Source organism: Ruditapes philippinarum, unplaced genomic scaffold (genome assembly GCF_026571515.1).
Source record: "Ruditapes philippinarum isolate M1 unplaced genomic scaffold, ASM2657151v2 ctg193_1_1_1_1, whole genome shotgun sequence".
In the NCBI taxonomy this organism is placed as follows: domain Eukaryota; kingdom Metazoa; phylum Mollusca; class Bivalvia; order Venerida; family Veneridae; genus Ruditapes; species Ruditapes philippinarum.
The window spans coordinates 67,638-199,337 of NW_026861762.1; the positions used below are offsets into that span (position 1 = coordinate 67,638).

Sequence of the window (131,700 nt, forward strand, 5' to 3'; positions counted from 1 at the left end):
AATTTTTTTGATAATTGATTTTGCTAAGCTGTTTATTTCAATGTTATCAATTCATTGTGAAAATGTTTCATAATCAGATCTTGAATATACTGCTCACATGAAACGTTTTATATGGGTTGGTGGCCTTGAAGTCAATAAAATGTTTGTTTGTGAACCTGAAATCCAAGGGACCACGAAAGAGAACAAAGAAATAAAAGTAGCTGAAAGAAATCTTTAAAAAATGAAACTTTGCAACTGAAATATAATCACAACTTAGGAGTCCCATAGGTTAAAAAAATGATTCAACAACTATGAAAGAACATGGGAAAAGTAGCCTTAACGAAAATGAAAACACCAAAAAAAGAAAGTGTGAAAGATGAGGATAACAAAAGTAATGATATGTAAAAACAGAAAAAATGGGAAAAAGCACATCAAAAACAAAGTGTAAAGATCTTTTAGCCCAAGTAAACCTGTGGACAAAACAAGAATCAAATTTAAATTAAGAACTACTATTTAGTTTTGCACTACAAAATCAATCTAAAAAACAAACATGGAATAAAATAGATAAATACAGAATCCCTAAAACCTATGCAACTCGGATCATTATAGGTCTTTTAGGGGGGATTAGAATTTCTTGAAAAATATTGCTTGAAAAAAAAATGGTAAATAAAAAAGAAAAAGTCGTAAATGTTTTTAAAATAAACAACAAAACAATATAAACTTAAAACTAAGGGTATCACCAATCAAACAAGAACATTAACTGATTATCTAAAAAGCGTTTATAGGAAGTTTGTGAGTGATCCAGATATTAAGCATTCTCTTGCATCACAATATCTTTCATTAAAGAGGTTCCTGTCCTTGTACTCGGCACCAGAATATTGTCCTATATACAAAAGCATTCATGAGCTGTGTTGTTAATATTTTTCTCAACATGGAAACATTCGCTCATAGCGAGTCTGTATATGAGGGATAATGAAAAAGTGTAACAACCCCACTCAATTCTAAACACTTAAAAGTGCTCGACTCAATGTTCCCGAAGGACCAGAAAATATAACAACACTGAAGTGAAGTACGGGGCAACGACAAAAAGTTCCCCTTTAAAAATGTCATATTTAGTTCTGCCGATTGTTTTCTCGTTTAGGTCACACACTTTCTTTCACTTGAGCACCATAAGCCGCTTTCCATGGAATGGCACGAAAGTGTCACATTAAAAGTTCCATGATAACCGTCGCATGAACACATCTACAGATGTTTCGAAATTCAAAAGTTCACCATAACCATGATTAAATGGGCTTTCCATCGCCGTCCATGAACAGGCTCAATCAAACGGAGCCTGCAACATTTTCAGTTTGTCGTTCTTGACGTTCTTTAGGGATTCCGTGTTTTCTCTATTTTAAAGGAATGCATAACAAAAAGGAAATCACCTACAAGGGCCCGACGAAGCAAGACAAAAGATCCCCCCAAAACAACGATTAAGTCCGAAAAACTTTAAGAATTGTCCACTTGCCTTCCTCCGAGTACGTCAGATGCAATCCAAAGATAAATGCGAAGCGTCCAATTGTAAAATGGGTAAAACAATGGGTACAAAATGTACATGGTCACAAAATACATACATTCAAATAAAATTAAAAATATTCTTAAAATAAATAATGAATAAAATTATTGTTTAAATCTTCAAAGATCTAGTCATCAATTGTATGAAAATGCGTTAAAAACCACAAATTAACACCTCCGATAATTGACGTGTCCAGTATACAATAGATATTTTTAGCACTATAAATTAAGTTTTCCGAAACCACAATCTATTTCATTATATAAGATAAGTTCGCCGAACCGGTAGTTCGACCCCTTCAAAAATCCCCTTTTCTGCTTGTATGAAGTTGCATGTAATAATTCCAGAGTTTTATTTGACATAGGGAAGAAAATTATTTAGTGGTTTTGTGACTATATTTAGCGGTTTCTTGCCTAAACTTAAACATGTACCGTATTGAAACGGCGTTTAATATATCCATAGTGAGTTGTCTTCCTTGGTTGCGGAAACAGCAGATGGCAGCACGTCAGAATTGAAATTCGATGTCTGCAAAATGACATTTGTTCAGCTTTAACGAAAAAATAACATCTTGGTATGAAACTCTATGGCTTAATTTAATCTTTGTCTTCATGTTTTTCTCTGCTTATTTCTGTTAGTGTCCTTGTATTTGCTTTTCCATGAAGAAAAACGTGAATTCAAGCCAACGTGTGTCATTATTTTTGTTTACCAATAATCAATGAAATTTGTACATGTCATGATCAGATTCATGCTATTCTTTGTGATTCATATTATATTTGTATCATCCTCTCTTTTGAATGTGTTGCCAATTTAAACATTCCCATAATTTACATTATTACTCTTTGGCCTTGAGAACAATTTACAAGTGAACTGGACTGTAGACTGACTAGTCCTACGAAATTTAATAAAACATTGCTTTGTAATATTTTTTTCTATCTATATATCTTCCATTAATGTCAAACCGCTGGCAAGGATGTAGACATGATTCTAGACTTCAGAGACAGCTATGAGATTCATGGGAATTCAGGAACCTGTCCCTAGCTCTTATTGAATACACCCCTTGATTCTTTTACATGCCCAGTGTATAGCACTGATACATGCAAGGATTACCTGGATTTCTTACCAGTACACCTCTAGGTAGCTGAAAGTGTCTCCGAAAAATCCCAAGGATATTACCCAGGATCAAATCCAGGACCTCAGGAGTGACAGTCACTGCTCTAACCAACTGAGTTATCGCGCAACCTACATGTTGTAAGTCCATTTTACTAGGCTTGTCAAAGAGACATCAAGATATATTTTGAATGGGCAATTCCATTTCATTGTCCATCCACAAACTGCATTTTTCTACCCGGACAATGCCCAATAAGAAAATGGTAAATCAGCACAACAAAGTAGATATGTTTTCATTCCCCAGGTCCCCTTGTACTGTTTCATCTTTTTTAAGCATAAGGGAAAGCCTGATAATAAAACAAGCATATATATACTGAAATAAGATATGTCTTTTTAAATTAAAATTGGTAAAATAGAATGATTGATAATAATTGAGAAAAAAAACATGATTTGCATATTGATTTAATTTTATAGTTATACTTTGATGACTTTGTTGATGCTTTTAAATTTTTTAGATTAGGTGACATGCATTTTAACTAATCACAAAATTGCATGTGTATGGTTGTGTGGTATAATATGTCAAAGACCGGTAACATTTAATCAAGTCCAAATTAACATTTTTACAAAAATGTTACTGAGAGAAAATCTAGGATCGTTATACATTCTGTTCAGTTACTTAAGGAGCAACTGTATTCCATTCTTAAACCCCCCCCCCTCCCTGTCTATTAAACAACTTTAGCGGCATTAAATTAATTATCAATATTGCTTACTGTTACTTTGCACTTAAAATAATGACGATTCAGGGATAATCCTGGTCAGGATTTTTAGTGAGAGATTTTCTCTCATTTGAGAAATTTTGATGAGAGAAATTAGATTTTCTTGAGAGATTTAATTTTCATGATGGGCGAGGTTAAAAATATGGAAATTTCTAACTTTTTAAAAATCACTGTACATATAAACATTGTTTATCTAATGAGGATATAAGAAGATGTAGCTCTGTTTATTACAGTGATTTTTGTTTTCACTTTTTTAACACATCCTATGCCTTTTCTTTTGTGATTTTTTAAACATAATAAAATTCTAATTGTGAAAAATAAATATAACACCTTTATTCTGAAATATAAAAGAATTATACATGGATATCTACTACAACTATTATTTGCAGTCAATGTTCCTAATGGACAACACTGTACTGTACAGAAGTGATTTTGTTTGAGATTTGAAGAATATTTTTATAACCTTTCATTTTGTTTTCTTTATGATTCTCTTCACACACCTCCCTCCATTAAAAAAATATACCTGAACACATAATGACAAATATCTCCATATCCACAAATATAAACAATAACTAAAGTAATTTTTATTCATAAACATCATTTTTAGTGTTATAAAACACCTTTAAATAACACTCGGCTTCCTTTTAGAATTTTTTTTAATCACGACATCGCGAAAATATGTGACAAATGAATATTTGTCTGTTTTCCGCTGAAACATTCACAATTCTAGCTGTTGCTGATTGCATTTATATAAAATTAAATATTTTTGTTCAATAAAAGAACATTTATTGTCGGCTATTTCATCAGAAATCGTAAAACAAAATTTTTAAATTTGTTCTTTACGGCAAAATTTACCGTGGTTGATGTGACATTTAGAAGACAAATTTTACCGGTAGATTTATTTTTGACATGTCCATTTCTATGTTAGTCTGTGTCTAAAATTTTCTATTAAAATCAATTAAAAGTGTTTTGTGTAAATTCTCGACTTACAGATAGATAAAGGTTAGCCATCATATGGTATTTCTGTACGGTGAATTTGCGGTCTCCGATCGGCAATTATTTTAGGCTAAATAATTCAAAGTGTTGGACTTCTTTTTGGAGTTTTTTACACCGATTTCATTAATAAACAATTTGAAATTAAATTCTTGATGGGAATCGTGAATTTTTCATCATATTTTTGTGTAATTTTAGCATTCCTTAGATTGTGTTTAGACATTTTCCGGCTCAAATTGCCGTGCGAGATCTTCTCTCATTTCACAAATTTCTCTGAGATTTTGGTGATATTTTTGCGAGAAATCGCGGAAATCGCCCCCTAGAATGATCCCTGACGATTAAATGGTAGGAAAGTTGCGATGATTCAAACAATCGGAACATGATACCGGTCCTCGGTCCTGGCTGAATAAAAATATGGGTGTAGAGATAAATTTCCTTACCGTCAGTTCTGGTGTCCCAATAAAAATTTAAGTAGCTAAAAATTTCAATGTCCTGTTTGATAATACAGTCAAGACTGCCTTAGCAACCCCCTGATTTTAACGACTCCCTGTCTTGTCCGACCTTGTTTCAGTCCTCCCAACATATTTTTCTATATAAATGGTCTGAATTATACGACTCTCTGTCATATGTGACAAGCGACCTTAATTGTCTGGTCCTGATGCATTGCTTTGTCTGATTTAAACAACTTTCACACCTTTTAATTGTCCGTTAATCAGATAAATAATACCTGTCTTAACACCCAGAGGGGCGAAATGATTAAGTCCAATTATAATCCTGTAGTCAGTACTCTTCAAACAAACTCTACACAACTCTGCCTCAATTACACAGTCTACATGTATACAGGTATCAAGTGATGTAGCGTCTACTCACTACTGCCAAATATGGTACGCATGATGCAATCGATGTGTGTTAACAAATTGAGGTGTAATGAACATAATGGCCTGAATAAACTGGATTAAGACTTGTGTCAGATTTTTTAAGTGCCAACGGAAGATTTTTTAAGGCAGCATTTTTTTAGCTCACCTGAGCTAGCTCAGGGTGAGCTTTTAGGATTGTTGAATGTCCGTCATCTGTCATCCGTCATCACTTGTTCGTTAACACCCTAGCAGTCACATGTTTGCCTCAATTATCATCAAACTTTGTTAGGATGCTTATCTAGGTAATAGCTCGGATGAGTTTGAACATGGTTCATCTCGGATGAAAACCTAGGTCATAGGAGCTAAAAATAGAAAAACCTTGTTAACACTCTAGCGGTCACATTTTTGTCTCAATCATCATCAAACTTGGTCAGGATGCTTGTCTAGGTGATAGCTCTGATGAGTTCGAAAATGGGTCATCTCGGATGAAAAACTAGGTCACCGGAGCTAAAAACCTTGTTAACACTCTTGTGGTCACATTTTTAGCTCGACTATTCGATAAGAATAAGTAGAGCTATTGTAGTCACCCGAGCGTCTGCGTCGGTGTCGGCGTAACCACTTTTGTTAAAGTTTTTGTAATAGTTTAAATATTTTCATAGTCCATTGACATATGGCTTTGAAACTTTGCACACTTGTTCACCATCATGACCCCAACCTGTAGACAGGAGGAGGTAACTCTATCAAGCATTTTGACAGAATTATGCCCCTTTTTCGACTTGAATTTACTTTAAAGTTTTTGTAATACCTCAAATATTTTCAAAGTCCATTGACATATGGCTTCGAAACTTTGCACACTTGTTCACCATCATGACCCAAACCTGTAGACAGGAGGAGGTAACTCTATCAAGCATTTTGACAGAATTATGCCCCTTTTTCGACTTAGAATTTACGTTAAAGTTTTTGTAATACCTCAAATATTTTCAAAGTCCATTGGCATATGGCTTTGAAACTTTGCACACTTGTTCACCATCATGACCCCAACCTGTAGACAGGAGGAGATAACTCTTTCAAGCATTTTGACAGAATTATGCCCCTTTTTCGACTTAGAATTTACGTTAAAGTTTTTGTAATACCTCAATTATTTAAAAATTCATTGACATAAGGCGAAACATGTTGAAATTTTATACTCTTCTTTGAGAGCATAATAGGACTCTCTCCAAGGCCTATAACTGTAATATGGAGTTAACGAAAAATTTTGCATTTTTCTTTACTTAGAAAATTTTACCTTTTAATCAAGGCTTTTTTTACTATCAAGCACTAAGAATAGTCGAGCGTTGCTGTCCTACTGACAGCTCTTGTTGTCTCACTCATCATCAAACTTGGTTAGGATGCTTGTCTAGGTGATAGAACATGGGTCATCTCGGATGAAAAACTAGGTCACCAGAGCTAAAAATAGAAAAACCTTGTTAACAATTGAGATGTTACATTTTCTAGCTCACCTGAGCTAGATCAGGGTGAGCTTTTAGGATCGTTGAATGTCCGTTGTCTGTCGTCCGTCGTCCGTCCACACTTGATTGTTAACACTCTAGCAGTCACATTTTTGCCTCAATCATCATCAAACTTGGTCAGGATGCTTGTCTAGATGATATCTGGGATGAGTTCGAAATATGGGTCATCTCGGATGAAAAACTAGGTCACAGGAGCTAAAAATAGAAAAACCTTGTTAACACTCTAGTGGTCACATTTTTGACTCAATTATCATCAAACTTAGTCAGGATGCTTGTCTAGGTAATTGCTCGGATGAGTTCGAACATGGGTCATCTCGGATGAAAAACTAGGTCACAGGAGCTAAAAATAGAAAAATCTTGTTAACACTCTAGTGGCTACTGTTTTGATCCAAATATCCTGGAAATTTGTCTGAAAGTTTGTTTTGATGATTTCTAGGTCAAGTTCGAACATGGGTCATTTCGGATGAAAAACTAGGTCACACCGCCCAAATACGGAAAAACCTTGTTAACCTGCTAGTGGTCACATTTTTGACTTAATTATCATTAAACTTGGTCAGAATGCTTGTCTAGGTAATTGTTTGGATGAGTTCGATGGGTCAGGTGAGCGATCTAGGGCCATCATGGCCCTCTTGTTTAAGGTATGGCCATCAAATCTGGACTTTAAAGTTTAGTTATTACAGTTTTAAACTTTGACCATCAATGACCACATGGATGACCAAGTAATTTTCAACTTTTTTTTATATTTCAATTGTGTTACTTGTTCAGTATTTAATGTGTGTGAAATGAAATTGATCTTAGATTTGACCCATGACCTGTTAAGAAACTTAACTTTTTCTAGCCACTGTCACCTTTTTTCATCTCATAGCTCTGGAAAGTTAGCATTACCTGTATCATGTTGCAATTTGAGAACTAAATAAGAAATTTATTGATTTTTTGTGCGTCATTTTTAAACTTTATGAAAAACAGGTTTTATCATGGACTTAATAATGTTGAATATTTGAATATATACATGTATGGTGTCAATGTCTAGGTTTTTTTCCAGGATTTTGGAAACATGAACCATACCCATGGGAATGACAGCAATGTTTCATTAAAAATTGGGATAAAAAGCATGACTTTGCAATGATTAAATGAATGCAAAGAATCACTGTCTAGGATGGCATCTTCAAACATTTAAGCACCATAACAGTGAAGAAGGCGTTATTTTCAAAGATTTACAATTTGAAAATGGTTATTCAATAGTTTTATTTTGTTATTTTCAATTGTGAATTTTTTCCTGTGAATAGGGGGAAAAAATAGAATATTTTCAATTGGGAATATGACTGAATATCGGCTATAGAATTAGCCCCCCAAAAAATCCCTGATGTCAAATATTGCAGCATTGCAGCATAAGTGCACATAAATACGTTTGTAGTTTTTGCCCTTTTTAGGAAATATTGAATGTGATTTTCCTTGACAAAGTTTTAAATATTTGATGAGCATAACATATTTTCAGTTGAAAATGGAAGTTTTAATAGTTTTAGAATTTTTAATGAGAGTGGAGGAAAATATTCTCGATTCACAGTAAAATATTTTTTTGTATATTTTCCTTTATGTAATTACCTGTAATGGGTGGAATCCTGATATTTTTTAACATACATGTAATATTATTTTTAGAATTAAACTGTTTCTTAGTTATTGTTAGTTATGACCCAATTTTTAACTTGGTAAAGGGCAACTTAACGGTAGTATACTTGGTGGTATTTAAGGTAATTTACATGGATTGTTAGTGCAGTATTCTAGCTTAAATTACATGACAATATGTTTGCTATTTAAAGTGCACTGTGCTTTTTAAAAATTAACACACAAAAAGGTAACATGCAGCTTAAGTCTTTTAATAGAATTATTGAATTATTTTTTTGCACCGGCCTAGCATATCGTGCCTTTAAGGGTTTGCCAGCAAGTTCTTTCCTTAATTCCACATAGCTCTAAAAGGTACCTATTAAATTTTGCTTGACAAGTGTCTTTTTGACAATATTGTAATTTTACGTACAACTATTATAACACTCACGAGTGTCCTGGTTTTATGCAGAGCATTAATTTAGAAGAAAGTTCTAGTGCATGACTTGTAAGTTTATCATTGATTGGTTTTTAGCTTGTCAAGGTTTATACAAAGTGATATTTTGAATAACTGCTGAAAATAAACACTTATATTTGGAACTTGGGAAAAGGTAATGGGAGGCTCTTTGATTCTTTAGAATGATGTGTTAACTTTATATTAATAGTATTTTTTGTACATTGTAGGTCTTCTACGGTTGTATACCTGCCAACCACTGGCCTTAGGTTCATTTATAAGGAATGTCTGAGCCAGAAAATAGTCAACAAAGTGTGCAAACAGTGAACAACACACCGGCCGAGCATATTGAGGGTGCCTGTGGTGGAGAGACAGGGTTGCGGCCAAGCACCCCATTCAGTGAAAATGGTAATTTATATATTATTTTTTGTGTCCTGTTCTCAACTTCTGTATTTTAAATTTGTTTGTGATATAAGTATAACTAATAGTCTAGTATTTGAAACAAATGTTTAGACCATGAAGAGTGGTTCACAAACTTGAAAAAGACATTCATGGGACATTTTCAAAACTTAGATCGTAAATACTTTTTGTGGGACTCGTAAGCATTAGATGAACTGCAAAAAATTATAGAGCGAGAAAGAATTGTCTTTTACCAGCAATTATCTCGTATAGAATGAAAAGAAAAAAATCTTTTGACAATAGCTTCTTTATGCTGGTGTGAATTGATATATAATACATATTACATAAATCAATAGCAATTTACATGTAATAAACTGTCAGGACAGTGTCAGAGATTGCTTGATAATTTGAACAATACATTTAGGAAAAGATGTACATGTAGAGATGGATTTTGTTTGTTTGTTTATTTTTAGATGATAATCTAAGTATGGAAGTTAGATTTAGTGAAGGAAGTTCCCATCATGCTAGTGACATCTCGTCTGTGTCGTATCAAAATCTCCTAGATGAAGATACAACAACTGCTGACCTCTCAAGACGTGGCAGTGATGACAGTGTTGATTCCTACCTACACGAGTACAGCGATGATATTCCACGAACTGGTGATATAAATCTACCTAGTCAGGACGCTAGGAGTTATAGTGACAAAATCAATGAAAGAATCTCAATTCAGTTGACTGAGGAAGATATATGTCTCAAGAAAGAGGATTATGAGTTTATGAAAAGTTCTCAAAGTGTTAAAAGTGATCCGGGTCCTGAAATGAGAGAGAAGGATTATCAATTAAAGTATGTGAAATCTAGCTCCATGAATCCACCTATGTCTGTTCAAGATAGCTTTAGAAAGCATGAGCTTGTTGTAACAATGAGGGATCAGGGGAGGAGTAAATCTCTTCCGCCCAGCGAGGATAAACAGGTAGAGAAAAAAAGAAATAGTTTAGAAATCCGTAACAATATTCCAGTTGCTGGAGAGGTGAAAAATTATGAGAAAGACATTCATATTGATAATGTTTCATTCAATAGTCATGGTGCGATGCCAAAAATGAGGAAACAGTCACCAGGTCTGGCATGTAGAGTGGAAGATAAACAAACAAACAGTCCTAAAATTTCTAACACTGAAAGTTCATCCATGAAAATGGATAGCAATGCTACACAAATAATAAATGACTTGATACAAGTTTCTAAAGCGAATGCTGCAGCTCTAAATGCAGCAAGTAAGAAGACTAATGGAACCGGAGAGACTGAAGAGTCAACCACAAGTGCAATATCTCATAATGGTGTGGCAGTCACCCAACCACCAGCAGATATAATAAATGAGTATGAATATGTAAAGTATTCTAGGATACAAGAAGGGAACTCGTATGTTGGTATGAGGCTAGCTTATAGTAGTTCCGAGTCAGATAGCCAGTGTCAAAGATCAGTGGAAGGGGAACATGAGCTGCGGGAAAGCTCACGTGTAGAACTTCCTGACTTAGAAGGTTACAACAGGCAACATAGTCCTGAGTCTAATTCTTTACAGAACTGTATAAATGAGGACATGTTAACGGAAATACCACTAAATGGACCTGAAAACATTGTTATAGGAGAGGATGGTAAATTGTTCACTTTGTCCCCAGAGAATACAGAATGTGATAGCGTAGAGATAGAAAGTGTTGTATCAGATGGTGACAATGAAGCTGTTGGAATGCCAAATGTAGAGGATGGATTGTCCAGTAGTCAGACTAGTGACACAGAAGATGTTAAATCAGAGCATAACACACCAAAGAAGATGCTTCAAAAGAAACAACAAGAAGAACTGGAGAAAAAGTTACATAGTTTAGAGTGTGCGGCAGTGAAACCTAAAGAGATGGATGCTGAAGCCATTATGGATGATCTGAAAATGAAACGAGAAGCATTGGATCATGCAATATCTGAGATAAAGTCAGCTATTCAAAAAAGCAAGGGTGTTGCCTTGGAAACCCCTGTAGAGGAAACAGAAGATGATCCAATATGGGTCAAAAGGTAAGCAAAGTTTTTGTTGGGTTTTATGCCCCATTTAAAAAAAAGAAAAGAAAGCCTACTGAGATGGGATCCGTCAGCACAATGGTATGTCCTTGTTTGATCATTAACTTGAGAAGGAGTAAGTCCTGGATTTTGTAACTTGGGATATTGCCCATGGCCAAAATGGCTGTTTGATTTTCAGGTCAAATATAATGGTTATTATGGCTATGTCAACTAAAAGCTTGTCAGATCAGTTAATAGAAAACTCACGGTTTACAGTCCTAAGAATTAGTGTTGAGGTTGGTCATGACTAGTAGATGACCCCTATTGATCTTGAGGTAAACAGGTCGAAGCCTGGCTGGGCAATAACTCGGGAATGCTTTGGTCTAGTGTCCGTTCATTCAGTGATGAGGTTGGCCGTATTTAGCAGATGACCCCAATTGATTTTGAGGTTAGGGCTCAAACTCAACATAACATTCATTTAAAATATATTGTATTATACTACATGCCACTTTATAATTTGGGAGAAAAATACTTAATTCTTAAAGTCATATTGTCATGAACTATCATTATTATATTGTGCAAAAAAAAAAAAAAAAAAAAAAAAAAACAACAGGAAAGTAATCTGTTTATGGTCTTCATGAGTTATCTTTTACTCTTCTGTTTAAAAGTTCAGTAACCAAAGGAAAAGGCATAGTAAGTAAATTTTTTCGTTGGTTTCAACTCTTAAAAACTTTAGCTGGATCATACAATTAAATTTGGTGTGATACATTTATAGAGAAGTTATGTACCAGTCATCTATATTTTGTATTCTGTTAAAAGATTCTTTAAATCTTTGATCATATTTACTCAAATAATCTTAAAAAAGCTATCAACATTCACACATTCATAGACCCATAACCTGTCTTATTCTAATTATCAGATTAGTGGATTACAATTTATAAAATTCCCCACAAAAGTTAACAATAGAGCACATGTCAGTGTGCTTAAATGTTTTGTAAGTCAAATAAAAGGTCAGTGCCAGAATCTATCAGTTAAAGTTCTGGTATCTTTTTTTCTGCCCCGCAAAATCCTTGTCTGTCCAATAACTCTGTTACGCATCAAGGTATTTTGTAATAACTTAGCACAAACATGAAGCATGATAAGACAGTGTGTCATGCGTAAGACTTGGACTTCTATCTCCAAGGTCAAGGTCACACTTGGAAGTCAGCAGTTAGAAAATCTTGTAGGGCCCATAACTTGAAGCAATTTGGCAAAAATGTGAAACGATGTGTCATACATTAGTGTTTTTTTTTTCTTTGTATAACTACTATCCTAAAACGGTACTGTTCCCAATAGAAAATAGACATTAAAATTCCCAATTTCCAATGTTTAAATTCCCAAACTGGCTGTTCAAAATAACCACAAGGCCAAGTGATTTCTCTGAAATCCTTTCAATCCAACATATTCATATAAATCACCACTCAATAGTTTTCTCTGGACAGTGGAAAATGTTAGCTATCTATATTCATGATGACTAATCTTATTTCTAGCTGAAAAAATGCTTAAAAAAATTCCCAATTTAAGTTAAAATAACGCATTTTTCCCAATCAGTCTGGTACCGGCACCATTCCCAAAGTAGAGAAAAAAAACACTGTACAATCATGTGCAAGACCAAACCCTAGCTCTAAGATCAAGGTCACACTAAGAGGTCTTAGGTCAGTACTAAGGTGGAAAATCTTGTCTGGTCTAAAACTCTGCCACGAATGCAATTGCATCAAGAGATTTTTAAGTCAGTTGGGAAACATGTTAAGCATAATGAGTCATTGTCATCCCAGGAGTTCTGATAATCATTGCTTTATTTTATCAATATAAATGTTTCTTCTGTAAAAAAATCTATTGAACTTTTATTTTTCAAGTTTTATGCTCCAGTTCAGACTAAACTGAGAAATTTGTGCTCTGCATGTTGTTCTAAATTAAGATCTTGTAAATATTAGAAGAAATCCCCCCCCCCCCCCCCCCCCCCCAAAAAAAAAAAAAAAAAAAAAAAAAAAACAGCGATATGTACTCTTTCAAAGTCTTTTATTGCCAAAAAGTTAATGAAATACTAATTATGCTGTCCTTTTATAACATCTTTATTCATATTCTTTTTGTTGTCCTTATAATATAGCCAGGGCATCAGTCCATGTCTTTCAGAAACATTTCAAGTTTTTTTGTTAAGTTTAATGTTATTGCTGATTGGTGCATCAGGAAGCAAAAAAGAAAATATTTTTGTCAGGTTATTTGTGTTCAATTATGAACATTTTGTGTTTGTGCATTTGTTCATGTACTTTGGAATATATCATTTACTTAATTAACATATTGAGGGAATAAAAAGTATCTATCTATCTAAGGCTATTTGTTTAAGTTTTCAGTAGTAGCTTTCATCACATCATATACTCCAAACTTTGCAGATTTCTCCTGGCCATCACTGTATTGCTGTACATTGTTTCTGAAACGGTTAGTTCTTGTGAAGTCAGTATGCTGGCCATCAATTTCTAAAGTCAAATATATATGTAAATCAGAAACAGCTTCGATTTAGCACCAGTTTAAGGTTAGATCAGCCTATTTGTGACAGGATAGGTAGTTAGGAATGGGAAATCAATGACCACTTATCATCGCAAGTCCATATTGAGTTATATTTATTGACAGTTCTTGTCCAAAAATCTACATAAATATTGTCAATGGTCTGTATATAAATATTGCTTTTCTCCACAAAACACAATTTTGGAAAGATATTAATAAGATTTTCAAGAAGATTTCATCCCAGTACAAGTTTTCTTGGTTCCTAATAAATTTATAACAAACTGGTGATTCATTCTGGGAATATCAGTTTTTCTTTCTATTTTCTTAGATGTTTTAAGTTGGTTTGGATATTTTGTGTAAGCAATTAGACTTGCAAAGAGAAAAGCATTTTGTTCTATATATGTAATTTGATGGCTTAACTAAAGCACCATGTTTGATGCTGAAATGGGAATATTTAACACAAATGTGTATAATGTATTCTTTATAGAGTAAGTATACATTCTGCAGAGATAAACCGATCAATTTAGGCAAAAAATAACAATTTTCTGTGTATTTTAAGGAGTGCATTCTATTGATGAATGAATATTGCATGATTTTGAAAATTCTCTAAGGAGTTAGGAAAATGGTTTTTGTTGGGGGAACTGAAAAAGAAAAATATTTATCAAATGTTTAAAGACCAGTAGAGTGCATTAAATGTCTTAATTTTTGATAAGTTGGTTTGTCTCTGGCTAAGGAAATGAGATGCAAATGCATTAAAGATGAAACTTTGCTTGTGTCACAGAAAAACTTGTTAATTTTTTTGAATCAGTAAATTCAGACTTGATGCTCCCCTGCCTACGTTGCTTAGCAAGAAGAGGATAAGGTCAATGTAAAAAGGTTATACTTTGTATTTTATGTGTATATATATACAGTCAATTGAATTGTATTTAACTCCCAGATGCTGCATATTAATTTAAAGGGATATCCCGGAAAATTTGGACTCAAAATATTTTTTTTTAAATTTTGATATCATTAATCTTGTTGTATTGTTTGTCTATACCAATAAATTGTATGCGAAATTTCAGGTCATTCCATTGTCTCCAGTTTTTCCAGAATAATCATTTTATTTTGTGCAAAGTGACCTAAAAATGAAATGTGTAGAAACTCCTTTAATTCAACTCAAATCTGCATAAGAATTGCTCTAAAGTTTGATTTTTGATTAAGTTTGGGTAAATTTATTATTTATAAAATATTTATTTCAGTTTTAAATGCCCTAGTTTATCTTTTTAAGATTTTCAAATTGGATGGCATTTGAAGTTTGAACCTTAGTGGAGGTAATTTAAGGAGTTTATATTTCTAGCAAATTTTGACAGTGCATTGAAAACATCTTGTCCTTTCGTCAAGAAAAAATTGTCAGTTTGTTGCTAGTGTCTAATTTCTTGAGATTTTCTTCTACATTTTGGGCAATATTGACCTTGAATTGGAAGTGGTACATGCTGATTTTAAAAATATTCAAGATAAGTTTCGCGTTATATTTGGACTCATTACCAGCTAGACTTATATACATCTGAGGATAATAAACAAAAAAATACATAATAATAAATTATTGCAGTAATAATTGACATTACATAATTTATATGATGCAAGAGTTTTTATAAATTCAATATTAATGTTAAATTAAAATTGATTAAGTTACATTTTTACAAACAAATGAAAAAAATGCTCATATTTACAACTACTTGACCATTTGTTTTTAGCTCACCTGTCACAAAGTGACAGGGTGAGCTTTTGTGATCGCTTTTCGTCCGGCGTCCGTCCGCCGTCCGTCCGTAAACTTTTGCTTTAAATGACATCTCCTCATAAACCACTGAGCCAATTTCATCCAAACTTCACAGGAATGTTCCTTTGGTGGTCACCTTTAAAAATTGTTCAAAGAATTTAATTCCATGCAGAACTCTGGTTGCCATGGCAACCAAAAGAAAAAACTTTAAATATCTTCTTTTAAAAAACCATAAGAGCTAGAGCTTAGATATTTGGCATGAAACATCTTCTAGTGAGTGTCTACCAAGTTTGTTCAAATAAAAGCCCTGGGGTCAAAATTGGCCCCGCCCGGGGAGGTCATTGATTTTCCCTATATGCATATAGTAAAAACTTAAAAAATCTTCTTTTAAAGAACCCAAAGAGCTAGAGCCTAGATATTTAGCATGAAACATGTTCTAATGGGTGTCTACCAAGTTTGATCAAATAAAAGCCCTGGGGTCAAAATTGGCCCCGCCCCTGGGGGTCATTGATTTTCTCTATATGCATATAGTAAAAACTTAAAAAATCTTCTTTTAAAGAACCGTAAGAGCTAGAGCTTAGATATTTGGCATGAAACATCTTCTAGTGAATGTCTACCAAGTTTGTTCAAATAAAAGCCCTGGGGTCAAAATTGGCCCCGCCCCGGGGGTCATTGATTTTTTCTATATGCGTATTGTAAAAACTTAAAAAACTTCTTTTAAAGAACCATAAGAGCTAGAGCTTAGATATTTGGCATGAAACATTTTCTAGTGAATGTCTACAAAGTTTGTTCAAATAAAAGCCCTGGGGTCAAAATTGACCCCGCCCCAGGGCGTCATAGATTTTCCTTATATGCATATAGTAAAAACTTAAAAAATCTTCTTTTAAAGGACCCAAAGAGCTAGAGCTAAGATATTTAGCATGGAACATCTTCTAATGAGTGTCTACCAAGTTTGTTCAAATAAAAGCCCTGGGGTCAAAATTGGCCCTGCCCCAGGGGGTCATTGATTTTCCCTATATGCATATAGTAAAAACTTAAAAAATCTTCTTTTAAAGAACTCAAAGAGCTAGAGCTAAGATATTTAGCATGAAACATGTTCTAATGGGTGTCTGCCAAGTATGTTCAAATAAAAGCCCTGGGGTCCAAACTGGCCCCGCCCGGGGGGGGGGGGGGGGTCATTGATTTTCCTTATATTCGTATAGCAAAAACTTAAAAATCTTCTTTGGAAAAACTCAAATAGCTAGAGTTTAGATATTAAGCATGAAACATCTTTAAGTAAATATCTACAAAGTTTGTTAAAATAAACACCTGGGGGTCAAAACTGGCCCTGCCCCAGGGGTGTCATTGTTTTTAACTGTATGTGTATAGTAAAAACTTTAAAAATCTTCTTTTAAAAAAGCCAATGAGCTAGAACTTAGATGTTTAGCATGAAACATCTTCTTATGGGTGTCTACCAAGTCTGTTCAAATAAACAAATAAAAGCCCTTGGGTAAAAATTGGCCCGGGGGTGGGGGGGGGCCTATATACAGGTGAGCGACCTCAGGGCCATCATGGCCCTCTTGTCTTAATTATAAAGGAAAGCCAATTCAGGTTTAATTTCCATAATTTGGAGGAAATATTCTTTATGGCTTTTGGGCCCTTTTTTACATTTTTCAAAAGTAACTTTTTAGTGAGAAAAATTGCTTTAAGATATATAAGAATATTTCCAGCTGAAATCTGACCTTAGCTGTAATCAGAAGTCTGGCCTTGTCTGAACATATGTCAAGTCTTGTTTACTTATTGTTATTTGTACCCATTGTTATTTGGACAGGGAGAGAAAACAGGGAACATATTTTTTCCATTAGCTTATCAATCTGTCATACTGAATTATGGTTCTGCATTGTTCATAGTATACATTTTGTATATGTCATTGTTTAACAGCTAGAGTGAATGATACGAACATTTTATGTACAGTGGCAATAAAGGCATTTATAAACAGCATGTTACTAGACACATCTACTACATGCCTGTGATATCTGTATGACCTTGTTGTTGAAAGGTTACTTTTTTTAGTAAAACTAGTAGAAATTATAATACTATGTGACAGATTACACCATAATACATGTATACTTCAAAGGCAAAATTATAATTCAGGTCTGTGTTCCAAGGTCAATTAAGCTCACACATAAAGGTCAAAAGACAGGTGATAATATGAAAAATTCACTTATCATAAATAAGTGATTCTAATGAAATTCATTCAATATTCAACATAATGAGACTGGAAATTTGTAATGGGTATATTTTGTGACAATGGCACTCTTGTTGATTCTAATTTTATTTGTGTGAATTATTATATAATCTAATATTAGATTTATCACTCTCAGGAATGTCATCATTAGTGATGTAAATTGTGAAATATGTGTTAAGAATTGCTTAAATTGGGTGTTTTTTTCTTCCAAAAATAGGTGAAATTGTTTCTTTATAACTTGTCTACGGGTATATTTTTAAAGTACAACTCTCTCATTTTTCAGTCTCAGACAATAAAACAAGCTTTGTGTCTGGTAAAAGTCAAGAGAGAATAATTTCGGAATGTTCCACGTTTGGTTCTAGACTGGGAAAACAATTTTTTTTTGTATTACATATTTATTTTGTATTAGACATACAATTGTTTCGTAGTATTCGCAATATAATTCCATCAGTAAGAGATTTCAGCCAGATTTCTCATGTGATTAACTTGTTAAGAAACAAACAACAGTTATAGTTATACAGGTATATACATATACATGTATATTATTTAAAAGAATAACTTGCAGTTTTTACCACCTTTAATTAAAATGTCATGCTTTCAATCAAGCCAACAAACTTAAAAATTTAATCTGTATAACCCCATAGTATGGTAGGTGAGAATCTACATTGTTTTACTACTTCTTACTTACAATAGACTGTTTCTCTAAATGCTAAAATTTACATATGGTTTAAATTATGTTGTTATTTGTGCAAAATGTCTTGCAAGATGAAGTATATATCTGTTTAAAGATTTGTACCAGTAATAATGGCATGGATATCCTGTAATTAAAACAATTAATGGAAACTTGATACATTATATACTCGGAAAATACCCTTGATCTTGATGTTATACTTTTATTGTAACTCCAGTGTTTGAAATTAGCAGTAGTCCTATAGCCCCTGACTACTAAATTTCTCCTCGGGCTACCAACTTTTCACAGTAACAAGCCCGACCAGGCTACTGTATTTTCAGAGGCAATATAAACAACTGGTTTGAATAAATGAATAATGCTAGTGAACTAATGAAAATTCCATTCTGGTAATCCGACCAGCCTAGTGGATTGACTGGATTTAAATCCTTATTTCTTACACTGTAACTCTAATTAAATACATTTAAAAAAAAAAAAAATAATTATGTTTAAATACTGGTTCAGATTTAACTAGTTCAGAGTGAAATAGTTTATATGTTGTTATTTTTATCAATGCAGCATAATAGTGGTTAACAAATTCTAACCAGTACACATGTTGGAGTTTAAAGCTGCATTTAAAAAATTAAAAAAACCAAACAGAACTAGCATCATTTCATTAATAAATGGGGTTCATATCAACTCCAGATCTTATTTTGGTGTCCAGATAACCAAAATGAGTGTAATATGAGTGTAATAAGCATTAAAATCTCCAACCTCATTGTGGTGAAATCGGAAGTACAATTTCTGTTTGCATGAGATTTATAACTGTACTGTTAAAAAGGCTAATGAAACTGTAGAATGCTTGGTTTTTAGGCCGACGGCAAATATTTTTTATGCCCCCGCCATGTAATGGCTGGGGCATATAGTGTTACCCTGTTCCGTCCTTCCGTCATTCCGTCATTCTGTCATTCCGTCATCATCAGTTTCCGTTCATTATTTTAGTAACGGTTGCACACATTCAACTCAAATTTGACATATGGATATGTCATGAGAAAATACAGGTCAAGTTCGAATTTGGTCATGTTTCGATGATTTTTGGCAGAGTTATGCCCCTTTTACTTTAAAATAATATGAAATTTTCAGTTTCCGTTCATTATCTCCCTAACGATACAACACATTCAACTCAAACTTGACATATGGATATGTCATGAGAAAATACAGGTCAAGTTTGAATTTGGTCATGGTTCGATGATTTTTGGCAGAGTTATGCCCCTTTTACTTTGAAAATAATATGAAATTTTCAGTTTCTGTTCATTATCTCCCCAACAGTACAACACATTCAACTCAAATTTGACATATGGATATGTCATGGGAAAATACAGGTCAACTTCGAATTTGGTCATGGTTCGATGATTTTGGCAGAGTTATGCCCTTTTACTTTGAAAATAATATGAAATTTTCAGTTTCTGTTCATTATCTCCCCAACAGTACAACACATTCAACTCAAATTTGACATATGGATATGTCATGGGAAAATACAGGTCAACTTCGAATTTGGTCATGGTTCGATGATTTTTGGCAGAGTTATGCCCCTTTCACTTTGAAAATAATATGAAATTTTCAGTTTCCGTTCATTATCTCCCCAACGGTACAACACATTCAACTCAAACTTGACATATGGATACATCAAAGGAATGCGCAGGTCAAGTTCAAATTTGGTCGTGGTTCGATGATTTTTGGCAGAGTTATGCCCCTTTCACTTTGAAAATAATATGAAATTTTCAGTTTCTGTTTATTATCTCCCCAACAGTACAACACATTCAACTCAAATTTGACATATGGATATGTTTTTGGAATGCGCAGGTCAAGTTCAAATTTGGTCATGGTTCAATGATTTTTGGCAGAGTAATGCCCCTTTCACCTTGAAAATAATATGAAATTTACAGTTTCTTTATTATCTACCCAACAGTGTTACATATTCAACTCAAATTTGACATACGGATATGTCAAAGGAAGACAGGTTGAAATTTGGTCATGGTTATATCCCTTTCACTTTGAAAATAATATAGATACATCTTAGGAATAAGCAGTTAAAGTTTGACTTTGGTTGTGGTTCAATGATTTTGGACAAACTTATCTTTCTTGAATATTTGAAAAATTTTGAACTTTCAGTTTCAGCACTCATACTTTTAGCCATTATTTTGGCTACAAATATGAAATATGCTATTTTCAAAAGGTCAACACTGAATAATTTCAGTGCCTTGAACATTGTATGAAAATGGTTTGTGTTAACATTGAAAAGTTTTAAGGGCTTTGAATTGCAAATGAAAAAAATAATTTGTGCAAACAAATTTGGAACTAAATATTATAACATCTGAAATTTTGGCTGCATGCGGGGGCATCCGTGGCATGATGACACATTTCTAGTTTCATATTTATTTAATGCAGCTTTAACCAGTTTATATTTTATTTATCTGTAGCTTTTAACCATTACTCTGCTGACAGTAATTAAGTCTACCAATAGAACAAATTCAAACCTAGATAACAACAGCCTTTACGTCTGACTGATCATGGGCTGCACTGATCTTTTCAGTCAAGTTACTTTGATTGTATTTATTCAGGGAGGAGACTCAAGTTATACCTAAAGGAGGGTCAACATATGAGGTAGTGAATGGTCGAGATGATTTAGAGACAAGAAAACAGCCAGAACTGAGCAGGAAAGAAGATGAGCAGGGTATTTGCATATTCTTGATATATGCTGATTATCGTAACTAAAACAGATAGATAAATAAAACATATTATCTTACACACCTAGATAAAGCACCTTATGACAATAAAATTTTGATTTAAATTTTGTTTAGCTCACGATTTTCCATATATTCCAATATTACCTTAATAAAACTGGCTTGTCTTTATGTATAATCTAGCCAGATACCTTAAATTTGTTACCATAATTTTAAGACTTTGATGTTGAAATCCATAAAATAGACAGTAAAAATTATTGGGTTACTAAATTACATAAATGCATTAGGGTAAAGTTAAAACTGCCTTATTGTTTAAACATATTTGTATTTTAGAATGGAGAAAGTTCTGTTGGTATATACTGCTATTGATTGGTACCAGTGATAGATGTTATTATGTAAATTTATCTGAAAAAGTCTTAAATATATAAGTACATTTGTATCCAATCAAACTGTTGTATCAAAAACCCATTCATTACACAAATTGATTTCACAGTGCAGGGTTACTTAATTACATCATGACTGCATCAGCCTAGAGTGCATGATATCTGTTTTCTATATATAATGTTTTACAATGGTTTTGATCATAACTACCAATTTATATACAAGTTTGAAATGATAATTTTCAGCGTATCTGATGGAAAATGAGAAGGAGCGCCTTCTAGGAACACAGTATACAAGGAATGATGGGAAAATATATACAACGCCAAAAGGTAAAATACAATAGAACAAGGCTTATTGATTTCACTACTAATATTTAAGGATACATTGATTTATAACTGGGTTTTTCTTTCAACATTCATCACCTTTGTAATGGTAAAGGTTTGATTTGATGAAAGCGAGATGCACCCATGAAGTTAAACCATGCCATTCCATATCGTTTGGAGTAAAAGGCAATGTTTTATTGCCAAAAGTATGCCCTGGATTGTTTCCTATCCACTAAAATAGAAAGTAAAAAATAAAAAATGATCAAGTGATAAGCTTTCAAACCTTGATAAGCTTTCAAACCTATCTGGATTATAATGTTTAGGGGACAAAGCAGTTATTTTTAAGGCAGATTTCAAAAAAAAAATGGAGAAAGAAAAAGCCAGTTATTAATTAAATCTGAACAGTAGACGAGACAAAGGTAGGTAATTAACATTGTAACTTTGTTAAATAGAGAAGATTGGATGCAAGTTGATGTTGTCCAATACTAAGAATGTCTAGAGAGAAGATGTTATATTTACTGCATTGATCATTTACCATATTGAGTGGGATCATTGTTCATTCATCACGTGACATTTCCCGTTAAGACGCTTATAAGTCAATAATTGGGGTTGTTTTTTTTGCAGGAAATCTTAAAGTGCTCTAAGAGTTGTATTAGGTATATAATGGCAATTCATTAACCAGGGAAGAGAAATAATGTATTCTGCCATTTTTTACTGAAATATATAATTATTCACTATTGGGTATAATTTTGTAAAATTTTCCTAGAAGGAACTTGCTTCTTAATAATAAGAGGGTTGTCCAAAAAGCTTACATCAAAGTTCCATTATGAAAAATATATAATGTTAAATTAACATCTTTGAGGAAACAGGTATTCAATATTGAAATGTCTATCCTGATATATTTTATAATTGAATTTCATTTAACTTAGTAATGTCCACGAAGCTTGATATTTAATTTTTTTTTTCATTTTTTATTATGGGTACAATTTTTTTTACTCTTGAAAGTGCTATATAAAGCTAATTGAAATGATACCAAATTCAGGACTTTCAGGTTTTCTGATATTTTTAACTTGCACCCATGTTTCTACTAATTCAACATTATGCATTGAAGCAACTTGGACTCCTTATATTTCAATGTTACATACCCAGTCTAAAATGCTATTTGAATACTAGTGGGCTATAATGAGAGACCACTACTGTCAGTATAGAGCCAGGCCAGTCTCTGTGTAACATAAGACATTGAACTGATGGTTGCTCTATTTATTTTGATATCTTAATTTCATTTACTGAAATGGACAGTTCAAATTAAAAGCATAACAAATCTGTTACATAAGCATGGTGAATGTTAAACACAATAGACAGAATATGGCAGAGATTTGTAATTGATGACCTATGCTGTTACTTTGTTTAATTGATTATATATATTGGTACAGTGGGTGACTGTGGGAGACAGACTTGTTTGGGAGGGGTTGGGGGTGTGGTAAGTTTGTGAATTTGTAAAATTTTAAATATACAATGATTTGTCATGCAAACGGCAGTGGGATTTTAATCAACACGCATTGTTATAAAAATCAACTTCATAAATTTTTAGTTTCATTTTCATCTCATATTGGCATGTTTATATTGATGGGTTTAGACAAGATTTTTTTTATTATAAATCTAAGCATTGTATTATGTATTAGGCTTGCATGGAACAAATGTTTATAAATATATTGTCAGGCATTTTAGATGGACGTGTGTCACGTGCAAGTTTTTTATGATTCAGTCATATTTTAGTTACATTACAGAATTTGTTGCATTATAATAATAATTGTCAACATATTCATTTTACTGAATGAATTATATTTCTATCATATTTGATTAAGCAACATTTGAAAGATAATGATACCCCTGCAAACAGCAAAGATTGCAATGGAGTCAGCTTGTACCCTTGCCAAATGCTGCTGTATTCACTATACAAGATGAACTTCATTAAACTTATGTAGTGATTTAAATACAAATTTATAACTTAATGTAGGACATATTTGTTGTGAATGATAATTTTTGCACTGATGTTTCCAATGAAACAAGGGTTTCATAATGGACTTGGGTAAGACATTTAATATATGAACCAATATGTGTACATTTGCTTTTATTACAGTCCAACCCCGTTTATTCGAAGTGCCTGGGACTGAATATTTACTTCGAATAATCGATGGGTTCGAATAATCGAAATTGAAATATTGTGATAGACGAAAACTACTCAACTTTGACCAATCATCGCAAAACTACCGTTTACAACACATTTGCTTCCTGTAATCAATTGAGAAAAATAAATATTTAAGAAAAGATAGTAAAAAATTATTGTGTTGACATTGAAGACATAAATACTTGCATTTTATTTTACATTGTGTATCGTTTCGTTTCGCACAAAGCCTTGATAATGGCTGTGTCGTCACTACGGTATTTACAGCTAAACTCTGGTATTTTCGATTGTAGCGTTACAATTAATGAAAAAAAAATGTTTTGGATGTTTTGACAAATTCACATATACGGAATGTATAAAAATTATTGCTGTCATCTTCAACAAAATCGGACACGGTGCATAGCTTTTCATTTTCGGTAATTAAAGTTGATTAAAGAACACACAAAGAGTTATTATCATGATTGTCTAATTACACGCATGACTTTGGATATTTTTCACAGCGAGTGGATCTGCGCCAATTAGTCTGGCTTCGAATAATAATTAGGCTGGCTTCGAATAATAGGTGTGAAATTCTTTCATAATTGTATAATCGGGACCGAAATTTTACTTAATAGGAGGTATTCGGATAATGCATTTCGAATAATACCCTCGTATTTACATTGTTATATATAGAGATAAAAACGGGTACGCCGATCTACTTCGGATAATGCCGGGTATTCGAATAAAGGGTTGTCGAATAACCGGGGTCGGACTGTATGTCATAAATCAGCTAATTGTTATAAAAGCTCAAAACATCAAAAATCAGGGTCTTTAAAATTTAAAAACCTTGGCTGAACTTTCATTGTGGTATTATTGATAGTTTTACACTCAAAAAGATTCTTAAAAGATGAATATAACTTTTTTCAAACATTTTTCTGAACAATGTATGATGTTTGACACAGGCTGGTTCAAATTTATATACTAAAATAAATTTCAATTGTACATTCCAAACAAGGCCAGATTTGCAATATACATACACCGATAACAGACAAAAATGCCCTCTAAGAATGGTAAATACAAGTGAAATATCAGCAACAACTGTCATTAAAACAACTTCCTCATATTAAAAAAAATCCTTAAAAAACCTGCATACAATTTGATATTATGGCCTCATTCCTATGAGCCAGGATACATGCATCCAAAAATGACACATTTATATTATATGAAATTGTGCATCCATTGCAGATTCATTACTTACCCACAAGAAGTAAAAAATCACTCCTGGTAATATGGAGATGATGGTTTTATTTTCTTCCTGTGTTGGAAAATTTGGTTGCTATGGTAACAAACTGGTTAAATGCTAAAACACTGGATTGTGGTAATATTATGAAAGTAATGAAGACAGTTTACGTCCTCAACTGCTAATCACACCCAGCAACTTATTGCAGAATATGGAACTGGTTGATAGCCTCAGAAAAAAAAATTGGCCTCTTCAAAAAATATAATGTTTCTTTGAGTAGGCTAATTAATTTTAAACTGTTAGTCAAACTGAACACCCTATTCACAAAGTGGTGTGTGGTGGTATCCTTGCCAGACGTGTGGCAGTTCTAGTTGATTTTATTTATTGCCTTAAACTGTCATTTCAGAAGGCATATTAATATTTAATCCACAGTGGTACAAGGCAACAATGTCATAATTTAAAAAAAACTTGTGTTACAACAGTATTGCATTCATCATAGTTAAATATGGTGGTTTGAGTAATATTTACTTATCTTAAAAAAACTTGTAGGATAAGAAGTTTCATGCATCATCTCTCATATTTTAAAGGCTTTTATTGAATGACAAAAGAAACAAACTGTTAACAGTTTTAGCAACAGCCCTTCCTTTCACCCCCCCCACCCCTCAAAAACCAATCATTCAAAAACAACAATAAGGAGATGCAATAACAAAGAAAACAATAAACAAAACATGAAAGAAAAAAACAGAACAAAATATAAAAAAAAGAAAAAATCTGAAGCAAATATCTTGTATCAGGAAAAATAGGTGTTAAAAAGCTGTTAGTTTTAAACATTTGACAGATAAGGGTCTGCGAAAAAAGCCATGAAGCACTAATGACTTGAACTTCAAATTTCCTGAAATGGGAATTTATGCCTTAATTTTTACTACAAATTACTGAAAGCTAATATGCCACTTAGTTTGTAAGGCTAGGCTTTGGTGTTTTAATAGTATTAATATAAAATTTTAACATGCAATATGGTAATAACTGATTTTTTTGTTGTTTTCTCCTAGAAATAACACAGAATTTCTTTATAAATTGTTAATTTCTGAAATTCTTTAGCAAAAAATTCCCCAAAAACTATTTATCCCAGCTAATCGGAGCTGAAGATTAAATCATGAGATTTGTCTAAGAAATTACTTCAATCTTAAATTTCTTGGCCAATAATGTGTTGTATATTTAACTAAAGTAACCGTTGCCTGATACCACTCTATCTTAAGTCACATATAATATTCTCTCTCTCTCTTCCTCAGGCAAAATATGGCACCATTTAATAACATGGTTTTACATTTGGCAGATAGTCAGATTCGTATATGGAAAAGGAGGATATTAGTTCGAAATTAGAATCTTTTATTTTGCCCGTAATTTCAGTCCGAGTAATTATGCCTCTAGCATCATTTCTTGATTGTGGCCTTAAGGTTAAATATATAAAGTTATTTTTGGTGTGATTTTTGTTTTTAATTGGAATTGATTATTAAGATATAAATAGGAATAGATTAAAGTAGATCCATGTTATCTTATTAAAAATGGTGTCCTCGAGTTCATCTGTTAGTAATGATACTAATACTCTGTATGTGCCAGCCAATTGGGAATGAGCGTAATGGTTCTGGAACTAACAAGTTAAATAGAAAGCTGTCCAGTTTAGACTAGGCTCAGTTGGGTTTGAGTGTGAATCGGGCATCCCGGGTTCAATTCCCAGATGTTGCAGGTCTTTTTCATTGCAATTGATCATAAAATCCTTTTTTTCACACTGTACCTCTGCTCCGGCATGTACAGAAGTAATACCATTTCTTGGTAAACTGCTTGACAGACTGCCCAGGAACAATGGGGTGGCTGAACTGTTCTCTGGTAAATTCAATGTCGCTGACTGCCGTGATCCCGAGCGAAAACTACTACCACCACCAAGATGAATAGTATGGAATTTTACTTTAGAGAATTTGCAAGATTTCCCTCAGTGTTCTACATATATATTTAATGTTATTATATTTAACTGTCTGCTAGCTGATTTTCTCCTCTTCTAAAGTTACAACAATAATGAAATAATGCATTATGGGAAATCACTGTCTCTAACTGGTGCTGTAATTCATACACACATTTTTAGCTCGACTTTTCTATGAAAAGGGGAGCTATCCTACTCGCCCCGGCGTCGGCGTCGGCGTCGGCGTTGGCGTCACACCTTGGTTAAGTTTTTCGTACCACCCCACTTTATTTCAGAAGTATTACAAGTATGGCTTTGAAACTTACCATACTTGTTCACCATCATAACCTCCATCTACAGACAAGAGTACATAACTCTGTCAAGGTTTTTGACAGAATTATGGCCCTTTTTTGACTTAGAAAGTGTATTGAGCTTGGTTAAGTTTTTTGTACCACCTCACTTTATTTCAAAACCATTGGAGGTATTGCTTTGAAACTGACCATACTTGTTTACCATCACGACCTTCATCAACAGACAAGAGGACATAACTCTGTCAAGGTTTTTGACAGAATTATGCCCCTTTTTGACTTAGAAAATACATTGAATATGGGTAAAATCCACTTATTGCCTTAACCCTTTGAGATATTGCTTTGAAACTTTTAATGCTATTTCACATCATTACCCCCATCTGTACGCAAGAGAAGGTAACTCTGTCAAGGATTTGTTTTAAAAATTAAGGCCTTTTATCGACTTAGAATCTTGGTTAATAATTCTTCACTAAATATCTTAATGCTCATGGCCATTGTTCACTTTAAAAATACAGAGATTCTTGTATTGCCTTTTACTGCAAAAACTTTTTTTATTGGCAAGCAATAAAAAAGTCGAGCGCGCTGTCTTACGGACAGCTCTTGTTTGTAGTGCTGCAAGACAGTAATATTATAGAGAATATTATAAAACTCTTAAGGCAGACATATATTGTATTTTCCTTCATGGTTTATGACAATTATTATGTCTATATAGGTTTTTATAACAATAACTAACCATATCTTTCCTAGGAAAATTCTCTATTTACTAGACACAGGTAGAGGAAACTTCTAGAATTATAAAGAATGGTGACCATAATTTATAAAAAGCTGTATCTTGTCTGTGTTGCAGTGCATTTTCTCTTGTTTTATGACCTGCTTTATAGTAGAAATATATTATGCAATGTTCAGTTTTTGAGTTACCTTTAAATTAAATTTACCACAGGTTATTTTAATTGAAACAAAAGTACAACTGTGTCTTTAGGCTAGAAATTCAATTTAGTTATACAATTATATATTTTAAACAGTGATTCTATATAAAGATGCCTTATAGATGAATTTAAATATACAACACTGAATTAAGTTCATCATATTGTTCTTTATTAATCTTAGCAAAAAAATGAAGAGCACCTGTTTACAAATATTTTTTTTCTGTTCCTGAAGATTAGTCTTAAATTCTAAACAGAGAGGTTTTAGACTGAATATATAAAGATTTTCTTTATTGTGATCATGTAAAGCGAAGTTCAGTGGAAACATTATCTTGTTGGCATGTTTGATTTGATGGTACTAATTTGATATACTCACACTACAGCAAACATATTGCTGGCGTAATTGTGTTACAATAGATTTATGGGCAAAACTGAAATGAACATGCTTTGATCCTATTCCCATTTCCTGATTAAATTGCAGAAACTAACAAAAATAGCATCAAACGTATTTGTATTCATGGACACTTCTATAATTGTGGACTGATCTTTTAGCAAATATAGTTGTTTAACACTCTCCTCATTTTTGAACTCTACACATATTTAATGATCCATTTAACCAGAAAAATAAAATTGTCCCTGGGGCAGTCTTATGTATATCTGTTATATATATAATGAAATTGACTTATGTACATTGAAAGCTAAAAGGTTACTTAATATTTGTATATGCATTATTACAAGTGCAGCTATTTAGTGTTTTTGTTTTTAATAACGTGTTAACCCAGTATGACAGGCATTGGCATGGGTTGTAATGCATTCATCTGTATCACTGTCACAAGGTATCTTTTACTTTCAAGAATTCATTTATTTCCATCTTAAAATGTTCTCCATTTATGAACCTTTAATAATAAAGCATGAGATATTTCTGAAATGACAGTTTTTGGTATAAAGGAAAGCTAGTTTATCATTCTTATATATTTACTTTTTTTGAATGTTTTTAATCTTTTTTGTTTCCATTAGTCTATATTGTGTTATTCTTGTTTTCTGCATGGTTGCATGATTTGTCTGTTTTTAGGCTACGACAGTGATGACGAGTACGACGATGACGATGTTCGTTACACGCGCAGAAATCGTGGAAAGAAGTACTCGCAGCTGGCAAAAGACGACTCGCAGGATTACACTAATCGTAGCCATTACCTGGATAATGACACGTCTCAATTACGTATTGATAGTGTGAGCATGTACGGAGATACAAACTCTTACACGTTCACGCAGGATAGCCACAGCGATCGTAGAAACTCCGAATCACTAGGATCTTCGGAAGATTTCAATAGTGATTCTGATATAACTACCAAACATGCTTATGTTCGGTCCAGGAAAGAAGGAGGTTTGACCTTAATTTTGTACACATTCGTTGATATTGTATGCCTATGCCTTACATGGTTTATCAAGTTTCTGGGGAGAAACTTGTTTTTTATGTCCAGACATATCAAATTTGGCCTGTCAAACATTGATGAAAAATATGGAAGTATTGTAAGTGCATAGCCCACAATGCTTTATGTCTGTAACATGGTTGTCTAGGTTTTTGGGAGTGTGAGAGGAATTTTTATCCTTTTTATAGATAGATATTGACAGCTTTTGTAGCTAAGCATGGTATTTGCAAAATTGTAGTCTGTCAATTGTAAATCATTTTCATAATGATTCTAAAGAAAATTTTCTGAGCACTTTTTATTCAGTGTCAAGATTTTTTTTATGCCCCCACAATGTGGGAGCATATAGCGTTGCACTTGTCCGTCCGTCAGTCCGTCCGTCCGTACGTCCCGAAATCTTGTTAACGCAACTCCTCTTAAACCGGATGGCAGATTTTGCTTAAACTTACAGGGATGAACAACCTTAATGTGTAGATGGTAGTAAAGGAAGGAATTTTTGCTGCGACCAAATTTAACAGAATTATGGCCCTTTGTTCATTTTTTCACTAGATACTATGTAGAAATTTTGTGAACGCATTTCCTCTTAAACTGGATGGCAGAATTTGCTTAAACTTACAGGGATGAACAACCTTTATGTGTAGATGGTAGTAAAGGAAGGATTTTTTGCTGCGACCAAATTTAACAGAATTATGGCCCTTTGTTGATTTTTTCACTATATACTATGTAGAAATTTTGTGAACGCAACTCCTCTTAAACCGGATGGCAGATTTTGCTTAAACTTCCAGGGATGAACAACCTTCAGGTGTAGATGGTAGTAAAGGAAGGAATTTTCGCTGCGACCAAATTTTACAGATTTATGGCCCTTTGTTGATTTTTTCACTATATACTATGTAGAAATTTTGTGAATGCAACTCCTCTTAAAGTTAAACCGGATAGCAGATTTTGCTTAAACTTCCAGGAATGAACAACCTTAATGTGTAGATGGTAATAAAGAAAGGAATTTTTGCTGCAACCAAATTTAACAGAATTATGGCCCTTTTTTGATTGTTTCATTATATACTATGTTGAAATTTTGTGAATGCAACTCCTCTTAAACCGGATGGCAGATTTTGCTTAAACTTCCAGGGATTAACAACCTTAATGTGTAGATGGTAGTAAAGGAAGGAATTTTTGCTGCGACCAAATTTAACAGAATTATGGCCCTTTGTTGATTTTTAGCTCGACTATACGAAGTATATGGAGAGCTATCCTACTCGCCCCGGCGTCGGCGTCGGCGTCCGCGTCCGCGTCCAGATTTTAGATTAAAGTTTTGGTGCAGTAAAATATTTTTCACTATAACTTTGTCATTTCTTAAGATATCAACTTCAAACTTCAAATATATGTTCCTTATCATCAACCACATCTTATGTGACAAGGTTCATAACTCTAGCACCAATATTTTCAGATTTATCTCCCCTTGAACTTAGAATTTTCCTTAAAAAATACTATTTTTTACTGATACTTCTTTATTTCTTAAGGGATCAACCTCATACTTCAAATATATGTACCTTATCATCATTCCCATCTTATGTGACAAGGTTCATAACTCCAGCACCAATATTTTCAGATTTATCTCCCCTTGAACTTAGAATTTTCCTCAAAAAATATTATTTCTTACGGTTTCTTCTTTATTTCTTAAGGGATTAACTTCATACTTCAAATATATTTACGTTATCATCATCCCCATCTTATATGACAAGGTTCATAACTCTAGCACCAATATTTACAGATTTATCTCCCTTTGAACTTAGAATTTTCCATACAAAATATTATTTTTACTGTAACTTATTTATTTCTAAAGGGATCAACTTCATACTTCAAATATATTTACGTTATCATCATCCACATCTTATGTGACAAGGTTCATAACTCTAGCACCAATATTGCAAGAATTATCTCTTTAACTTTTTTATTTTAAAAGGTATCTACCTCAAACTTCAAATACTTATTCCTTATCATCAATTACATTTTATGTGACAATGTTCATAACTCTTGAAGCAATATTTACAGATTTATCTCTCTTTGAACTTAGGATTTTCTTTAAGAAATATAATAACTTCTTTATTTTTTAAGGTATCTACTTCAAACTTCAAATATATATTTCTTATCATTACACAAATGTTGTGTGGCAAGGTCCATAACTCTAGCATGACTATTTCTAGAATTATTCCCCTTGATCTTGGAATTTATGTTAATAAATGTTATTTTTTACTATAACTTAATACATAATTATACATAATTGATTTTTCTTTCATAGTTTTGTCCTCCTTACTGCGTCCAGTATTTTATTAGTCGAGCTTTGCTGTCTCCTGTGACAGCTCTTGTTAGTTTTCAACTTGTGGCACATGTAGTCCAAAAAATATTTGACCTAGAGTCATAAGATTGACAGAACAGTGGCGTGTGGGGGCATCCGTGTCCTATGGACACATTTCTAGTTTAAAGAAGCATTACAAATTTGTCTGAAGTTACGATAATGACATGGTCAAAATTATTCATTAAAAATTTCCTTATTTGTTTGTCTATGTAAGAAATTTGTTGTAAACATTGGTAGGGAAATGCATATTTTTGATAGAAAAATAAACTAGAATTTACATGGAATATTGACATGTGCATGTGCTTGAAAACTTACTTCTTGCATTTTTAACATGGAATCATGAATCTTAACCGTTGACTGCATGCTTTCGTCTTGTTCACTTTTTGTTGATTATCATGATATTGAACATATTTAATTTTAATCAGTAAAGATAAAATAAAGGGTGGAATTATAAAATTCTGATTTTAGCTTCTAAATTATTTGCTAGGGCATGTTTGTGCAGTCTGACTAGGCTATACACTTGTTTAATTCCTATAGTATGTAAACAGCCTGTTTTAAATCCTATAGTATGTAAACAGCCTGTTTTAAATCCTATAGTATGTAAACAGCCTGTTTTAAATCCTATAGTATGTAAACAGCCTGTTTTAAATCCTATAGTATGTAAACAGCCTGTTTTAAATCCTATAGTATGTAAACAGCCTGTTACTGACATTAATCTGTGACATGTTTGTTTTATAATACAATACATGTATTAGGAAAGCAATGGTATTGATATATTAAGAATAAAATAAAAACATGTCTTATTTCAATTAAGATAAGTGAATGATTTGTCTGATTCACCCAGCAAGTAAATGTTTTTATTTCTTCCACAATGAAGACATAGAACTTAAATAAACTAATGAATTGAAGGCTAGTCAAGTCTGGTACTCAAATTTAGTAACATTACATGTTTTAAGATAGACAGCTAATGAGTTCAGTTTAAGTTATGTTGGCATAGTTAGAGTCACAGTATAGACCTGTTAAAACTTATTTAATTAGGGGAGAAGATGTGTAAGTGGACGGAAAGCTTAGTCGGTAGAGCAGTGGAACAGTATTCCAAAGGTTCTAAGTTTGAGTCCTTGTCAGGCTGCACAATTTCTCATCAAGTGGCATTTGTAATTTCATTAAGCTAAGAACAGTATTTGATTTCAAATACACATCAGCTGTCTTTGAAACAGTATTAGGTTGAACTGTTAGCAATAAATTTTTCTCTTTTGGTAGAATGATTTATTTGCTGGTATTAATTGTGCATTTATAAAAGATTTATTTTTTTATGTAGATTTTGACACAGATGAAGAGACAGATCAGTTGCTAGGGAAACAGTATGTTGGTAACCAGTATGTTGATATACCAGAGTTAAGTCAACCACCAGTAAACAGAAGTGCTCAGGTAAACAATGTCTTTTAATCTGAGTCACAAAATGTAATTAACATGTAGGTAACTGGATCATTTGCTTATCAAGCTGTTTGGAAAAGTTTCAGACTATAGGATCAAACTCCTTTGCCTAGTTAACTTGAAATGAAGCTGAAAGATTGTACTTTGCAAATGAGAAAAAAAAACAACAACAGTTTTTGATGTCATGTTGAGTAAATGTTAAGTGTTAGTGGGGTATCTGATTAACAATTAATGTTTGTATTATGCCTCTCATAAAAAAGTGGTTTGATGATGTGGTCCATCTGTATGTCTGTTCCTGCAATACCAAAGTAATAAAGGGCATAAAAAAAAAATTAATAAATTATCTGTAATTATAAGAGCACATGTTTCTAGGCATAAGTTAGAGGTTTGAGAATTTCTATAAATTTTATAAAATTATTACATAGTTATTATGCATAGCTAAAGACAAAAATGGCATTTAAAACCCACTCTTAGAAGCTCTTTTATTTGTGAAATCAAGCACCTGTTATGAGATTAATGCATTTGACAATTTATGAAAGTAAACAGTATACAGCATAAAAAGCTGTTACTAATATATGAATTTTTATACATCATCATTACCAGCTGTGTGTCATTAGAACAGCTTACAATACTTTAATATGACAAGGTTACTAACAAAGGTCATACATTGTGTTTATAATTATCTTGTCTAACATACTACCTGTAAAAAAATTAAATTTCCGATTTAGTATTCACCAGTGTAAGAGAGTGGTATAAAACAATAGAGCATTTTTGAATTTGATGAGATGGGGGTATGTCTTCAGTATTGATCTCTTTTGATGAAGTTTTATTCATTCTTGGTTATATATTTTAGCATTCATAAAATTATCATACTTTACTTGAACCTTAAGTATACGCTTTAATGATAGACTCCATAGCAGATGTATAATTTAATTTGACAGCAGATGAATGAAAAAAGAAAAACAAAATTGAAAAAAGAACAACAAAATGTTTACAATAGGCCCTCACACTCTAATTTGCACTCTAAACAAAAGTATTCAGAAGCTTTTACATCTCTGAAATATTTAATTATATGTTATTTTGTTAACAATTTGATTTGATGTCACTATTTCAGGCAGAGAAAAGAAAGTCCCGTGCTAAAGAAGGTAAGAAAATAATGTAGACATAGTTTTGTTATTTAATTCTAGAAAGGTTTCTTCTTTACTATGCATCTGACTAAAATGGCACCCTTATTAACAGTTTCAAAATACTATTAACTATTTCAGTAAAATGCATGGTGAACAGTGGCACAGGTTGATATGCTATGTTGATCAAAATATTTCTTTATTTGAACAATCAATCGAGTTTTGGTATAATGGCTGGCATTCTCATGAAGAATATTGTAAAGAATTTTGATACATGTACAGCTAAGCTGTTTATCTGTTTAAATGCTAGTGGCTAAAATGATGTGCCTATGCTACCTGTGAAGAGCCAGGTCAAGCCTTAACGGTTTGTCTTTGAAGGCTCAAAAGATTCATTCTCAACAAAAGTTATATTATCATCTGTGTTGAACATGATTTCATTATTATGTTGCTTTCTGAGTAAAATAGAATTATTTTTTTTTTATACATTTATCAATTTTATGTTTGGTTTATTTGTTATCTAAATCATAGATGAAAGCTTAATCTATGTAGAAAAGTTTGAATACTGTAACAGACTGTTTCAAAAAGTGTTACATTAAATATGACAATTCTAAATTATTTTAACATTTTTTTATGACAACATAAAAGTTATCATTTGCTATTTCATATTAACAACTTGGATAAAACACACACTCTACTAATTTATAAACTATGGTAAGTGAATTGATATTTGATGTAATATTGGGGTTTTTACTTCATATTTCATTGTTGTACCCACTTGGTTTCTTTAAATGTTTTTTTTTCTTCTGTTTTTATTTGGAACAGGTAAATTGCTTATGTCTTTCTTGGTTGGGATAATGTATGCTTTGGTATTTTCTATTTATTTTTTAATTTTCGCTTTTCTTACTGATTCCTTTGTTATTGATATTATGATGTTTTTCATCTTCCTGGTACCAAAGGTTCACATTGAGCTTTTAGGGTATATGAATACTCTTGTGTTAATCCCTCAACAATTCATGTAAACATTTTCACATGTAAAACCACTGGTCAGAATATAATGTAATTTTAAATTTAGTGTGTGGATCCTGACATGGTTTTCTATATAGATTGCTAAAAGTATTCTTGTTGGCCCCATTTAAGATATCAGAGAAGCTAGAAATAGAAAGCTTGTTCTTATAAACCAATATGAACCGCGCCATGACAAAACCAACATAGTGAGTTTGCGACCAGCATGGATCCAGGATCCATGCTGGTCACTTACAAACCCAATTACAAGTAGAGAAACTGATAGCGAACAGCATGGATCCTGATCAGACTGCAAGGATGCGCAGGCTGGTCTGGATCCATGCTGGTCGCAAACGCCCTATGTTGGTTTTGTCATGGCGTCATGTCATATGGATAATTATCAAACTTAAAATATAATATTCTTGCATGCTTTTCTCTGAAATCTGTTCCCACTGACAACACTTTCTGCTGAAGCTAAATGATGAAAATCTTCTGAGGTTTCTCCTTGCAAGTGAAGAGACAAACTTGGTGTTAAGCATATATTTGGATTGCACTCTCCTAGATTTCACATTTATATTGCCATCTGAAGTAAATATGTAAAAACAATACTGTCAGGGAGATAATGCAACATTCAATCATTATTATGAGCCTTACAGAGCTTTCATGGCCTTCTTGATCAGTTTAATGCTATAACAAAAACAAAACCTATCTCAAGCATGTGGGTAGATCACATTTCTGTTGGAAATAAAGTTTTCTGTATTGCTAGATTTTAGTACAGCTTTATTTTGTATGCATGATATTTTTCACTTCTTGAAGTAATAAATTACATTCTCAATATTTCCTGACTGATGACATTCAGTTTTGTATGGATGTTTTAGAAATAAAAAGAATGCTCATTGTTTTGGAGTCAGATCTTTGCAGGGGTTTTGAGGTATTTCATGTAAAACAGCTCCCATACTAATTTAATGAAGATAAACATATATACCCAGGTGTCATTGTGAGCCTGAATTAATGTGCCATGAGAAAACCTGAGGTTTTTATCCTTCATTAGAGCTAGAAAGTTGTATGCCATAATAAATAAAGTAGAAATTTGTTATAATTCCTGAAACAGTATCTCATTATGTTGTTAATTTTTCTAATTAGAACATTATTTGTTATTAATTATTACAGTGAATTTTGTGTTATAGGGAATATTGGCTTAATTTGATCATTTCTGTATTATTTCAATAGCCTGGAATACAGCTGCATTATTTAATGTTATGAACTTTAGAATAAGCAGGGTCTTCTTAATAATGGATGAATGTCAAGAAACAGTAGTAAATGTACAGAATGATGTCTTGTAAAATTTTATATGATATCTGAATTTTCAATATTTAGAATGCATCTTGATATTTAATGTTAATATTGCTTTTGAAAACAATTTAGTATTTATAATTGATCCTTCAGGGAAGATCTAATTTTTGGTCAGCAAAAAAGAAACATGATAAAAACACATCTATTTGGTGTTAAAATAGATTGGTCACTAATGGGTGCATGCTCCATAATTATTTCAAATCAAATAAAAGCAATAGAAATGTATCGTTTGGATATTATTAAAAAAACATTTCTTGAAAAAAAAATATGTTTGTAAGAGTTATAAGTGATTTAAAATGAACATTTATGTGATCATTTTTAAGTAATATTTTATTCTAGAACAATTAATCATCTTCTATATAAAATATGTAGTGTCAGATAATGTATCTCTAACTTACCAACAACTAAAATTCAACCATGGCTTGTTTCCATGTATGGTACTAAATACTTTCAACATAATTTTTGATGTTATTAAAGCTCTTCCATTATGGACCAATTCACTTATACAAATGGTCATATTGTTGCACAGTTTGTAGACAAAAGTAGTTTTCCATAGATTTACATGAAAATTATGATATTTTACATCACCAAAAAACCTTCCTGTCCATCTACTGTTACACACAATAACAGTATGCTATAGTTTCCAAGTTTGGATGGGAGTGTTAATTTGAGTACTTCATCACTGGCATATTGTAATGATGTGCTATTGTCTGTTTATTTCAGTTGAACTCAATGACCCTGATAATCCTTCAGTTCTGATAGAGGGCGTTCTGTTTCGGGCGCGATACCTTGGCTCGACACAGCTCATATCCGAGGGTCAACCTTCAAAGGCAATGAGGATGATGCAGGCTCAGGAAGCTGTTGGCAGAATAAAGGTAAATTATTGTTATGTTTGGTTTATTCTTATGATGACAGCAGGGTAACTGTGTGTTACAGAGTAAAGGATCAACTTTCTCAAGTAAGTTTGAAGTTCAGATGTCACATTGCTCAGTATACCGATAACCCTTATGCAGTATACATAGAGTGAAGGTAACCTTTCAAGTATGTATAACATTGGATGGTAGGCTACACAGGTAATTAGAAGGAAAAGCTTAACTAGGGAATAAAGAATCTACCAACATTTATAAAATCGTTTTGCAAATATTTTACTTATGAAAGAGCTTTAGTTTTGCTTACATTATATATTATGGTGTGTGGGTAATATAGATTTTCAAACCAAGTTCCTTCTTACAACCCTACAGGATTGGGTTGCTATCATGTGTAAAAGGGATATTATTTATAACATTATTGTAAAAATCATTCTTATGAAAAGGTTTGTCTTCAGACGTCGAAAAATAGTTTATGGGTCGGCCATTTTCATTCAATACACTTGATGTAAAATTTATTCTTATAGAAGTAAATGAATGAATTAAAATGAAATAACCACTTACCTATTATTGCACCCTGTCAGGCTTCGGTAAGTGTTGGTATTGTCCTTGCACCATTGTACAACGTTGTTATAGTCTTTCTGATTAAAATTAAGAACGAATATCTAGTGATGATACAGTTCAACAGTGAGAGCTGCTTATATGTAGACTTGATGTATCTATCCGTTTAATGTTATAATAAGCACATTTTGATTGTAAAAATTGTTAAATTCATGTTTGTGTCAAAGAAGTTGATATCGATAGTCAGGTATTTACTGGTACATATAGATTGACCATTGCAAAGAGAAGGATAGTTTGAGTAATATATTCATATTGCATGCCTGAGCTGTATGATTTTGTAATGAATTTTGTTTTTGTTTTGCAAAATTGAAAAATTAAAGAGCACAGCATATTTTTAGCTTATCACATACATCATGTATGCATGGCTCCTAGTGTTATGCGAAGCTATTTTAAAGTTATCATTTGGTATATTGAATTATTAGGACAATATTAATCTAATATTACTGTTAGTCAGACCTGATGTCATTGATAAAGGTCCAGGCTATAATTGTGAACCTGTATAATAATCTACAATATAGGCTGCTTGACATGACATGACATGGAAAAGTTGACCTCAAAATGTTACTCTTACAATTACGTCTTAAGAGAATAAAGAAATTTAAATTTGATAAGGTCTATTATTATATATACTAGCATTCAAAGGATTAAATACATGCTATAGTTTTGTTTAAGTAGGATACCACCTGGTGTCTAATAAAAAACATTAACACAAAGGGAGATTACTTAGGAATGCTACTATGTAAAGAACTATCAAGAGTTATTCCCTTGGTAGGTAGATACTAATATATGTGTGATGATTGCATGTTATTCTGTTTTCATTTGCACAGTTTACAAGTTTGAGATGTTTATTTTGTCTAAAGACTAAAGCCATTGCAATATTTCTATTGAACTTTCTTTCCACAATGAATTGTGTTAACAATAACTTACACAATACAGTAACAGTGTGGCAATACCACGTGACATTGACGTCATTTTCGGCATCATTTCCAAGACAAATGTTGCTCGATTCGGAAAAGAAAATAGCTGTAAATATTTTATTTCTGTACCAATTTCTTTGGGATATGCACCAGTCTACGGGGAAAAATATAAGCTTTCCATAGAATATTGGATCTTCGTCAGTTTATAAGCCGTTTTATCAAACACTTTGCATAACCTTGGAAGTTGCTTGTATTAGAGCGGGCTTCAGTTGCAAGCTATTTCGTTTTCTGGCGTTATCTGGTCTACGCCATGATTAAAAAGTCAGGTTTACATCAACCGGGAGTACGGAAGGCAAAACTCTACCTAAATATGTTCATATTTTTATTATGAGTGACATAAATCTTACATTTTTCTTCAATTGTCAATTCTGGCACCAGTTCCAAGTCGAAAAAAAGGACTACAGTTTAAAGCCGATTTTAGAATCCGTTGCAAATGCGAAGCCTACCGTTCTCTTTCTATAATTATGTTAACCATGAAAAACATTTTATTTTCTATACGATTTACATAAACACAAATGAATATTTAAATGATTTTTACTCGCTGCGATATTTAAGTGATTTTAAAAGTAGTAAAATTGTTGTCTGTATTTGTAAAGAAATTGATTTGCTCTTTAATTATTGTTCTTTCACGGTAATGATTATGAAAAATTTATTTGTGTCATGTAGCAATACTAAACGTGGAATAGAAAACAGAAACCCTAAATATCGCCCAAAACGGCAAAATTGAAAATGTTTCAGGCTCTGATTGACTTAGCTAGCCTGTCCAATGAACGTGCACATTCAGGATCACTTGAATTTGTATGATGTAAAAAGGGTTACGCCTCGACGCGGCAATTTTAAAGTCAAATGTTATTCTTTTGTAAAGAGCCTTTGTATATATATGTAAAGAACCTGTAGCAATCTTTTAGTATGATAGATTAAGCTTTTTAACACAGTGGCACTCGTTGATAAAAAATATTTTTATATCCTGTTTTGATAACCACGGTAACCGTTTTCGTGAACTGGATATAACTTCGTTAACTTAAGAACACTATTAAACACTATCTATTTTATAATTGCATTTATTTCTGTTGATGAACTGCATATCTGACAAATTTAGTTAATTATATCAGTCAACTCAGCTTTATCAGAGAGCTCACCAATATACATTGTAAAGAGAGGAAGGGAACGGAATATTTGTGGTTTGAAAACATTTAAATCGAGTAGAACTTTTTTAACATTAATGTCTCTTTCAACTGAATAAAAACGATAGGGCTATTTGGGACTATTTCTTATCGATGTGGCCATTGGCTGTAAATGCATAGATTATTGCACGCGGCATGACCTGCAAATGTCCTCAACAGGCTTTTTGTAGCATTTTAAGATTTAAAAAAGGATCGCACATCAAAATCTAAAACATGATAAACATATACTAAATAAGTGAATTATCTGATATGTAAATAAAGAAGTAAGTCATTTGACAGTTGAAGGATAAAATTTGAATATACTCTTCAAATGTAATCGTAATTTTACTAAGCTTATGTTAGCTATCAATTATTCAATGGACGCATCAGTGGCATATGGACCCCAGTCATAGATCTTGCCGATGTTGCTTTTACAGATGTTAATGTAAATATTTATATAATTATTGATAATCATTGTTATTTCCGTCTTGTTGAATGTTTTGTTTCAAGAAATTTGATTGTGATCGATGGATGTTGGTTTGTAAAATTTTTATCTGTTAACTATTTTCTACTTTGTTTACTCCACATGGCGTCCATTCTCGTTCTTATTCATGGCTATTTTGGGTCTTTTTGATAAATAGAGAATCATAAGTAATGCAACTAAGTAACAATTCTATCAGATTTACAAGGCAAAGTTCCAAGTTCAAATTGTGTTTTAGTTTATCAAACTCTATAGAACTTTATTATACAACAATTCCAGAAAAAATATATACCTTTTAAAAGTCTCTCTTTTGAGGACAGAAGAACCTGTTCGTCACATTCACGAGTGTCATTGTTTGTCAGTTACTCTTTACAAAAATAAACTGAAAAAATACCTTTAGCTTAACAACACTCGCGTTAAAGTGTAACCCTTTCCATATCATACAAACGTGTTTTTATATTAACTCTTTCTCTCACTGAGAGCACATATATTTCTTATCAATTTCGCCATTGTGAAATAGAATAAAACACATTTAACTACATAGGATAAGATGAGCAATACTTTAAACATCTTCAAAACGAAACCAAACATTATTTTCCGACAGGACTAAATCTACGTGATTTGACGTGCACTATTGCGATACAAGTAAGTGTTGTTGCTTTAAGGAACAATCAGTTTTTTTCACAATCTCTCTGTGAAAGATCAACAATGAAAAACTAAATTGTAGAAAGAGAACGGTAGGCATGTTGCTTCGCATTTGCAACGGATTCTAAAATCGGCTTTAAACTGTAGTCCTTTTTTTCGACTTGGAACTGGTGCCAGAATTGACAATTGAAGAAAAATGTAAGATTTATGTCATTCATAATAAAAATATGAACATATTTAGGTAGAGTTTTGCCTTCCGTACTCCCGGTTGATGTAAACCTGACTTTTAAATTATGGCGTAGACCAGATAACGCCAGAAAACGAAATAGCTTGCAACTGAAGCCCACTCTAATACAAGCAACTTCCAAGGTTATGCAAAGTGTTTGATAAAATGGCTTATATACTGACGAAGATCCAATATTCTATGGAAAGCTTATATTTTTCCCCGTAGACTGGTGCATATCCCAAAGAAATTGGTACAGAAATAAAATATTTACGGGTATTTTCTTTTCCGAATCGAGCAACATTTGTCTTGGAAATGATGCCGAAAATGACGTCAATGTCACGTGGTATTGCCACACTGAGAAAACTTGAGACAGGGTTTCATCATTTAAAAGCAATCTTTTTCTAAAAGATGTTTTTTAGCTCGACTATTCGATAAGAATAAGTAGAGCTATTGCAGTCACCCTGGCGTCGGCGTAACCACTTATGTTAAAGTTTTTGTAATAGTTCAAATATTTTCAAAGTCCATTGACATATGGCTTTGAAACTTTGCACACTTGTTCACCATCATGACCCCAACCTGTAGACAGGAGGAGGTAACTCTATCAAGCATTTTGACGGAATTATGCCCCTTTTTCGACTTAGAATTTACGTTAAAGTTTTTGTAATAGCTCAAATATTTTCAAAGTCCATTGACATATGGCTTTGAAACTTTGCACACTTGTTCACCATCATGACCCCAACCTGTAGACAGGAGGAGGTAACTCTATCAAGTATTTTGACAGAATTATGCCCCTTTTTCGACTTAGAATTTACGTTAAAGTTTTTGTAATAGTTCAAATATTTGCAAAGTCCATTGACATATGGCTTTGAAACTTTGCACACTTGTTCACCATCATGACCCCAACCTGTAGACAGGAGGAGGTAACTCTTTCAAGCATTTTGACAGAATTATGCCCCTTTTTCGACTTAGAATTTACGTTAAAGTTTTTGTAATAGTTCAAATATTTTCAAAGTCCATTGACATATGGCTTTGAAACTTTGCACACTTGTTCACCATCATGACCCCAACCTGTAGACAGGAGGAGGTAACTCTATCAAGCATTTTGACAGAATTATGCCCCTTTTTCGACTTAGAATTTACGTTAAAGTTTTTGTAATAGTTCAAATATTTTCAAAGTCCATAGACATATGGCTTTGAAACTTTGCACACTTGTTCAACATCATGACCCCAACCTGTAGACAGCAGGAGGTAACTCTATTAAGCATTTTGACAGAATTATGCCCCTATTTCGACTAAGAATTTACGTTAAAGTTTTTGTAATAGTTCAAATATTTTCAAAGTCCATTGACATATGGCTTTGAAACTTTGCACACTTGTTCACCATCATGACCCCAACCTGTAAACAGGAGGAGGTAACTCTATCAAGCATTTTGACAGAATTATGCCCCTTTTTCGACTTAGAATTTATGTTAAAGTTTTTGTAATAGTTCAAATATTTTCAAAGTCCATTGACATATGGCTTTGAAACTTTGCACACTTGTTCACCATCATGACCCCAACCTGTAAACAGGAGGAGGTAACTGTATCAGGCATTTTTTTTACTATCAAGCACTAAGAATAGTCGAGCATGCTGTCCTACCGACAGCTCTTGTTTATTTTGTGGTTAGGAGTTCCTTTTTGAGGTTGTGCCCATAAATGAAGTTCTATGTTTACACTATGTACTATATTTGATAGAGGCTCATAGGGAAGACTGGGCATGCCTAACTATGTTGCCTCTTTAAATAAAGTCTTTATTATTATTATTATTATTATAACCAAATTTGAAGCTTTACACATGCTGTCAGGGTCATAGTTGTATATAACTGACAAAGACCCATAATTGCTCGCTTATGAAATAGGATAGAGTTTCATATAAGTTTAAGCTTCCTACTCAATACTGGATACAATTTATGTATTGAAATTTTGTTTGATAATATGGAAGATTGTTGAAACCAAATATGAAATAGTTATATGACTCTTGTTTTACTATCAAGCACTGCAAGTAGCCAAGTGCACTGATCCATTACAACTTTTGTTTTAATATTATTTGAAGTAAAGTGGTTTTACATACAGAGTATCATGTTTAAAAAGCAAAGCTTGGCTAAATCTTGAGCATATTTTGCATATTTTACAGCTTTAATGCCACGATTACATAGAAACCAAGCCAAATATCCATGCAGTTTGACAATAATTCTATTGAGTTTGCAATTTTATTTGATATGACAAAAAATTACCAATAAAGTACCATATTTAAAAGAGTGCAAGTCCATTACATAGAATTATTTCGGCAATATTTATTATTGAACATAAAAGAAATATTTGAATCAAAAGAACGTTAAAGCATAGTTTTTCATGCATTTGACATCTGCAAAAGCACGAGGACGCATTACTCAAGCACAAACCCAGTTGCTTTCAGACAAACTTGCATAAAAGTGCAAATCAGATTCAGTAATGCCCCATTTGTTTTTTTGTATAAAGAAATTGGTTCATCTTTCCCATGTGTAAGTGCAATGTTATTTGATAGTTATGATTTGATTATAAACTATGAGGCCCTCAGATATTGTTACATAGTGCCTGAGTCAAATATTTAAAAACATGCAATAATAACAGCGAATGCTTGTGTGATTTTATCTATTTATGCATGTTTTCTTCTCTGTTAATAACCTTGCCCTTAGGAACTATGTAGGAAATATTTTTCTACTTTCTCATTCACTTAGATGAGATATATAGACCAACCTTGCTCTTTTCAGAAAATAATCACAAATTGACTGCTTTATTACAATATAATTCTTTAAGTGCCAAGTAATTAGTTATACCTTCCAGTACACTTTCAAATATAAGCATAATAGGGAAATAAAATTTTGAACAATTTAGTAGTTGGCTTTGAATGTGGTTTTATTACCAGCTAAAAATGTCGGCATATATATGTTTGTATGTTTGTGTAATTTGTTGCTAACTGTTGTTTCTGTTGTTTCTCAGACTGTAGGACACATACATTTTGGCCATCATTATAAGGTACATCAAATAGTGCAATTTTACTTTTTCATTTTCTACTTTCATTTTGCTTTTTCTACATGTGATTTTTCATTTGCTTTAATTTCATGTATGTGAGTATATAGTTTTAATGGAGTGATATGTAGATGTGTGTTTTGTGTAGATTTATATGGATGTTGTCCTGTGTTCTAGAACAGGTTGTATTAAATGTGACTTAAATTTTTAGGTTTTTTCTAATGAAAATTATGTCTGATATTGATGTTTTAAGAGTAATGCATTGAATGCCTTTGTCAAGTGTACCTCCTTCTTTACAACAATATAAGGCACAAAGCTTCAGCCTTAATCTGGTACCAGTCTTGTCTGTCATTCATTTTGTAACATGTTACCATGGGATTTCTTCCAAACTGGCAATGGTTAACAAGTTGGTTTATATAGATGCCAAGGTAAGATATGGAAGTATCGAGGTATCATACTGTTTGGCCATATTGATTGGTAGACAGGTATTTTCAATAAATGTACATTTATTTCTATGACATGTTGTTTCTGTTATGACTTATATAAGAAAATTCAAATTTGAGGATGTATTATTTTGTTGTAGCTGGCATCTAAATCAGGAGATGAAGCACCACTTAGTGACGACGATAAACCACTGGTTAGAATTCTCTTGATTTTGTGGAGCTTTCACCGTGCGCAAAGCTTTTTTGGCTTGTATTTCACAAAGATAGTTGATTGTAAAACAGCTACATGTTTTTTTTTGATTTGTTGTTGTGATACTGAATAAACAGACCATTCATGATTAAAATTATTGTTAATGTTGTGGTAAATTTTCACAAAATTCAAATGCATTCTATTGAAGAAGAGATTTAAAGGCATAGTTACTCAGATGATGGTAAATTCTTCTTCCACAACTAAAAGGTTTTAAAAGTTTCTGTTTAAAATACATACCTTGATATCAATTTAATAGAAATCAGCATAATTTTGACACTGAAATAAGTGTTATTGTAACCAGTTCAATTAGCCTGTCCAATTTTATTTTCGATTTTCATTTGCAGCCACAGCTGTGTGATAAATGTTGTACAATTGTTTTTCTTTGTGATTATTTTTGTGTTGATTTCTTATTACTTCATGTTTAGTTCTAGGTTCCACTTTGCCCATCTTTCTCTAGCTATATGTTATCACTTGTTGGATAAGATACTATTGCTTGACTATTGCATTGTTTTATGTTCTTATTTTCAACAGATTCTTCATTTCAGAAGTCACTACTGGTTGTTATAGGTTTGTGTTAAAAGTTGCAGCTAAAAGGTCTTATAATTCAGATGGATCAGTAGAGGATTTACTTAGAAATCTTTTGTATATTTAAATTTATATTCTTGGCTTTGATTGGCTATAATACCTTTGATTTTGAATTAGTTGCTCCTTTAACTGCTGTCAGAGTGATTTGAAATTTTGGGAAGTTTTTAACCTAGTTAAAGTTGTTGGTTTAGCACCTGCTTGTTGTTCCTGAAATGAATTACAAAGGTTTATCTGATGTTTTCCTCCAGAAGTGAAACTCAAAAATAGGCCTATTTAATAATTAACAGTATCAATGATTAAGATGTGTGTCTAACAGTTTCACCTAGGAATGGTAGGTTCTGTTTGTCAGTTGGACTCAGGACTTGTAGATTCTGTCTGTCAGTTGGACCCGGGAATGGTAGATTCTGTCCGTATGTCTATGTGTCTGTCAGTTGGACCCAGGAATGGTAGATTCTGTCTGTCAGTTGGACCCATGAATGGTAGATTCTGTCTGTCAGTTTAACACAGGAATGGTAGATTCTGTCTGTCTGTTGGACACAGGAATGGTAGATTCTGTCTGTCAGTTGGACCCAGGAATGGTAGATTCTGTCTGTCAGTTAAACCCAGGAATTGTAGATTCTGTCTGTCAGTTGGACACAGGAATTGTAGATTATGTCTGTCAGTTGGACCTAGGAATTCTGTCTGTCAGTTGGACCCAGGAATGGTAGATTCTGTCAGTCAGTTGGACCCAGGTATGGTAGATTCTGTCAGTTAGACCAAGGAATGGGAGATTCTATCTGTCAGTTGAACCCACGAATTGTAGATTCTGTCTGTCAGTTAGACCAAGGAATGGTAGATTCTATCTGTCAGTTGAACCCACGAATTGTAGATTCTGTCTGTCATTTAGACCAAGGAATGGGAGATTCTATCTGTCAGTTGGACACAGGAATGGGAGATTCTATCTGTCAGTTGAGCCCACGAATTGTAGATTCTGTCTGTCAGTTAGACCAAGGAATGGTAGATTCTGTCTGTCAGTTGGACCAAGGAATGGTAGATTCTGTCTGTCAGTTGGACCAAGGAATGGTAGATTCTGTCTGTCAGTTGGACCCAGGAATGGTAGATTCTGTCTGTCAGTTGGACCCAGGAATGGTATCTGTCAGTTAGACCAAGGAATGGTAGATTCTGTCTGTCAGTTGGACCCAGGAATGGTAGATTCTGTCTGTCAGTTGGACACAGGAATGGTAGATTCTGTCTGTCAGTTGGACCCAGGAATGGTAGATTTTGTCTGTCAGTTGGACATAGGAATGGTAGATTCTGTCTGTCAGTTGGACCCAGGAATTGTAGATTCTGTCTGTCAGTTGGACATGGGAATGGTAGATTCTGTCTGTCTGTTGGACACAGGAATGGTAGATTCTGTTTTTCATTTGGACCCAGGATTTGTAGATTCTGTCTGTCTGTTGGACACAGTTATGATAAATCTAAGCCCTACAGGAGTCACAGTCTTGTTTCCACATATGACTTTGGTACTGGTTAGTTCCAGGAAGCAGATTTTAGATGGCTCAAATTAACACAATTAAAGCTAAAACTATATACAATGTATAATTAAACTCAGACAACTTAAAACCTAACTCAGAATTTTTTTTAATTTTCAAATCAAATTACTCCTACGCTTACTGGATAAATATTAGATTAGTGTTTGCCACACTAAAGTACATTTTGTATTTCTGAGATAGAGAGACAATTAAAGAAATTGGCTAAATTTATAAGCCTGAATTATAGATTAACAATGTTTTTGTATTTTGTATTGCCTATGGGAAATTATGAAATACTGCATTCATTTAAATCATGCAATCTGGATATTATGTAATATATATGCTATAGAAATTGTGCATTAATAAATTAATTTTTCATGAATGAACAATGTATGAATAAAATGCAAGTGTATGTTTAATAAGCTTTAGTAGATATATAACTTTTTTTCATATGATAAGAGAAATGGAAGCAAAATATTTCATCAAAAACATGCTGAAAGGTCATGGATGTAGATGGAATGATTACTTCTTTATAATCCATGTTATAAATTCAACTTAAGTTATGAAATCTTGTTTCTGTAAACCTTTTACCTCATATAGACGTGTTTTGATGGCTTTTCCACCCCTCCCCCTTTTAAGGCCTCAAATAGTGAAAAAATGCTCTATTTAGGCCCAAATAATCAGTTTTGGGATAAAATGTTGAGCATAACATGCACAATAAAATGCACAATATACTAATTTCTGCACAGAGTTACTATTCTTTCTGAGCTTTATGTCCTTGGAATATATCTAAGCACACAAAAAATGGATACATTTTTGGAATTCAAAGCAGGACGGTAGTCCATTTAACAATGCACCTGGTTAAGGAGAATATATGGTTGCAGTATATTATATTGCAATATCTAAGAGGTTATTTGAGTCAAACTAATTTAACAAAATAACCATGATGTCAATTCTTGTTCTCTTTTCAATGTTTTTTTGACATGATTAGAAAAACTAATGTTAATAGAGCTATTATTGAGTTGTGCATTTATTTGACTATAAGTGGAAAAACCCATTTCGTTCCACTTTAATTACACAAAAACAGCATTCACATAGTATTTTATTGTGGTGGTCTTAAATAAAGAATAAAGTGTGACACAATATGATTAAACAGATGCTAAAATTTGGGCTAAAAGTTGTTAGTAACCTGACTTGATGGCAATAGATGTAAAGTATGTGGCCAAAGGTAAATGAACACCATTTAAAAAACATCTTATATATAAAATTTGTCTTCAAATTAATTTCCTGTCTGTGTTTCTATATATTTGCCCTCTAACATTTACAAAATGAAAATGATATAAACAGAAGTAAGTGCATAGTCTCAATTATTTCTGGTATGATAGTGTTTCATTTAACATTATCCTTTTACAGAAATTGGTTTCTTTATGATTCATGTTCTCTGTAGTTTTTTGTTTTTGTTTTGTTTTTTGACCCTCACTTAGGTGGTTGGGAGTGAGGCGATATAGATTTGTCACACTGTCTTGCGGTGGAACTGTCTTGATGTCAGATTTACATATTGTCAAACTGTTTTGTTGTCAAATAGTGCTGTTATACTAAAGAGTGTTGTTATACTTTATACTGCTGTCTAACTGACAGCAAACTGTACTGCTGTCATGCTGTCAAACTGACAGCAAATTGTTGTGCGGTCAAATTGTCTTTTCCGTAGAGATTGACAAAGCTCATCTGTGTTCTGTGGAGACATTTCAAGTTTATTACTTAAATCCGTCATCAACCTTTATGAGAGGCTATATCCTCATTCACGTTCAGAAAGTCTTAGAACTATTATATTCTGTAAGAATTTATACATATACATGTATATTAAAAGTTTTGAAACAGTGGATAATTGTTTTTGTTTCGTGTGTTGTTTTTATTCTATACAAAGATTTATTGTTGTTACTAAGCTTGTTTGTTCAGTCAGTTTCTATGTTGTTGTTGTTGTAGAAGTAGCATGCAATTTATTATAACTTAATTATATCTTCAAAGTTTTTACCTTGCAATTGGAGAAGTTACAAATATTTTGTAAAAGTGTACCTAATGCCTTTTTGAACTTACTGGTAGCTGAATGCAGTTTCCTAATTCCCTTATATGGTACATACGTAATTAGGTTTGGCCTTGGCCATAGATCAAGTATAAATGATTTTTTTCATCCCATTACAAGTAAGGGGAAAATAAATGGTTTCAAGGGAATTACCTCCGCATTTACTGATATAATTAATCTATTGGTAGTTATTACTTTAAGTAACGAAATTACTGTTTGTGTGGTGTGCTGGAATAATGAACTTTTTTACCGAGTACTTTTTGCTCTCCTTTTTACCTAACATTGTCATTATTTATTTATTACTTTAGACCTCCTGGTAAAGATATATATTCACAGTTTCCATAAAACTTACTTTTTTGCTCTTCTTTTTTGTAATAAAATCATATTAAGAGCAAGAAAAAGTTATGATATTTTCCTTTGATACTGTCATTATTCATTAAGTTGAGTCTTCGTTAAGTCTTCACTAAGTGTTTACTTTGCACTGAGTTGCTTGTTAGATATTCCAAATTTCATTTAAAATATGAAGAGAAAAAAAAAGAAAAGAAAAAGATTGCATTTTGATATGATGACTACTTTAGCTTTATACTCTTTAGGCAAATCTTTGTGTTGATGAGTCTCATTTGAATTGATTGTTGAGATTTGTTCATATTAGTTGTAGAAAAAAAAATTAAATTGATTTCTTGTAACTTTAATATCCAACCTATATTGCTTTGTGTCGAATGGTAAGAATTAAATATCTCCCAAGTGACAGAGATATGTAAAAAAAAACATAAGGGAATAAAGAGATGAATTTTAGCCAGAGGTAGGTTGTGTAGGAATTTGATTAAATAAGCATCTCTAGGGGTAAAAGTCCATGGATATATAGCATATAATACATCAAAGAACTCCCAATGGAGACAGCAGAAAATGGCCAGATATGTACTGTAATTACTGCCAGCTATGTCTACATCATAACCTCATGGTTACATCTAAGTTTGTGGCAATCTTTTTTTAAAGATTCGTCAGAAATAATTTAATAAGGTGCTTAAAGATGACAAAATTTATTAATGTTAAATGACTGCAAAATCAAAAATTATATTTCAGCTTTCAACAAAAGCTTTAAGACAGTAATGTGTTTCAATTTGACCTTTTTAAAAAGTTAAAGTAACTATTGATTACAAGCAATATCCTCAGTTTGAAATAAGAGCTATTTCTGAAGTTTATTATAAATCACTTACAGGTCAGTAAATATAGTTAAACAGTATAGACATTGCTGCAAGGAATCTTTGTATATTTTAGGAGGAGTCTTGTGTTTTTTTTTACCTCATTCATTTTATGATTAGACAGAAATGTTCAGGCTGAAGTCTTGAAAGAAATGTTTAGAATGAAGTCTTGAAAGAAATGTTTAGAATGAAGTCTTGAAAGAAATGTTTAGAATGAAGTTTTGAAAGAAATGTTTAGAATGAAATCTTGAAATATTTTATCTCAATTTCAGGCTCCTGAAGGTGAGAACCAACCCAGTACTGAAGTTGACTTGTTTGTGTCAACAGAGAAAATAATGGTGCTCAATACAGATCTTCAGGTAGGTTCTTGTTATGAACTCATGTATATGAAGGAGTATAAATATCTTATTTAAGGTATTTGCAAATTTGTTACAAATTCAAGACCTGCCATGTAATATAAACTTTTGATTTTTATACCCCGGAAACGAAGTTTTGGTCACCCGGTGGTCTGTCGGTCCTGCGGTCCGTTGCATTTTCCTTGTCCGGAGCATAACTTGAAGACTAATGGTTGGAATTCAATATAACTTCATACAATGGTCAAGCACATTGAGAGGAAGTGCAGTGCACAAGAACCATAACTCCATCTTGACTAATTACAGAGTTATTGCCCTTTGTTACTTTTCCTTGTCCGGAGCATAACTTTAAAACTACTGGTTGGAATTCAAAACAACTTCATACAATTGTCAAGCACAATAAGGGGAAGTGCAGTGCACAAGAACCATAACTCTATCTAAAGTAATTACAGAGTTATTGCCCTTTGTTACTTTTCCATTGCTTTCTTTTGTTCGGACCATAACTTGAAGACTAATTGTTGGAATTCAGTATAACTTCATACAATGGTCAAGCACATTAAGAGGAAGTGCAGTACACAAGAACCACAACTCCATCTTGACAAATTACAGAGTTACTGCCCTTTGTTACTTTTCCTTGTCCGGAGCATAACTTGAAAACTACTGGTTGGAATTCAAAACAATTTCATACAATGGTCAAGCATAATAAGGGGAATTGCAGTGCACAAGAACCATAACTCTAACTTGACTAATTATAGAGTTATTGCCCTTTGTTACTTTTCCATTGCTTTTTTTTCTCCGAAGCATTTCTTGAAGACTAATGGTTGGAATTCAATATAACTTCATACAATGGTTAAGCACATTGAGAGGAAGTGCAGTGCACAAGAACCATAACTCCATCTTGACTAATTACAGAGTGATTGCCCTTTGTTACTTTTCCTTGGCCGGAGCATAACGTGAAAACTACTTGTTGGAATTCAATACAACTTCATACAGTTGTCAAGCACATTAAGAGGAAGTGCAGTGCACAAGAACCATAACTCCATTTTGACAAATTACAGAGTTATTGCCCTTTGGTACTTATCCTTGTCTGGAGCATAACTTAAAACATACTGGTTGGAATTCAAAACAACTTCATACAATGGTTAAGCATGATAGGAGGAAGTGCAGTGCACAAGAAATTTAACTCTGTCCAGAGTAATTATAGAGTTATTGCCCTTTGTTACTTTTCCATTGCTTTTTTCTTGTCCAGAGCATAACTTGAAAACTGCTAGTTGGCATTCAATACTATTTCATACAATGGTCAAGTATATTGAGATGGAGTGCAGTGCACAGAAACTATAACTCTTTTCTTGACTTATTTAAAAGTTTTTGCCGTTTGTTACTTTTTATTGTCCATTGCATAACTTGAAAATTAATGGTTGGAATTCAATGAAACTTTATACGATGATCAAGGGCAGTGAGATGAAGTGCAGTGCACAAGAACCATAACTATTTGGACTAATTACAGTTATTGCCCTTTGTTACTTTTTTGTCCAGTGCATAACTTGAAAACTGGTAGTTGGAATTCAATACAACTTCATACAATGGTCAAGCATAATGAGAGGAAGTGCAGTGTACAATAACCATAACTCCATCTTCAGTATTTATAGAGTTATTGCCCTTTGTTCCTTTTCCTTGTCTTTCTGGACTTATTACAGAGTAAATCAATAAAATTTCATCAATGGTCAACCACATTGAAAGGAAATGCAACATACAAGAACCACAACTATCTTTTTTTGCCCACAACCATTACTCTATTTCAATTCTTTAACAAGGTATTCTGTTACTAGTAACATCCTCATTTCCAAATCTGTTTTGCGGGTGTATTAATCACATTTAATGATAGATCTAGTTTCAAATTGATCATGTTTTTGGTTTTAAATGGGTTTTGTCACAAAGGTAAAATATCTTCAGTGCATTGATAATCTAGGGAACTCTATTGTTATAAAATCTACCCTGCTAAGATTACATTAAATATAGGATAGTGTGTGATTTTATTTGAAAATCTCTGTTAAATACTTAAATACTATTTGTAACTTAACTGATTCTCATGCAAATTTTATCTTATATCATAATAATACTTTTCTGTATGTATGTATTATGTTTACCCTTACAACACTACATAATTATCTTAAATGAACTTGTCCATCTTTCAATTTGGACAAAACCATTAATCATTTTTGGAGGAATTTTCAAAATAAGTACTGATTGAATAGTGAACAGTGCAGACCATAATCAGATTTGGTCAGCAATGGTCACATGTGTCTGTTTAGTTGCCACAAATTAAAGATAGAATTATATTATTATAATATACTGAAAGACATTACATGTTACTGCCGTAAACCTTTTTATCAATGCCATAAACCGTTTTATCTGTTTTACTGTTATGACCTGATTGATTTGCTGTAGAAGTAAAACCAATTAATCAACAATTACATAAAGTTTAACCATGTAAAACACTGTTAAATACATTGATGTAAGGAAGCTCTGCTGCATTGAGCTATAGATTTGTAAATAATTCTGCCTGATATAACTGACATACAAGGACATTTTGTTGCTTCTAACATTATATATAATATTTGTATTACTTTTCTTTAACATCAGGAGATCATGATGGACCATTCATTAAGAACAATCTCCTATATAGCCGATATTGGTGAAATTCTAGTCATCATGGCACGTAGACGCTTGATTGGTAGTCCTGGTGACACAGATTCTATGAGACGCAGAAAACAGGCAAAAATCATCTGTCATGTTTTTGAGAGTGAAGAGGTAAGATTGAATCTTAACAAAAATATGACAATATGTTGCATGAATAACTGAGTAGTTTATATATATAGAATATTCACAATCATCAGGTGTTAAGGTCACCAGAGAGATGAGTAAATGTGAAGGTTTTGGCTAGAGCATATCTTCTGTTGTGCAAGGGGAGGTCTTAGTATTACTTAACACAAATGTTTACCATCATTTGACTTATTGTTACACATATGAAGCAGATTTTGAGGTCAAAGTGACGGTCACACTTAGAGGTGAGAGAAAAACACATGTCCATAGTGAAAACTTCAACATAGATTTGTACATAGATGGATTTAACAAATTGTTAACATTGTGAGGCATACAGTGCTTTAAATCCAGGTGCATTTAGTCAAGGTCAAGGTCACAATTGTAAGTTCAAGGTCAGATAAGAAAATGAAAACGTGTATTGAATCTATTGATCATAAGTCATCGTGAATTGTGAAATTTAAAGGACTGAGCATTTGTGAAAGCACTCATGTTTAGTATCAAATACATTATAACAAATCTATAAAAAAATATATTTCCTGATTGATGTTATTACCATGAGGTAAACTACATATGAAGTTCAGCATTCATTTGATCTTTTTCACCTCTTTAGACAAAGGTTAATTATGTCAACACTAGGAATAGAACCAATAAAAATCTTATGCTTTAGTGACACTTTGTCAAGTTGATGATGAAAGATAATGGGAACGAAATTAGAAAAATTGGCCTCAAGGGAATTTAGATGTGAAATATCTTAGATATAAGGATAATAGAATAAAGTCCTCTTTGAACGTATAATTGCCATCAAAGTGAGATGTCTGAATGCTCAATAAATGCCATAGAAAGTGTGTTTGTTCTAAAGATAATGGATATTGATGACAAACTAATCTGTGACAGGGGATGATTGCCGATTTATGTAGCCTGATTGATGTGCAGATGTTTTTATTGTTTTAAATTGCTTTTTTATGGTCCACATTGGAATTGGAGAAAAAGTATTAGGAAAAAAATCAATTTATCTATTGCCCTTGACCTTGAGTATGATTATTACAAATACTTATAACTGAATTTTGTTGTTGTTGTTTTTGACCAATGTTTTCAGTAGGTCTTCAAAAAGTATTAATATTGGCTATTATTTAGCCAATCCTAAATTGAGTTTTGCTTATATTTTCATTGTTGTGTTTTAAAGCATTAATTTTAAAATTCAATATTTTATACATGATTTGGTATAATTTCCCAAAGGATTCATATCTGATGAACTCCCTAGCATTGCAGTTTTAAGATATAAGTGAGATAAATGAAGAAATGGTTACAAAAGGGTATCTTTTAAATCATTTGATTTCATGGGCCAAAAGTTCAGAAATTATTTCCCAAAACAGTAATTTCCTGCCGCAGAGTATTCATTGATTATGTATTTAATGAACTGGATTACTGTAGTCACGATATGCATGAAAGTTGATTTCCAATAAATAATAATGATCACTGAATAATTATCAATGAGGCCAGGGGAAAAAAAAAACATTCCAAGAAGTGTCTGTTAATGGTGTTATTGTGGCTTTAATTTTTTCTGGTTGTTTTTTTTTTTATATCTATAGAACTATATTATAGGGGCATTATATAATTGATATATGTAATAAAACATAATGACTAAATGTTTGGTCCTGACTGGGTAAAGATAAAGGTCAGAAGGCAAATATCGTCTATTCAGTTACAAGACAGTTGTGTTTGTTTCTTGATTTATACACAGTTACAATATTTTATGCCATGTTCTCTCATATTTTGCAACTGCACTTCAAACATGTGTCTGTTATCTATGGCATATTGTCCAGCAATATTTGTACAACACTTGTCTAAATAATGAAAACCCTGGAGATTTTTTGCTGTATCATCATATTATGAAATAGTTCAAGCTGACTTATAATGTTATTGTCTGGCAAGGATTGTCTTTCATAAATATAGCAATTATTAGCTAGCAATCATATCCTAGCTTATATTTTTGTTGTGTCTCCTAAAGCAATATGAGTCACTCAAGGAGCAGTTTATATGAACCTTGACTGTATGGAAAGGTGACTTGCTGGTTATCATAGGGTGTTTTAAACAAAGTCATGGAAGAAGACTCAATACATGTTCTAAAATCTAAAAGTTGTCCTCACAGTAGTTATGTTGAATGCATCAGTTAATTAAAATCTGTGAGTTTCATTGTCAAATCATAGAATTGTAATAACAGCTGCAAAAAAGAGAACTGGTTTATAGATAGTTATATAATTAATAATAAAATGTAAAATATATAACAAGAATACATTTTTGCATATTTTTACCTATATAAGTAAAAAAAGTAAGTTTATTGTTTATGTCAAAGAGATATTAGTTATATACATGATTATACAAATATTTTAATCAAGGATAAAAAAAACCATGGGCGTGTAAGCTACAGTCTAATTTCTTGTAGTATCTTCATACAGTTCTAAATTATTGAACACAGTAGGTTAAATCAGAAATACATGAGTAACATTTTCATGTTACGATCAACATTTGTTTGAAGTTTCTTTAAAGCTGACGATCATAAAATGTTTGTTTGAAAAAAAAAAATGACAAAAATATGAAGGAAGTCTTTTAGTTTTTGTGAGAAAATAACAAAAAAAAAAGAAACACGAGAGAAATCTTTTTTTTTTTTTTTTGATGGATCACACTTGATGACATTCTAATATGTGTTATTTCACATAAAGAAATCTGATGTGCTATGTTTTTATAAAAAAAAAGTCATTTTTATTTTGGAAAAAAATGATTTTTCATGCAATCATGTCATCAAACATGCAGGTTTTTTTAATCGCTCAGATGTTTGGATTTTTAAATACTTTCAGCTCACAACTCTTCACTAGGTAAATCTGGTTATTAACCCAGACAAACAAACAAAAACAAAAGTTTAAATTGCAAAAGTTTAAATTAATTTAAACTTGTTTATTTCAAGGTGCATTCTAAGAAGTTTATATATCATATTAAACAATATCATGATAAATGGATTGATTTGAAAGTTAAAATGTTATTGTAATTTTTTTCGAAGTTTTTTTCCAGAGTTGTTTTGATATAAAGCTATATCTTTTGAAACATATCAAACAGAAAAATAGGTAGCATATTATGTTGTTTACATAATCTTTTGGTCAGTTGTGGTAAGAGTTTTAACATAGAATGTCTCTGTTATTTGATACACATGGAAACTCTTTGTTAGCAGGATAAAATGTTTCTGAACAAAATATTAAACTGTTATTCTAAGTAGGATTTTAACTCTTGCTTCTAAAGAAAATTACACAGGCATTATTATTTCTTTTGTACAGGTATTTTGGATTTTTCTCACAAAAAATTTGTTAAATATAGGCAGCATATACACTTTTAATTATGCTGCAGATCTTAGTAGTATTGCATGATAAATAGATATATTTCAAGTCAGTTACAGTTCCATTCAATGTAGGAGTAGTGATGAAATGATTGTTTTTCAAGTATAAGATAATCTGGCATCTGTTATAGATCAATCACTCTGATATTAAATCATCTATCTTCCCTTTACTTAATTTATTGTCAGGGTGACAGGAATTATCTTCACAGTATATCGGCAACAACCATATTGTATCTTACTGGGTCTGATTAACAAACTGCTACATTGTTGCAGTCAAGTTCTGCAGCACTCTGATAGTTGTTATTAATAAGTTATACACATCAATATATCCAATCTATCCTTTACTAGTTTTATATATTATGGAGATTAACCGAAAATCTGCTGAATTAGTGTGCTTTGATTTTGGAATAGTCTATTCAAAGTTGCAGGGATATTGATTGATTGATTGATTGATTGATTGGTTTTCATTCAGATTAAAACACACATATACATGCATATACACAATAAATTCACTTACACGTAATAAAAGGAAAAAAAAAAAATCTGTCTAAAAGTACTTTTATAGTTTGTCGCAAAATAACTGTATATCACAGGATTTTTAAAAAAAAAAATCAACTTAATAAAAACTAAAAGTATATCTTATCTACATTTGACCAGATATCAAAAATGTATGGCAAATGTAATTATGTTGACAAGCAAATGTATGTATTGATCAGTGTGCATTAACCTTAGATTTCAATATCATTTTACCAAAATTGTGTTACCAAAAGTATAGAGCCTTGGGTCACACAACAATTTGTTGCTAAGGATAATAACCCTTGGTTACAGCAGGTTAAAGGTTAACACAGAATTAGAGCTTATTTACACAAATCCCCTCAACCAGTCATCAATCACTCTTGATTTATCTATTAATTCATTTCTCTAGCATCAGCAAAAACATTTCCATTAAAAATTTAATTTCCAACTTGTATATATTCAATTAATTAATTAGAGAGCATATATACAGGTTGTTGAAAGTAATTATATTATTTTTTTTATTATAAGTAATTGTATAGTTATAAATAGTTCCATCAGTATTTAGAGTAATCATAGATTAGACTAAACATAAAATGTTTAAAGGCACTCCACTGAGGGTTTTTGAAAGGACGGGACTGGCAATATTTTTTTTCGGGATTTTTTTTTACACCATTTGATGTACGTGCATACCATTCTTTTAAAAAGTGCTTTAAACCTTTTACCTCATAAAGATGTGTTTTGACAGTTTTTTGAGGCCTGAAACAGTGAAAAAATGTTACAGAAGCTATGGTCCAGTCAACATTTGTGCCAAGTTTCATCAGTATTGAAGCATTTTTCATAGTTTTATAGCAGTTTGAACTTGTAACAGGAGGCTTTCCAATGAAAACGGCCATTTTTCACAATATGCTCATGGGGTGAAAGGTTAAACTGCGAGTTTAACTTTTGTTTGATTAGTTTAACTTTTGTTTGATTTTCAAATTTCATATTTTTGGGCTTTTAGATGTCTGTGAAGCTCGTTAAATAAGTATAATGTTGCTATCTTTTCTTCAGCACACTGAATGAGACTGTGTTACAATCATGCATGTATTTTAACATCCTGTATAAGCAAAAATGAGCCGCGTCACGACAAAACCAACATATTGGGTTTGCGACCAGCACGGATCCAGACCAGCCTGCGCATCCGCGCAGTCTGATCAGGATCCATGCTGTTCGCTTACAACCCTATAACAAGTAGAGAAACTGATAGCGAAGAGCATGGATCCTGATCAGACTGCGCGGATGCGAGGGCTGGTCTGGATCCATGCTGGTCGCAAACCCATTATGTTGGTTTTGTCATGACACGGCTCAAATATTTAATTACTTTAAAGTTTAATTACCAGTTAATTAGCAAAACTTGATTACAATGAAATCTATTCTTGAAAAATCTCCCCCATCCCTTTGTATTTTTCAGAATTTTTTTTTGAAATGATTCATCTGTGAAGATTCTGTAACAGTTTAGAGAAAATAATTTTTTCTAGTGTTAACTTTGTTAATACTTTATAAATTCTAATTAGCAGATTTTAGAGAGAGAAAAAATTTGGGAAAGAAGCAGTGTAAAATCTGTCAGTGGCATTTTTCTTTTAAATCACAATGTTTTCAAAGAATTGAAAGTAAATTTAAATACAGTTAAAGTTTAGGTGTGGTCAATTTTTGATTTAAGTTTAGAGACCAACATAAAAGAAACACTTTGGAATGAAACTCGGTAGATAAATTTGTACAAGAATCCCCGCCCTATTTCTCCACTGACAGTTTGATCTGTCATCAATATCCATTATCTATAGAACAAACAGATTTTCTCTGGCTTCCACAATCAGACTTTTTTTACTTAGATAGTAATTATATAGAAACAGAGATTTCTTTATTTCCTGTCCATATGACCAGACAGCTAGTAAGTTTAGCACAATGGTTAAATCTGTTTTGGTCTTATTTTCTGGTGATGTTGTCCCGCATCGCAAACTTTGCAAATAAAATTTTCTCCTAAGTTCCTAGCATTTGTAAATGATATTTTCTTGTTGTGTTTTTAACAATTTAACAGTTTACCTAGCATTAAAAGCTACTTTAACAATATAGCATAATGGTATATTCTGGTGATATTTTATGGAACATATCATATGACATATTCTGTTAATGTTATTACTTAAGGGTAGCATAATTAAGATACTTCTCGTAGACATAAGATGATGATACACTACCTTATTGTGTGTACACATGATATATTGCTGTGACAATGTGACAGCCTCAGAGACTGCTATACCTCCTTCCAACACATCAACTTCATTTAGTTTGTATTAATTCTTTCCTATTGAAGGAAACCCAATATCACCAATTTAATTGCAAGAATGATTTCAAGTCTTTCAGTACAAAACAGCTATTTTAATGCATCAAACCTGGAAATGAATTCCCAAAGAATCAACAAATGTGAAAAAGCTTTTTTTCAGTTGCTGTATGAAGTGTCATATGTAATAATTATATGTAAAATATTTATAGAAACTTTTCATTTAAAAAGTAAATTCTTAAAGAAAATTGAAATAAATTCCCCTATTTATTCAACTGATAATAAAAATCAATAATCTCATTAAAAAAAGACCATTAAATAATGATATAGTATAAAATACTACAATGATATATCACTCTAAAATCTGATTGATTGATTATTGATTAATATCGTTATAAACTCTGTTCTCAGTAAAGTCAGCAGGATTCAGACCTCAATTCTATAGATTTAGCCAAGCATATTTATTAGGCCGGATATTGGAATTACTTTATATTCCCAAGAATTGTTTGCTGAAAAGATCCTTTGTGACAGGCTGTGAAAAAAGAAAATTAAAGAAATACTAAGGTTTGTCCTCTTCATTAATTATGGTGTTTGCTTTACAATAAGGGAAAGTGCTTAAGTCCAATGTAACATTGAATTTGCTGTTATCCATTTAACATGGTAGAAACATGCCCTGCTTTAACTTGGAAGCACCTAGAAGTGTTGAATATAACATGAAATTGCTTTCTAATCCATTACATTAAACTGTCATCATTTTTTTTTTCAGTTCCAAGGTTACATGTTTTGACTTTGACATTTATTTAAGGATAGTATTAGCATCAATGTGTTTCTGAATATTTGTAAGATTTTTAATAAAGTTTCCCAAAGGATACAGTAAATGTCGGTGGGAAGGCGATTGGAGGTGGAGGGGGGTTTTTGCAGATTCTTTCATTTGCAACATTAACATCTCAAGGGATTCGTCTCACACCTTCAAAGAATGGTCATCATTATATGCCCTGGCTGTTGGGATTTTGTGATTTGTTAAAATTTGATAAAAGTATTTCTCGTTTTGTTTTCCATGTGTAATATTATGAATATATTGACAGATAACTGTTTCACATTTGTTTGACATAATATAATAAGATTTAAAATGGTATTTTTATATGTACTAGATTTCAAAGAGACTATCTTAACTATGAAACAATTACAGCTAAGGTAAAGTTTAAACATCGGTATACATGATATAGCTTTATTTAGATTACCTGTCATCTATCTGGTGAAGCTTAATTTAATTCATTAGCAGTTATCCATATATTAGATGCTATTGCTACATTCTTCTTGATGTACAAAATAAAGAACTCTTCAAAATGAATGTTGAACAATAGTGACTATTTTTCACCTATTCCATAATGAAAAATAAGTTTAAATTCTATTTATTGCCTCTGTGCTAGCCTATTTTTTACTACATAAACAATATAAACAAAAAAGAAGAACTACAATTTTCTAGCCACACTGGAACAGCTAAACAAACAATGCAGACATTTTAAGCCTAACTGATCAAAATGATTAGCTAGCTTTATATATAATGACTGAAATTTTTATTAATATAATTTCTAGGAAACTGTAATTTTCCCTTTTAGATGAAAATATGGAAGGTGAAAAGCAGCCAAGTTTATTTCTTGGAAAAATCACTGAAAGGTGTGAAATATTAGCTAGATTATATAGATATAGTAGACAATGGAGTAATACTTAAACATATAAAACAGACAGTTGTACATCTATTATAACTTGCAACTTCCCATCCCTGCCAAAATATCATTCTCTTTAATAAATTATACCATTAGAAAAGGAACATTTAAATATTTATGAAGATATAGTTTTGTACGAAGCAGTTTAATAGCGGTATATTCTGCCAAAAAGTGATGTCTGTTCTCATAAAATGTTATATAATATTCATTGCAGTTATGTGATTCAGCCTTGTCAATTGGCAACCAGAACCCTCTTGTAAGAACTTGCCTTGCATTCATACATTTAGATATCAGACAAACATTCCAGTCAGTAAAGATTTTAAAGAGACAGAAATACATTCCTCTTTTGATGTAAATGCATTATTTACAATGGAAAACATGTTGTAGGGTACATTGTATTATTGTTTGTACGAAGTCATTCATTAAGTTTATAATGGGTTCTGACAGTCTTATATCAGACCCCCTCTGCTTGTGATATTGCATACAATTATTGATATTTCTTTACTGAAGTTATGATTTCAGCCATGCTCCATTCATACTGGAGTGTCTGAGTTCACATGTAGGACATCTTCCTCATTTCTGACAACATTTTCAATTATATGCAACAGAGATGATATCATTTGTAATTGAAAAGTTTGATATGGGTCAAATGTTTAAATGGGTTTTATACTTGTTAAAGATCCTGTAACACATTTTTTTCATGGTTTTATTTCATAAAGATGATTCTCAAATTAAGATTTGTCAATATTGTAAGTTCCAATAAGCATTATTTATGAAGATATTACCCAATTTAACATTTCATGTAAATAAAGGGAGATAATTAGAAATTTATTTTCTATAAATTCTAAGTCAAATTTTCAATTAAAAAATGAATGCATATAAATCATTGATTAAATATAATGTGCACAAATATTTGCAGTACACATTTTACATATTCTTTGATGTTTTAAAATTGTTTTATTTGCATAATTATATACATATACAGTCGTGACTGCCTTAGCGACCCCCTGATTTAAACGACTCCCTGTCTTATCCGACCTTGTTTCAGTCCTCCCAACGTATTTTCCTATATAAATGGTCTGAATTAAACGACTCCCTGTCATATGTGACAAGCGACCCTAATTATCTGGTCCCAATGCATTGTTTTGTCTGATTTAAACGACTTTCACACCTTTTAATTGTCCGTTAATCAGTTAAATAATACCTGTTTTAACACCCAGAGAGACAAAATAATTAAGTCCAATTATAATCCAGTAGTCAGTACTCTTCAAAGATTACATGTATATATGAAGGTGTCAAGTGACGTAGCGTCTGGAGTGTCCGTAGCGTCTGATGTAACTGATGTGTGTTAACAAATTGAGGTCACAGGTGTAATGAACATAATGAACTGAGTAAACTGGATTAAGACTTGTGTTTAAAAAATTATGGAGTGCCAACGGAAGATTTTTATAGGCAGATTTTTTTTTTACCTTTCTATGGCTGCATGGATAATACGGAAAAATGTTGATACCAGACTAATATTGATATGTTTTTGAAAGTATGATATTTATTTTAATGATTTGAATGCATCAAATTCAAGTTTATTTTGTACCATAATGATTCAATATTAAACTAATACAAAAAATAAAATTAAATTTTATATGATATACATACTATTATATTTGCTTTACAGGGATTCTTATTTTATTTACATCAAATATTTTAAGTACCTATGTGTATTTGCAATTGGTTAGATATTATTCCTTTGAATCCCGGACAATCCCCCTCCCGGACGATTCCCCTTCCATATTATTTTCACAACCCGGACATTTCCCCTCCCGTTATTTTAATAGGGCGGACTTTTCCCCTCCCGTTAATTTAGCAGAGCGGACAATTCCCCTCCCATTTTTTAGCAGAGCGGACAATTCCCCTCCCGTTTTTTCACATTGCGTATAAAAAAATCTATAACCATTCTTATTAAAGATGACAGTTTTTACTCTTAACAATAAACTGTTAAAGATCGGAACTTTTAACAATCATTATTTCACAAAAGTGACATTATACAGCCTTTAATCATTGCCGCCGCTGCTTAAGATAAACAAACTGTCAATAAAAAATCTTTAATCATTGCCGCCCTTAATTAAATGTGTCCTTGATTGCAAAACCAATTAAAAATGAAGGAGAATATTCCTACAAATGTGTTCAATCATATATAAAATCAAAATGATCACTGATATTTTGTGTTAGGACTTCATGTACTGATTCAATATGGTGAATATGATTTTCTAATCATAATGACGATGATGACAGTTCAATTTACTATAACATGTGCATAATATATTCTTTGCAAGAATCTACAGCTCAATTGTTTTTTTTTTGTTTTTTTTGTTCTTATCAATTGTTCTTTTATTGTTTTGCCGCTGCAAAAATGTATATACCTTTCAAATAAACAATATTATATAATATATATATTCAATAGCCACGGGAGGGAAATTGTCCGCTCTGACAACAGCGGGAGGGGAATTGTCCGGGTTGTTAAAAGAACGGAAGGGGAATTGTCCGGGTTGATAAAAGTATGGGAGGGGAATTGTCCGCCGTAAAAAAATAACGGGAGGGGAAATGTCCGGGTTGTGAAAAAACATTCAAATTTACTGGAAGGGGAATCGTCCGGGAGGGGAATTGTCCGGATACCTATTCCTTCACACAGTTATACAGTATAAATGTTAAGTCACAATGATATATAGACAGATAGATGGTATTTAAATTTTAATTTTCTATGAGACTGTATTAAGAGACTCCCTGTCATATGTGACCTTTTTCTCCAGATCCCTTGGAAAGTCACATATGACAGTCTCGACTGTATAATTTTTTGCAAGTGTGGTATACATACAGTAACAATATCAGTCACAAAACATACAGGATCTTTAAAGCATGAAGATAATTCAAGTTGCAATTGGAAAAAGAAACAAAAACTAACAACAGCACACATTTAGATATGGATTTCACAGATGATGGGATAATAATTATAATAATAATAAAAACTTTATTTACCGAAGGTAACACATTAAGACATATACAGGTTGCAACATCTTATTTACAATGCGGCCTTCTAAAATAAAAAATAAAAACACACACACAAAAGAACACATATCAATCAAAGAAAATATAACATGTAAAAGAAATGATTAAATGGTTATCACAATTTTAACATATATTAACACATATACTGAACATTCATACAATTCATTTTATTTATCATTAAACATAATACTTTCATGGCTAATGGTGGAATGAGACTTTTCTCCCAATTACTTAAGCAGCTTAACAATTTTAAGGTGGAAGAGTTTTTTCCCCTCTTTAATTATAATTATCCTTGTAACATATAGGTGTGAAATTTTTAATGTTTCAGCTATAAAATTTGACTTTATCTGAGAGGGAGAGGCCCTGCAATCACACTTACTTTCTTTCAAAAGATTAATAAAAAATCCTGACGTATCACAGCAGTTTATTTTGTGAACATTTTTTTTTCTGTTTGAAAAGAACTAAGTTAATAATAAAATTTATTATACTGGAAAATTGAATGATGAAATAACTGTCAATGATGGGGGAAAACAATTTAGGAGAATGTCAGTTTATCTAGTTGATAACAGTTAATTATGCTATCCTTAAATGTGACAGAGATGAAATAGAAGCAATACAGTAATTACAATGTCTGAAATATCAATATCCTATCTGTCATGGAGTGTAAAGTACCACCGGAAAAAAGCTAGTGTTATCCTGAGTAAATATCACTGTAAAATGCCATAATGCCATATGCTGCTATATATGGTAATAAACATATCACTGCATGGAAGATTGCTGTATTGCTTTTCTTGGATATCATATTACTTTAATCACAGGTGCTAGTTGCATTGATTTGACCTAAAATGTGTTTGACCTTGTTATTTATACAATAAAATATCAATATATTAAAAAAAAAAAGAAAAAAAAAAAAAAAATTTTCACTGTTATATTACTATAGACAAGGTATGCAACATTCAGGTACGAAAATTATGGGTACGCCGGTTATCTGTGTTAAAATTTTTCACCGGCAGTAATATCGTCGGATTTTTGCATGGAATCAATGCACAATATATTTTTCTATTACAATTTACTATTTACAGATCCCCAATTAACCACTAGTTAATGTTTTAAAGCCCGAAAGTAAGAAATCACCCAGGTCCGAAAGATGAGACCGTCATGACATGTACATTGTAAGCTGGTATTTACGCTTGAAATACATCAACATAGAGATCAAACGGGTCGAACTCACATGCAAACAACTGGATTTTACATACTTTTAAATGGTTTTATCCTCCACGAGTGGCACTAAGTCCTATGTGCCCGTATTTTAAGAAAAATTCTACATGTATAAGGTAATTCCTAAATCGGAAGTGTTCTCCCGCAACACGTGCTTGGTTCCCTGTTCCGCTCTTTGTCAATGTATGTGAAACGGAAGCCGGAGAATACTTCCGGTGGGAATTACCTTCTAAAAATATCGTCTACATGTAGGATATTTCTTTAAATACAGGCTCATAGGACTAAGTTTGACTCGTGGAGGATAAAACCATTTAAAAGTATGTAAAATCCAGTTGTTTGCATGTGAGTTCGACCCGTTTGATCTCTTTGTTGATGTATTTCAAGCGTAAATACCAGCTTACAATGTACATGTCATGACGGTCTCATCTTTCGGACCTGGGTGATTTCTTACTTTCGGGCTTTAAAACATTAACTAGTGGTTAATTGGGGATCTGTAAATAGTAAATTGTAATAGAAAAATATATTGTGCATTGATTCCATGCAAAAATCCGACGATATTACAGCCGGTGAAAAATTTTAACACAGATAACCGGCGTACCCATAATTTTCGTACCTGAATGTTGCATACCTTGTCTATAATAATATAACAGTGAAAAATTTTTTTTTTTTTTTTTTTTTTTAATATATTGATATTTTATTGTATAAATAACAAGGTCAAACACATTTTAGGTCAAATCAATGCAACTAGCACCTGTGACTTTAATATACCCCACATGTGGCTGAGGAGTTGCCTTTAAGGGTTGAGGCTTCAGAATTGCAGCCCCTATTTATCCCTTGGTATTATTAAGAGGACTAAATGTGTTCAAATTAATGGGAGTCAATGCATCTCTTAGCTCCAGCAGGTGATGTGGTTTTGACAACTGGTGTTGCTTTAAGTTTATAATACCCAAGGTAAGACCAATCATCTTTCCTGTTTCAGCGCCATATGACCTAAATTGATTTGGTGCATCGTGAACCAAACAAAGCAAACAAAAACAGCACTCTAATATACCAATGGGAAATTCCATATATTATCCTTATGAAAAATATTATTGAAAAAATGCTATAATTATTATTACTGTCAAGGGTAAAATATCACTGGAAAATGTTATAATGCTGTCCTGAGTAAAATGTCTTCGGGGAATGCCATGGTGTTCTCCTTGTTTAAATATCACTGGAAAATGTTATAATGCTGTTGTGAGTAAAATATCACTAGAAAATGCCATGGTTACAAATTGTCCTGAGTAAAATTTCTTTGGAAAATGCCATGGTGTTGTCCTAGTTTAAATATCACTGGAAAATGCTCTAATGCTGTTGTGAGTAAAATATCACTGGAAAATGCCAAGGTGTTGTCCTGAGTAAAATATCACTGGAACATGCCAAGGTGTTGCCCGAAATATGCCAAGGTGTTGCCCGAAATATGCCATGGTGTTGTCCTGAGGAAAATACCATGTTTCCATCATTCTGTAAGTGTTATCTTGCAATAACTTAATGTTATGTTGGGGAATAGAAGTTCCTTTGATAATATACTTTTCATGTGAAAATTTTGATTAAGAAATAAATGCAAGAGAAAATCTTTTTGTTCTCAGGGATAATGAATATTGATGACATTTGGAATCTAGTTTGAGCAATAGTGGGGAACTTCTAGAGGAAACGCTTGCTGTTTGTGTATACTAGTTTGAAGGGTTTTAAACATATTTGTATACATTTGTATCCAAGAAGTCATCTTAGTTTTCCAAGCATTCAGTGTTCCTGAACTAATTCTGTCTGGCTTTGTTACTCACTGCTTTAATTATTTTTATGAAAGGCTTGTCTGGTGTTTGTAATTGACATGTTGTCAAAGGTTATGCCATAAATCAAGATTGTAGAGATTTTAATGAAACATGCACTAGAGTTGTTAAATATTCAAGAACTGAACAATAAAACAATTGTATAATATTATGTTTTATGTGGTGGTTGCATGTTTATGCTCTCATTATGCTCTCAGCACAGAATCCTGTTTCATGTTCTGTGTTTTAACATTATAACAAGGACAACTCATGTTTTTTCTCAGTTTTTTAAAGATTGAAGTTTTTTTCTCCTGTTGAATTGAGTGAGTCTCATATTTCAGACATTTTTTTCTCCTAAGTGTTCAGCAATGGTTTGATTGAATTTAATCATGAGAGACAATGAAATATTCATCAGTCATGCAATCAAATACAAAGAGATATTTATAAAGGTACTGTGTGATTAATTTTGTGTCACTGCAGATATTTCTTAATCACATAACCTTTTAAATTTGTAAAAGTAATGTCTGCTTATTGTTACTTAGGTGTGCATTTTGCTTCTGCTGTCCATGAATTATAATGATATGAGTTAATAAACCAAGTCTGTGACATTTTCAATTTTGTCATGTTGGAAAACCTGTAACATTTCCATTTTGGCTATTTTCAAGATTTGACTCATGTAGACATATATCCAGATTTAAAAAGATGTATATAGTTTCAATCAGACTTCAATTCCATCAACTTTGATTCTACATTAATGTGCTAGAGGTCTATCTGTGTTTTTCCAGCATAATTATCTTTATGATTTAAAGAATTAGAAACCCATAAAACTCTTGACCCATATCAAACTTTTCAATTAAAAATGATACCATCTTTGTTGCTCAATATCCCAGAAAGGTAGACAGAACACGGAAACATGTGCTGGATGTACTGCCACATTCTGTATTTCTGTATTTTGAATGAAGCATGGTGAAAAGAGCATGGTTGAGTGGGTATCTTGACTAATGAAATATCAATAATTGCAGCACTTTAACAAACTGTCAGTCCAATGCATCAAAGCTGTTTTATTCTCGTCAATGATTGTGTTATGATAATTCACTCAATTCAAAGAATGAGTTGCAGCAATAATTAACTCTTGCCATGTTTTATAATTTAGATGAACTTAGAATAGAGAATCTCTAAAGAATGACCAAACTGACAAAATTTAAAATGTTACAGACTTGGTATGATCAAGCCTGGTCTTCGCCGGTAGGAGTGATTGCAAGCTACCCATTGCACACCACCAAAGCCCCCACCCCCCACTCTCCCATTCAGCTAATTTTTAGCTCGACTTTTCTATGAAAAGGGGAGCTATCCTACTCGCCCCGGCGTCGGCGTTGGCGTCACACCTTGGTTAAGTTTTTCGTACCACCCCACTTTATTTCAGAAGTATTACAAGTATGGCTTTGAAACTTACCATACTTGTTCACCATCATAACCTCCATCTACAGACAAGAGTACATAACTCTGTCAAGGTTTTTGACAGAATTATGGCCCTTTTTAGCTCGACTTTTCTATGAAAAGGGGAGCAATCCGACTCCCCCCGGCGTCGGCCTTGGCGTCACACCTTGGTTAAGTTTTTCGTACCACCCCACTTTATTTCAGAAGTATTACAAGTATGGCTTTGAAACTTACCATACTTTTTCACCATCATAACCTCCATCTACAGACAAGAGTACATAACTCTGTCAAGGTTTTTGACAGAATTATGGCCCTTTTTTGACTTAGAAAGTGTATTGAGCTTGGTTAAGTTTTTTGTACCACCTCACTTTATTTCAAAACCATTGGAGGTATTGCTTTGAAACTGACCATACTTGTTTACCATCACGACCTTCATCAACAGACAAGAGGACATAACTCTGTCAAGGTTTTTGACAGAATTATATGCCCCTTTTTGACTTAGAAAATACATTGAATATGGGTAAAATCCACTTATTGCCTTAACCCTTTGAGATATTGCTTTGAAACTTTTAATGCTATTTCACATCATTACCCCCATCTGTACGCAAGAGAAGGTAACTCTGTCAAGGATTTGTTTTAAAAATTAAGGCCTTTTATCGACTTAGAATCTTGGTTAAGTTTTTAGTACCAGTCCACTTTTTGACTGAACTGTTTGAGATATTAATTTGAAAGTTGGAATACTTGTTTACAATCATGATTCCCAAACATGTCCAGGAGAAGGTAATTCTGTCAAAGATTTTATTTGAATTATGGCCCTTAACTGTCAATGTTTTGTATTATAGGCAAGCACTAAAAAACTTAAAAAATCTAAAAAAATTCATTCCTATCCACTGAACCTGCAGTGTTCAAGGGTATCACACAATTCAGTAAAATAATTCTTCACTAAATATCTTAATGCTCATGGCCATTGTTCACTTTAAAAATACAGAGATTCTTGTATTGCCTTTTACTGCAAAAACTTTTTTTATTGGCAAGCAATAAAAAAGTCGAGCGCGCTGTCTTACGGACAGCTCTTGTTTGACTTAGAAAGTGTATTGAGCTTGGTTAAGTTTTTTGTACCACCTCACTTTTATTTCAAAACCATTGGAGGTATTGCTTTGAAACTGACCATACTTGTTTACCATCACGACCTTCATCAACAGACAAGAGGACATAACTCTGTCAAGGTTTTTTGACAGAATTATGCCCCTTTTTGACTTAGAAAATACATTGAATATGGGTAAAATCCACTTATTGCCTTAACCCTTTGAGATATTGCTTTGAAACTTTTAATGCTATTTCACATCATTACCCCCATCTGTACGCAAGAGAAGGTAACTCTGTCAAGGATTTTGTTTTAAAAATTAAGGCCTTTTATCGACTTAGAATCTTGGTTAAGTTTTTAGTACCAGTCCACTTTTTGACTGAACTGTTTGAGATATTAATTTGAAAGTTGGAATACTTGTTTACAATCATGATTCCCAAACATGTCCAGGAGAAGGTAATTCTGTCAAAGATTTTATTTGAATTATGGCCCTTAACTGTCAATGTTTTGTATTATAGGCAAGCACTAAAAAACTTAAAAAATCTAAAAAAATTCATTCCTATCCACTTGTTCACTTTACCATAAATTATGTCATATAAACATTGCTGTAATATTCAAGGGTATCAAACAACTAGTTCACTTTAAAAATACAGAGATTCTTGTATTGCCTTTTACTGCAAAAACTTTTTTTATTGGCAAGCAATAAAAAAGTCGAGCGCGCTGTCTTACGGACAGCTCTTGTTAATTTAGGAACATCCTCAGGAGTGTTCCAATCTAGAGGCGACCCTATGTTCCAATCTAGAGGCGACCATTTATATTAGTCAAAATATATTGACGTGCCAAAGCTTGATTCTGAGATATTTTCGTTCTGGGGCAGAATCTCGCTTTAACGTCAAAACCAAAAGGAGACCTTTCTGTGGTGAAACGTGGATTTCGATGTAAATGTGAAAATGCAGACAATTTAAACTAAGAATTTATTCAACAATACAATTTTAAGGAAGTAACAGCACAAAAAGTGCCAGACTATCAACTTAGAATAAAGTAAACCACGTTAGTTTCATTTCACCGTTTCATTTGTGTAACAACGCCGCCATATTGTGATGTTGCTACAGTACTGTAACATGTACGCTAAAAATCGATATTGTTCGGTACCTTGCGTGAATGTTGTCATTTTTTTTTTGCGTGGCTTAAAAAAATATGTAAAACTATTAAAAAGTGGAAAATGTTTCTTAAATGATGTTATTATTAATTATATTTATTGCTATAATAAAATAAATCACCAGGAAATTATCTTTAAATACTTTTGTAATTCATGATAGAAATCTTTAAAATGATGCAGGGTAACTTTTAATTTAGTCCTCTTTTTATAAATATGTTTATTAAAGGTTAAGGATAAACAAAATACTGTATTTCATTAAAATGTATATTTTCATCAATCTGTAGCATTATCTGTTAGTATAGTTATGTTAGTCACAACTTGCTGTGTATTAAAAACAGCAACTCCTTGCCTACAGTATAGGAAAGTTTTGTTTTTCAAACATGCATTACGCTATGAAAGAATTCAAATGGTAAATTCTTGCGTTAATTTTTCATTCCTAAACTGTTTTCAGAAAAAATAAAACTCGTTACTCCGAGCATCCATTTTTCGTTTGTCTGTATCTGAAAGAACCTGTGTACATGTACCATTTATCCCGTGTAATAAAAGACTGTTATCATAGCATGCCTTAATGGTCTGGATATTTCGTGTTGTTTAAGCGATGTTCCAGAAAAGTTTTTCAGAAAAGTTTTGTCCCGGTATAGAAAATATATTCAACCTTATATTTATTTTTAAAATGTGTCAACTACATGTATTCCACAACGCCGACACCGGTACGCTGGCCAATATACACTTCGGAAATGTTGACACTATTAATAATTGATGCGCAGTCCTGTTTCTTTCTTACTTAATTTCTTCGTGTCAACTATAAATTTGTAAGATTAAGTTTTAAATAAATAAATTTGGTTTTTTAAATTCGAGCCGTGATTCCTTTCCGGAATCAGTTAAACAATTTTCCATGCTGACACGGTCCAAATTGAGAAGAAGTTATTTTTAGATTGTATTACATGTATTTATTTTTCAATTTATAATTATAAATATACTTGATGATTTATTTCAAAGACGATAATTTTATGCTTAAATTTCTTTCTATAATACATTTATGAAAGTTGTTTAAAACGATGTTAAAAAAATTTTGAATGTGTTACGGTCCCGAGTTTCCTCAGTACATTTTTCCCGGCTTACCAATACGCTTTGAATTTACGCAAGTTTTTAACTTTTTAAGTTTTGAGTTGTTGCATTTAATTATTAGGAACTTTTTTTTCTGTTTTTCTTTCTAAATTTACTGGAAGGTTAAAATCTTAATTTTCGTTCTTTATCAAAAAACTCAAAAAAAAAAAAAAAAAAAAAAAAAGAACTGAGGAGGCGCCGTGATTTATTACCGATTTTATAAGTTCGTTTTCCAAAGCAATACTTTTATATTTGGGCAGTAACAATCTGTATCATATTATTGTTTAAAATGAGTAATTTTGTTGCATAACCCTTAAATCTTATAAGATTGGACAAGAATCAAAGAAATCACAGACACTTGGGATGTGAAGCTCAAAACGACTTTAAAATCCAAATAAAATGTATATGGAGCCACGTTTGAATTTGTCGCAAGATTTTGTAAATGGAGTAAAACGGCGATAATCTCGGATGTTTATATTGCCATTGCATTGTTTATATTACCGTTGAAGTTTAAAATTGACCATCATCTTGAAGAATTTATATCTTTTGTGTCCCGTATGGACCCCAAAGGATTTTTGTGAAAATATTTTTGAAACAGAAATAAAATACATGGTTGTTTTTGACGGCAGCGTGTGCGGATTTTTTCCGGCGAACTTTTTATCTTGTGTATTATTATAGACTGTTGAAATATATTTTTTTTCCAAAATGGTTTTATTTAGTTTTTTATACAATATATGATCAGTACATGTGCTGGTATTGACAAATATTAACATTTTATTTGGATTTTTAAAAGCCTCTAAAGTGTCTGTGAAAAAAGAAAAATTAGCCAGCGCCAGCGTTTTGTTTACGTAACATTGTAAAATAACCGCGTTGATTCTTCAAATCTCACCTCGCCATGCATGTATTTTATAAAAGAAAATAATTTCTTAGCATAAAAGTCAATTGTATGGGATAAATATTTACTGTATACCAAACATTATGAAAGTCTTTAGCAAAACCAAAACAAAAAACAATAACAACAGCAAAATAAGGCGGGGCACCTGTTTCATGAAATAAATTTCCGAGTATTTTTTTCTCTGCTACCCCAGTCATTTTAAAACAATTTTCATACCTTCGTTTGTGTGTGTCTTTTTCTTTTCTAAAAAACATCTTCAGAAAGCTTTTTGGAGAAAACTATCCAGACTTATGGGCCTGTTTTGAAAATATATTTAAAAAAAAAAATTTTACGTGGGGGAATTTTTGTATTTCGCCATCAACATGATAAATGTCGAGGGCAACCGCGTGTTTTAGAACGCTTAAATTCGTTTTATTATTTGATAAAAATTATTTTTTTTGAACATTGAAAAGTATCTCAGTTATAATAATTTTAATTTAACATAAATTTGAAATTATTTAAATTTAACCCAACCTTTTTTAAATTCCTTTTAGAAAACTGGTTGTTTTTTCTCGTAGTTCCGCAAAAGGCACTAAAGGAATTACCTACGTTGCACTTAAAAAAAAATAAACCTCAGTTCCTGCTCTTTAATCAAAATCAATCCCTATAAATTTCCAATTCATAATCCTTTTTAAAAAAAAAAAATTTCTAAAAACCAAAATAAAAATCCCATTGTAATTATATTTCCTTATGGAAAGCTGACCAAAATATTTTTTTTATAAACAAGAAACGGTTTAGTGAGGAGTCCCATTTACAGAGTAGCTTTTCTATAAAACGATAATAATGATTTTGATATTTCTAAGAAACGCTCTGACAATAACTGAATAAGTTGTGCATCTGCTCCAATAAAATAAATATTTTCATCTATCTAATTATTAATTTTTGCAAAATAAATGTCTTAAATATAACATTAAACTTGATATTTTACTAAGAGTGTTTCGTCGTTTCTCAGTAACGCCAGTACCTCATACACACCAGTGTAGTTATCAACAGTGTATTTGTCACGTGACATTAGCGGCGATGTTTTATTTTGATGGTGCATGTGTTTTACTTTTCTATCAAAATCTTTTATGTTAGGAAGATTTTCACAAATAAAACATGAAATTGAATGTAGAAATGAATAATCTTTAAAGGTATCGTAACAAATTTATTCAAATATGAATTCTAATACGATTTTAACACGGTCCAAGCTTGCGCTCAAAATCCCGGCGGCAAAAATTTCACCACAGAAAAAGGTACTTTTTATGTTGTACGCAGAGGCGAGATATTGCCCAGACACGAAAATAGCACAAAATATCTCGTCGCGCAGTTACAATTAGTTGGACTACCATTTTATATTTGTTAGGGAAGATTTCAAAACATGTATTGACTAGATAGCAATCTGTACTGATCACGGAATTGTAACCGACTAATTGTGGTCGGCACTGGTCGCAAGAGTTAATTCCTGTTGCCAGCTTAGGGTTACTGACTATTTTTAGTGCTTTTAAAGATCAAAAAAAATATTTATGTTGTCCCCATTTAAGTTCCTTGAATAACTCTACTGTTTCGAATGGGTTTTTACCCTCGGGTGGAAAAAACGGGGGTGTTTTTGAATTTAAATTCCCCAACCCAAAGTGGAAAAAAATCAAAAATAGATAGCATACATATTGTAAAATATACAAAAGTAAAAACTGCTTCATATGAAAATAAATATCAAAATAAACAAATGCCATTTGTATTGGTATAATGTATTAAAGAGCATGATATTTGGCAGGGATGGGAAGTTGCAAGTTTACATAATGATATAATGTAGACGTACAGTCGTCTGAACAATATGTTGACCATCCCCCAATTGTCTACTGTATCTGTATAATTGTGTTGTTGTACACACCTTGTTACCATTTCCAGGAAATAAAACTTGGCTGATTGCTCCTTTCATAATTCTGTACGAAAATTCTGAGCCAATTCTGTACAGACTCTGTACCAACTCTGGTTGTTACAGAGGCAGATTTTCATTTTTCTGTACAGAGTTGACACCGACACAGAATTGGACACCAAATCGGCCTAGGAAATAGGTGATTTTCTGTGCAGAATTAAACAGAATTAAAAAAAATTCTGTACAGAAAAATTTTCACACAGATATTTTGCTCTTAGTTATATTTACAAGACAGAATTTCAATACTTAGAAAAAAATTGAGGCAGAATTTACATTGACACACAGAATTTTAACACTTAGATAAATCTTGAGACAGAATTTACCTTTCTAGCCAGAATTTCACTCTTGAGTTAATCTCAGAGTAGTAGATATTCTGTAATATCAGGTGTAACCCCCATGTAACCCCTGTTGGTCATTCAAATCTCTCAGGCTGACACGTGAGGTTTTAATTTACACAAAGTGCCTTCATATTGGCAAAGATTATGTTTTGCTTAGTTTATTTTTCTAATGATAAGTTAACAAGTTAGTTGTTGTGCAGAGCAATCATGTAGAGACTTGAAATTCTCAGATTAAGGGGCCAAGAGGAATTATGATGGAATTATAGGTAAGATTTTGCAATGTTTTCTTTGAATTTTTGGGTATTCCTTCCACTATAGATAAAAGAAATTATTTATACATCTTTTGATAGTCTATGGATTATCTATATTAGTTAATTTTACTCTGATTTGAGACCACTATGGGCTAATGAGTATAAATGCACTGAGGTCAAAGCTGGGACAGTGAAATTATTAGTTCATAAATTGCTTTTTGATCAGTTGATAGGTCAAGATCTATTTATTTAAATTTCATATCTTTCTCTTTTATGCAATAAATAGTTTGGCTTTTTGTTTTGCTATTCTATAATTCAATTCATTTAGTTTATATTAATCAATTCAAAACTCCTGGCAATTGTGTTACTATTTTAAGTTATGTTGCAACTTACATGTGTTACAAGCTTTGGTCAGGGATGATATATGTAAACAGTTTTGCTAGTCAGTGACTTTGATGTTACTGGGTGCAAATAAACTTAGGTATACAGGGATACAATTGTAACTGTTTTATATACACATTGAAATATTTCGCAAATTTTGCATATCATTTAATAAATTAATTAGAACGCACATAATTCAAATTCCTTTTTTTCACTCTTCAGATTATGTCAGGATGTGTGGTGCAAAGACAGAGACAAGCCATTTAGTCCTGATGACAGCGCCATCAACAAGGCCATTACTCGTTGGATAGACTACTCCAGGAAATAAATGAATAAAAAATGTTAATTGAAATTAATAAATAATAAATGTTAAAAACAAAATTGATTTTGTTTTTTGCCATAAAAAAAAATCTGTACAGAATATTTTCTGTTTCTGTACAGAATTTTTTCTGTGCAGAACTCCCTTTCATATATTTTCTATGGACAGGGCTAATTCTGTACAGAATATGAAGAATCCCAGATTTTTTTCTGCCAAGATTTTTTTTCTGCCCAGATTTTTTTTTCTGCCCAGATTTTTTTCTGCCCAGAAAATATTCGGCTTAATTTAAATATTTCAGAAAAAATCTGTACAGATTTTGTTCTTTATCCTTATTGCTAAAATCTATTTATAGAATTCTGGTTCAACTTCGTTTCATTTAACCAGATTTTTTTCTGTACAGACTCTGTACAGACTTTTCTAAATAAAGTCTGTACCGATTCTGTCTGCATTCTGCCCAGACTTTTTCGTACAGGTGTCTTCATCTTTCATTATAAAAAAAAATTATTCACCTGTTATTGGCAGTTATACACTGGTTATAAATTCTTTTTATTGTAATGTGACAAAATCACAAGTCATGTTAGAATGATAATTTAAGCCTAATTTAAGCTAAGTCTTGTATTAAATTAACACAAATTTGCTGTAACACCCCTTAAAAAGTCTGTCTTTGTTGCTTAAAAAGGGAGCTGGATTAAATATTAGAGCATATCAATTTTGCATTAAGGTTTTATATTTGTATATAGTAACAATAATAAAGAGACAACAAAGTATGGGGAATGAGGATGAAAGGCTTGCTTTTATTCTATATGCAAAAGTTGAATAGTAACAGGTCAATGGTGACGGCAGGCAGCTATGGCTATATAGAATGCTGGACAAGGTTAGGACTCAGTTATATCCTATCAAAAAGTCCTGGAGGTTGGTATGTTACAAAAATCATTTTAGCATAGTAAAACCAATCTATTTTATGTACACCAAGCAATGTAAAAAGAATTTAGATCCTTAGATCCAGATCATGAATTTTTTTTCTAAGTGAACTTCACAGAAATTTATACTTGAACATGAAGCTGTATTTTAAGTCTTCCAGCCCAGCATTGATCACTGTCTCTAACTGTTTAAATCCTGTCTCAGTTTTAAGCTACTTCAGATAAAAATGATGTCATTTAAATGTAATGGATTAAAAGACAATTCCATGTTATTTTTTGTTTGCCACTTTAAGGTGCTTAAAAGTTATAGAAGGGTGTGTTTTCTAGAATGTTAAATGGATAGGGTCAGATTTGATATAAAGGTTGGATTAAAAAGCATTTATTTATTGTCTTGCAAACACAGAAGTTTATATAAAAGGACAAAACTCAGAATATCTTTCAGTATCACATCACAAAAGCATTTAGTTACAAAAGCATTTTTGTAGGCTATAATTCCAGAAAATATATACATACATAAAATCATGTGATAAGTTCCAATATCCAATTGGATAAGAATCTTTTGAATCTACAGTAGGTTGGATCTAAATTCTGCTGAATTTAGGAAGCGCAGGGTTTTAATTATCTTTATTTTTTCAATTTTTACTGATATAGTCAATACTCCTTCTGTCAATCAGGCTAGAAGAGACATATTTTATCTTTGATACTTTATCATCAGTTAATGGCTTCTATTTCTATAGACAATTTATATTTTTTCTGTTTAAATAAAATGGAAAAATATTTCAATTAAAAACATGAAATTGAAAGAATTAACTTTCTAAATGAAGTGTTTCTATTTTCATTTCTTGCGTGCGTTTCCAGATTTAGTGTTCTATATGAAATTAAAGCAATTGAAAATAAGACTGATTTTGCTCTATCAGGGAATCCTTTCTTAAAAAAAAGTTAGAATTATTGAATTTAAATTGATGTTGAAATTGATATGGGAAAATTGAAATTTGTTTGCTATTACAGAACCACAATGAGCTGATATAAGTTAATTTTATTCAGTAAGTGTTAAAAGGAGGTAATTAGCCTGTCACCATGGCTATCATATTGTCACAGCAATATTTCAATTAATTTATCACAGAGAAAATGCCTCTGAATCAAGAAATTTAGGGGGGAAAATGATAGCTTATTTTGTCCTACCAACTTTGTGTTTCTTGTGGTTTAATTTTTTTTTCAAGATATACTTTAAGTATAATAAAAACTATATTGGATTCAACAGTAAAATCAAAATATCTGTATAGGAAGCAAAAAAATGGCATTGCTTGTTGAATTTAAATAGTATCACATTATCACAAAATTGCCATTATTATAACAAAGCTGGATTTACAGCTAGTCATCAATTTAGATAAAACTTTCTATGCTTTTCTGATAATATAATTGTTGTTAGTATGTCTCCAGGCCTTCGTGTCACATCCACTGAAAAAAAACACAATTTAATAGCTTTTTCAATGCAACATATGTGTTACCAATATTGTTCCTTTTCCTTGGAACTATATTTTTTGTATGTTTTGTTTACATGGTCAATTTATCTTTGACAAATAGACAAATTAAATTTTTTTTTATCTTTGAAGTACAAGAAAACTCTAATGAAACAGTATTTATATTTTGGTATAGCTGAATAATCAAACAATGACTACTATCTAAGTAAAACGTCTGATTGTGGAAAGCTGGGAGAAAATCTGTTTGTTCTATGGATAATGGCTTTGATGACAGATCAAACCGTTGGTTAAGCAATGGGGCTAAAATCTTTTACAAATCTTGGAATTTTCTGGTTTTTAAAAATATTGCCTGCAAGTTTTGTCTAGTTTTGTTTCTCAGGAGTCATCTTAGTTTTCCCAACATTCAGTGTACCTGAACTAATTCTGTCTGGTGTCAGAGATTATTCTTGCTGCTATTAAACAATTATTTGAGAAGTTTAGTCCCCTTTATAAAATTAGTGGAAAAAGTGCTCTTAGACAAATTTTGAGTTGATAGAATATCTGTATCTGTAGGTAGCACACTTTAACTTTAATATAAATTTGATGAAAAAAAAATACATTTTTAATGGATATGAAAATATTTTATTTGTACTTTCCACCTTATTATATAACTTTGGAATGTTTAAGAATGAACTTTTGTATCTTTTTTTGACATAAAAATGAGGAAACAAAGGTGTCCTAGAACGTTTTAAGAAAGAAATTCTGTATCTTTCACTTCTAAAACAATCATATTGGAAGAAAGTTTATTGACAATTTGTAGATTCTGAATCAGTTTGAGGTAATTTTCGCTTGCATAATTATGTGCATATCCCAGGACATAAGCACCAAATGGTCACTTTAAGCCGTCAAAGTTAATTAATTAAAGGTCAATTGAGTATAGGTACAAAACCAGTGATTTTATAAATGATTTGATTTATCATGAATGAGGGTAGCATTGTTATTGTCCAATTTTCATTATGTTTTCTAACAGCTACATCAATTTCAATTCAATGTATTATTTGTATCAGACTTAACCTCTTTCTTAAATTGAATCTGTTTTCTTGTTTGATTTTCTTTGCTGATGGTTAAGCAAAAGGGAAGATGCAACTTAATTGAAGAGAGTGATTGAATACTTGTTCAAATTGGAAAAAAAGCTCTAATATTGTGCTTATTTACATTACTTATAAAATACAATTTTACTGGTATTGGATATGTGTTTTCTAGGGACGGGTTTTATAATATGTGTGTGTGATTGATGGTTTTATATCTATAGAATAATTTGGGGCTTTCATTTGACAGAGTATTGTAATCCATTGAGTTTCAGCAGTGTTTTGGTGATTGCTCCAAGTACATTTCTGACATTCTGACAATAAATTAAGTAAAGCGAAGATAGATGATTTAATATCAGAGTGATTGATCTATAGCAGATGCCAGATTATCTTATATTTGAAAAACAATCATTTCATCACTTAACTGCTACTTCTATATAACATTGATATTTGATCAGGGAAAAATCAATAGAAATTGGTTCTTATGTACATTCATTTATAACTATGGCTCCCAAAAAAAAGAGGAGGTTGGAGTTTGACTTACGGAATATCTTACCTGTGATAAAAGCTTTGCCCTGCGGTGACCTTCAAATACCGACAAAATGCACCTGAACTGCAAGTTGGACATGCTGCTATTTTAGTGGCTGAACAGAAATATGAGTGTGGGGACAGACTTGAGTTAAGGTACAACATTCAGTTTATAGTCCTCAATTATCCCCATCATTCCACAGGGGTTGATGAGTCAGGGTCACAATTGACTTGGTTATATACCGTAAATTGCAACCATAATACCATATTATGCTCTCTAATTTGAGGAAACCAATGGTTTGTTTACATTATATGATTCAGCAGAAATATTTTTGAAATCATTATGTTTCAAAAAAGTGCAAACAACTATAACAAAGTTCAAGGCCTTGTTGTTTCTAAGAGTATTATCTCATAAATCACAGTTTAGATGTTATGTAATTTTATGTTATGATTTTTTCATGGAGTAAAACACTGCAATATCTGATTCTCTTAGAGGAGAAAACATGTTTGATGTCATGATTGCATGCTGACATTCTTTCCTTTCTAATTATAATCTATAGGTGAATAATCTGATGATCTTTTCCAATTGTACTTTCTTCTATGTTTAATCGAAAGTTGTCTCATATCTCTAGTTGGGGCATCCGTTGCAGAGTGGTTAAGGTCGTTGACTTCACACCACTTGCCCCTCATCGCTGTGGGTTCAAATACCGACAGGGACTTTGGATTCTTTCATGTGAGGAAGCTATCCATCTAGCTTACAGAAAATCGGTGGTTCTACTCAGGTGTTTGTTTGTGCATGAAATAATGCATGGAAGGGCATCTTAGGTCTTCCTCCACCAGTAAAGCTGGAACATTGCCATATGACCTATACTGTGTCGGTGTGACATAAAACCCAATCACACTGATATTTCTAGTTGACATATAATTTTGCATTAAAAAAGTTTTCTCGGAAATATTATTCCCCTCATTTAAATATAAGCATACCAAAATATGTTGGAGTAACATAGTTTTTTAATGTCAATTGAATAATGTTGCAGTGTCAACTCTCAAAATGTATTATATTTTTCTCTAAATGTATTATATTTTTGATATTCAGTAATGGGTTCAACATTAAAACATGCAGCTTAATGACCCCAGTCTACTAAAAGTCATATCAGACAAAGTGACTCTGTTTCCTGATTGTTTAGTTTATTTATATGACTAATATACAGACATCTTATATCATTACCCCTCACTATTTTTGTAATGTTAATTGCCCATATGTCAAAGCTTAATTCAAGGGTACCAAGTGACTTTAAAGTTTGTACTGGTACATAGGTAACAGTACTTTTTCACAGTAAAAATCTAAAAAAAGTGTCACAATGAAGTGTTATTTTGTTCAGCTAAGCAGACAGGTAACAAAGAGGTAAGATTTCCTCAGGATGAAATTTTTACTGTTACTCACAAACCTATGTGTTGTATACATAATACAATGTAACTATTTCTATATAACTGTTCTTTAATATTTAAATGCCTTTTGTAATGGTATATTAGATATAAGAGTATGATATTTGGCAGAAATGGAAAGTAATATCAGTTGATATTGACATAATTTAGATGTACTATTGTCTGACTAATGTATTTAGTATACGGTTGTGATCATTCATTGCCCAATATATCAAGATAATTATATTAATGTGTGCACCTTACAGAATTTTCAGACAAACAAACTTGGCTGCTTTCATCTATTAAGGTTTGATCATCCATAAAAGGAAAATTATTTTACTGGTTGCCAAAGCTGTGTTTTTCTTGCATCGTTCTGTATTTATTATACCATTGTAAAAAGATGCCTTTAAGGTTTAAATTTTGTTGATATAAATGTATGAGTTAAAAGCATGTCAAAGTAATATCCAAAAACCTTGAAACAACCAAAAAATGATGACAGTTTAATGTAATGGATTAGAAAGCAATTTCATGTTATATTCAACACTTCTAGGTGCTTCCAAGTTAAAGCAGGGCATGGTTCTACCATGTTAAATGGATAACAGCAAATTCAATGTTACATTTGACTTAAGCACTTTCCCTTATTGTAAAGCAAACACCATAATTAATGAAGAGGACAAACCTTAGTATTTCTTTAATTTTCTTTTTTCACAGCCTGTCACAAAGGATCTTTTCAGTAAACAATTCTTGGGAATATAAAGTAATTCCAATATCCGGCCTAATAAATATGCTTGGCTAAATCTATAGAATTGAGGTCTGAATCCTGCTGACTTTACTGAGAACAGAGTTTATAACGATATTAATCAATAATCAATCAATCAGATTTAAGAGTGATATATCATTGTAGTATTTTATACTTTATCATTATTTAATGGACTTTTTTTAATGAGATTATTGATTTTTATTATCAGTTGGTTAAAAAGGGGAATATATTTCAATTTTCTTCTTATACAGAATTAGCATTGAACTTTCTAAATGAAAAGTTCTCTTTTTTTCACCTAAATTTGTTTCCAGATTTAGTATTCAATATGAAATTAGGGTAATTGAATGTGAAGCTGTTTTTGTATTCTTCTGAGAATCCATTCCTTAGTTTGATATATTGAAATTGCTGCTTGGCATTGGAAGTTAAAATCAGTCTTGAAACTAAAATGGTTAACTGGGATTTTCGTTTGATGTAAAGGACACATTTGGAGGAAAATTAAGTTTATGATAATCAGTGTTTTTGGTTGAAGGTTATAAATGAACAGTTTCTGTGACAGACTGTTACATTATAGCAGTGTCACATTGTCACAACCCTATCTCCATTTTAACAATCATGTGATGAAATAGAAACCTAGGAACTCTTTGTGCATTATAGTTTTAGGAGTAGATTATTTTAGAATGGTAGTGAACCAGTAGGGGATAACTCTCAGCTGCAAGTAATATCCCAGACATTTTGGAGGTTCAGGAGGACTGGGAATCAAAACTTCTTTGTACCAATTTAAATGCTGTCCTGTTTGATATTGTTTTTATAAGGCTCTTAAGCTGAGACCCAGTTACCAAACATTTGTTTTAAAAAACAAAAACAACCCCAAGGCTTATAAAATTACACTTACAATGCATTATCAAAGGGCTCTTATGACATAAGATGTACATGATGAACAGCTGAACGGATTTTAACATGTTTTAAGTTCACATTTATTTTTGTCAGCCATTTTGTGAGAATAAGGTTTATGTGACCCTGGTTGTAACATAATGTACTTTTAGGATCGTTGAATGTCCGTCGTCCGTCATCCGTCCACACTTGTTCGTTAACACTCTAGCGGTCACATTTTTGCCTCAATCATCATCAAACATTGTCAGGATGCTTATCTAGGTAATAGCTCGGATGAGTTCCAACATGGCTCATCTCAGATGAAAAACTAGGTCACAGGAGCTAAAAATAGAAAAACCTTGTTAACACTCTAGTGGTCACATTTTTGACTCAATTGTCATCAAACTTTGTCTGGATGCTTGTCTAGGTAATTGCTCGGATGAGTTTGAACATGGGTCATCTCAGAGCTAAAAATAGAAAAATCTTGTTAACACTCTAGTGGCTACTGTTTTGATCCAAATATTCTGAAGTTGGTCTGAAAGTTTGTTTTGGTGATTTCTAGGTCAAGTTCGAATATGGGTCACCTGGGGTCAAAAACTAAGTCACACTGCTCAAATATGATATAAATAATTGACTCACCTGTCATGAAACTTGGTCAGAATGCTTGTCTGGGTAATTGTTTGGATATGTTTGATGGGTCAGGTGAGCAATCTAGGGCCATCTTGGCCCTATTGTGTTACTTGGTTTTGATATATTTTAGAATAATGTTTGATGATGACAAGGAGACATGAAGTTTTTGCTGTAACTGATACACATATTTATTTATTCAATTTTTACACATCTTGACTGATGACTTTTCAAATTATTTAAATGCAAATGTTTCTACATCTGAAAATTGTTTTTCCTTCCTTGCTGATAGTGAGAAAGATATTTCTCAATCTGTTAATAAGTCAGATATAGGAGAAATCTTTCCTTTCCTGTCTTTGTTTTATCAGGAATATTGTTGTTTTAAGCTGTCTGTTGATGCATATTGAATAAGATCTTGTGTATGTCACAATGTTTATTTGCAACCAGCAGCCATTTTGGCTAAAATGCAAATTAAGACAGCATGTTTTAGTGTGTATTGCGAGCATGCAGGGAGGAAACAGCATGTAACTGAGATCTTTGGGCTCACCTATTAGAAGTTTGAGAGCATTGCGCTTGTGAACATCTTTGGATATAAGCAATCTTTCTTTATTCTGTTTATACCTTTGCTAAGAACATCTAGCTTGTGGTGCATTAGCTGAATTAATAGATGCTAAGTGTCTTGTTGGCATGGATGTCGACTAACATGAAACTAAATTGCATAGAGTTGTCTCAAATAGCCTGCAAGAATTTAAAGCCTGATAGTATTTTCATGGGTCTACCTTTCAAAGTTAGTGATACACCTTCTAACAGTCAGGTGTTAAAATTTGTGCCTATAACACAATGAATACTGGTGTATGAATATACTAAATACTGAATGAACAATCAGAGACAAATGACCATTAGATTCTAGACTCAATGTCCAAGATCAGTTGTTGCAATGAAATTTCACCTTGCCAGAGGATCGAACCACCCAGCCTTTATTACTCTCTCTATGGAGCTAATTGGGCAATCTGTAATGATAATTGATCACACTGAATATATTGTAATTATACCCCCCCCCTCCCCCACGCACAATGAAGGGAAAATAGATATAAAAATATAAATGACCTTGACCATCATTTTTGCTTAAATTGCTATAACTTTGTTATTTATTTATGGATTTGAGTAAAGTTTTGGACAAAAGTTAAGAAAATGTATGACAAAATTAACATGATGATTAATTCAAATATGACCTTGACCTTGAATTACCTTGACCTTTAAGGTATTATTGCAGTATGAAATTTGAATTTGAAAATATTTTGTAGAAGCAAATGAAGTTTGTTTCTAAGAGTATTCCTGGGTACTATATTTGCCTCAGATGTGAAAGAATCAGCAAGGCATGCCCCCACTTTGCAGTGGCTCTGGTTTATATAAAAAACCAGTTTGTACAGGCTTATTGAGCTCCTAATAACTTTGGTTATTATTGGTGTTAGGTTTGGACAATAGCTATTTCCAAGTATTAGTTTATGAATAATTGCAATTATTAATCAAGTGCTATTATTTGCAACAACATGCCTTATAATACCCTTAACAATAGCCAATCACTAGGCTATATACATTACATGATAATCATTACATGGCAAAACATTTATTATTTATCTTTAATGTGAAATGAATTAAAGAACCAATATAAAAGATCAAATGTATACATAGCATGATAATTTTCCTATCATGGTGTAAATATAAATTATATACATAATTATACAGTACAGTAACAACTCTAAAGTAACCTCTTTTTGTCTTTTCTTTATGTTGATCATTCTATAGCCATAGCTGTTTCTCTCAGTAAAATTTAACAGTGAAGTCAGCTATTGACAGGTGGATTTTGTTAATGTTTATCCTGAAAAATTAGTCTACTCAACTCCACAGACAGAAACAAACAAAATGAAATATATTGTAAAAGACGTATAGAAATCAAAAGAAAGGATTTAATCCAGCAATACAAGATTCATTAGTTCCCAAGTTGCTGCATTGCAATGGCTTTTACCAATATTGAAGACAAAAATAAAGTCATGCAACAGTAACCTTCTACTGGCTGGCATTACATTGTCAGTCTCCAAAGATAAACCAAAGTGAAAATTCCGGGACATTTTGAAATCCTTGGTGTATAATTATCATTTATATATTGATTAATTGATTCGTTCAATATGATTACATGAAAAAAAAATGTTGAGGAAGATAATCCTGTGTGTTTAGGGAGACATTATTAGCTATTCAAAAGTCTGTGACATTTTAAAGTTATTCAATGAATTTAGGAAAGATATTTGATATTGTGAAGTAAAAAGTTTGGTAGGAACAAAAAAAGACATTAAACTGTGTGACATCAGAATATTTCATGAATATTTTAGAACTGAGACAAAGTGTAGGTTTAATTAACTAAATGAAAGTGAATTAGATAAAGGTGATTTAAACAAAACTAAGATGAAGTAGATGGCCAGGAAATTAAATATCCTACTGATCAAAGTTGTAGCAAATCAAGGGTCTAGTAGCGTGAAAATATTTTGGCATTGGAAAGAAGCAGTGAAAATTTGTAAAACAGTGATGGATCTATGAAAAGTATAACTTGGTATTTTAATATTGATTTGAATTGAATAAGAAAAATGAAAGGAAGAACCTGATAATTTCATAGTAATTTGAGTGAATTGATATTCATAAATTAATTAAAGCTTAATAGAAATATTTAAACTCCGAATTATTCGAGTGGTTGCATAAGCATCGTTTGATTGATAAGAACAAAATTAAATTGGATAGCCAAATGGATTTAGAAAAAAAGTTACATTAGTTAAGAGTTTGATAGCAGTATTATTTAATTGGGAACTATTCTTTAGTGTTTATTGGAAGTTGACTTTAATGATTTTGAAAGTTTAAATAAAGAAATCAAGTGATAAAGAAAGATTGGAATGATAAAATATTATATGATTGCAGCTTGTGATGTAGAACTAAATTGAAGTAAATTGTTTTGATTAAAAAACCTTCAAGCTGTGACATTAAGTTTATCCCAGAAATTTACCCACTTAGAAAGTTTCTGTGTGAATCTTTGATGAATTACTGCATAGCTGATCTATTGGTGAATAATATATTAAGAAACAATTTCTAAATGTCAAGTGAATATTCCCCTACATAACTGATGCTGTAAGTTTACAAAGTGGAATATTAAAGATGTATCAGTTGAGGAGTTTGGGCATTCAGGCTTGAAGTAAGAGATTCTAGAAATCATCAATTGTTTTGTTATCAAAGCATACGATGAATTGTTGTCCTGTACACCTGAGAAAGCAGGAAAGCGAGTTATAGATTGATAATTTTTTTGTTACGCGTGATTCCATCAGAAATCTTGCTGTGGTCTAGTGTATGGTTTGAAATTGATGACAGATACCAAACTGTATCATGGACAATGCTGTGTTTTGTGATCTGGGATGATTATATCGCTGGATTTGTGTAATCATTTCAAATGGAATGATTTTGATATCTGCTGAGTTTCAATAATTACTTTGTTTTTATGAAAGAATTAGATAGAAATTTATAGTTATGTGGTCTATAAAAAATAAATTACAGTGCGGTTGTTTTAATTGGATTTATTTCTATAGAAGACAAAACAGTGTTTGCTAATGAATTTTTCTTTTCTAGTTGCTATGAAGAGGGCAAAAAAGTTGGATTAAGAAATTTCTAATGAATTTGATGTGTTCTGAATGATCATGGGCAATTAAAGAAAACGTGAATTTCAGGGCAGTTATTGCGATGTCATCATTGATAATTTTATAAAGACAATGTGAACATCTCTTAGAAACTGTGATCTGATTTCAGGAAATTTTACACATGTTATACCAGAAAACTTTCTTGTTGTTTTTTCACAAGGATTAAACGCAGTTTGAGGTTGAATTGAAATTAGAATCTTGGCGATTGGATCTTGAATCTTTGTATAATGCACCACATTGTGCAATTTTACATCAACATCTGTGACATTTGGAAAGAATTTTAGTGAAATGGACACATATTTGTCTCTGTATCTTCATGTAAACAAAAATATGTATGATATTTGAAGTGTATGTTATATGTGAGTGTTGTTAAGAAATGTGTACTCTCTCCGAGAAGATGTTTTCTATAGGGGGTAACTTACATCTTTCTGCGTACAAGGACACCAAGTATGAGCCCCTGGGTCTTATACTGGAGGCCCAGGAAGAGGTAATCTTTTTACTTACTTTTCAATGTAAATTTTAAAGTGAAATTAATATATTGCAGTTTTTACATTAGATAAGTTGTATTTAAAAGGATTTAAGTTTTTAAACAAAAAAGTATAATATCATATAATATCAAATACATGTACGTATAACCCTATATTTTCCATTTAAATTTTGATAGGTGTCATTATATATTTATTTTAGTAAGGTGAATTAATCTAATGTGCCTAACAGTTTTAACATACAATTAATAGAATAGACTTACTTATTAGTGAACTAAGAATATTTTTGGTTTTTCCCAGCTAATGGGGGTGGTGGGGGAGGGGGGTTTACAAAAAAAAATTCACTGTTACAACATTGAAAAGCAAAGTGCACCAGGTTAACTTATCCATTGAAATTGTAGTTTTTGAATTAAATAAGTTATAATCAAAGTCTTCTTTTAGTTTTTAAACAAAAAAGTATAATATCATATGATATCAAAAACATGTATGTATAACCCTATATTTTCCATTTAAATTTTGATAGGTGTCATTATATATTTATTTTAGTAAGGTAAATTAATCTAATGTGCCTAACAGTTTTAACATACAATAGACTTACTTTAGAACTAAGAATATTTTTGGTTATTCCCAGTTAATCGGGGTGGGGGGAGGGGGGTTACAAAACAAAACTTTTACTGTTACAACATTGAAAAGCAAAGAGCATCAGGTAAACTAATCAATTTGTAAAATGTAGTGCACCATAAAGCTATAACAGTAAAAGTTTGTTTGTATCACATTTGCCGAGTTCTAGAAAACAAATATTAAAACCTTCTTTTACACAGATAATAGTGTTTAGCAGATATATGAAAAAGGTATAGATCAACCTTGAGCCAGAGTTAATAAAAAAATTTGTATTTCTTTCCTTATTTGTTTAGTTATATAACCTGAATCCACATGACTATAAATATATAGCCAATATGGAAAATATAAAAGATGTCTGAATGTCCAAAATGACTGTACTATAATATGGAGAAATCTACTTTTATATTAATTATTTATTAGCTATGAAAGGGCAAAATAAAACATCACTTTGTGTACAGTCTATATTTGTAAAACCTTTTAAGGTAAAACAAAATAGAAACACAGAATAAGAGGTGTTAGTCTATTACTGTACATGAATATTTTATAAGCCAGAAAGAGAAATTGCTCTTAATTTACATAAGATTTAACTTTGTTGTAAATGAGGAGAGCTAGGGTATTCGAGAAATTTTTATCTACTATTAGTTTTAATACAACAATTTTACTGTCTTTTGTCTTAGTTCCTCACTTCATCAAGCAAAAAATAAATAAAGTAATGAAAATACAAATGACAGAACAGGTAGAAAAAATTAAGCAAACATTAAGACATGATAAAAGCATGGACAATGGTGATTTTTTATTATGGAATAAGCAATATATTGCACACACATACTGTTCCCTGGTGATACTATAAGTCTCCTTAAAAAGGACATCATAATTTGACTTGATTGTATGTCTTTTAATGGACTGAAATTCCAATTCCTTAGCTTTTCACTAAAAACTGTAAGAAAAATCTATGAAAAAATGTATTTCTCTTGCTGTTATAACGCACAAAGGTAAGGTTTTTATTAACTACATTGTATATCTTGGAGTTGCAGAGTTGTTACAAATCAATTACAGAGTTCACCACAATATGAGTTTAAATATCACCAGGGAATTTTGGATTTTGTAATATTACAGAAGACCTATGAATTATCCAATTAGTCCCACTAAGTGCCATCTTAGATGGTCTGCACTGTTTGCTATTCTCTTAATACTTATTTTGAAATGTTCCTAACATTGATGAATTGTTGAGTCCAGATTGAAAGATGAACAAGTCCGTTTCAGATATAAATGCACAAGTTATAAGATATTTAGCATGGTAAAGGGGTTAGAGAGTTTGATACAAAGTGTAAGCAAACAAAACATTCATGTAAGGATTGCACATATCAAAAATTATAATTAAAACCTGATTGTACACTCAGTTTAATGTTGACAACTTATTTTTTTTTCTGTCAGTAATGAACAACCAAGAATTTTACAAGAACTTTTTGTACATCAATATGACCAAAACCATGTATTTCTGGTGATTGTAAATTAAAATGTTTTTCCACTGAAGTCTCTAAATATAACAATAAACAACAGCTGACTATCTCAGTTTGAAAGCATAATAAGTCAGAATTGTAGAATTTCTACATGATATATAAGGTTTACTCTTTGACATTCTCTCTGTAGTTACTCATTTTTCTTGCTTTTGCTGCATTTCTTTGTAAATTTATCACATTCATTGTTATTTATTATTTGTATAGACAGTTGCATTGCAGATTAACATTCAGTCAGACATAGACAAAATGTCTTATATTTGTCTGACAAGGCAGATATTGTGTGAGCATTAATCATGTTGTGTGCTAATCTTCGTATATGTTTAATATGTCCTGACAGTTCAACAAAAATAGGCTATCTAGTGCGTTTTCTGAAAGTTCTTCAAAAAAGGGGGAAAAAAACAGGGATTTTCATAGTACATGTTTTTCTGATGCTACAAAACAAATAAGAAAAACCCAGGATTTTGTAACTTTATTGTCTTGCATTTTACTGCAAAGAGATTAAACCTGAATTAGATAAAGCTGGTAAGAGAAAACCATAAACACCAGATAAAATATTGTCTTATTTTAATTAGATCTTCTCAATCACATTAATCATCACCTATATCAAGAATAGATTGGTCAGTTTGAGCTTACTGCATGATATGCTTGGAATAAAAATATGATTACATTAATTTTTCTCCTTTTAAAATCTGCTTTATAATTGATTTCAGTTCAAAAGATAAGCCATATTCACAATATGTAATTTACAATGTATTTTTGGTATCATGATTATTTAAAATCATCATGTTTGTAAATGTCATAGCAGCATTATACAGGAAATACATTGGTAGACATACTTTTATGATTAATGGATTAAATTCATTACTGGTGTTATTTTAGTCTATTAATGAGAAACATTTTCTATTTTAGTCAGTTTTAGAAATTACTTTTACTGTTTTTAAATGGTTTAAGAATTGTAACCTTAGCCTGCTTATGGCAATGATGTTTCTGTACTTCCCATGGGACCAGTAGAGACTTAGATCACAACTCACTGTTCTATCAGTACATATTTTGAATGATGGATGGTTTTGATCCATAGTGAAAGCTAAGATATTTAACATGGTTAAGAACTGTATATAATAGTCTATAGTTTGACAATTGTTTAGAATTTTTAGCCAATAATATATTTTACATTCTTTAATACTCCAGTTAACTATCCATTTTGCCCTCTTTATTTAACTTGAAAAACTCAAAAATATTTATTAACTTTATAATTGTGCTAGTTAACTGGAATCTTTTAGAAGTTTTGCCAAGCAGACATTTTGTTATGTTAAATTAGCGAAGACAGGACTGAGGTTGAAAATTGTTATTTGAAAGGTTATCTATCAGTTAGTGTATGGTTTGATCAATAGATTGTCAGATTAACCTAAACATAGTGTTAGACAAATTCTTCATTTAATACACAATGAATGGCCATGCCTGCCGAGAAACACTCTTCAGAACTGTGGAAAGCCAATTCTATGTTACCAAATATAGCCAAAATATTGCCACATTGCACTTTTTCTCATTAATATTGAGATATGTTCACTGCAGGCTTTCTATAATTTACTTTCTCATATTATATTTACATAAACTATTTTCGTGAAATGAGCACTGAACAAATAGGAGAGAACTTAGTTAGTTTTGAAACATAATCAGAGAGATAATGTTTTTGCAATGTCAGCTTTGGATTTAAGACATTCTGGCAAATAATAGTCTTGTTTCTTAAGGCAACATTCTAAGTTTCATGTCCCCTGATATTGAGACGCTGTGTTATTATCTTTGGACATAGACACTCCTTGAATATTCCCATAGAGGTTAAGAATTCATTATGCTTTTAGATATAGAAACAAACATATATGTATAACACCTTCAAAACTTCTATAAAATGCAGTGTTGTTTGTTTAGTCAGTAAGATGTCTGGATTTAGCTGTGCAATATTTTATATGCAAGCAAGAGCCACAACCAACTCCAATACTTTCACACAAGTTTAAAGGAAATTATGTTTCATTTGCAAAAATGATATGTTTGGCAAAAATATTCAATTTAAGCTCAAGTTTTACATGTTTACACCAGACCCATGAAAAATATGTTCTATAGTCGGTATACTAAGAACTCAGCTGTTAACTTTAACTCAGGGCTAACAAAACAACAACCCATTTTAGTTATGGTACATGCTAACATTTCATGTTGGTTCAAGAGGCTTTGATTTTGGCCCATATGGGCAATATTATATCGCTCTTTTATAAAGCTCAGACAGCTTATTTTTTTTACATTCCACCTTTCTGATATTATTATTCCTGTATTATAGCTGATCTTCTCCATGTGATAATTGCCAATGACACACAGCTTATGGCATTAATGCAGTAAAATTTCAATTAGTGCAGGCATGCAATGATTTATGTGATTTTGTCATGATTCTTCATTGACTAAGAAAACCCCGGGAATCATAGCGTTACAACAAGACAATTATATCTGCCTCTATATATAGACATAAGTTACTTCAGTTTTGCCTGGAAGCAACAAAATGTCTTTGTTTAATTGTAAATTTTGTGCTGCTTTTCAATGAAAATGAGAACAAAGACTTCCCTCCATTAACAATGTTCTCAATCTTTGTATGCAATTCAATTTAATGTAATAGCATTAAAATCATTCAGTCTACGTCTTTTTCATTATAACCAAACAATTCAGAGAAATCTTATCAAATTGAAAATAATACTTATTGCTTTACTGTCTGTGTGATTTCCGTGTTGTATAGATATTTTTGGTGCTTTGTTGTTTTTTTGTCGATTTTTATGCAAGAGGAAAGAGTTTATCCGGTATGCCCACCATAAGATTTGTTTTGTCAGAAAAATGGCTTCTAATGTTTCTACCTCCCTTAATTTGAAGGATAACATGTATTATCTAAGCCTTACTGCTTGAAACTGAAAACCTTATATAAGTTAGTCAGGCCTCATTCCTCAATCCATGCAATCTACAGCAAGTATACTTTAGTGACTAAGTTTTCATTGTTTTATCCCAGACATGATATAGAGTCCCAATGACTGTCATTAAATTGACAGAAATGCTAGTATTAAAGTGGAGATCATAAGTCTTTGATTTTTTGTAAAGCACTGCAGGTTTAATATTCAACATATGGAAATTGTGACAACTGTATCAATTAATACATTTATTAATTATAATCGGACGTATTTTAATTAAAACAGACAAGAGGACATAACTCTGTCAAGGTTTTTGACAGAATTATGCCCCTTTTTGACTTAGAAAATACATTGAATATGGGTAAAATCCACTTATTGCCTTAACCCTTTGAGATATTGCTTTTGAAACTTTTAATGCTATTTCACATCATTACCCCCATCTGTACGCAAGAGAAGGTAACTCTGTCAAGGATTTGTTTATATCTATATATTATGCTGATTGTACAAAAATATACTGCTTCCTTTTCATAGATTTCTTGAAAAATTATGTTATTATGTCATTTACAAGGTGTTCTGAGTGACGTAAAAATACCTTATTCTCTCAAAGTGGGTTTAATACTATTAAATTTATTTAAGGCTCAACTCAGTTTTTTTTTTCTTTCTTACCAGCCCTCTTTTGACTTAAACATTTCAAAACTTTGCTGCAGTGTTCAAGGGTATCACACAATTCAGTAAAATAATTCTTCACTAAATATCTTAATGCTCATGGCCATTGTTCACTTTAAAAATACAGAGATTCTTGTATTGCCTTTTACTGCAAAAACTTTTTTTATTGGCAAGCAATAAAAAAGTCGAGCGCGCTGTCTTACGGACAGCTCTTGTTTTGTTTAATTTTATATTATGCCCAAGAGAAAAGTTGTATACCGGTATGCCCACCATTAAGATTTTTTTTTCAGAAAAAAAGGCTTCCTAATGTTTCTACTCTCCTTAAAAGTGAAAGGATTACACAAAATGTATTATCTAAAGCCTTACCCTGCTGAAACTGAAAACCTTTATATGAAGTATAAAGTCAGGCCTTCTTCCTCATTCATGCAATCTGACCAATATACTTTTAGCTGACTAAGTTTTCATTGTTATATCCCCAAACATGATAATAGAAAGTCCCAAAAATGGAAGCTCGTCATGTCAAATTTGAAGAAAAGCTAAGTATTAAAGTGGACATCATAATTCTTTGATATTTTTGCATGAAGTCAGATGCAGTGTGTTAAATATTAACCATAATGGAAATGTGACAAACATACCAATTAGATACAGTTTATGATTATTAATCAGGAACGGTTATTTTAGATTGATGAATGTTTGCTGGTATAAGGCTGAACAGGCTGACTGGCTCGCTGGCTGGCGGGCAAGCATGTCTCGGTTAGGCATAAATAATATCTCTTGTGTGTAATTCCTCCTACATATCTCATGGGATTTAACCAAATTGTCACTGACTGATTGTCACTAAATGATTCTCATCATTAGAGCCCTGGCATGTAATGGATTCTGATTTTAATAGCTCACCAGAGCACAAAATAATCATTTTAAGTTGAACAAGCTCCTGTGGTTGTCTGTACAATTTAGCTTAAACAACATCTCTTCCTAAACCATTTATCTTGTAATATTGGCTTATTATATGTTTGGACCATACAATATTGGCTTATTATATGTTTAAACCATACAATATTGGCTTATTATATGTTTAAACCATACAATATTGGCTTATTATATGTTTGGATGATACAATATTGGCTAATTATATGTTTAAACCATACAATATTGGCTAATTATATGTTTGAACCATACAATATTGGCTAATTATATGTTTGAACCATACAATATTGGCTAATTATATGTTTAAACCATACAATATTGGCTAATTATATGTTTGAACCATACAATATTGGCTAATTATATGTTTAAACCATATAATATTGGCTTATTATATGTTTGGACGATACAATATTGGCTTATTATATGTTTGGACCATACAATATTGGCTTATTATATGTTTGGACCATACAATATTAGCTTATTATATGTGTTTGGACCATACAATATTGGCTTATTATATGTTTGGGCCATACAATATTAGCTTATTATATGTTTGGGCCATACAATATTGGCTTATTATATGTTTGGACCATACAATATTGGCTTATTATATGTTTGAACCATACAATATTGGCTAATTATATGTTTGGACCATACAATATTGGCTTATTATATGTTTGGACCATACAATATTGGCTTATTATATGTTTGGACCATACAATATTGGCTTATTATATGTTTGGACCATACAATATTGGCTTATTATATGTTTGGACCATACAATATTGGCTTATTATATGTTTGGGCCGTACAATATTAGCTTATTATATGTTTGGGCCATACAATATTAGCTTATTATATGTTTGGACCATACAATATTAGCTTTTTATATGTTTGGACCATACAATATTGGCTTATTATATATTTGGACCATACAATATTGGCTTATTATATGTTTGGAACATACAATATTGGCTTATTATATGTTTGAACCATACAATATTGGCTTATATTTTTGGATAGCATACAGTATTGGCTGTTTAAACCATATACATTGTAATGTTGGTTAGGTATCATATATCTGAACTTTTCAATATTTAGGCTTATTATATTTGAACCATTCTCGGTCGCTTCCTGGAATTTATGATAACCATACTGTTGTTAATTAGGAAATAAGGTTATAAAAATGCCAGTAGGACTTACACCCATGTCCTTGTGAAAATGTTTAGAAGTAGACACCTTCCACTTTAGGGCATTGAAAATATGAACAGATCAAGCAAAATCAATGTTTATAGAAAAATATTTGATATTCTTACACATACATGTACATGATGTACGCTGATTGACATTAGGAACTTGGAAATGAAATTCTTTGCCACTTCCTTCAACATTGGGGTTATTATATTAATTAAAGGAGGAAATTCCTCCCTAATGGGTTATGATGGGTCATAAATTGTGTGTTTATATGAAACTGGTAAGGGAATCCTGAATAATGTGAGACTGAATCTTCACTAATTATCTCATTGGTAGGAGATCAAGCAGATTGGGAGCAATGATAAAATGAGAGTAGGACAAATTTACTAATGAAGTTGAAGATTAGGTTGAAGGTGCATATTTGCACTTGTGGAATTAAAGTTAAGTGTAGTATTTTTTAATGATTGGTGATAAAGCTACACAGAAGGTGACAGTTGTGGAAGGAACATTTTTTATGTTATCTGGCTCAAATTTTCTTTAAAAAAGGGTATTTTTTTGTTTCTGCACTGAAATAACTTTAGTGTTCTTACATTGTTGCATGAGGGTGGAAAATTTAAAAAAAATACAATTGTCATGATTTTGAGTTGCCACAATATGTTTAGATTGGAATTTTCTTTTGTTGAAGGCCCATTATGTCCCAGAAATTTGTTTACCGGTAATTTTTCTAATAACAGAATTACACTGGCAATGAATAATTTAAGTGTTTGAATTGCTTGTTCGTAATTATCGAACAGGTGTCAAATTAGTGAACATGCTCACGAGTGTACCCACAATCCCTGGTTAAGATGCAGACACCTTATCCCCTAGACCACCACTCCCCTTTAACAGTTATCATGTGTCAATCAAGTCAACAGTGAAATCATGAAATCTGAAGGAAAGCAGAATGATATTCATGTTTTGGTCAATAAGAACAAGTAATTCAAACACTTAAATTATTCATTGCCAGTATAATTCTGTTATTAGAAAATTTCCCATGAGATGTTTACTGTGTCTTCTTGTTTAAAAAAATGATGAATTTCATATGTCACATGAAGGGCAATTTGGTCTTTCATATGATACTAGAGGCAAAGAATTTTGAAAATGTTCAAACAGTAAAGAAGTAGCTTATATAATCTCTCATACATGCAGTCTTGATGCTGTGTGTAGGATCTCCAAGGAGCAGACCAGGATGAATATTTTATGAATTCACTGATTGTAAAGTGTGATTTTGGACTGGGTTTTTACATATTGTACACTACAATTCACATAATTGAGCTGTTTACTGGAACCAACTTAGCCGTTTCAGCTTCTTTATTTAATTAGAGAGGTTTTTAGCTTTTACTTGTCTGGTAATATGTAAAGTAAATTTTTTGTTTGCGTTAAGAGAAGTTGGTTTTTTTTTTAATACAGTATTTTTCCTGTAAAGTGTTTTGGAACTCTGTTAATTTTAAATTGAAAATAAAACAATGTTCAAATGATTTAAAATAATTGTGTTTAAATGATTAATACAGTTGTGTATTAATTGTACACAGAAGACTTAGAAAATCTTTTTTTCCAAATTGTAAAAAATATATTTTTGATTCTAATATTATTTCACAGAAATGATCCTTAGATGACCATCTACAAAAATAGTTGAAATACTAGTGATTCCGATTTGTAAAAGAAACATGCTTATAATTTTGAAGTGTTCTTTTACCCCTTTGTCTTCCAACAAGATGTGGTTAATCATCTGTCACACATGTAATGCCATTAACATGGGTTACATGCCCTTTATTGCAGCAATCTGTATATCAGAATTTAATATTGATGGTATATTTACCAAGATATTTTGTTAAAACCTAGGCCCATAGGGGATGGGTTTGTGTAACCTAAAATGTTAAATGCATAAAGGAGAAACTTGGCAAATTTTCTTGTGAACTGACTGATTCAAGGTGTTACTTATTTCAATTATGTTTTTTTTACTGTACATAATAACTAGAGAATGTTTTTAATGTTAATTTATAACTTGGCAGTTTACTGTTCCTTTCTCTACTCACAATTAATTAAGTAGAAAAGAAATTGATTTATAAGATTGTTTCTGGAATAAAGGTTAGGATAACAAATTTGTACCAATAAAGATACATAATTATCTATAGCATTTTATAGGTCTTCCCAGTCTGACAGACTTTAAAATCTCTTTGAAAAATTTTGTTAAATCTGAAGTATTCATCTTTTCTTCCCCCACAAATTAATTTCCAAGAAATGGAATTAACTCCAAATTTAGTGAATTTATTGGTTGAATAAAGTAATTAAATTTCATGAACCATGCAATGATCTGAAATATTGTTGTGAAATGTCTTTTGATTGGCCCAGTCATTTTATATGACCATCATGATCAAACTGGTTCAATGAATAGATTAGATTATAATCCATTAAAAGTAGAATTATTTGTAGTTCAATTAAGGGATAGCTGGTGCATTGGAAAGATTATAATCTATTGAAAATATAAGTAGTTGTTCTTAGTTCAATTAAGGGATTTAAATGTCAGAGTACTGTCACTTCTTTGCTGCATGAACAGATCAGAACAGAACTTTTATTTTCTAGACTTATGCAAATGTACGTTGTCTTGTTAACATGTAATGAATACATATATACAACATTATCAGATAAAAATATGTATGACGAGTGTTTATAATAAATATTAAGCTTACAATTAAAAAGTGCAAACTTCGTAAGAGGATAACGAAACTACAATAATTGAATTTCTTAGTTTCAAAGCTTCTACATGAAAATGGGATCAGTGTGCATGGATGTTCGGGTTTCGGCTCTCAGACTTGATATGAAATCGGCAAATGATTATCTCTATTAGGGTAATTAATTTCTTGTGATCAGAATAGATCACCATTTCTTATGGTTAGATTACACTAAAACAGTGTTAAGTGAAACCTTATGAAGTTTATTAAGAGGCCTAATTTTTGTTTGTGAGTAATGCTTTTAATCAAAGTTTACTGAAGATTAAGAACGCAAGACTGCCTGTCTGCAATAAACATAAAAAATAAATGAAAATAGCAGTAAAATGATTAAAGAATAACACAAGATATCACATGAAGCAAGCTTGATGGAATATTTCACATTTAATCTAATGTGTTTTATTATATGAAGAAATATTGTTTCTGTAAATGAAATGGACTTTAATGAAATTATTTTCTAGTGGTTATATACCTGTATGATAGTTTTTGGTGAAGTAAACAGCTCATCACTGTAAGAGATATAATAGAACTAAGCTAGTAATTGGAGCATTATAATATAGCTCAGGCCAGTATGCACTTACAAGTCACTACTGAATTTGATCATCTTAATTTATATAAACGTCCCTGAATTTCATTATTGGTAGTTTTGAATTAAATACCAGAATATATGTCCACTACAAAAATTCAGCAGCATAATTATAACATAAGTAGTAATTAGTCCTAATTGGTTATTATAGATTGACACTGTTTCTAGACAGAGACTCTACATTGTGATGAGAGTATAATACTGGGATCTTTATTGTAGTGTCTGTCTTTTTCTTTTACTAAGAAGTTGATATAAATTGTCACCGGCTTCTTTAATTATTTTATACTGTAGACTATCTATTTTTTAATGACAGTCTGTGCCTATAAAGCTAAATGAAATAAACTGACTTCTACTTTAAGAGCAGGCAAAGGGACTTTAGTTGCACAATGTCATGTTGATTAAGTCGGAAATGCTGGACATTTTCATGGCTAACCCCAGGCTATGAATTACAGAGAGACGTGATAAAATACGAAAGACGCAGTAAATCTTCCTATAAATGGAAGTTCAGATTAATATGAGTTCTAATGCCTGCAGGTTGTACTGTTATTGCTTATGTCCATTACTTGTTGCTTTGGAGATATAAAATTAGAGGTTTTTTTATCTTAAATTCTGTGTGACTTGCTTTGGTCTGCCAAGTCTGAAGGTAAAAATGCTGATTTTAATTTTACACTTCTATGATGCCCAGGAAATGTTGTTTTTAGGGTGGATGATTGCAAGAAAATTTCATGAACATGATAAATGTAATTTTTATTCAAACATTTTGGCAAGATTTTAAATGAAGAATTTGACTTTGTTTTTTAAGATCAAACACTCGGAAATCTTGATGTGCCAATGCTAATACTGTTCTACAATTAGACTTGTCTGACCTACCCCTATACTATTTACAGATATTTTCAGCATTTTGATATTAAAACTGTATAAATTTGCAGAGGGAGATGTCTTGCTTGTGGTGGGGGGGGGGGAGGAGGGGGCTAGGATGGGGGGGCTGTGCAGGGGTAAGGATTGCTAAGTTCAGTAACTAAAGATGTCTGGGATATGAGTTGTTATTAAATTATTACAGTATGGCAGTTTTAAGCTGTCTCATACAGACATCAATTACTCTCCAATTTAATAAATCTCTCAAAATGTAATATGCCTGCTTTCTGTTTCTGATGGCTTAATGTAATTGTTTCCTAGCATGTGTTTTTATTATGATTTAAAAAGAAACAACCAGCAGCAACACATTTTAACAGATATCTAGGAGGTGAATTTGAATTATGGTTATAAAGACCTTCAGATGAGCGAAGCTTTTTTTCTAAATTAAGCTTTTTGAAAAATATATAAGATTTCAAGAAATTAATTACTTGAATCTTAAGTATTTTTACTGTTCTAAAAATCTTATTAAATTGTTCTCATATTTGATTTTCTTGAAATATTTTGGCTCATCTGGAGGCATGCACCTTTAACTAAAATTTGGCTAAGATTTTCACTAAACATTTGTTTTCAACTTTATTTCTGTCAGGGTATATTTGTTAATTCTCTCTTTTAAATGTTTCCATCCTAAGTACCCCCGTAAGATTTTCAAATTTCATGTATTTTTAGGGTGGAGCTCCTCTATGATAATTGTTAAACACATATTAATATTTTATTCCTAATTTCTTTCTGATTTCTTTTACTGTGATACTTAAAATTTCAAATTTCTTTGTTTGTTGTTGTACAATCCTACATAATGTCAGGAAAAGAATCAGTGCCTGAAATTCACCATATTCTGTAATGTTTATGCTAAGACAACCATTGTGATCTAAAAAAAAACTGGCTTTCTCTTAGCCTGCATACTAATGTGGCGATTTAATTCAAAGTGGTATTGTACTGGGACATGTGAGACACATTGATTAGTATTATTCAATACAAACATGGCAGCAAAACAATAGAAAACTTAATAAAACACCAGACAGGTTTGCTGATTATACAAGTGAAGGCAAGCGAAGGCAATCACTGCCTCTGTTTCCCTGTATCTTCACATACACATTGTCATTTATCAGGGGAACTCCGTAAATGAAATTGCCAATTGCCGCTAATGAAAATATTTATAGCGCAAAATGGCAAAATTGTATCAGGGACATAAAACAACATTTACGTATACAAATTGGTTTGTTGTTTCTGGGAGTTTTTTTGTGAAAAATGTATCCATAAATTTGAGATTTCTCAATCAGGAGACTGTCATTGGAAATTTTTGATTTGATCAAAACATTGAAGAATTATAGTATTTATCATGAAGATTTTAGATTAGTTAGTAATGAGTGGCAATTTTCCTTCTGATATAAAAGTAATATTATTTTTTTTTACGTCAGTAAAGACTAGTAAATGAATGTTAAATGTTCATGGAAACAGAATGGAAACTTAGGTCATATTTGCTATATTGCATTACCTAAGTAGATAAATGATGTATTTTTACAACACATTATTTTATGTTCAAATTTTAAAATAAACTGAAGAACAAAATATGAAATAACTGTAAAAATGGCTTAATCTCAATGTAATAATCTTGACCAATCAGTATGGCATGATTGTTTAACTTAACAAGTGTTAAAATGATGGAAGTCTTGTGTAAAAGACTAAGGTGGCAAGAAATATAAATTGTGTTAACTTTATCATCCCTTCTAGTGAAAAATGATATCAATTTTAAAATATAAAGCAGAAAAATAGATTTCATGTAATTAAAAAGGTTAACCATGTATATAATTTGTATATTTTCAGGCGCAGTTGATTGCGCAGTCCATTGGCCAGGCATTCCAGGTGGCTTATATGGAATTTCTGAAGGCCAATGGTATAGAAGATCCTGGATTGATGAAAGAGATAGACTATCAGGAAGTATTAAATCAACAGGCAATATATGGAGAAGAACTTACCATGTTCTCAAACAAGGAAAATCAAAAAGAGGTAAATGAAAAAAAGTCAACCCATAACTGTTATAAACTTTTTGTGATTTTAAACCTTAAAAACTTTATGTATCAAAATCCAGTAAAGTTTTGACTACTACAGAAAAATATCTGAAAGCATTCCCAATCTTGCCTGATGACTGGATACAAGAGTTGAATTATTAAAGGTTCGTTTTTAGAAACTAGTAAGACAGGGCACAGAAGCTTGTTTTCACTGTATTATTTCAAGTTAAAAATTGCCATCCTTTAGTAGCTGATGTCTTAGAAATTGTTGCAAGATACTAAGGTGTGTAACACTTCAGGCATCCTGTTTATAATTAGAATCATAAGAGTACCAACAATCATATGAGCCGCGTCACGACAAAACCAACATAATGGGTTTGCGACCAGCATGGATCCAGACCAGCCTGCGCATCCGCGCAGCCTGATCAGGATCCATGCTGTTCGCTATCAGTTTCTCTACTTGTTACAGGGTTTGTAAGCGAACAGCATGGATCTTAAATCACCTTCACTGATAATTTGTAACCCTCTTCAGTGTGTGTCCATTGATAATATGTCAATCTTTTAGGTGTTTGTCCATTGGTAATTTGTCAGTTTTCTTAGTTGTGTGTTTTTTGATGATTTGTCAGCTGTCTTATATGTTATGTCCATTGATAATTTGTTAGCTAGGTTTGTGTCCATTGAATATTTGCCAGTATTCTTGAGTTTGTGTCCATTGAATATTTGCCAGTATTCTTGAGTTTGTGTCCATTGAATATTTGCCATTATTTAATTTTACCCATGAAATATGGCGCTATATCAGTCAAATATATTTCATATTTTTTAAAAGTAAATATGAAAATATAAATATGAAAGTGGGCGGAGTCAAAACTCATATTTATTTTAAGGGACTTCTTTCGCCGTTTTGTTTGAAAAATCTGATAAATACAAAACAACTTTTTCTTAAATTTTGTTTTGAAAACTATCTAGCATGATAGAAAATGGTCTAACTAAGAAAATTAATCCGAACACCAATATCTTTAATTCAGTAATTAACGCTGTACAGACGTTTAAAGAGTTGTTTACATGACGTCACATTGTAGCGCTAAACAGCGCGTGCTTACGCATAATTTACTGCGCGCTGTACAAGTGCAATTGGTAGCAAGCAAGGGGATTCGTTACCATTTTCTTTGATAATGAAATTAAATAAAAAGGTTATTTTTTCGTTTTTCGTGAAATATGGTTTATATTTTCACTCAACATGATAAAATGCCACATATTTTCACTCGCCGTACCGGCTCGTGAAAATATGTGACATTTTATCATGTTTCGTGAAAATATATACCATATTTCACGCAAACGAAAAAATATCCTCTTAGTATTCTTGAGTTTGTGTCCATTGAATATTTTCCAGTATTCTTGAGTTTGTGTCCATTGAATATTTGCCAGTATTTTTGAGTTTGTGTCCATTGAATATTTGCCAGTATTCTTGAGTTTGTGTCCATTGAATATTTTCCAGTATTCTTGAGTTTGTGTCCATTGAATATTTGCCAGTATTTTTGAGTTTATGTCCATTGAATATTTGCCAGTATTTTTGAGTTTGTGTCCATTGAATATTTGCCAGTATTCTTGAGTTTGTGTCCATTGAATATTTGCCAGTATTCTTGAGTTTGTGTCCATTGAATATTTGCCAGTATTTTTGAGTTTATGTCCATTGAATATTTGCCAGTATTTTTGAGTTTGTGTCCATTGAATATTTTCCAGTATTCTTGAGTTTGTGTCCATTGAATATTTGCCAGTATTTTTGAGTTTGTGTCAATTGAATATTTGCCAGTATTTTTGAGTTTGTGTCCATTGAATATTTGCCAGTATTCTTGAGTTTGTGTCCATTGAATATTTGCCAGTATTCTTGAGTTTGTGTCCATTGATAATTTGTCAGTATTCTTGAGTTTGTGTCAATTGAATATTTGCCAGTATTCTTAAGTTTGTGTCCATTGATAATTTGTCAGCCGTCTTAGATTTGTGGCCATCAATAATTTGACAGCCTTCTTAGGTTTATATACAGTAGTAATGGTCACCCTCATGTATGTACATACTATGATTACATGTCAAGATTCTTTTGTTAGCATGCAGTGGTTATTTATCAGCCTTGTTATATTTTTTTGCTCTTCACACAATCACAATAGATAAATGAAATCACTGTACCCTGTCTTGCAAGCTTTTAAAATTCAATGTGTACCCTGTCTTGCCATTATAAGCACCTGTTTCTTCTGATCACTGTACCCTTCTTGGGAGCCTATATATTTTGACTTGAACCTTTCTTGGAATAACAGGAAGTAGACTTGTTTTTATGTGACATTGACATTTGTCAGATTTCTTAGACCTATTTACATTGACACTTTGTCAGCTTTCTATGGTATGTATAATTAAATAATTTGTCAGCCTTCTCATGTCTGCATGCATTGACTATTAATCAGTCTCTAAAAATCTGCATACAGTGAATATTGACAAACACATAAGCCAGCTTACAGATATCAAAGACAAAAAAAATACAATGTCAAATACTTATACAGGTTAGTACAGTGTTAACTGATAGAAAACCACGTGTCAGCATACACACTGTCTATAGGGGACTATAGCTCAGCATACAAACTATAGGGCATACAAATTTTGTCTATGGGGGACCATAGGTTTGCATACAAACTTTGTCTATAGGGGACCATAGGTCAGCATATAAACTGTCTATAGGGGACCATAGGTCAGCATATAAACTGTCTATAGGGGACCATAGGTCAGCATACAAATTTTGTCTATAGGGGACCATAGGTCAGCATATAAACTGTCTATAGGGGACCATAGGTCAGCATATAAACTGTCTATAGGGGACCATAGGTCAGCATACAAACTGTCTATAGGGGACCATGGGCAAACATACAAATTTTGTCTAAAGGGGACCATAGGTCAACATACAAATTTTGTCTATAGGGGACCATAGGTCAACATACAAATTTTGTCTATAGGGGACCATAGGTCAGCATATAAACTGTTTACATGGGACCATAGGTCAGCATACAAACTATCTATAGGGGACCATAGGTCAGCATACAAACTGTCTATAGGGGACCATGGGCAAACATAGACTTAATAGCAACCAGTGGTCAGCAAACAGTGTTTATTTGCATAAATTTTTAGCATAAAAATAAACAACAGATTATAATACTAACAATCTATTGGTCAGTATACTGTGGATTTTCTTGAGCCATATGCCAATATACATTGAATATTAACCAGCTAGCTGTAAGCCATTATTCAGTGGCTATTACATGTTAACTACGAAAAGGCCACAATGATACAGCCTACGTGACATCCTAGGTTAATCATCAGATCTCTCTATGATAACAGACCTCTGTAAATGCCTTTAAAGAGATCTCTTATCTTGTGCTTTACGAGAACCATCAAGGAAGAGAAAATGTGTTTTAAGAGTAAATTTAAGAGTGTTCCGTGAGAGAATGTCTGGGAAAGGAAACAGGAATGAAACTTTTATAGCCAATTTGACAGAAATTTGATAGCATAGTAAAGTAGAATTTTGTAGCCATTTAGACAAAGAACAAAGGCATTCAGATTTATTATGTACCTTTAATGTATTGTTTTGAAATTTTAATGGAAAAGTTTTGAGAAAGTTTTAGGTTAAATTGTTGTTTTCAGAACTATTTTACAGTAATGTGTATGTTTTGTAATTATATTCTTTCAGTTTTATAAGAATTGGAAAAAGAAATATCATTGTTATATCCCTTTAATACTTTATATATGTAAATATTTTGGAATATTTTGCTCTAATTTGAATGAGTGTACAGATTTATCTACTACTTATTTAATTGTAGAGATATTTCATGGAAATGTGATATCTAAGTCTTAAAAATTTTAGGTGCTATGGCACAGGCAATTACAGGTTTTATGGTCTTGTTTGGGAAAAAAATCATTTAACATTAAGAGTAAATGTTCTATGAATTAAAAACAAACAAACACAACATCTGGTTGTCTGCTATTCACTTGTAAAGTTTGTATTTAAAAGGGAGGATATTTATTTCCAATTCAAGTAAAATTGCCAAATTCTGAGTGTTGTTGTCCAGACTTGTTTATCGAGCACAATGTCTGGTCATATTTATGTAATTATTGACCAAAAAAAATGATTAGATATAGCCATCTGTCAGTTGTAATTACATTAATGATGTCATATTTGTGGGGAAATGTAATTATTTTCTTGCCCACTGCCAAAAGAAATTACTACAACTGTTCGCCTACCAGGATTTGTGTCAAACCTTTTGATTGGTTAATATTGAATATAATATTTGGGCATCAGCCAATAGAAGAAAAGCCCTTAAAAACAAGACATTTATTTAGTTTTCTCTATAAATCATATTATTTTGATATCCTTATGTTTCAGTTTGAAGTTTAGGTTTTTTTTCTCCATTTTTGAGTATTTATTTAGAAAATTAATCTTCTGTAAAAGTTTGAACATTTCAAAATGTCTGGCTCTGTAAAAAAACAAGCAATAGACTTGTATTAATTCATCAGAGGCTGATGTGCTGATGTGTCAAAATAACGTGAAACATGAAAACTTCGGTAAACATACTTTTATCATCAAACTCGAAAATAAATAAATTTTTACTTCCTAAAAAGGGCATACATGAATTTTATAATATTTAAATAATGGTTTTAGAGTATAATAGATGCTTGTTAACTGAAAAAGGTAGCAATAAATGTTAAATAGCTTGTCATAGAAATAGCAAAATGTAAACAAAGGAGTATTTTTTTACTTCCATACAAAATACTAATTGACTTTAACTACTAGCAAAAAAGTAACAGATGAAAAAGATGGCTCAGGTTATAATTGGTCAATGAGTAATTTTTTGGATACTATTAAAGTACTCCAGAAATGAACAGTTTTTGAGAAATAGAAATAAAGGCATTCCTGAGGCAAAATGGGCCTTTAATTTTTCTCCTAGGAAGATGAAAAGACTTGATAGTTGTAGACAGAAGTAAGTATTGAGAAAGAGGACTGTGAAAATGTAAAAACAAAGAGATGATATAGAGATGTCTATCAATCAAACGCTTACAAAATAATACTGTAATGGAGTAGAATGATCTATAATATAGATTGGGATATTTTCCTTCAGGTTTCATTATGTTTTCATTTGATCCACTTCTTCTTTGATTAATATGTTTGTACATTCTTGTAAATAGATCATTTCATTCGGTCATTGATTTCTGTCTAAAATCTGTGCTTTGGTACTGGAGGGAGATATTGTTTATCTTCTTTTTCCAAGTATTTCAATGGCTTTGCAATCAATTTACAGACCATTGTTTCCTTTTGACGTCCGAATGGAGATAAATTGTTTGTCTTAGTTACAGTGATATAACTACTAGAAAATTGTTGATAATTTCTGTTTTTGACAGTTTCTGTATCTTAATATAAAAAGAAAAAAAGAAAAGAAAAAAATGCTGACCTAATGTGTAAAGGGAGGAATTGTATTAAAATCTTGTTTTAAAGTTGATTATTTTATATTTCATGTGGTAATGTTTCAGAAAATTAAGTCTAAGTTTAACTGGTGATATGATAAAAAATCTTTAGATATGAATAATGTTTGTATATATTTTAGGTTATTGTACCAAAAGTGAAGAATGAACAGTTGGGTGTGGTGATAGTGGAGTCCGGTTGGGGCTCAATGGTTCCCACAGTTGTGTTGGCGAATATGAACCCGACAGGTCCAGCAGCAAGGTGTGGTCAGCTGAATATAGGTGATCAAATAATCTCGGTAAATGGAATAAGCCTTGTTGGTCTGCCACTGTCCAGTTGTCAAACTAATATAAAGGTGAGATGTGGTATTGTAAAGTACTTACTTAGAAGTATTTGCAAGTTAACTTAAATATTCATGAGTGATTGTATTGATTTTATAGACAAGATATAGAAAATGTATTTTGAAGAATGAGCACTTCAATTGGCTTTCCAAGTTTCAATTATCAATATGAAAAATCTCACTGCTGAGCTTATAGGCAGAGCATCGAATTTGTAATCCCAGGGTTGCTGGTTCAATCCTCGGGCAAGGTGTAATTTCTCGGGCAAGGTGTAATTTCTCGGGCAAGGTGTAATTTCTCCCTGACTGTTGATAATTGATATTGACTGTAATGGTCATTTATCTGTCATCATTGAAGTACAAATCTTGTAAGATTAGTAGTCAATCTCTTGTGGAGATACTGGTAATTACTGATTAAATATCAATGATGACAATAATGAATAAATAGTTATCTATTAAATATCCAGGAAACATTGGTCAAGTAAATTGACCACTGAAATAACTTCCTAAATTGTAAAATAATTCCACATAACATACTGCGGCTAAACAACGAGATTAAATATTTACCATAGTTACGTTGTGTACATGTATATTAATTATGTACATGATTAATTTTAGGGAACACGTCATCAAACGGTTGTGAAATTAACAGTTGTGCCATGTCCACCAGTTGTAGAGGTACTAATAAAAAGACCGGATGTAAAATATCAGCTCGGATTTAGTGTTCAGAATGGTGTGGTAAGTAGCTATGTGAAATATTCCAGAAATTGTCTTAATGACAAATCTTGTAGTCTTTGAATTATATGTCCCTAATTTTACTAAACTACCCTGTAAGCTTTCCCAATGTTTGATTCTAAGCTTTCAATATGTTGGTTTTCATCTTGTCTCTGAAATAATGCATGAATGTGCACCTAAGATATTTCTCCACCAGTAAAAGTCATAAGTCTACAGATTAATGTCAGTGTGTCAGTACAACTGGAAATCTTAACAAAAAGATAATTATTGAACTTTGCTGGGGAATTCTGCAAACTTAACAGAATAGAAACACAAATCTTACGAGCATATATATACACTAGTTTCAATCATCCTATAACATTAAAATTTTGTTTCTCGTTTCTTAATGGCATTTAGACAGATACATATAGTCCCATTTGATAGAGTTTAAAGTTTCTTGAATCATGTTCATGGGTAACATAAGCCTATTAGTTTATTGCATTTTAATGTCATCACTTAGAGGAGGGGGATATACATGTATAGTGACTATAGTCTGTCTGTCTGTTTGTCCCGATGTCCTTCTGTAGACTGACAAAATAATAGAATGTGTGCTATAGACACATATATAGTTTGCATAGTATAGTCCAAATCCATTCACATGCATTGTGTTTTGTATGTATGTATTCTAGGCTTAATGAGGGTCCACCCGCCCTTTCAGGCACTGAGAGTACGGACCCCATGCATTGTGTTTTATTACCCATCACTAATTTTGTAATGTTAATTTCCCTTAGGCCAATGGGAGTTATTCTTACTGTTAATTCAAGTGTTACATTTTCACAGTAAAAATCTGAAAAATAAAACAGTGTCCCAGTGTAGTATTTGTTAAGGGTGATCAAATAAATTACACATAACTTTGTGAGCAACAGCAAAAATATCATCCCCTGTAAAAATACTGTTACCCGAGGCTAATATTTTTGCTGTAACATGCAAATCTATGTGTTATTTATATAATAACTTTGTTGCAACATAATCAGACTGTATCAGGCATTTTCACTGGTTTTACTATATAATTTAGGATTGAAATAAACTGATAAAATGTGTCCTGTATTAACATAAGCTATTTGGTTATTCATAAGATTTCTTTGAATTAATGAATGTTTGACATATTTGTCTTGTCAACTTGTGTGGTGAAAATAATCATCATAGGTTGTAGAGTGATGACTTAATGTGAAATAAATAACCATAGTTTTTAGTCCCCTATCGGTTTAACCGGAGGGGACTTTAGGTTTACCCTCCGTCCGTCTGCCCGTCTGTCTGTCTGTCCGTCTGTCTGTCCGTCTGTCTGTCAGTCTGTCAGTCCGTCAGTCCGTCCGTCCACAAAACTGGATCCCGCGATAACGCAAAAAGTACTGAAAATATTTTTATGAAACTTGATATATGGATAGATGGCAGTATGGAGATTATGCACGTCTTTTTTTTTCCTTCCTATGTTGAAAATTCTGGTTGCTATGGCAACAAATAGTCTGAAAATATGGCAAATTTAACACATAAACTGGATCCAGTGATAACTCAAAAAGTACTGAAAATATTTTTATGAAACTTGAAATATGGGTAGATGGCACTCTGGAGATTATGCACGTCTTTTTTTTTCCTTCCTATGTTGAAAATTCTGGTTGCTATGGCAACAAATAGTCTGAAAATATGGCAAATTTAACACATAAACTGGATCCAGTGATAACTCAAAAAGTACTGAAAATATTTTTATGAAACTTGAAATATGGGTAGATGGCAGTCTGGAGATTATGCACATCTTTTTATTTTCTTCCTATGTTGAAAATTCTGGTTGCTATGGCAACAAATAGCCTGAATTTCAAGATTTCTGATTTAAATTTTTTCAGCCTTTTCACTATATGTTCTTTATTTCTTAAGGTGTTTACTTCAAACTTTAAATATAAGTTCCTGGTCATCAACCACATCATATGTGACAAGGTTTATAACTCTAGCACAAAAAATATTAATATTACCTCCCTTGAACTTAGATTTTTTAGGGGAAAAAATGTTGTCTTTTTAAATAACTTCTTTATTTCCTAATGTATCTACTTCAAACTTCATATATATGTTTCTTATTATCACTCGACATTTTTGAGAAGGTTAAATACTCTAGCAAGACTATTTCCAGAATTATGTCCCCCTTGAACTTAGATTTTTTTCGAGAAACTGGTATTTTCACTCCAACTTCTTCATTCCTTATAGGATTTACTTTAAAATCCCACATCGTAATAATATGACAAGGTTGTATAAACATAATTTCCTTACTAAGCATGGAAACTTAACACATTACTGTGATATAAACAAACTTATTTTATTATGTTTTGTGGTCGATATTTTCAAATACAGACTTCATCCTCAAATTCATTATAAATGGCAATACACAGGAGTGTATGACAATTAAAGAACTTTTTGAGGGACCGGTAGGGGACTACTGTATTGCCCGCAATACTATCAAATGCTTGTTTATATCTGTCATTGATAATATGATATATTGTTCCTTTGAATGATTATATATATTGTTAGCTTGTATGTTTCAAAGAAAAAGTCAAGTTGTTAAAATTGCTGTGCTGTTGTTGTCATTGTCCTCGTGCAGTTTAAGGGTAGAATTATATATATATATGTATATATATATTACAGATATGTAGTTTACTGCGAGGTGGTATAGCCGAGCGTGGTGGGGTACGTGTTGGACATCGAATCATTGAGATCAACAATCAAAGTGTTGTTGCAGTTCAACATGAAAAAATTGTCTCCTTACTGGCAAACTCAGTTGGTGAAGTAAGTGAATATATAAGTCAAGTCTTATACCTGCTGAATTTTATACTCGACTTGCCTTTGAATTGAATTTTAATTGTCTATTCTTACCAATGTAGGCTAATTCAATATCAAAATACTGTATTTATTTTGTTGAAGGACTTTTTTTTGGCATGTGTTAACCCTTTCTAGATTTTGGATACTATGTATGTTTTGAATCTATATTAAATTTCCCAAATTTTTGTACTTAAGGAATTTGAAAGGAAAGACCTTCGTCAGTCTTAACCAATTTTGTAGCTCATGACATATTTTAAACATCAAGGTCACCATCTCTTAGTGCTATTGCTCCAGGAAAAAGAAATACCAGTCTTTTCATTTCAGGAGTCTTAAACTTCTACTGTTGACTGATCAAATTCTAATATTTTGATATTTGAATCCCTTAAATTTATCGGAGGGCAACTGCATATAAAAGCAGGTCAAGTGCATTACATAATGCAGGAGAATAAAGATTACAAAAACAAGCTATGTTCCTGAAGGAATTGTTCTTGTTGACATTTACAAACCTAAAGTTACATAAGTCATTTAATGTTTCCATAGCAATAAAAACCTCGTAACACAGCAGTTCTACAGACAACCTCCCTAACATATGTGAAATCATCTCAAATGTCAACCTGTTACTAATTGCTGATAACAATTAGAGTCAGTTTAGTTTCTCATATAATTCATCATTAATTTGCTTCTAGTAAGTGTGGTGACATATTAAAATATTGGTCTATATGACTTTTATTATGATTGTCTGTTTGAAGAATCTTGTCAATTTTAGGCTCACCTGAGCACATCTTTATTTCATGGATGAGCTATAACGATAAGTCACTTAATTGCCTGGTGCCTGTGGCATTGAACATGAAAGGAGGTCAGAAAGTCGGTAACCAGGTCAAATCAAGGGAAAACTTCTGTAATATTCTAGACTTGTAAATCAATTGATAATTGATTGTTTCAGTTATTGACATACATCAAAGAAAAATCTTGAATGCTCTCATTCAAATTAGCTTGAGATTAAAGGTAGACTAGTAAAAACAATTTTTTTGCTCAACAATGTATAAAGGAGTCTTTAAGGTGAGCAATAAAAGGGGCAAGATGTTCCTCCTGTATGCAAGTGTTACCTTAATGCGTGACTTCAGTAACTGCATACATAAATACATAAGGGAATTCATTGTGTCTCGATGAAGAAGACATAATGTTTTAAATTCTTCTCTAAGTATCAACATGAATATAATGAAATATGAGAGCCTTTAATTTTTGCAGTATTTAACAACGAACTACAAACAATTTTAATAAGACAGTATAACAGAATGGTAATAGCCTGAAGAAGGTAATGGGATTGACATTCAATAACTTCAATGGCACCAGACATTTATTTTGTGGATAAGATGAGTGTTGAATATGACAGAATATTTATTTGTTCTGTTAAAAGTTTATGAACAGAATATCTATAATCTCTATTAAAAGTTTATCACATTTCTTAGAAGTGCTCTGAGGTGAAGTAAATATAAAAGGACATTAAGGCAAATAATTATTTCTCTTTGTCAAGTTACCCACAGACATAGGATTAGTGTTACTGTTATATTGATTTATATACAAAAGAAATGATAGCCAGGGGCAAAACTTTTGCATGCATATAAATTGCACCTAAGTAAAAAAAATAGTTAACTAGAATTTTCAAGACAAAAAATAATCAGATTCACATGAATTTGGGATTTTGAATCAGTGTAAATTCAATACTGATTTTATTGAGCAAGATGAATAAGATTTTATGATGCTTGCCTCTGGCGAGCATTATCATACTTCATTGAACAAGTTTGATGAGTTTAGTAATAAACCTACTCAAATACATCCAAAAAATTATTATTTTCACATACCCAAAATAATATTTGCTTACAGTAAAAAGAAGAAGAATCATTGTCTGATTGATGCAACATTTATAACACTTTTACTCTATGTATGAAACAAAATTTAATGACATCTTATTGCATAGTTATCACACTAGTTTTATGTTGTTTTTATTAAATTGCCTTTTATTTTACCATTATGCACCATAGTTTATGTTATAAAATTAATTCTGTTATCGTTGTGTCTTTGGTGTTATTGATTTATGAAAACATTAATATTGGATTAATATTTTTTTTTTCCAGATCCATATGAAAACAATGCCAACATCTATATTCCGACTGCTCACTGGACAAGAAACACCACATTATTTATAGTAGTAGGAATTGTTAGATATTGTCCCGTGTACCATTCAATATCTGCTCACCCTGCCATGATAAATACAATATTGCCCACCTAGAGTAAAATATAGACCCGGCACTAGATCATACATTGATACAACTGAAATCCGATTTGATGATGTGTCATACTGAAACAGTGTATGGAATAGTTTTCTACGGGGGGAACAAGGCTTCAATTCTCTTTGAATGTGAGAAATGACGTGCATTTAATAATGACACAAGCTGATGTGTTCTTCACCATGAATTATTCAATCTTGGGCGATATAGAACAGTTCATTTGAGACGGAAAACTTTGAAGATTTTCCTTTGATGGAAAAGTCAGTGTTGTCAATTCCTTAGCAGGACATTTCTTCAATCCTTGATGGTGAATTGGCATAAAATGGAAGATAGAAAGACCATTGTCATGTTTTTTGCCCTTTTTTTTATAGGATATTGCGCAATACTGTGTAACATGTCACCTGGTGGGATAATGCATCATTCCTTTTTGTTTTCCAGGCATATAAAATTGAGCATTCCAAGATAAAAAAATCTTCTCTCTTTTGATAGGGCATTTGATGACCTAAACTCGGGAAATAGAACTGTTTCAATAAAATAATAATGTTGTTTAAGACATTGTCAATATGTCATTCAATAGAACAGTTTTATTTGAGGATGATAAACATTTGAAAACACCACGGCTTTTCAGAGTACAGGCCTAAGTGACAAATTTGATAACTTAGAAATATAGGCATGGTGTTTTTACTGAAGATAAAATCATTTTCTATTTTGAAATTAAGAATTTATTAACTAGCAAGAATATCATTTTAAGAAATTTATCTTCCCACAGTAAATGTCAGCATAAAATTTATTTCCAGCAGAGGAAAAAAAACAGGTAATGAAAATGTCAAGGAAATTTTGTTATGTAATATAAGCAAATAAGGACAAATTAATAATGTTAAACATTCAGAAGGCTGTCATAATATAGGCTGTATACAATGGAGAATGCTGAACTTTTATAGACATATTGGTTAGATTTGATTTTTAGCTTGTCTGTTTTGAAGAAAAAACTTAGCTACTATCAACATGAAACTTGAAATACTTGCTTTTCATGACAAGGTGCAGTTGTTAGACAAGGGGCGTAATATTGAAAGCAATATTTTTGGAGTTATGCCCCTTTTTTAACTGGAGTTATGCCACTTTTAACTAAGAATTTTTGTCAAAATTAATTGTACTTAACTTATTAATACTGCATGCAGTTCTCTTGTTAATGACATAAAATATTAAAGAAATTTCCTATGTTCTCACATGACAGAATTTTATTTTTTAATTTCTGAAGACATATATCAGACAGTTACTGCAAGTTGCAATCAATGATATTTTAGATTGAACATTTCAAATAGTTACAGCTTACACAGTTATGCCCTTTTCATGTAGATGAAAATTGGTTGGAGAACAAATCTAGTCACTGAATACTGCCATTTTGTTCCATTCTTGTAAAACTAGGCGGGTGATAATCATGCAGAGTAAAAGGTTCAGAATGTGTTGATTAGTCTCTGAGAGATACAGGGAATTAATAGGCCAATGACACTTAATATTGTGCAAGGTCACTGTAGACATACATAATTTTTGTGTGTGTGTCAAATTTTAGGTTACAACTCTACAAAAAAAAAATTACACAGTATTGCATACATGTAACAAACAATTTTCTGTGTTGAATAAAATGATATTTCTGAACTTAACTATGTCTAGTTTTGTTACAGGATATAGTCAAGCATGAAATGATAAACTATTATAATACTAGCAGGTAATTAAGCATTAAAGTACATTCCAGATTATAATAACAAACTATGGGAGAAGTTTTGCTTCAAGGATGTCTAATAATATGATACTTTATGTGTTGTACATTATACTGAGGTCATAATGTTCATATTTGAGCTTTTATATTAAAGTATTGCTACCTTATGTCATTCACTCAGTCTAACTGACTATATATTCTTGGCTGCTTATTTCATAACCCGCTGTAATTAAAACTAAGCCTTTTCCACAGGCCTGTCTGTACATCTGTGTAGCCTGACCAGGCTCTATACTTTTGGTAACTCAGTTTTTGTATTTTCATATTGATATCCCATAAATGTCAAATGGATTCCAAAAGCAAACTGGGCAATTTCATTAAGTCCGCAGGTTAAAGGTTAAATATTGAAAGACCATAAATAATAAATAAGGCAGTTGTAAATCTACACCCAACATTTTATGTCTATAATTAAATTTATCATAGTAACGGTTAAATGACACATTCCATTGTTAGAGGGTTTAAATAGATCTGAATTTTTAGCTTAGCAATTTAATTAAATTGTGTTAAAGATCTCAGTGGATTCATATAAAGCTTATGATAATAATGCTATGGTTTTGGCTGTTTTGGATTTTGTAATATTATAAAGGATATTTTATCAATAATAGCTGTATAAGTCAAAACAATGGAGGAATCTTGTTCTCAATTAATGTGTTATTATTATATTATGGTTGTATTGGAATGAAACTATAGTCTTGTGTTTTCAATCTCGATATTGAATTAATTCTTCTTCTTTTTTAACCAGTCTACAAAGTAAGCATTATATTTGTTCATTTCTGTCAAATTTGAAATTGATCATTGTTAATGGCTGAGGCTGGTTCCCCTTTTTTATGCATTTTTTTTCTTGACTTTATGCTTATATATTGGCTCCCTGTCATATATTCAGCCCATATAGACCATATAGATGCTTTTCATATAGCATTTTACTTGGCCACCTTTTCAATAAATTATATGCTTAATATGGATAAAAATCTCTCACAATTATAACATTGTTATAGATAAGCTGTTAAATTCTTTTAGATAATAGTTCTATAATAATGTTTATCTTCATGTAAGTGAAATAATTTGACAATTCAACTTAATCAACTGTTTACATTGTTTTTTACTCCTGAGCAGACATTGAAGTATTGGTTAAAATAAGTGGTGCATTTTCTTTGTTTGAATAACTAATTGTTCATGAACAATGTTTAAGGTAATCAGTGCAAGTTGTGATTATAACAAGAAACACTGATATTGTCTTATTCAACTTGATTGTGTTTTAAAATGAAACATGTTTTTGAGGGAATACAAGATAAAAAGAAATCAGGTTTTGATAAATTATCTAGTCATTGTTACTGTACTGAATATAGAAATATTCAGTCTGAATTTTATTTAGCATGAGATTGTGATTAATCTCACTACAACAGGAGAGGACTTGAGCAGTTCTTGGCATTATCTATTATTTCACATGATCTGCCAATGTGCTAAAATTGATAAATTTGTAAATGTTCCATAAATTGAGAAAAATAACCTATGTGTATTTGTATAGTTTTGATTTACAATTTTGAATGAAAGATATGTTGTGGTATTATAAAATGTTTGAAGTTTGTTTACTGTTATTGATGGTGTACTATAATGTTACTAGTGATGAACTGAATAATGTACTCTCTCTCTCTCTCTTGTAACATAGTAGGGCTTGTGGCAGAAATAAAATATTTAATTGAAATCCAAAAGTCACCTTTGTACTAGGCAACATCAGAGTTCAGCTTTACTTACTCGTACATATTTCCAAAAATATATTCAATTATAGCTCCCTTTAGCCACCCCAAAGATCAAAATGTTAATATATTAATATAGACAAATACAATACGCTCTATAAATAAATTGGTCAACTTTCTGCAAGGTCCCTTTCTCTTTATACATTGGAATTAAATATTAGGGAGAGTTAATTTTTCAAACGTTTTAATTCACTTTTCTTGTGTATAGTGATATATTAATTTGTTGTGTTGAAGAAACTTGTGCAATATTAGAAGAGTTTGTATGAAAATGTTTTGATTTTAACTGTTTTAATAGAATAACAGTGCAGTGTGTCAAAGTTCACATGAATGTAAATACAGGTCAATATGAATATTGTGTATAATAAAGTTGTTATAAATACAGAATGCCTTGTGTATTAACTTTTTCAATTGGAGTGTGAAAAGTTAAATCTCTTTGTTATAAATGTATAAAAATGTGCAAAAATTCTGTGTTTGAAGTACTTAGATTATAATATATTACTGTCTGTGTTCTGTGTGATTTATTTTACACATGTGTATGTATGTATGTATGTTTATATATGTGTTATGTTATGTATCAGAATGTGTCACACACATGTTATGATACGAGAATTGGTTTTTAATTTATATAAACTTACATGTAATGTTCATTTCAATACTACAAAATTTAATAAAAGCATTATATAATATATCATTATCATGCAAATATCTTTGATCTATTGTCATTCATGAACTGCTAGTATTACATAATTGTCAGAGGTCAACTGTAGAAATAATTTATTTATAAGTCACATTTTGAGGAAATATTTCTGATCAAGAAATCCCTGATATTTAGTTAAAAACTCACTATGATAAAGCAATATGGTTTACTGGTTATTCCAAGATCTTAGTGAAGTCAAAGTAGGTCAAGGTCATGTGAAGGTTAGTAAAATTTGAAAATGAAAATTTTAAATATTATCATGTTTATATTATAGGTTAAAAATATTGACTTCCAGACAATTTTCCTTTATTTTTTGCAAATTTGATAAATTTTTGGATGATATTTATTTATGACCTTTTTATTTTGAATGAAGTGCTATTATTTCTGCTGATATTCCCCAGATATATGTGTGCTGTAATTAAAATGGCTTTAAAAAGCATAATTGTAGTAAAATTAAGCTTTACATATTTACTAATATGATTTTAAGCAATATTTATTTTGTAATTATCAGTATGTATGTATAAATGTAACACATGAGTAAATGTAGCTTTATTAGCAATATAAACATGTTCCATGTAACAGATATACATATTTGTATAAAATATACAAACAGTATTGAAATATATCTTGTAATTTAAGGTTGTTAGGAAAGGTTTTTAACTTTCATGAGTTAAAACTGTGTTTCATTTTAATCTCTTTATCATCTTATATACAGACAATTGTGTTATAGCTGTTGTAGCCATAAACTTCTTTCAATTAAGCCTGGTCATATGCATTTTGTTAAAATTTAAGGATTAAAAATCTTGTAACAAAATTTTTTTTCAAGTTTAAAACTTATAAAACTACATTCTTGTAACATTGGTTTTGATTGGATAACTCTGATGTTTATATAATCTATATAAACAGCTGCTGTAAGTTTATGAAGATATTTCTCACTTTTCTGCAAATATATGACTTACTCTGTATCATAAATTTGTTAGATAAATGTTTTTGACAGGTTATATTGCCATACATAAAGTGATGGTTTACAATATAACACCTACCTAGCATCTTTGGTTATATAAACTTAAACCATTTATACTGGTTGATATATCATTTCCAAAAACTATTTACAACAATATACATATAAAATAGACAAATGAGAAGAATATGTTGGTATAGCCATACAGAATTTGAGATTAGGAGTTAACTAAGTACAGACTAGAATAAATCGTGACTGAGGTGTGAAGTTTAAAGGAGATCTGATTTTATCATTCTTAGAGTAATTCCTTTTGTTGTCTGTCTAGTAGAACTAATGGGGGATTATTTTAAGACAGATATACAGCATCTAGGAATTAAGTTCATGCTGTGTATTTAGTCATTAAAAGATTCAGGTTACTGTTTCAATTTATTAAGATTTTTCTCTATACCACTTTAACTAGACTCAAGTATAGCTTATAATTTAGTGGCTACTTTTCTTGTGAAGTAAGAGGCTTAACTCGAGAACATTGAAGGCATCAAGTATAGAAAATAAATTGCTGCTGGACATGCTTTCTTAATATTATATGAGCTGCTTAAATGTTTAGGTGTGTACGGCAAAGTTCTGACAAACAAAACATTTTTTTTTAATGTAATTTATTTTCAGAATGATATATTTATATCAATTGAGCATATACCTAAGATAAAACTGTGAGCATATTGTGAAATGATGATAATTTATATATGAAAATCTTCTTTATTTGTATGAGGTATGACCATTCTGCATTTAGGATTGTAAAGAACATCACCAGTTTTATATTGATATACTGTACATGTTCACATCGCGTCAATATGTGTCACTACCTCATTGGTCATACAGTATATCATGTTAAATCCTTTTTATCATCTCTTTGATGTCAGTGTTATAAAATCATGATTCTTGGCCAATAGAACATTGTAATGAAAATAATAAGTGAAAACATAAATTTAATTATATCATGTTGAATCCTTTTATCGTCTTGTTTAAATTTATGATTTTTTCGTCAATAGCACATTCATTGTAATTATAATAATAATAAGTGAAAACATAAATTTAATTGTTGCAGGTGTTTGAAATTGTCTGGTTACAGTTACACTAGTGTTATATTGAGTGTCATCAAGTGATTGTCAGGTTGAAGATAGACTGGTTCAGTTAATGTCAATGAAAGCAAGCTTTGTTTACCAGTATTGTATGCTAACTGTATATTACATCTATTGTGTTCACTATACCATGCTTTATCTAGTGAAATAACAGAGAGATTTAGTAATATGTACACAAGTTTCTTTACTATTAGATAATAAAATATTGAAAAATGATCCTATCTTATGGATTTGTAGAGATTTCATAATGTTACTTCTTAAACTTGACAACTTTGTGTGTTGAAATCTGAAAACTTTATCCAAACACACGGAAATAAGTCTTTGTCACTGAACTTTTTGTCAAACAATCTTTGTATTTTGTACTCAGTAATGCTTAAGTTATATTTAAAGAAATCCACAAATAACTTACAGAGTAATATTTATCAGGAACTTCGTTTAATCATATATTATAATATCATTGATGTATTTTAAGTGCATGTACTTAAAGTACATTTTTTTCATAGAAATACTAAAGAAATTTTTGAAGTGTATGCGAAAGCTTCCTGTTTTACATCATGTAGTGAAATTATCGTAAAGGTTTATGATAATAACCAGGTATTTTATATGATACTATTTTAAAGTACAATAAAAATGTATTAATGTATTTCTGTACTGGGTATATATGCTAGATATATTTATATCTACAATTATATTGTATTGCATCATTTGTTTTACCTCCTTTCACAGAAAAGTGATAAAAATGATGAAAGAAAAACCTTATTAAATCATACACATGTATTGTATGTACCCATTTGATGTTTGTTTTTTGAAGAGCAATAGAGCAGTCACATGATATGTCACATGGTTTGTAATATCAATCAGGATATGCCGTGTATGTGTAATATTTGTGTGTACATGGTATAGCTATATACATGAATTATGACATATATTGTTCAACACTCTGCTTTAAATGTCTTTCATTTCCTGTGAAATAAAAAAGAAGGAAAGAAGATTTTGTATCTTGTTGTTCTTTCATACATGGCTATGATGGCTTGACTGAGATCAATTGCTGTAAGTCAGATTTCTTTGATGCAGCTGATCAAATCTGCGATATTTATTGGACAATATTATCAGAAAGTCACTGATGTGTTTCCTTTTTGGATAGGGATTCTGAACTACAATGTAGCTAGATGCATAACTCGGCAACAAACTAACTAACTGAGTTTATTTATAAGTAGACTATTTAAAAAATGTGATATAACTCCTAAAAGTGCAAATAAACAGCTAAGAATATGGACAGGGTAATAATGTCACAAAAAACCTTGGTGGGTTTTTTTTTTTTTTTTTTTTTTTAAACAGGTTGGCTCAGACAGGTAATAGTACTTTTGAAATATTTTGCTAAGTATTTGCGGTTTAGTCTATGAGAAATTATTTGTACAATCCAATGTTGAATGTCATATGTCTAAAAAAAATTCTATAAAGTTAAAGTAGGTTTTAAGCACAGATCACGTGATTTTGTGATAATAACGTTAGCGTCATTTGTATATTGAAATTTAAGGAAAAATACAACAATTATATTGCGAGAAAACAAAACTTGCTTCTTAATTTTATTGGATTTTCTTATGCACATAACTGTCTTAAGCATTTCAACAAAATACCAAAGTAACTAAGAAAAGTGTTAAATACTTCTATATTAAATACATGTCAGAGACAGGCCGGAAAGACTTTGTGATAATCAGCACTTATATGAATAGTACCCTCAGGCTGAATTCCTCAATGTATGTAGAATTTTTTTTATTTTTTCTCTGACCTGTGTGACCAGGGTGAGGAATATTTGAACCAATGAGTATTGTAATCCATCCAGACGTTTGCTCCAAAGTCTGGACATTCCATCATTTCTTGTAACCTTCCAGTGACCTGGATTATGCTGGTAAAACTTAACATCTGTGTTGTTACACCTCAATTCAAATGTAGCATTGCCTAGTGGAATAAATTATGTCCATGCAAAAACATTAGTGACTGAGGAATTTGAGTGGTAGGAAAGGATTTGGTATAGAATGGTTTGTATTAGAAGGCTTTACTGTATATGGATATAAAATAAATAGTACAAACTCTGTAGAACTACACCATTCAGGAAATACAGATTTTTATTGTTGCTAAGGGGTGTTGCTTAACCGTCATCATTGTGATTATTGCTCTTAAAGATGGCCTCTCTATAATTTACAATGGCCAAGATTTAAGATAAGGAACCAGCTCTCATTACAAATTTATATCTCAACAAAAATAACAAAAATAAATTTTTAAATATTTTTTTATTTTTTCAAATTTATTCCATATTTATTATTTCACATTTCTTTTGCAAAGAAATAAAAATGCATTATACAAATTTCATACAACAAAATTCCGAAAACAGACATAACAGGGTGCTATTTCAGCATGGTATCTTTTCTACCAGAATAATAAATGCAATGAAAATGACAACAAAATGAAAGAAAAAAATTAAAACACATCTAAAACAGTGGTGTAAAAATGAAAATGAAAAACTGATTTTGTATAATGAATAAGCTATGACACAGAACAGGACTTCAAAATGACCTTTTAATACAAAACATGCCAATAATGATATGGATGATCTGTGATATTTCTCTCTTGATTTTTTTTTCTTTCAATAATTCAAAAGAAATACCCAGAACAGTGTATACACTATTAACTATTACAAATTAAACTTTTGAATATTGGTGGCTACTAGAAGTTGTAAAGATCCCAGCCAGCATGTTGTTTAACTGTTTAATTTAACCAGAGCTTGTATTGTTGGCTGGTCAGTTCTTACCTTTAGACAAAAAAAAACCCACACAAAATAACAATGATCAGTTCGAGGAGCAAATTTGAACAGTAAAGGTTAGCACTATCAAATTTAAAAAGAACAAATTTCCCTAATAAGTTTTCTTGAGAAAAGTGTTCTGATTTGACAACAAATAAATCATACTATAATGAACATTCTTATTTGGTTCCAATTATTTTATTTATTTAAAACAAATTTAATTGATTACAAAAACAACAGAGGAGACAATGTTTGTAATTATCAGTAAAATTTTTAGACATCAACAAATTCAATTAATTAGTATCAAAATGTTTAATCATACGATGCCTGCATCAGAAAAAAAGACAGTCATCCAAAAAATCTTGTCTACTCTCTGTTCTCAAAACATTACATTAAATGATCATGAATCTATCAAAACATTAGTCTGGTAATACTTATTCAAAAACAATTTCTCATCAAAATTCAAAACCTTCAATTTTTAGGGTATAAAGTTATGATTCAAAATTGATTATCAATTGCTATTTTTTGCTGAACTGCAATATAATACTAGAGCCAATTTTTCAAGTCTTCCTAGGAAAAAAACAAAATAAAATGATTATATTGTAAGTATTACATGTACTGAATTTCTCTTCCTTGTATATTTATGTATATCTGAAGGATTTTTGCTTATAAAATAAATGTAATGATGGACTCTATCACATATTAAGATTGTTCAACCATTGCTTTGATTGATTTTTTCCATAATGATACTGATATCACTCATGTGAACAATAAACTATTCCTAATTCAAGGCAGGACGTATTTCACATAAATTTAGAACTAGTCAAAGACTCTGCAAAATTTCTCAACTAATGGCAGCATATTTTTTCTTCTAAAACATACAAATTTAAATGAATTTTATGAGAAATTTTATGAGAAATGAATACAAGTTTGAAGTTTTTAATTGTTGAAAAAGATAGATGGAAGGCTTTCCAATGGTTTAAATTTATGACAGTATGAAATGAAAAATGACAAAGAATGAGAGAGCATTATAAAACAATTCTGATGTATACATTTACCTATCAGCTAGAGAAATAAATTTTCCTTATGTTGTTGTTCAGTAATCACTAAACATTGGTGTTAAAAAATTGCGAAAATAAGACTTTAAATCAAGCACTCCCTTAATTGACACAAAGGATTTTCAAAGCACTTTAGAAATCATAGACAAATTAAAATCAGGAGTATCAAGAGATTAGCACAAATTTCTACCCTTTGTTGGCATTTAGGTAGTTTTGTTCAGATTATAGCAAAAATTTGCAATCAAATTTACAGTATGCTCAAACTGTTGGAATAGGTTAATTTTAAAGAACTGTTAAAAAAAAACTCACAAAAGTCGTATGTCTAGTAACTTCCTACCATAAATGCATCTCAAACTTTAATAATAATAATAATATACTGAAAATATCACACTCAATCACACATGTAATATATACAGCTGGGGGGAAAAAATAAGCTATAATCTTTGTACAAGAACACATAGTTTAAACCGAACTGGAGTTTACAAATATGACATAATCAACGGTTTTGTTTACTTTATCAACAGAGACAATGAGTTGTAAATATATATATATATTATATTGGTAGACGAAGCACTAAATTTATAATATAAAATGACATTACATGAGAAAAATGTACACAAAAAAAGGAAATTATATATATATACATTGTAATATGCTATCTGTGCAGGGTTTAGAAATACCCACTGATTTAGATGATGTACTTGTTATATACACTGACTGCTACAACACAGAATGCTATGATATAGATATACAGGATGTTTGTTGATATATATTCACAAAATATGAATTATGATCATGTGGTATGTAGTTTTATATATCCATATTTACAATGCAATAATGTATTGTGGGACAGCTGAACTGTGAACTCGTTATATAAAATATTACATTATAAACAAATACATCATTCATTTAGATTACCCCTGAAATAGTTTCTATACAATTATTTGCAAATAAAACACAAGGTCTGTTACATGAATTGAATCCCTGAAAATTTTCATCACAATTATAATCAATCATTTAACTCTACTGGATCTTAAAATAAGATAAAGTCTTGTGTGATTGTAGATTGGGGGTGGGGATATTATAAGTAATCTGGACAGATACGTGCATTAATTTTAGAGTAACAAGATTTAGGACAATTAACCCTTTACCACATATATACGCGAAACAACGCACTTTCGACCCCCCCCCCCTTTTTTAAGGCCTCAAATAGTGAAAAAATGTCCTATTTGGACCCCAAACATAAGTTTTCGTTTGAGAAATGTTGCTTAAAAAATTGAGCACTTTTTCGGCGCTGCCCCCCATCCAAAAGATACATCAGGGGGTTGCCAGAAGGGGGATGTGCCCCCTTCTGTAAGGGGGGTTTGAAGGGGGGGGCGGAGTCCCCCTCATCGCCAAGAAAATTTTGGACTTGTGAGAGGGTAAAAATGACCCCAGGTCAAAAGCTAGGAACAATAACATGCATTCCAAAAGAAAAAAAACCAAAACAATTTTTAAAAAATTGGAGACCAATAACTTTATTAAATGTAGTTTATAAATTAGCTTCAGGTTCAATAGCAAATAGACTTAAACTTGTTTTAGATATTTTAGTTTCAAAGGATCAGACAGGATTTGTTAAAAATAGATATATTGGTGAGAACACTCGATTATTGTATGATATTATGAAATATACTGAGGATAATGATATACCAGGTTTAGTAATGATGATAGATTTTGAAAAAGCATTTGATACGTTATCATTTACATTTATAGAGAAATGTCTAGAACTTTTTCAATTTGGTCCTATGTTTAAAAAATGGATATCTTTATTTTTATATAATACTGAAACTTGTGTTATTTTAAATGGATTTTTATCAAAGTTTTTCAAAGTTAAACGAGGTTGTAGACAAGGCGATCCTATTTCACCTTATATCTTCATTTTATGTGCAGAGATTTTAGCAATAAAAATAAGACAATGTAAAGATGTTAAAGGTATAAAATAGATGGGGAGGAATATAAAATTACACAATTTGCTGATGATACTTCACTTTTGCTAGATGGATCAGAAAATTCCCTTAATACTGTTTTAAAGTTATTAAACACGTTTTCAGAAATTTCAGGATTGAAAGTAAATTTTGATAAAAACTAAAGTTATTTGGATAGGCTCTCTTAAATACAGTACAAGATCTATTAAGACAAAATGGAAACTGACATGGGTGATACACAGTTTAAATTGTTAGGTTTGATATTTGATGTTGATTTTAGAAAAAATGATAGAGTTAAATTTTAATGAAAAACTTCAAAAGTTAAAAATAGTATAGGATACTGGAAAAAAAGAATGTTAACACCTATAGGAAAAATTACTGTTGTTAAGTCATTACTCCTTCCTTTATTCACTCATTGCTTTACAAGTTTACCAACACCTAATTCAGCATTTTTGAAAACACTTAATGACTTATTTTATAAATTTATATGGGAAGGTAAAGCAAAGATAAAGCAATCAGTAGTTATTAAAACATATCAGGAAGGTGGTCTAAATATGATTGATATTGATAGTTATATACATTCTATAAAGATAAAATGGTTTAAAAGGTATGTTAGTAATACTAACAGTAAATGTTATAAGCTAGTGATGGCTTTATTCAATATTGATAAAGTGTTTAGCACAGGTAAATTGTTTTGTAAATTGACAATTGATAAAATTAAAAATGCTTTTTGGATAGATGTTTTAAAAGCTTATATGATTTTTACAGATAAACTTTGTATAGACAGTTTAGAACAAGTGTTACAAATGCCATTGTTTTACAATCATAACTTGTTAGCAGGAAATAGATACTTTTATATCAAAATTTTTTATGAAAAAGGAATCAGATTTGTTAATGATATTATTAATCCCCAAGGCGATTTTGTAGATTTAACTTACTTAGAGCAGGTGACACAAAAACAAGTAAATTTTTTACAATATCATAGTTTGAAAAAAGCAATATTATTATATACACAAAAGCTTAACATTTCTATTTGTAAAGATTTTATTAATGTTCAATACCCTATTATGAGTTGTTATATAAAACCTATTTTAATTACACAAAATAACAAAAAGTCTGTTTATGAAATTCTAGTTAAAAATCAAGATGTACCAACATGTCAAGAAAAATGGAACTCATTTTTTACAAATTTTGATATAAATTGGAATTTAATATATAGTTATGTATTTAAATGTACCAAAGATTCCTATATTCAGTGGTTTCAGACAAGAATAATTCATAGAACTTTAGCAACAAACTCACTTTTATTCAAAATGAAAATTGTCAATAGTAAAATGTGTACTTTTTGCAATTGCCAAGAGGAAACTCTGTTGCATTTATTTTGGGAATGTCCAAAAATTCAATTGTTATTTCAATATCTGAAAGACAAGATAGATAATTTGGATGATAATTTTAATTGTAAATCATTTATTTTAGGTTCTGAAGTTAATGATTTTAAATATGATATTTTGTTTTTAGAATTGAAAAGATATATTTATTTGTCAAAGAGAAAAATCGTGTTACCTACAATACCTGGTTTTAAAAATAGTCTTAAATTGGCGTGGAATATTTACAAAAATACAAATTTGACCAAACATGTAAATGAAGGATGGCAAATTGTAAGATCTTTAATAAACTAATAGGCTACACTAAATCAATTTACCCCAAACCAATATTCTTTGTTTGTTTTGAAGCTGTTGCATAATACATTATCATACATAATTGTTATACAATTACATATTATATGAAAATTGATTGAATGTTTGAATATAATGTATAATTATAATTATATAAAAAATATTGTTATAGATGATGATTTAAAATATTATGTAGATATCATGTAAGGTATCAGAGGGATGACCCGACCCCCTCATACCTATTACGGGGTAAATAAACGGGGTTACCCAGTTGGGGCCTCAAAAAAAAAAAAAAAAAAAAAAAAAAAAAAAAAAAAAAAAAAAAGTTTTCGTTTAAGAAATGTTGCTTCTTAAAAAATTGAGCACTTTTTCGGCGCCGCCCCCCATCCAAAAAGATACATCAGGGGGTTGCCAGAAGGGGGATGTGCCCCCTTCTGTAAGGGGGGTTTGAAGGGGGGGCGGAGTCCCCCTCAATCGCCAAGAAAATTTTGGACTTGTGAGAGGGTAAAAAATGACCCCAGGTCGATCATAATGTAACGTTTAACCAACGCTGAAAAGCCTTTGACTCTATCTCAATCCCTTGAACAGTTGCAGCACTTTGAAATAAATTTTGATGGAAAAAATCGAGGCAAAATAGTGATTTTTGGCAATTTTGAGATGTCCCTCGTTGCCATGGTAACAGGAAATTAAAGACTGAGCATGTAGTTACAAAGGCAATGGTCCAGTCAACATTTGTGCCAAGTTTGATTAGTATTGAAGCATTTTTCATAGTTTCATAGCAGTTTGAACTTGTAACAGGAGGCTTTTCAGTGAAAACGGCCATTTTTTCACAATATGCTCATGGGGAAAGGGTTAACTAAAAAATTATAAATGTTACAAAACATCAATTTTTCACCAAAAAATTAGGTGAAATACGACATGTTAACATGGAAAAACTAGTTTTTAGGTGATTCCAAAGTTTTTTCATCATTTTTTGTTAACCCTTTACCACATATATACGCGAAACAACGCCTTTTCGACCCCCCCCCCTTTTTTAAGGCCTCAAATAGTGAAAAAATGTCCTATTTGGACCCCAAACATAAGTTTTCGTTTGAGAAATGTTGCTTAAAAAATTGAGCACTTTTTCGGCGCTGCCCCCATCCAAAAAGATACATCAGGGGGTTGCCAGAAGGGGGATGTGCCCCCTTCTGTAAGGGGGTTTGAAGGGGGGCGGAGTCCCCTCATCGCCAAGAAAATTTTGGACTTGTGAGAGGGTAAAAATGACCCCAGGTCGATCATAATGTAACGTTTAACCAACGCTGAAAAGCCTTTGACTCTATCTCAATCCCTTGAACAGTTGCAGCACTTTGAAATAAATTTTGATGGAAAAAATCGAGGCAAAATAGTGATTTTTGGCAATTTTGAGATGTCCCCTCGTTGCCATGGTAACAGGAAATTAAAGACTGAGCATGTAGTTACAAAGGCAATGGCCCAGTCAACATTTGTGCCAAGTTTGATTAGTATTGAAGCATTTTTTCATAGTTTTCATAGCAGTTTTGAACTTTGTAACAGGAGGCTTTTCAGTGAAAACGGCCATTTTCACAATATGCTCATGGGGGAAAGGGTTAACTAAAAAATTATAAATGTTACAAAACATCAATTTTTCACCAAAATTAGGTGAAATACGACATTGTTAACATGGAAAAACTAGTTTTTTTAGGTGATTCCAAAGTTTTCATCATTTTTTGTTAACCCTTTACCACATATATACGCGAAACAACGCATTTTTCGCCCCCCCCCCCTTTTTAAGGCCTCAAAATAGTGAAAAAATGTCCTATTTGGACCCCAAACAATATAAGTTTTCGTTTGAGAAATGTTGCTTTAAAAAATTGAGCACTTTTTTTCGGCGCCGCCCCCCATCCAAAAGATACATCAGGGGGTTGCCAGAAGGGGGATGTGCCCCCTTCTGTAAGGGGGGTTTGAAGGGGGGGCGGAGTCCCCCTCATCGCCAAGAAAATTTTGGACTTGTGAGAGGGTAAAAATGACCCCAGGTCGATCATAATGTAACGTTTAACCAACGCTGAAAAGCCTTTGACTCTATCTCAATCCCTTGAACAGTTGCAGCACTTTGAAATAAATTTTGATGGAAAAAATCGAGGCAAAATAGTGATTTTTGGCAATTTTGAGATGTCCCCTCGTTGCCATGGTAACAGGAAATTAAAGACTGAGCATGTAGTTACAAAGGCAATGGTCCAGTCAACATTTGTGCCAAGTTTGATTAGTATTGAAGCATTTTTCATAGTTTCATAGCAGTTTGAACTTGTAACAGGAGGCTTTTCAGTGAAAACGGCCATTTTTCACAATATGCTCATGGGGGAAAGGGTTAATCAAATCTATCAAATTAGCTCAAGCTAATGCTTCTAAAAATATTATCAAAATTAAACAAAATCTTTACTCAATAAACAAGTAAAACAACAACAAATACTATGAATAATTCTTACTTTTATGAACAATTTATTCTGTATTTATAGAATGAACTTTTTTCGAGTCTTCAGCAATCCCACAATACAATTTTCAAAATGTCAGCTGCCTTATCAACACAAAAGATACAAGATCTCTTCCTAGTCTTCATAAAATAACAAAACATTAACAACATATAAACTTATCTTATACACATAATCATCATATAGCACACCTATCATAACTGACACACAATTTATAATTAATTGATATATAACTTATTCTGTAAGCCCTGTAA

The 131,700-nt window shown here is 31.7% G+C and overlaps 1 protein-coding gene across 5 annotated transcripts; it reads left to right on the plus strand.

Moving 5' to 3' along the window:
- The first annotated feature begins 1,990 nt into the window (after window positions 1–1,990).
- LOC132716731 (uncharacterized) lies at window positions 1,991–117,559 on the plus strand. Of its 5 annotated transcripts, none has more exons than XM_060700051.1 (17): window positions 1,991–2,102; window positions 9,056–9,233; window positions 9,698–11,279; window positions 21,077–21,189; window positions 21,826–21,909; window positions 29,565–29,876; window positions 33,591–33,700; window positions 34,821–34,851; window positions 37,909–38,060; window positions 45,796–45,849; window positions 51,556–51,642; window positions 54,280–54,447; window positions 103,264–103,446; window positions 109,085–109,297; window positions 109,898–110,017; window positions 112,682–112,822; window positions 114,991–117,559. In XM_060700051.1, exons 2-17 carry the CDS (start codon window positions 9,110–9,112, stop codon window positions 115,060–115,062), a joined length of 3,546 nt encoding a protein of 1,181 aa, XP_060556034.1. In that variant the 5' UTR covers window positions 1,991–2,102; window positions 9,056–9,109; the 3' UTR covers window positions 115,063–117,559. The 5 variants fall into 5 exon arrangements, with proteins under 5 accessions (XP_060556034.1, XP_060556035.1, XP_060556036.1 ...); XM_060700052.1 differs by having other exon boundaries at window positions 37,939–38,060; XM_060700053.1 differs by lacking the exon at window positions 45,796–45,849.
- Window positions 117,560–131,700: the final 14,141 nt, after the last annotated feature.

Bases quoted from the DNA above. Each gene is read 5' to 3' on its own strand.
- LOC132716731 (XM_060700051.1), top strand. From the start codon at position 9,110: ATGTCTGAGCCAGAAAATAGTCAACAAAGTGTGCAAACAGTGAACAAC. The intron at 38,061-45,795 runs GTAAATTATTGT...ATTTTGTTGTAG, and splicing joins AAGCTGTTGGCAGAATAAAG to CTGGCATCTAAATCAGGAGA. The intron at 112,823-114,990 runs GTAAGTGAATAT...TTTTTTTTCCAG, and splicing joins TGGCAAACTCAGTTGGTGAA to ATCCATATGAAAACAATGCC.